We start from the raw sequence: 135,626 nt of genomic DNA on the forward strand, positions 1-135,626 counted from the left end.
AATGCAGAGACATTACTTTGCCAACAAAGGTCCGTCTAGTCAAAGCTATGTTTTTTCCAGTAGTCATGTATGTATGTGAGAGATGGACTATAAAGAAAGCTGAGCACTGAAGAATTGATGCTTTTGAACTGTGATGTTGGAGAAGACTCTTGAGAGTCCCTTGGACTGCAAGGAGATTCAACCAGTCCATTCTAAAGGAGATCAGTCCTGGGTGTTCATTGGAAGAACTAATGCTAAAGCTGAAACTCCAAATTTTGTCCACTTGATGGGAAGAGCTGATTCCTTTGAAAAGACTCTGATGCTGGGAAAGATTGAGCCCAGGAGAAGGGGACGACAGAGGATGAGATGGTTGGATGGCATCACCGACTCAATGGACATAGGTTTGGGTGAACTCCAGAAGTTGGTGATGGACAGGGAGCCTGGTGTGCTGCAGTTCATGGGATCGCAGAGTCAGACACTACTGAGCGACTGAACTGAACTGAATTCCCAATAAGCTGTTAATGTCTCTGTTGCTGTCTCTGGGCTCTTTCAAAGCTGTCTCTGGGCTCTTTCAAATCCAGGCTGCACAACTCCAAGGGTTGTGGGTCACAGGGTGCAGCCCAAGAGGTTTTTTTCTTGTGGTTGGAATTGTGAACCATATGCTGAAGACCAGACTTCCTATTTCACCTGCTCCTCTTGGCACCGGCAGAGGAGCAGGCCAGCCTGGACTGTAAACTCCTGGGAGATAATTCGTATCAAAACACTTTGTGATTTTGTTATAGAAGGTCATATAGACTGTTCCAATTTTCTGGGAAGCAGAGCTTCTCTCACAGCACTTTTCCCTCTTATCTCCCTGGTTTTTTTAGCCCAACCCTTCAAGTACTATACAGGAATAAAACAGGTGATTCTAGCCCGTTTGCTACCTGGGAGGCAGTCTGCATGGTCTTCAGTGGAGTAGCTGTCACCTGGGGCTTGAGGTTTTGGCAACCAAGATTCTGGCTATGACTTATTCCAAATCCTCTAAATCTCATCTGCTAGGTTTTCACAGAGACAGGCTCAGAAAATATTCCATTCCTTCCCTTTATACAGTCAGACTTAAGTTCATACCATTCTTTACTCTTAGTAAACTGATTTTCTCCCAGTCCCCCCCCCCAATTTAATAGAAATAATTCTTGAGATAACAGTTTGTCGTTGAAACAGAATGTACCTTTTTCAGTCGCCTACAAGATTCAACTATAGAAATATGAATTTCCCTCTAACCTCCTAACCTCTAATCAGAAAGGACTTGAGGCTGTCTGACTTTGTGTTTTGTATCCTCCTTTATAATACTTCCATAACTCTGGCTTCCTCCTCCTCATGCATGAGGAAACCAAATCTTATTTCTTTTCTTTCTTTTTTTTTTTTTAAATTTATTTATTTATTTTTAATTTTTACTTTACAATTCTGTATTGAAAGACAGATTTCCAGTCTTCTAACCAGAAACACTTTTTAAACACTGGAAACTTCATCTCTTTATTATAGTCTTTGTTCTTGCTTCTCCTAGAGGTTGGGTGCCTCTCGTTCTTTCATTTGCCCAACTCTTTCTCAGAAATCCTTAGAATTCTTTGGATCCTATGGAGACTGTATTGTAAATACAATGGCTATGGACCATCTTCTAGGGAAAGCATTCATTCACATCTCTACAAATGTTAAATTCTGCTAAGGAAATTGTTTATATTCTATCTTCAAAGCGTAAAGGATTCCATTAGAAAATTTACTACATAAGGAATATGCTCAACCAAACATAAGAGAAAAGCACACTGATTACCTTTATGTGAGAAAGGAAAAGTATCTTTAGAATGAAAGAAAGATCACAGATGTATTAGTTTACTGAGACTGCCATAACAAAGTAACAGAAACTTGGTGGTGTGATAACAATAGAAATTTATTTCCTTATTGTTCTGCAGGCCAGAAGTCCAAAATCCAGGTGTTGGCAGGATTGTGCTAGATGGATTGTCCTTGCTCTTTCAGAGACCCTTGGCTGTGGCTGCATTCCCTCCAAGCCCAGTCTCCACTGTGTGTCCCTTATGAGGATTCTTGTCTTTGGATTTAGGGCCCACAGAGACAGCCCAAGGGACTCTCATTATCTCAAAACCTGATATTAATGACCACTACAAAAGACCTTTTTTCTACATAAGGTCACACATACAGGTTCTGGCAACTAGGATGTGGACATAGGATTTGGGAGCCAACACTCAGGAAGCAAGGAGCTTCTTAAAAGCAGTTCTTCTGGTACATATTGAATCTTTAGTTACACAGGCCCCTATTCTTTTCAGATCTGGGGATGCCACATGCCTCTTCCCAGTTTGGTCACATAGATGTTTTTTTAAATGGAAAAGAGCATGGAGTTTGGATTTAGATGAGGTGATATTTTAGACTAAGTTCCACCAATTTCTAAGCTATGTGACCTTGGGGAAGTTACCCTAAACTTTAAGTGTATAATTTTGAAATGGGATTAATATCAACTTCAGAGTAACTGGGTGTTAGCGGAAATAAGGCATGTATGTATTAGAATGCTTTTGGTTGCAAGAAAATGACTACAGTGTTTCACCCAAAACTTTCACAACATTGTTTATTAATCCTCTATATATCTATGTGATCAAACTGGAAAGGGGCACGTGGCATCCCCAGATCTGAAAAGATTAGGAGCCAGTGTAGCTAAAGATTAATCCTCTATACTTTTAATTTAAAAGTTAAAAATTAAAAAATTAAAAGTTAAAAATTAAAAAATTACAGTTTCTTAAATGAAAGTGGTTGCTCAGTCATGACCAACTCTTTGCGACCCCATGAACTGTAGCCCAGGAGGCTCCTCTGTACATGGATTTCTCTAGGTAAGAATACCGGAGACGGGTTGCCATTTCCTTCTCGAGCGGATCTTCCTGACCCAGGGATTGAACCTGTGTCTCTATGTCTCCTGCATTGGTAGGCAGATTCTGTACCATTAGTGCCACCTGGGAAGCCCCTTCAATGGAAAGGTTATCTTATTAAGTTTAGAGAGAAGTTATCCCAGGATTGATTTGGCAACTCAGGTTCAAGCCATCTTTTGCTCTACTGTCTTTAGTGTGTGGTAATGTTTTCTTCATGGACACCAAGTGGCTGATATTTAGTAAAATCCCTATTAAGGATGCTGTGATGTATTTCCCAACTAGATCTCCCTTGGGATCAAGGCACTCAGATGCCAGAAGTGTTGGCCTCTGATGGCTTATAACTGGCTCCTGCTGCCAGAATGCCCTCGGCTGAAGGAGGCTGGTTCACCCAAGTTTATACCCACTCCCAGGGAGCAGCTCATATCCAGTGTTGGTCAATGTGAGAGATACAAAATCCTGATCTTCTTGCGGAACTGGGACAGCCCATCAGGGGCATTCCAGCTCTATAGCTCCTAACAGGCAGAGGTCTTTGCAACTGTATCATAGTTCAAATTCTCCCTCTGCCCAACCCTGCTTCCCTCAAGGTCATAGGCATTATTCCAGAGAGTACCCCTCACTCAATCTCCTGCATGAAAATCTCAGTCTCACTATGTGCTTCATGGGCATGTCTGTCTGTGATACCAGGAGTATAGGAAGGGGGCTTTAAAATGAGGGTTTAGGAACTGGGCCACCTGTTGGCCAGCTGGCAATGAGCCCGTGGAGTGTTATAGTCACACAACTGTTAAAACTTCTACCAGAGTTGAATTAGATTGAGATATAGAGGAAGGGAATTTACTAGTAGGGGCAATATCTCAGATGCTTAAGAGATTTGGGGAAAATAATTATAAGGATAATGGAATCTGGATGGGTGTTGCTGGAGACTGTTAGCATATTAAGAAAGACAATAAGGCAAAGTGTGAAAGCAAGAGGGACTCCTTGGCAGCATATAGAGACACAGCCAGATGGCAGAAAAAATTAGGATTGGGCCCAGGACTTAGAAAAGCAGAGCTCTAAGAAAGAAAGAAAGTTTTCAACACTGATAGTGCTGCTGCACAGCAGCATTAGGGTTCTGATTGATACATCTGAAATCTTGAACCCTTAGATCTCCTGCAATTCTCTGGGCCTGCAGCGGTGACGTATTCTTCCACATTAAAAGCTGGGACTGTGCCCTTTGCTTGAAGATAGCATAGAGATTTCTGCCTGGTGAGGAAACACGTGCCTGCTTGAGTTCTATCCCACCTCCCCTCCTGGCTACCAGACCTATAAATAGGATCAAGTCACAGCATAAACCAGCCAGAGACATGCTGGGCCTGCTATGAGAGGAAAGAGACTACAGGCCAAAAGTGTAGCAAAGACTAAATACATACAGGAGCCAGAGGATTGTACATGGGGCTTGATACTGAAAGTGCTTATGGGATAAAGGAGGAAAAGAAGTGGTTTCAATTCACATGAGATAGATCATTGTGTACATTTCTGGCTTTGCCCTAGGATTAAATTAACTCTCTTGCTATTTGTATTGTGACTTGGACCATCTGTACATTCCTCAGAACGTCACACGAGTTCATTGTATCCACAATCCCATGTTAGTTGGACTGGAAGAGTAAGAAGTGACATTTGTTCTCTGGAGAATGGTAGACAGACCCATCACAGGCCTACCATATTGGTGATGTTTTTAGGAACCCAGTGGTCTAGGGCAAAATCTGTCCCACCACCTATTTTTGTAAATTTTAATTAGGACACAGTCAGGCCCATTTGCTTATATAGATCATGGTTGCTTTCATGTTACAGTGGCAGAATTGGGTAGTTATCACAGGTTATCTGGCCCACAAAGTCTTAAAATATTTACTCTGGCCCAGCAGATATTTCCGATCTTTAGTCTTGGGCATTCCAGGACATCCCTTCAAAAATAAAGAACATATTACTGCACTTTAAATTTTCTACCACTAAGAAGAAAATAGTGCCTTGTAATTTTAGAGGCATTATATTCCACTGAAAGTGGAAGTGTTAGTCGATCAGTTGTGTCTGACTCTTTGAGACCCCATAAAGTGTAGCCCAGCAGGCTCCTCTGTCCATGGGATTCTCCAGGCAAGAATACTGGAGTGGGTAGCCATTCCCTTCTTCAGGGAATCTTCCCAACCCAAAGATGTAAGATGGGTCTCCTGCATCACAGGCGATGCTTTACCATTGAGCCACCAGGAAAGCCCTATATTATACTGGGATATTCCATTGGGAATATTCATCCAACCCATTTACTGAGTGATAAGGAAGTCTTCCTGTTTTGCATGAGGCCCAGAGTAGTAAAAGGCTCTGTAGCAGGTTCAGGCTGTACAAATATTCTTGCTACTTGGGCCATATGAATCAGCAGACTCTGTGATATAAAAGGAGTCATTAATTGTGGAAGACATGGGACTTGTTTTAGTCCCAGTAGGAAAATGACAAGATAGACTCCTAGAATTGTAGAGAAAGTCTATACTATCTGTAGCAGAGAATTACTCACCATTTGAAAAATAGCTCCCAGTGTGTTACTAAGTCTTATTGAAGATGAATGTCTGACTAAGAGACAACAAGGGACTTTGGTGAAGCTAGTTGCTCATTATGAGCTGGTTTATATCAAACCTGTCAAGTATTAGGGTCTGCCAGCCTAGTAGCAATTTGTTGTAAGATGGAGATTATGGACCCAGGATTAGGCACAAGTTGGCCGAAAGAGCACAAGAAAGGCAAATAGCATCAACGTCCATGTCATACACCACTGCTTCTTCAGTACCTCTCATGGCCGTAAGAGCCACCCTCTTATGACAGTGGTGAAGGGAAACTCCCATAATGAATAAAGCTTTAAGAAATGCACCAAACTTTCATCTACTTTCTTTGGGATTGGAATGAAAACTGACCTTTTCCAGTCCTATGGCCACTGCTGAGTTTTCCAAATTTGCTGACATATTGAATGCAGCATTTTCACAGCATCATCTTTTAGGATTTGAAAGACCTCAACTGGAATTTCATCACCTCCACTAGCTTTGTTCCTAGTAATGCTTCCTAAGTCCCACTTGACTTCACATTCCAGGATGTCTGGCTCTAGGTGAGTGATCACACCATCATGATTATCTGGGTCGTGAAGATGTTTTTTGTATAGTTCTTCTGTGTATTCTTGCCACCTCTTCTTAATATCTTCTGCTTCTGTTAGGTCCCTATCATTTCTGTCCTTTATTGAGCCCATTTTTGCATGAAATGTTCCCTTCGTATCTCTAATTTTCTTAAAGAGATCTCTAGTCTTTCTTGTTCTATTGTTTTCCTCTATTTTTTTTGCTTTGATTCTCCTTGCTATTCTTTGGAACTCTGCATTCAAATGAGTATATCTTTCCTTTTCTCCTTTGCTTTTTGCTTCTCTCCTTTCACAGCTATTTGTAAGGCCTCCTCAGACAGCCATTTTGCATTTTTGCATTTCTTTTTCTTGGGGATGATCTTGATTTCTGTCTCCTGTACAATGTCACAAACCTCCTTCCGTAGTTCATCAGGCACTTTGTCTACCAGATCTAGTCCCTTAAATCTATTTCTCACTTCCACTGTATAGTCATAAGGGATTTGATTTAGGTCATACCTGAATGGTCTAGTGGTTTTCCCCACTTTTTTCAATCTCAGTCTAAGTTTGGCAATAAGGAGTTCATGATCTGAGCCAAATCAGCTTCCAGTCTTGTTTTTGCTGACTGTATAGAGCTTTTCCATCTTTGGCTGCAAAGAATATAATCAGTCTGATTTTGGTGTTGACCATCTGGTGCTGTCCATGTGTAAAGTCTTCTCCTGTGTTGTTGGAAGAGGGTGTTTGCTAGGACCAGTGAGTTCTCTTGGCAAAACTCTATTAGCCTTTGTCCTGCTTCATTCTGTACTCCAAGGCCAAATTTGCCTGTTACTCCAGGTGTTTCTTGACTTCCTACTTTTGCATTCCAGTCACCTATAATGAAAAGGACATCTTTTTTGGATGTCAGTTCTAAAAGGTCTTGTAGGTTTTCATAGAACCGTTCAACTTCAGCTTCTTCAGCTTTACTTGTTGGGGCATAAACTTGGATTACCATGATATTGATTGGCTTGCCTTGGAATCAAACAGAGATCATTCTGTCATTTTTGAGATTACATCCAAGTACTGCATTTTGGACTCCTTTGTTGACAATGATGGCTGCTCCATTTCTTTTAAGGGACTCCTGCCCACAGTAGTAGATATAATGGTCATCTGGATTAAATTCACCCATTCCAGTCCATCTTAGTTCGCTGATTTCTAAAATGTCGATGTTCACTTTGCCATCTCCTGCTTGACCACTTACAATTTGCCTTGATTCTTGGACCTAACATTCCAGGTTCCTATTCAATATTGATCTTTACAGCATTGGACCTTTCTTCTATCACCAGTCCCATCCACAACTGGGTGTTGTTTTTGCTTTGGCTCCATCCTTCATTCTTTCTGGAGTTATTTTTCTACCAGTAACATATTGGGCACCTACTGACCTGGGGAGTTCATCTTTCAGTGTCCTGTGTTTTTCCTTTTCATACTGTTCACTCCCAAAGAAAGGCAATGCCAAAAAATGCTCAAACTTCTGCACAATTGCACTCACCTCACACGCTAGTAAGGTAATGCTCAAAATTCTCCAAGCCAGGCTTCAGCAATACATGAACCGTGAAATTCCAGATGTTCAAGCTGGTTTTAGAAAAGGCAGAGGAACCAGAGATCAAATTACCAACATCTGCTGGATCATCAAAAAAGCAAGAGAGTTCCAGAAAAACATCTATTTCTGCTTTATTGACTATGCCAAAGCCTTTGACTGTGTGGATCACAATAAACTGTGGATAATTCTGAAAGAGATGGGACTACCAGACCACCTGACATGCGTCTTGAGAAACCTGTATGCAGGCGAGGAAGCAACAGTTAGAACTGGACATGGAACAACAGACTGGTTCCAAATAGGAAAAGGAGTATGTCAAGGCTGTATATTGTCATCCTGCTTATTTAACTTATATGCAGAGTACATCATGAGAAATGGCAGGCTAGATGAAGCACAAGCTGGAATCAAGATTGCCAGGAGAAATATCAATAACCTCAGATATGCAGATGACACCACCCTTCTGGCAGAAAGTGAAGAGGAAGTAAAAAGCCTCTTGATGAAAGTGAAAGGGGAGAGTGAAAAAGTTGGCTTAAAGCTCAACATTCAGAAAACTAAGATCATGGTATCTGGTCCCATCACTTCATGGGAAATAGATGGGGAAATAGTGGAAACAGTGTCAGACTTTATTTTTCTAGGCTCCAAAATCACTGCAGATGGTAATTGCAGCCATGAAATTAAAAGACACTTACTCCTTGGAACAAAAGTTATGACCAACCTAGATAGTATATTCAAAAGCAGAGACATTACTTTGCCAACTAAGGTCCATCTAGTCAAAGCTATTGTTTTTCCAGTAGTCATGTATGGATGTGAGAATTGGACTGTGAAGAAAGCTGAGTGCCAAAGAATGGATGCTTTTGAACTGTGGTGTTGGAGAAGACTCTTGAGAGTCCCTTGGACTGCAAGGAGATCCAACCAGTCCATTCTAAAGGAGATCAATCCTAGGTGTTCTTTGAAAGGAATGATGCTAAAGCTGAAACTCCAGTACTTTGGCCACCTCATGTGAAGAGTGGACTCATTGGAAAAGACTCTGATGCTGGGAGGGATTGGGGGCAGGAGGAGAAGGGGATGACAGAGGATGAGATGGCTGGATGGCATCACTGACTTGATAGACGTGAGTTTGAGTGAACTCTGGGAGTTGGTGATGGACAGGGAGGCCTGGCATGCTACAATTCATGGGGTCGCAAAAAGTCAGACATGACTGAGCAACTGAACTGAACTGAACTGTTCACTCCAGGGGTCCACTGGAGAAGGGAATGGCAAACCATTTCAGTATTCTTGCCTTGAGAACCCCATGAACAGTATGAAAAGGCAAAAAGATAGGACATGAAAGTGGTTTTAGGTAATATAAACTCCTGTGCTGCGTGCTCATTTGTGTCTGACTCTTTGCAACTTCATGGATTGTAGCCCGCTAGGCTCCTCTATCCATAGACTTTTCCAGGAAAGAATGCTTAACGTGGTTGCCATTTCCTCCTCTAAGGGATCTTCCCAAACCAGGGACTGAACCCAAGTCTCCTGTGTCTCCTCAGAAGCCCCTCAGTAGCAAATGGCTGGATGGGTGGTTGGAAGGCTTGGGAGAAAAAAAGAGGTTTATGAATGGATCTATGTATGTTAATCATGTTTTAAATTTTCTGTATTTTATGTTTTGACATCTTGGGGGCCTTAAAGACCCAGAGAAATATTGCTCCTTCTACAGAAAGCTAGTACCTGAAGATAGAAAAAGGGCCAAATTCTTTTGACTTTCCCTACTGATAGAATAAAAATAATGTATTCAGTATGGAAAAAAAACAAAACAAAACAAATAACTTACTTGACAGCATGCCTCTCATATGCAAGTCAATCACCTCTTTATTGAATCTTGAAACACCCAGCCCATATTTCCCTTGCTATATATATCATTTCAAGGCCAGGAACCAGAGATCTACAGACAGCTCCTGTGTCCCAAAGCCTGCTGGGATTATTCAAACCAGCCAACCCTAACTACTTACTCTGCCCTGCCTTTCCAGTGTTTCAGTTCAGTTCAGTAGCTCAGTTGTGTCCAACTATTTGTGACCCCATGGACTGCACCATGCCAGGCTTCCCTGTCCATTGCTAACTCCTGAAGCTTGCTCAAACTCATGTCCATAGAGATGGTGATGCCATCCAACCATCTCATCCTCTATTGTCCCCTTCTCCTCCTGCCTTCAGTCTTTCCCAGCATCAGGCTCTTTTCAAATGAGTCAGCTCTTCAAATCAGGTGGCCAAACTATTGGAGTTTCAGCTTCAACATCAGTCCTTCCAATGAACATGCAGGACTGATCTCCTTTAAGATAGACTGGTTGGATCTCCTTGCAGTCCAAGGGACTCTCAAGAGTCTTCTCCAACACCTCAGTTCAAAAGCATCAATTTTTCCTTGCTCAGCTTTCGTTATGACTCAACTCTCACATCCATACATGACTACTGGGAAGACCATGGACTTGACTAGAGAGATCTTTGTTGACAAAGTAATGTCTCTGCTTTTTAATATGCTGTCTAGGTTGGTCATAGCTTTTCTTCCAAGGAGGAAACATCTTTTAATTTCATGGCTGCAGTCACCATCTGCAGTGATTTTGGAGCCCCCAAAAATAAAGGCTGACCCTGTTTCCATTGTTTCCCCATCTATTTGCCATGAAATGATGGGACCGGATGCCATGATCTTAGTTTTCTGAATGTTGAGCTTTAAGCCAACTTTTTCACTCTCCTCTTTCACTTTCATCAAGAGGCTCTTTGGTTCCTCTTTGCTTTCTGCCATAAGGGTGGTATCAACTGCATATCTGAGTTTACTGATATTTCTCCCAGCAATCTTGATTCCAGCTTGTGCTTCATCCAGCCTAGCATTCCGCATGATGTACTCTGCATATAAGTTAAATAAGCAGGCTGACCATATACAGCCTTGACATGCTCCTTTCCCAATCTAGAACCAGTCCATTGTTCCATTGGAGAAGGAAATGGCAACCCACCCCATTATTCTTGCCTGGAGAATCCCGTGGACAGAGGAGCCTGGTGTGCTGCCGTCTATGAGGTCTCACAGTCGGATATGACTTAGCAGCAGCAGCAGCAGCTCTTGTTCCATTTTAAGTTCTAACTGTTGCTTCTTGACCTGCATACAGATTTCTCAGGAGGCAGGTAAGGTGGTCTGGTATTTCCATCTCTTTCAGAATTTTCCACAGTTTATTGTGATTCACACAGTCCAAGGCTTTGGCTTAATCAATAAAGCAGAAGTAGATGTTTCTCTGGAACTCTCTTGCTTTTTCGATGATCCAACAGATGTTGGCAATTTGATCTCTGGTTCCTCTGCCTTTTCTAAATCCATCTTGCACATCTGTAAGTTCTCAGTTCATGTACTATTGAAGCCTAGCTTGGAGAATTTGGAACATTACTTTGCTAGCATGTGAGATGCTACCGCAATTGTGCGATAGTTTGAACATTCTTTGGCATTGCTTTTCTTTGGGATTGGAATGAAAACTGACCTTTTCCAGTCCTGTGGCCACTGCTGAGTTTTCCAGATTTGCTGGCATATTGAGTGAAGCACTTTCACAGCATCATCTTTTAGGATTTGAAACAGCTTAGCTGGAATTCCATCACCTCGAGTGTTTACCACAACAAAACCTAGGCTTTTCTCAACCTTCTGCTTCTGTCTCCTGACTGAAACTTATGATGTTTCCACTGTGGCCCTGCATGGCATGCCTCCTTTTCTCAGGAAATGTGGGTACTAAAATTCTTCTTTCAATGGCATTGACCTCTCCATGTTGTCACTCAGTCATCTTTATAATTTAAAACCAGGACACAAGTCTCTGTGGGAATGGTCATTAAATATGAATATTTTTGTATTGCATATAATATCTACCAAAGAGTATCAACCATGGAAGAGTCACTGGCCAATCAAGAAGACAGAATGACTTGGCCAGTTGATATCAATGAGCCTCTGTCATTGGCAATCCAGTGCTGACACAATGAGCTCATGAATAGCGTAGTCATGGTGGCAGGGGTGGAGGCTATGCATGAGTCCCAAAGCACCGGATCCTGCTCTCCATTACTGATCGTAACTGTTGCTAACAAATATCCAACTTTCTAGTAGTAGAGACCAATATCAAGTGAGACATTAATGGCTCAAATGCTTAAGAAGACTAATCAGCTGCTTGGCAGCAAACTGAATACATGGACCCCTTTTACTCTGAAAGGAGCAATGACTCATCTTAACTAGAATTGATATGAGTTTCCTTTCCATGCCAATGGGGACTCAGCCAGCAGCACTGTCCAAGAGCTTATACAATCTCAAATAACATTACTCAGAACTCGGGACCAAAATACCTACTTTAAAGGAGATGTGGCAGTCTGTAAATGACCATATGATCCACTTGTCCTAGCACATAGTGTATCGTCCAGAAGCTGCTGGCCTAACAGAGGGATGGAGTGGTTTTTAAAGGCACAACTGCGGCTCCAGGTTGGAGACAATACAATGTGATGATGGGGTATCTTCCTCTAGGATGTAGTACAGTCCCTAAATACTTGATTCTTCTTTGGTGCTATGTCCCCCAAAAGCAGAGCATGTGGATCTGGTAAACAAAGGGAAAGTGGAAATGGCCCCACTTACCATCATTCCTAGAGACCCACTTGGGTAGTTCATGCTTTCCCATCCCCTCAACCCTAGGCTCTGGTTATCCAGCAGTTCTATTCATAGAGAGGAGATGCTTCCACCAGGGGTTTAAAGTGAGAGTAATTTAAAGTGAAAGCTACAGGGTTGTACAATAAGCAAACTCAACAATTCTCAAGAAAAGCAGCTGTTCCCAGCCCACTGCACAGCCGAGAGAGAATCATAATCAGACTGAAACCACAGGACATTCATGAAGAGGAAATGACATTGTGCAATGTGACAATACTGTGAGTTTAATTGAATGGCGGAGAGAAGCAGTGACACATATAAGTCAAATAATTGGATTCTTAGAAAATCAAAGATATTGAGTGCTGAAATAAAGTTCTAGTTAGATGTGTTTATTTTACATGGGAAGCAGTTGAAGCAAGAGAGATTATGTGACTGGTACAAGGTCTTGTATGTAAGTCAATAGCAGATCCTGACCCTCAGTCCAGTGTTCCCACCATCCCCCACCGTGGACTCATAGCTCCAGTTCTCCTTTTTCTAACTGTTTGCAGATTCAGCCAATATGAACTTACTCTGCATTCTACCTGCACACAATACAAAAGGCTGTTGAATAACCTACAGACATTCTAGTGGCTGGGAGAAGTCACCTTAGTATTAAAAATTCATTATAAAATCAGCCCAAATAGACAATTAAACAGACTGATGTCAATCTAATTGGCTCAAATTAATGAACACAGATCTATTTTAAAACTTTATTTAAAGAATTTTTTGCTGTTTGTTATTGACCCACACTTGTCTTCATTAAAAATGACAAAAGTATCAGAGGTCTCCCTTTCGTTGGTCTCACAAAACTGTTTCGAATGTCATTGACTGTTCATTTTGGATTAGGAACTGGATGCATTAATATTTAGAATGCACTAAATGCCTCAGGCTGACTTCCCTAGGTCCTCGGGGAACAATAAAAGCTTATATACATTTTGCTCAGCACATTCCCCTTAACTCAGCATAACAATTTTTTCATGGAGCTTAAATAATGCAAGTTTTCTTCTTTTATGTGCCCTTATGAAGATAAAGCATCTGGAACCACCCAATATCCAAGGACCTAAGAAGTAAATCATTTTATCTTTCAAAAATATTCAGTTCAGTTCAGTTACTCAGTCGTGTCTGACTCTTTGCGACCCCATGAATTGCAGCATGCCAGGACTCCCTGTCCATCACCAACTCCCAGAGTTCACTCAAACTCACATCCACTGAGTCAGTGATGCCATCCAGCCATCTCATCCTCTGTCATCCCCTTCTCCTCCTGCCCCCAATCCCTCCCAGCATCAGAGTCTTTTCCAATGAGTCAACTCTTCGCATGAGGTGGCCAAAGTACTGGAGTTTCAGCTTTAGCATCATTCCTTCCAAAGAACACCCAGGACTGATCTCCTATAGGATGGGCTGGTTAGATCTCCTTACAGTCCAAGGAACTCTCAAGAGTCTTCTCCAACACCACAGTTCAAAAGCATCAATTCTTCGGTGCTCAGCCTTCTTCACAGTCCAACTCTCACATCCATACATGACTACTGGAAAAACCATAGCCTTGACTAGATGGATCTTTGTTGACAAAGTAATGTCTCTGCTTTTGAATATACTATCTAGGTTGGTCATAACTTTTGTTCCAAGGAGTAAGTGTCTTTTAATTTCATGGCTGCAATCACCATCTGCAGCGATTTTGGAGCCCCCCAAAATAAAGTCTGACACTGTTTCCCCATCTATTTCCCATGAAGTGCTGGGACCAGATGCTATGATCTTAGTTTTCTGAATGTTGTGTTTTAAGCCAACTTTTTCACTTTCCTCTTTCACTTTCAGCAATATTAGGGTGCATCAAATGAGCAGTATTTGGGTTTAGCATATGTTTGTTCCCAGGTGAGCTAGTGGTGAAGAACCCATCTGCCAATGCAGGAAGTGCAAGACATGCGGGTTCAATCTTCCTATGTCAGGAAGATCCCCTGGAGAAGGAAATGGCAACCCACTCCAGTATTCTTGCCTGGAACATTCCATGGACAGAGGAGCCTGGCAGGCTACAGTGCACAGGGTCACAAAGAGTCAGACATGACCGAGCACACACGCACTCACACACCCACACATACACACACATTTTTAAATTCTGGGGCTGGGCTAAGCTTGAAAGAGAGTGAGATCATAGTAATAAAACAATATTTTAATGCACTTGTCATGTAATACTGATGATTGTACAAGTAATAAAACAATATTTTAATGCACTTGTCATGTAGTACTAATGATTGTACAATGTACTCTCATTCAATCCTCCGTCAATCTTATGAGATTGGTATTATGGAAGGATTGCTAGCTTTCCCCCATTATCCATCCTCCTGTCCTTGTTCAGCTGAATACTTGGCTGCTGGAAAGAAAGACTAGAGTTCCTGGCTTTCTTTGCATCTCAGTTCAGTTCAGTCGCTCAGTCATGTCTGACTCTTTGTGACCCTATGGACTGCAGCACACCAGGCGTCTCTGTCCATCACCAACTCCCAGAGCTTGCTCAAACTCATGTCCATCAAGTCTAGATGCCTAGATTCCTTGCATCTAGGTATGGCCAAATGACTAAGTTTCAGTTAAAGAGATGTAAGTGGAAATGCTATATGTAACTTCTCATAACAGGTACCCTTCTCTCTTCTTCCTCCTCCTTGGCTAGAATACAAATGTGATACTGAAGCTTAAGCAACTACCTTGGACTGTACAGGAAGCTGTGTGTTGAGGATGGTGCAGCAAAATTCTAGGAGAAGACTGGGACCCAGTGATTATGCAGTGACCATACCAACTCTGATTTTACTCTGAGACTTTACATATGTGTTAGTCACTCAGTCATGTCTGACTCTTTTCAACCCCATGGACTGTAGCCTACCAGTCTCCTCTGCCCATGGAATTCTCCAGGCAAAAAACTGGAGCAGGTTGCCATGCCCTTCTCCAGGGGATCTTCCCAACCCAGGGATTGAACCTAAGTCTCCCATATTGCAGGGGCTAACACCAGGGAAACCCCCACATATACTGTAGAGAAATTCTGTCTTGTCTAAGTCATCATTATTTTGATTTTCAACTGAGGCTAATTCTAACTGATACACTTGAACTGTCTGTCCTGAGATGGGTGCTGTGGATTTTGAAGACATGGATAAAATATTGTAAAGAGCATAATTAATCATTTTATACTGATTGCATACGGAAAATGGTAATATTTTGGATGCCATGCTGTGCTAAGTCACTTCAGTCATGTCTGGCTCTGTGAGAACTTCTGGACTGTGGCCTGCCAGGCTCCTCTGTCCATGGGATTCTCCAGGCAAGGATACAGGAGTGGGTTGCTATGCCATTCTCCAGGGGATCTTCCTAACTGAGGGATCGAACCTGAGTCTTTTATGCCTCTTGCATTAGTAGGTGGGATCTTTACCACTAGTGCCCAATATTTTGCATATATTAAATCACCGAAGACGGTGATTGCAGCCATGAAATTAAAAGACACTTACTCCTTGGAACAAAAGTTATGACCAACCTAGATAGCATATTCAAAAGCAGAGACATTACTTTGCCAACAAAGGTCCGTCTAGTCAAGGCTATGGTTTTTCCAGTGGTCATGTATGGATGTGAGAGTTGGACTGTGAAGAAAGCTGAGCGCTGAAGAATTGATGCTTTTGAACTGTGGTGTTGGAGAAGACTCTTGAGAGTTCCTTGGACTGCAAGGAGATCCAACCAGTCCATTCTGAAGGAGATCAGCCCTGGGATTTCTTTGGAAGGAATGATGCTAAAGCTGAAACTCCAGTACTTTGGCCACCTCATGCAAAGAGTTGACTCATTAGAAAAGACTCTGATGCTGGGAGGGATTGGGGGCAGAAGGAGAAGGGGATGAGATGGCTGGATGGCATCACTGAGTCGATGGACGTGAGTTTGAGTAAACTCCAGGAGTTGGTGATGGACGGGGAGGCCTGGCGTGCTGCAGTTCATGGGGTCATGAAGAGTCGGACACAACTGAGCGACTGAACTGAACTGAAATATATTCTTCTGTTTCCTTCCACTTTCAAAAATGTGACTACTAGAAAACTTTAAACTACATATGTGGCTCACATTTATATTTGGATAGTACTGCTTTGTCTGTCTCTGTATTTGCATTGAAGAAAAGATGAGACACCTGAGGCTAAGAGGAATCATTCAACTTGCCCAAGTTCCCAGGCCAAGTCAGTGGCAGGGCTGGATTCAAGCTCAGAAACACCTGGAGCAGCCCCAGGGCTTCCACCACGACACCACAGTGCTTCTCAACTGGTGTCACTGGTTCTGGCACAGGAGACAGGGTACTGTCTCAGACATTCACTTTTAAAGGCAGGAACTGCTGGCTGCTTGAAGAGTTTTACTGAGTTTTCCTCAAAATGTATAATCTGATAAATTTCATAGTCTAATTTCAAATTTTTTTGTTTTCCAGTATATAAAAACAGAGTAAAATTCACTGAAAAAATGACTGAAACACAATCTACTGAATCATTCTGCTACCTTTAATTCAGAAAGAAGACAGTTAACTTGAAAACTTGGCCATAAATACGCTCCACACGTGACAGAGCTGGAGACCCCCATGGCAGATCTTTCCTTGACATTTCTGGAAGCTTAAGGTCTCTAAGCTCTGTGGCCCAAGGTGCCCTGTGGGTTGGTGCCTAGGTGATAGTGTGTGCTGAATATGGCACATGCACCCTTATCTTGGCCGTCTGCAGATCTGGCTGCCCAGGCCATGGCCCAGCAAGTTCAGTATTTTTTACATCTTTTCTCACTGACCTCTTGCCCACCTCTACTATGCTAAAAGTGATAGGCCTTCCCGTGTATTTATTCTATGGAGGAGGGACATATTTTTTATTTGGAGATTGCCAGACATTCCCAGCTTTTGTGATTTCTCCCTAAAGACAACCGTAATGGGAACACCCAGCCCAACTACAGTAAAGAGACATCAACCTAGCTACCTACTGTGGGGACCCAAAGCCTGTCCTTGCTTTGCTCAGAGGGCCTCCATTATTCTGCCTCTGTTTTAGAACAGACACAAGTATTTTTTTGAGGTTCACAAAGACACGGCAGCCACAGTCACCAAATGAGCCTGGAAGTGATCATTTTAATCTCTTTCTCTCTTTACAGAACTGCCACTACTGGCCAGGAATGATACACAAAATACTTAATTGCCTACAGAGCTACAGCATGAAGCTAACAAGCTGCTCATTAATGCACCCATCGAGTTCTCTCTCCTTCCTGTAGATTCTGGTTCTGGTTTAGAAGCAGAATTAACAAGTTTTTTTCTAAGAGGCATATCAGTCCTATAGCAGTCAGCTCTTTGAACATTTAACTTCATCTTCCAAATCATTACAGAAAACACTTAATGGCTCCGCGCCCAGACCTGACCCCTGCAGATCCCATTTGTAATGACCATCAAAGACAGATGGATCACCATCAGCAAGTATTTTTTTCATTCAGCTTCTAAATATGAGAGTGGTTGTGCAACTCTGGGTCATTAGACTTTTCCAAATTAAATTCCTTCGAAGATATATTTCACTAATGCAGTAGAAGAGCAGTATGCCCCTGACGGCATATGCTAAGCTCAGAGGGACAGAATTCATGCTCACATGGGATATTTGTCAAGGACAAAATGAAGAGACAGCTGCCAATTGGTTTCTTTTTCATTGTCATCCTGTCCACTAAGCATCAAAAAATGATGCTTAAACCTGCTTCACATTCCAATGTAATATGCTGGCTTGTTTTCTTTTAAACTAAATCTACATGCAGTTTCTAGTTCCTGAGTTAACTTTAAGCAGGTTCTCTCTGTGTTCTTTGCTTTAGATCAGGTTCTAAACAGTTAATGTAAAAGTGTGCAGCTGCTGGTTGCAAGATATTAGGGAGTCAAAGAACTTGCAATAGATTGGAGTTTTCAGCCTCACCTATAAGAACATAAATGTGGTTGTAAAAATATACAGATATGGCAATGGCTGAAGGAAAACACGTCGGCTTAGACTCTACTGAAGAGCAACCAGTTTGTGACCTTGTCTTTAATAAAATCATTACATTTCTTTCATAGAGTCTGAATCCAAGTTTCAAAAGTGGGGAGGGGAGGTGGAGTGGCAATTACTTTTTAAAATCTCTCATGATTCTGATATCTTGTCTGTCTCTCTGATTGAGAATAGTCAAATTCAACATTAAACAGTTCTCACACAGAATGTATTGACATCAAGGCAAACTCATTCCCACTTATACTCGTGAAGTGCTTCCTTACATAGCATGTGTATTTGCTGCTAGTTGCAGACCTAGATCACATTAATAGAAATCCAGTGTGATCTGAAAAGAAATCAGACATCTCTAGTTTTATAGCTGTCTGGAGACAAAGGCTGTCTACCTGCTGAATTTCAAGTACTTCCAGACTATTTCTATAGCCTATTTTGGTCATACCGTTTTTTCCCTAGATGGGGTGGGGGAAGGAGGAGGGATGAAAGTACCTAATGATATTGCTAAGGCACTCAGGCCTGCCTGTCATAGGCCTTTATTCTAGGTATGGGAAAGGCAGACTATCTTTAATTTGCTAATTTTGCCTGAAAGCTATCAACAGAGACTGAGAAATAATTTTATTTTTTTATTTGCTTTTCGATTAAGATATTTTCCTTATTTATTTATTTCCTTGACAAGCATTTATAGAGTAGTCAGGTCTAAAGCTTAGTTGAGTTAGGTTAGGGGTAGTAAACAAGGTTTCTAATAGTTATGAAAGGGGACTGTGATAAAAATATCCAGAGACTGAAGGAAGTGTGAGTCCAAGTTCAAATCTAGCGAAAATACAATATATAGAAAATACATAAGAGAAAGACATACACTTTCAGTGTCATTTGTTCCCAGGGACTTGCTGACAGTGGTAAAAGGAAGTTGTCCCCTAATATTCCTTTCACCTTGTCTACAGAATAATGGGACTTTTAGTTGGGCCCATTGGCTCTAAGAAAAAGAGATATTTCTAGCCTTGGTTGTAGCTTAGATATGACAGTTTTGGACAGAAAAATATGAGGAAGTAACACTACTCAATTTCTTAGAAGTGTTCTTAAAGGAAGGATATATGTTCCTTTTTTCTTCTCCCCACTAGTTGGAATTCAGGTGGTGATGGTGACAGCTGAAACAGCCATCTTGGGCTGTAAAATGATTCTGGAAATGAATATCTGTGTGATAGAGCAAAAAGAGAAACTTATGTCCCTAACAATCATGGAGGACCTTACCACTTAGTCCCTCTAACATTGCTAATGTCCCTCTGGACATTGCTATAAAGAGAAGCAAGCTTCTGTTTTGTTTACATGAATTAGAAGAAGGGTGGGATTGAGGGAGACAATATTTTTTATCATTCACAGTCAAATCTTTTCCAAACTAATACAGAAGGAATTAGATAGATGCACAGAAGAGGGCTTGGATATCCTCATGCTATCCTTTTGAAGTAGAGAGAGTTTAAGCACCATCACTGCTTTACTTGTGGAAAGCTCCTTCAGAGAGGTTAAGTTCTTCCATCTTCCTTCTATTTGATTTGCTGTCACTTCTTTCCAATGCAGGTTTCCAGCAGGTGTAGTCCTCATCTTTGAACACTATCGCACTTCACAGTACCTAACTATATTTTGCCTTTTGGTCTTATATGTTTTGTAGACTGTGAAAACTTCAGGATGGAGAATGTCTCTTTCTTAAACACTTCTCCCACTTATGCAAAACAAAGCATTACATTTCACGGAATTCCCTAGACGTCCAGTGGTTAGGACTCTGAGCTTTCATTTCCAAGGGCCCAGGTTTAAGCCCTGCTTGGGGAACAATGATTTTATAAGCCAAGCCACATGGTGCAGCCATGAAAAAAACAAAAAACAAAATGCCATAAACTCCATAATTGAATTAATTTGGAATACAGTTTTGAATCCCACTCATTTAGACATTCTCTTCTTTAGAGAAAACATCTCCATAGGAGATTGAATTATAACAGTATCTGAAATAAGGACTCTTTTACTTGAGGCGGGGAAAGAGAGAATTTTGCAGAGTCCATCAACTCTGCAATGTTTTGTATGTGGGAATATGAGTTTTCATCTGGAGGGAAGGTCCAAAGTTTTCATCAGAATTTCAAAATATTCGTGACACCCCTTCCCCCACAGGCTTAGAGCAAAAAAAAGGAAAAAACAGACAAACATTGGCTAAAATGATACCCTAAATGATAATAAAATTAGTTGTAGGATACAGGTAAGGAATAAGGCTGACTTAGACAATTCAGTTTATAAAGAAGACAAATCTACATATAGATCTACACGTCTTCTATATATATAATTAATTTCTTAAAGCAGGCTTAACTTTCTCTCCATTGTTTCAAGGAGTGACCTTGAAGCCCAACCAAAGAGGCACCAAACTGAAAAGATAAAAAATGAACACACTGAGAATAAACTTAAGCAATACTTTATTGTGACCACAAAGCACCAGTTCAATATGGCATCAACACACAGAGACTAAACAAATGTCTCTTTGAACAGAGATGAAGCAAGCCCACTTTTTCAAGTTCTTAAAAACAAGTACTCAAATCAGAAATCAAACAAAGCATCGGAGGAATTAAAAAAATATTACACCATCATGAAGGAATATATATAGAAAAATATTCTGTACTGGTAACAAGGCTTTTTGATCTATAACTCTTGGCAAATTTCTTCAGAAACAAATTATTATAAATACAAACCATAATGTGAAAAAAAAGTCTTCTTCAGAAACCAAGAATCGATTTAAAAGCAGATCTAAGCAGAAAATACCATTAACCCCCATGAAAGCTAACTGAAGATAGATGGATATCCCCAAAACACAACAGAGTTTCTCTTTCCAGAGCTACAGTTCTGCTTCTAAAGGGGCCATGATGTACGTCCATTTCCAACATGGCAGCATATCCCAGTGAAACCTTAATAAGGTCAAGTGGAGGACCCTCTATAAAAAAGGGTGTTGGCAATTCCATCCAAATAACACAAGCTCTAAGGAGCAGAGGACTTCAAGGGAGGTACAATCCCTTTCTCTTTTATCCCCCTCCCCAATTTTTCTTGCTTTTGATCTTCCCTGTTACAGTCAGTTACACCTGTAACTCGAAGATGTTCATTCCATTCAGTTCTTTTTTCAAGGAATTTGGGAAAGTAATCTATGAAGAAAACCCTCCTTGTGGGGAAGGGTATCTAATCTCATCAAAGACCACTCTATTTGACTAGGTCAACAAGGTAAACCATCCTGTTAGCATGTCCTCACTCCTCCTGGCTGAGTTCAGGTTAGCCGATGGATTGCCTAGTCTATCCCATAGGATAACGTTTCATTTGATTGAAATTCTTTACATATACACATGTATGTATTCTGTTTACAAAGTTTCATCACATGAAACCAAATTCTTTCATTATGTATTTTTTGAGGTCCAAGACCCCAATTTGACTACTAGGAAGAGTTGTGCTTTAAATGCTTTGTCTGAAGAGGTTTTACATGATACTCGTAGATTTTCAGAGCAGGCCCCAGTTTTAACTGAAGTCCTGTCAACACATCATTTCTTGTCATCAGTAGCAGGGATTTTCCGTCAATTTCCTATAATGGAAGCAGAAATCCAACATGTAAGTCCAAAAGTTCAATGACAATGAAGAAAAACAAAAGGAAGAAGTTTTTGTCTCCACACTAAAAACATTACTATTTTTTTTTAAACTAGTGCCCCAAATGTAATCTTCTATTTTTATCTTCCATCTTCACCATTTATTTTGGAGTTAAATATAATCTATAGCTGATTTTGTTTTCAAGATCACATCACGAATGTCACATCTTAAAAAACTGACAGCAAGCCTGGAGTATGTGTCCTAAAGGATTAAAGACAAAGCTTCTGAAAGGAAGAACGACACTTTGCATTTATAAAACATTATTGAAGTTTAAGAAGAATTTTTGTCTATTTAATTCCCCAAAATCACTCCATAAATTAGGACAGGCAGGAATTATCAACTTAATTTTATAGGCAAACCAAGGATAAAGGCAAAAAGTTAGCTTGCCCAGAAGTTACAAAAGAATGGCACAGAATTTGAATTCCCATCTGCCTAAAGCCAAAGCCCATGTTCTTCTCATAACTCACTTCTGTTTCTCTTGACACTTAGAAGCAAATATGTGTTGCCTCGATGGACCAATGGGGACCAGAGTCAGGTTTTCTGAAACCTTTTCGATCAGAACAGTGGGCATTGGAAAAATGACTCACTCTCCGAGAACTTCTTTCCTGCCCTTTAAAAGGAGAACCGTCCTGCTTCAACTCGAATATCAACTCTCATGCTACCTACTCCGTCTTAGAGGAGCCTCAAGAATCCAGATAAGGCAGCGAGGGGCAGGGCTGTGCCCACCGGAAAGCCCCTTCCGGATTCTCCTTACAGTCCACGGGGCCCTTCTCTCGAGCCCGCGGACTTCTACCGTGGAGACTACAAAACTTTGAAATGACATAAAAACAAGCTTCCTGTGAAAGAGATGAGGACCCCACATATAGAAAGTATAATATCATGTAAGAATCGAATTGCCAGTCTATGTCCGATGCAGGATAAGGCATGCTTGGGGCTGGTACACGGGGATGACCCAGAGAGATGTTGTGGGGAGGGGGGTGGGAGGGGGGTTCATGTTTGGGAACACATGTACACCCGTGGTGGATTCATGTCAATGTATGGCAAAACCAATACAGAATTGTAATGTAAAATAAAAAATAAATAAAAATAAAATAAAATAAAATAAAAAAGAAAGTAGTTTGAAACCTTTGGAAAAGAGGCACTGAGAAGAGTGCTGAACACAACCTTATCTTTGTTACTGTGAAGCAACGCTAAGCTAGTTCTAAGACGACCTGGGTTCATGAGATGGACCAGCTGCGCATGCTCAGTAAACTCCATACAGCTGCACGTGACTTTACCCGCCTACCCCTCCACCACCAATGGGCAGACATGGAGACAGCCTGTGCACCTGCAGCTATGTAAAGCTGTGACTCCCTCCCACACTGTCCCCAAGAGGGCCATTCCTCCAAAGCCTCTCATGTATATCGCCAGGCTGTGAGGAAGATGTGCTCTGAATGTGTGACTGGGAGAAACATTGAAGAAACACCCACTTTGTGACCTTAGGCAGTCCTTTCCTCTGCTATCTCCTCAGCTGATAATATGGAATATTGAGTTTTGAGAGGATTTCATGAGATACCATTCTTGCAAGTGCTCCCTGAGCTATGAATTACATAATCACTTGTCAGTATTCCTCGACAGATCAAGGCCCTCATTTTTCAGTTATTTAAGGACATAGGAACTGACTTTCCAATCTTAATTATTTTCTATTTAGGCAGCTAGCAATCCCAAAGACTGTCCATCAGCAAAACCTACAAGCCTGAGAGTTGGCAGACGACGCCTGACTCTTGGAAACCGCAGCAGCAGCTCTGGGCGTTGTGAGGTCACAGGAATCTGAATCAAAGGTTACAGCAAAGCTCATGCTCTACCTCATGCCCTGAGATAAGTAGGGATTCACTGGGGATGCTTCACACAACAGCAAAGCCTTCCCGGCTCTCCATTTTTCCTCTATTGCTGTTTGCCTGTACTTAACTTACCACATATTTTAAACAGGCACCAGGACGAGATGACAGCGCTTTCATTTCTATACAAGAAAACTTCCTTGACTAACTGAAAATGAAATTTTTTATATCTTTGTTGGCAAAAAGTCCTTCTACAACTCAGCATTTCTGTCAAAAGCCAAGTACGTCTGTGAAAAATGCTGAAATTTGGATTTTATTTAAGACAAAATGGAAAATTATGTTTCACGCTCCAATTTGATTTTCCTTTGTTTGGTAGCCACACTGCAGTTCACCTCGGATGAGGGTTTGTAAAAGAAAACTCCATCTGGAATTCCTCATTTAAAAATTTTTGAAATGAACAGAATTCCTATGTATAACAAAACTTAAACCATAACTATTGCAGCTCAACTGAAAGGGAGTGGAGATGTCATAATGGAAATGGGATCTTTCAGGTCAAACAAACTGCAGACTGAACTCTGTCTCCACAACTTATTGTGCGGCTCTGGGAAAGGGACTTAACTTCCCTGAGCCTCCGTTTCCAAGCTTGTAAAATGGAAATAACCCCCTGAAGGATTGGGGAGGTTAAAAAATGATTCATGTAAGGCACCTACCACAGTGTCTGACATACAGGATGTTCTCAATGATTACTAAGTGGAAAAGTATAAGCTTTGATAGAAATGGGATGTGTTCCCATTCTTCCTTTCTGGAAGTGTTCTCCCTGCCTGAAAGCTACCCCTTGCCAATGGGATGCAGGCATATTCTTGTTCAAGTTCAGAAAATCCACTGAGATTAAAAAAGTTCAGACTACATAAAAATGTGTTTTATAAAAATCACAAACATAGGAAAGTTCCCTATTTTAGATTAAGAAAGCTAATCATTTGTTATATAACTTCTATGAAAGCTTGCAAGGCAAATGAAGCCCAAATTTTGCCAGTCAGCACAGTATACTAGAATGGCATGACACTGGAAATCAGAAGACAGGTGTCTAATGCAGACTCCATCAGTAACTTTCCACCAGGAAACACTCCTCTGGAGTGCAGTTGTGTATAAATGAAGGCATTGGAGTGTGACCAGATCCAGTTAGACAAACAAAAACATCCCGTGATTTTGTCTTAATCCAAAACAAAAATATAATTCACACCTTGGGATTTTGTTTATGTTTCTGTGTTAAGTGGTAATCATTTGTTAGTTTCAGTGAAACTTTTTACATTACTTCTGTTTTCATGTTAGAAAAACCAAGTGCCTGCTGGGCAATAAAACTCGAAATGCTTGCCGACTTAAGTTCCTGAAATACCCATGCATGGAAGTAAGATTTAGAGATGCCTGGAAGTAAGATTTAGAGATGACAGGTGTAAGTTTCCAAAGAGGGCAGGAACCTAGATCTGAAAATAAATGAGTAGCATCCATAGATGTTACAGCTCAGTAGATTAGCCTGTATTTTAGAGTGAGACACTATCCTATTGCTTATTAGATGGGGCCTGGGGCAAGTTACTTAATCTATCTAAGCCTCATTTCCTTATTTGTATGATGGAGGAAAGCAGTACTTCACTGCTGAAAAGATTATTGAGATGACTTCTACTGAGCATTTAATAAAATGCTGGCTATTTTTTAAAGTATATTTAAGCAGTCTTCACCCATTTACTTTTCACTCTAACAACATTAATCTATATATAGGTGACTCTTTCAACTAAGCCTAATTGTGATATAGTCCATTGGAAATGTATGGAGAGAAAGATGATGAGGGCGGAAGAGAAGGGCCATCAAGACAGAGGCAATGGCTAACAGCAAGGTAGGGTAGAAATAAGAAGTCAGGAAGAGAAGTCAGGGGGATTTGTGATGATTGGACCCTGTACACCTCTCAGAAGCCATATTTGTGGTGGTCTCTACTGTCCCAGATAGAGTACAGGGGGAAAGAGGTTCAGTTTAGAGTCAGAAGACTTAGGCTGTAAGCCAGACTCTGTGGCTTCCTAGTTCCTCCTTGTGGAGCATTTGGCCCACCAGTCCCTTCTTCTGTGAAATGAGAAATTTGGACTAAGCAGATCCTGCCCTGCAATGCAGGAGACCCTAGTTCGATTCCTGGGTCAGGAAGATCTGCTGGAGAAGGGAAAGGCTACTCACTCCAGTATTCTGGCCTGGAGAATTCCATGGAGTATAGTCTATGGGGTCTCAAAAAGTCAGACACAACTGAGTGACTTTCACTCACTCACTCAGACCCTGTCCATTCCAGTTCAACACATTCTCAGATTCCAGTTCTGTCTGGGATCAGCACCAGACACACCAGCCTCACAGCAGTCTCCCTATGAAAGAACCCAGCAGCAACTCCTTACCCATGGCGTGGAGGAATCTGATGAAACAGATGCTCTTTTCTCATTTCAGTCTTTTGGCTCACATTTTCTAGAACTTTCTTTATAACCACTTTCTTGCCATTCACTATCTGGCTGTAAGTGGTGACCAGTTTGAAGTTTCCCATTCCACTGCTTATGAAGGGTACAAATGTCCTAGAGGAAGGGGAATTTGGCCCAGAGCCCAGGGATACAAAAGTGGAAAATCCTGTGTCCGGGATGAGGGTCACATCAAAGAAGGAGGAGCGGAATCTCCTGGCCCCTCCCACACTGTCAGTGGGAAAACAGCCTCCTGAGAAGAAGTCTTGATCTTCAAAGATGCTTTGAAAGTCACAGTGTGACCTTGCAAAGCGCAGTTCCTCCTTCAAATAATCCTTGTCCCTGCCATCTCCTCTGTTTTCCTTTTTGATGCAGTGCCTCCTGGTGTTGTCATAATTGTCTCGTTTCTTGGCATCTGACAAGACTGCATAGGCCTCTGCTATTTCTTTGAACTTCTCCTCAGCTGCCTCCCGGTTTTCTGAATTCTTGTCTGGGTGGACCTGAAGAGCTAACTGGTGATAGGCCTTCTTAATATCAGAGGAGGAAGCATTTTGAGGCACCCCTAGGACTTTGTAGTAATTCACCATGTTTCTTTAAAGGACTCTTCCTCACCAAGACAGAGTTTATTATCTGAAGAATTTCCATATAACTTCAGAAAGGAAGATGGTGAGCTACAGAAGTCTGCACTAAGGCCTTTTGAGTCTTATTACATGGTTCTTGGGACAAAACCTCTTCTTGAGGAGGAATTCCTCTTTGGGGCTGATATCCTCTACACTGTCCCCATGGCCGCCCTGCCGTCTGCAGCTCAGCATGGGTGGAGTGATTATGAGCTCAACACTATCAGCCAGTGACTGTCAGCTGATGCTGTGCTTGTCTTGCAATCCTATTGGTGGAAAATTTGGGGTGGACAGTATACATACTGGAGGGACTTCATCTAGTTAAAAAACACTGAGCAGCTTGTTAACAGAAAATGTGTGGCTCAAAAAGAAATCTATCTCATTCATTAAAGTAACAGTCGGAAGCTGTTACTTTAACAAATGAGGTCTTGCGTTTATATTATCTATGTGCTGTGCTGTGCTTAGTCATTCAGTCATGTCCGCCTATTTGTGACCATGTGGACTGTAGGTCAGGCAAGAATATTGGAGTGGTTTGCCATGCCCTTCTCCAGGGAATCTTCCCAACCCAGGGATGGAACTCAGGTCTCCTGCATTCTTTACCAACTGAGCCACCAGGGAAGCCCAAGAATACTGCAGTGGGTAGCCTGTCCCTTCTCTAGGTGATCTTTCTGGCCCAGGAATCAAACTGGGGTCTCCTGAATTGAAGGTGGATTCTTTACCAGCTGAGCTACCAGGGAAGCCCTGTATCATTTATATCAAACACAAAATCCATGTTGGCTCATTCTGCAGGCTAATGCCTTCAGTAATGTAATGGATATCTCCTTGTGGATATCTGCTTCTGGTACAAAGTGGGTGATAAAGGGGCTCTATTACACAAAAAAATCATGTACACATTTCTGATGAAGGAAAGGAATGAAACTCATCAAATGAGGAAACTAGGTTACAGAGATTTCTGCCCAGATAGGAAAGAACAGATTGAAGGAACAGAATTAGAAGTGAAACCTTCCACGTACAGTCAGATATGGCTTCTTCACTTCGGCTGTTCTCTTAAAGTTAACCTCTCTGGACTTAAAGATAGAACTGAGTATCAGTGTTGCAACAGCCAATGCTTTAAAGCTCAAGTGTAGCAGGCTGCTCTTTTTCCCAGGGCAAACAACTACACATTTTCCATACTTTCTTGCAATTGGATGTAGCCGTGTGACCACATTCCGGCCAGTGACAAGTGAAAGGATGACCTCTCTTTAGCATGACCCATAGAACCATCAACACGTGCTCCTTCTTGCTCTTTATCCTTACACCAACTGGATGTCAATTCCCAGGTGATCTTGAAAGTGTCCAGCTGAAGATGACAGAGCTCCCATCAGCCTAGGACCTTGAATTACAGTGAAGCAGAACACCCCCCAACCAATCTCCTTAGTTTATACAGTAAGCTATTATACCCATTTTCATGACGTCTGCTCTTAGTACACCAACCATTTTGATCACTTCACCTACTCCTACATCATCAGCCAGGAGAGCCCCACCTCTGTAACATGGAATGTCCAATATCCTCATCTCTCTCTCACTCGTCCCTCCCATTAAACCCACTTTTTCATCTGTTTCTCCTTCTCCAGGGTAATGTGTCACCTGCTGACTCCTCTTTTGTATCAAGTTTGCACTCATTAGGTGGCCCTGGGAACCATTCTTTTTACATGCTGTCTCAAATCACCCTCTATGGTTGAGTCCTCCATTGTGCCCATGCCATGAACATTCCATCCAGGAACAATTCAGCAATCAATCCAGGTTCTCTGATTCCTATACCTGGTGCAGTGGGGATGATGATGGGGGTGGGAATCAAGAAACCATGAAGATGAACACTAAACATGTGCAGTATGCCAGTCTTGGCTGGGTCAGGAGAACATATCAACAGTTCTTTTATTTATCCTTGCTCAGCCCCCTTTCCCTTTCCTCTTGGTGGCCATTCTTAAATTCACTACTGTCTCCTCTAGCTCCTTTTTAAACCTCTACCCATCCTATCCAATCTAAGCAGAGGAGCTTGCCTCTTGGTTAGCAAAATAAAAACAAAAAAAACAAACAGAAACTGTCAGGAACTCCCTGAATGTCCCCGAGGGAAAGGGACATCTCAGCTGTTTCTGTACACATGCTTTTCTTGCTCCCAGAGGATGGCAAGGACAGAGGAAGATGTACCAGTCTTGATCAGAATTAATCCCTTCATTTTCTTTTTAAAAATATAATAGTTGAATATTTTATCAACCAAGTTGAATCATGTGTGTTACCTGACATTACATTTTATTGCAGTAAAATATGAAAGAAAAGTGAAAGTGTTAGTCACTCAGTTGTGTCCGACTCTTTGTGACCCCATGGGCTGTAGCCCACCAGGCTCCTTTGCCCGTGGAATTCTCCAGGCAAGAATACTGGAGTGGGTTGCTGTTCCCTTCTTCAGGGGATCTTCCCAACCCAGAGATCAAACTTGAGTCTCCTGCATTGCAGGCAGATTACCTGTCTGAGCCACCAGGGAAACCCAGTAAAATATATATAACACAAAAGAGACAATTTTAACTATTTTTAGGTGTACAATTCAGTGGTGGCATTAATTATATTCACAATGTTATGCAATTATTGCCACTAATTTTTACACTCCTCCATCACCAAAGAGAAACCCTATGAATCAATAACCCCTTCCTCCCCTACTAGCCCTTGATAATCTCTAACCTGCTTGTGTGTCTATGAATTTGCCTATTGAAGATATCTCATATAAATGGAATCATACAATATTTGACTGGCCTATTTCACGGAGCATAATATTTTCAAAGTTCATTAATCTTGATCAGAACTTCATTCTTTCTTATGCATGAATAACATTCCTTTGTACGTTCCATAAGGGTGGTGGTTTAGTTGCTGAGTCATGTCTGACTCTTTTGCTACTCCATGGACTGTAGCCTGTCAGTTCCCTCTGTTCATGGGATTTCCTAGGCAAGAATACTGGGGGGAGTGGGGGTTACCATTTCCTGTTCCAGGGGAACTTCCCAGTCCAGGGATCCAACCCATGTCTCCTGCACTGCTTTATTGCTAAAACCACCAGGGAAGCCCTGTATGTTCTAGACCACATTTTATTTATCCATTTGTCTGTGCATGGACACTTGGGTTCTTTCTACCTTTTGGTTATTGTGAGTAATGCTGCAATGAACATTTCTGTACAATTATCTATTTGAGTCCCTCTTTTCAGTTCTTTTGTGTGGAATTGCTGAGTCATATGGTGATTTCTTTTTTTTCAAGGCTTTCTTGATAGCTCAGTGGTAAAGAATCCACCTACAATGCAGGAGACAGGGGTTCAATCCCTGGGTCAGGAAGGTCCCATGGAAGAGGAAATGGCAATCCACTGCAGCATTCTTGCCTGGAAATAATCCCATGGACAGAGGAGCCGGGCAGGCTACAGTTCACGAGGTCACAAAGAGCTGGACAGAACTAGGTACATGGTGATTGTACATGCCTAACCTTTTGAAGAACTGCCAGAACTGTTTTCTGTAGCAGCTGCACTATTTTATATTCCCACCAGTGATGCATGAGGGTTCAAATTTCTCCATATCCTTGTCCTTCCACCCTCTTTGATCTCATCCCTTTCCTATCCTCAGGGATTTTGCTTCATTGAACTGTTCTAAATTTCATCCTATTTTTAACTATCCAATTCTTTTGGCTACTTCCCTGCAGCTAAATAAGTATCCTCTCTTAGAAAAGAGCCCTCATGTCTATACAACCCTCCCACTGCTGGTTCTCCCTCCACTTGCCTCCCATTCACTCCTCTACTTGAAGGAAAGTGTCCTCCACCTCCCAGGCCTCCCCTCAGCTCCAGTGAAAGCCTACCGTCATTAGCTGACCTGCTGGGTCAATCTCTGGATCCATCCATTTATTCATCTTAAAACTCTTAAAACTGACCTCTCTAATGGATAAGGAAGATGTGGTACATATACACAATGGAATATTACTCAGCCTTACCAAAGAATGAAATCATGCCATTTGCAGCAACATGGATGGATCTAGAGATTGTCCTTCTGAGTGAAGTAAGTCAGACAGAGAAGGAGAAATACCATATGACATCCTTTATATGTGGAATCTAAAAAGAAATAATATAAATGAACCATACAAAACAGAAAGAAACTCACAGACCTAGAGATGAACTTATGATTGCCGAGAGGGAAGGCTAGGAGGAAGGGATAGTTAGGGTGTTTGGGATGGCTGTATACACTGCTATACCAACAAGTACCTACTGTGTAGCATATAGAACTCTGCTCAGTGTTATGTAGCAGCTTGGATGGGAGGGGAGTTTGGGGAGAATGAGTACACGTATATGTATGGCTGAGCCCCTTTGCTATTCACCTGAAACTATCACAACATTCATTGTTAATCGGCTCTACCCCAATACGAAATAAAAAGGTAAAAAAAAAAAAAAAAAAAGAAAAATAACTGATCTCTCATAGATGTCTTGGTTAATGGGATGATTTTGCAACTAACCAATCTAGAAATCCAGCAGTCATCAGCCAAGCCTCTTCCCTCTCCCATTTTAAGCAGTGAGCTCAATCCTGGTGCTAAGGCAGAGAACTGAAACAGGACAAATCTTCACCCTCCATTGCCAAGGATCCACTAAATTCTTTTGACCATCTTCCCTAGACTTTCTAATGTTTCTTCCTTTCCATCCCCAGTGGAACAATTACAGCTTTCCTGTGTTTTGTCTCCTTGCTTTCCAACATCGACAATAGACTGATCTTTGAAAAACACAAATTTCGTCATGGTACTCCCCACTCAATATCCTCCAGTGAATCCTAGTCCCTCTCAGGCAAACAGACTGTCTGTTATCTGGACCCCTATTTATCTTTCAGTTTTATCCTCAGGGATTCCCTGCTCCACATCTCTTACTTCAAGGTACTCGGAGTTTTCAAGATAAATTATATTTTTTCATGTCCCCATACCTTTGTATCTAATCCCCCTTCTGCCCAGAATCTCCTGGGCTTCCTTCAAATGATTCTTATACCTACAAGGCTTTCGGGTGGCCTTATTAAAGTAAAATAATACTTGTAATAATGACCATTATTTTACTTTAATAGTTTTATATTTATTTTCATAAGTGTTAGAAAAAGCTATAAGTACTATAGAAACAACTGAACAAGTGAATAAGCTAAAGAAGCACCATGTACCTGGCTATCTTATAACTTCTCATTTCAAACAAATGATTTAAAAATCATTTGGGGTTTTGGTTTATAGAAATCTATTCTATTTCATTCAATCAAAAAATTCAGAAGTTTCTTATCAGTTTTGCTTTCCATTCTTTTGGATGTTTTCGTATTGCTAACATTACCCATTTGTTTTTTTAACTCTTTCTTTTCAAAATTTTTGTGGGCTTAAAGGACACATCAGCAGAGTTTGAGTTGCTACTTGCCCTGTTCATTATGCTACAAAATAGTCTAAGCATTTCAGAAGCCTTCAACTGTTAAGAAATATCATGTGTCAAAGCACCTTGAATACTTCTAGTACTTGGTATTATAATGTGCTGACAAGGTAATAAAAGTTATTTCCAATTTGCGGGATTTTAACTGGTCTAATTCAGAGCTGGATTTACCATGAAGCTAATGAAGCTTAAATTTTGTCTTAGCAAATTTGTACATAATTTTGTACTTTTATTACAAAAGAGGGCTTTTATAATTGTATAATCTTAACCCCTTTCTCCCCCTACCTCCACAAACCTGGATGTGTCTTGGGTCTGATTGGAAGTGTCTGTCTAGAATCACTACAGGTGAAGTCCATCTGATCACAGCTTAGGACACAGAGTAGGGCTCAGAGTTGCTCTGACGGGCCTGTCCACTTTACTGCTCCATCTGAGGAGGTTAGTGTTACTTGGCAGTTTGTAGCAATAAATTATTTTATTTATAGTTAGTAAGCCAGTGGCCTCAGAAACATTACCAAAAGTTAGTAATAAGCCATCTGAAAAGAATTATCAGTCTTGGCATTTCAGATGAACAGCTTTAACAATCAGTTGGACATTTCACAGTAAAATACTGTTCCAGTCACATGGTTTGGGGAATGTGAGAAGATAATGGAGTAAAATTAGTCACCATGAGTTGCATATAATTTTGTCATGATACTTGGAAAAAAAATGATCTTAGTGATACATATTATTCTAGAAACAGATTCACTGATGTCGCTCACTTGTGAGTTTGAGGATCTAAACGATATGAGTTATGTGACAGTGACTGAATGGTAGCTCTCCATTTCCATCTTCTTCACATACATTCTGAATGTGCGAGTCAGATAAAGAAGACATGAAGTGACTACCCTACAACAGGCAGGTAGGGTCCAGTTGGAGTGATGAACTTGCTGTGATGGACTTAATTGGCAACTGAAAGCACCGTCAGAAGCTTCTCAGTTAGCCTTCAGAGTTTAACAAAATAAACTTTATCCTAAATGTTCTATGTAAGGAAGGTGGAGCTGCCTCTGAATGAGTTAGTCAAGAAGTTCTTTCATAAAAACTAAACCCTTAGGAAAGTAAAATTCCTATGTTACCTTTGACTCTTGAAAAGCAGGTGACTCGCATCCCTGGGCAAGTGCCAATTTTGTATCATCTAGTCGTGCCCTGTGTTGTGCACTGAAAGCTTACTTCTTGAGTGCCGGTTGAAAGGTAACACTTGACTCTTAAAGCAGGAACTTGAGCAATATTCGTCTTGTTTAACTCAACATTCGTCATAGAAATCTGAGTCCCAGAAAGGCCAACCCTGCAGGGTCTTCTAATGACCATGAGTTGATCAGGAGGAGAGAAACCAGGAGTCATGACTCTCACTCATATCCTTCACACCACAGCCTAAGAGGTCTGAATGCTGGAAGACACTTGGGAAAAGAGCCACCACACCACCGTGTTGGTGGGAATGAGAGACGGTGTTGGCAATAGCTGTAATCACTGCCTGGTCTAGGAAGGGATCCCAGTGCCTCCTCCTCTTATGGGCCAGTGAGTCCTCTGTGGAGCAATGTTAATGAGGCCAGTGGGCCGACGGAGAGCCATGTCATTGGTCATGACAGAACGGCCAGAGCAGGAAACGACCCCAAACACGCACACTGTTGACAGTGGACCCTTGGTGCAGGGGTGTGGAGGGGACTGGGCAGGTGCCTAGGCCTTCTCTCTTGATAATTCTTTTGGTCTGTACTTGTGGCTCACACAGAAGCTCAAAAGAATTTGATCAGAGGAAAACCTGATGGTGATAATTGCACCAGTGGGAAACTTAAGGGAGATAATTATTAGGTGTCAGTGTGCTTGCATAGAGAAAAGGAGGTTACACAAAGATCCCTCGGCTAATCCAGCTGCCCCTCCATACCACAGGAACATGGGACATCCCTGCACTCTGGACAAATCAATGGCCTGACCTCTTCCAAAGGAACACGCTACTAGAAATCCACCTCTGAGTCTGGTTGGTACAACAACAGGATATCCAGTAATATATTGTGAGACCATACCAAGAAGATGGACATTCTCCTGAAAGTCAGCACATGTCATGGTGGACATATCTGTTACCAGTATCTGTGTCTTAGTCAGCTTAGGCTGCTGTAACAAGACACCAAGGATCAGGTGGCCTAAAAACAGAGATTTATTACTCACAGTCTGGAGGCGGGAAGTCCAAGATCACAGTGCCAACATGTGGCTCTTGGTGAGGGCCCTCTTCCCACCTCGCAGATGGCTGCCCTTGTGCTATATCCTCACATATAACACAGAGAGAAAGAGCAAGCTCCCTTTCCAGGGCATTTACCCCACCACGACGGTTTCAGCCTCAAAACCTCATCTAAATCTATCTCCTGAAAGCCCTACTTCCAAACACCATCACATTGCGAGTAAGGGTTTTAAAATGAATTTGAGGGGGACAAACATTCCATCCGTAACAGCCAAGAAACTAAGCTCTCACATCAACTAAGACGTGCTGCATTTGGCAACTGTACTACCGTTTCTGAACCTGCCATTTTCTAAGGTGGTTTAGAGGATGCTCACTTTCCTGGCCTGCTTTTATCACATGGAAGAGCAGAGCTTACCCTATGGAGATTTAAGCATGTGGCCATTCTTTTCCTCTCTCAGCTGCTGTGACCTAGAAGTGCCTAAAAGGGTCCTGTGTTTGGGCTGGGGGTAGCCTGTAGTCTTCCCATCAGGGATGAATGTGGTGAGTGACTGCTGACTGCATGGGGTTCACTTCCAGGAAGATCACTGGAGGTGAAACACTGAAGGCCTCTGAAGCATGATGATGGAAGAGGATAACATAGCAGAGGATCCTGATCCTCAGTCCTCATGAAAGGCACAGCAGCTGCTTATCTTGTCAGCCTGAGTCTGGCCAGTGGTTGCTTCCTTGCAAAGTTTACCTCCTTTAATGAGAAGAGGAAAGATATGAGGTTCAAAGTAGGAGGAAGATTCAAATCACTTCCAGAGAATAATTCAAGGCAGATTCTTTTCCTTTCCAATTACCTTTCCATAAGAATGAAGTAACTTGAGCATCTAGACCATGCTTGCAAAATTCCACTCCCTCAAGAATTCATTTCTCAGGCTCCAGAGTTGAATAAACAAGACAGTGTTCCTTTCCTCCCTTGAAGGACTTCTGAATGAGATGCTTTGGGGAACTGTGTCCCCTTTTGACTCCCATGTCACTGGTGCTAGATTGATGTCATCCCTGGGAGAAAGGGCCTGCTCCTGGGCTGAGCTCAGAGCTGCCCAGTTCCATTTCAGAGTCTGAAAGGTCCAAAGAATACCCTCCACCCTGAGTCTGGGCCATCTGCATCAGAGGAGTCTGAGCAAAAGCTCCTTCTGAAAAATGCTTTTGGGCAGCTGGGAATCTGGCCAAGAGACCTTTTAGCTAAGTTCTTTTTTTTTGTTAACCTTTCATAATATTATTTAAATTTAATTTTAGAAGTGAGTTATTCAACTGCAATGACACAAATGGACATTATAACATTAGACCAAAATAAAATAGGTTTCAGCTGATCAGCCTTCCACTCTCCAACCGCAGTTATTTCCCCCCACAATTTTATTATAAAAAATTTCAAACATAAAGTTGCAAGAATATTATAGGGAGCACCTGTATTCCCACCACCTAGATTCTACAATGAATATATTCCATGCTTACTGTATCATATGTCTATCCATCTACTCATCCCTCTACGCAACTGTGAATCTGTATTCCAATGCATTTCAAAGTAAGTTGCATAATCAGTATACTTCTCCCCTAAATACTTCAGTTTGTATACCATTAATTATTTTTTATAGGTCTTTTACTTTTGAGGAAACATTTACTGCCTGTGTAATACACAAACCTGAATCATTTGCATATGTTTGTGCATAAGCAGTGACCAATGCATATACCCATAACCCAAAGCTTTATCAAGATGCAAAATGCTACCATCCCTCAGAAAGTACCCTCACGCTCCTTCCTAGTCATTCCCCTTTCCTACCTACCCAGAGGCAAGCACTGTCTGATTTTTTTTCTATCATTAGTGTATTTTCCTGTTTTCATCCTTTATCTAAACAGAACTGCTATGGTCTGAATGTGTTCTCCCCCAAATTTGTACGTTGAAACCAACCCCCCAATGGATCTTGAGCGTATTAGTAATGATATTAAGAGGTGGGCCCTTTGGGAGGCAATTATTAATAGATGATGAGAACAGAGCCCCCATGTGTATCTGTGCCTTTATAAAAGCGGGCCCAGAGAGCTTGCTCATCCCTTCCTCTGCGTGAGGACACAGCAAAATGATGGCTGCCTAGGAAGCGGGCCCTCACCAGATACCCATCTGCTAATGCCTTCATCTTAGACTCCCTACATGCAAAATATGAGAAATAAGTATTGTTTATAGGTTACACAGTTCATGGTGTTTTTGTTATAGCAACCCACATGGAATAAGACAAAAACCATTCAGAACAAGCTCTTTTATGCAGAGCTTCTCTCATTCAGCATAATGTTTTAAGACTCATCCAAACTGTTGTGTGTATCAGTACAGTTCATTTTTCTTTATTCCACTGTATGACTAGACCACAGTTTGTATATTCACTCTATTGATGGACACTTGGGCTTCCAGTTTTGGACTATTAGGAATAAAGCTACTCGAACAGTGTTGTGCAAATCTTTGGTGGACATATGCTTTCATTTCCCTTGGGTAAACACTCTGGAATGAAGCTGCTAGATCATGGGGTAGATATATGAGTGTTTTTTTACACGCCCACTAACAATGTAGGAAAGTGTGGTTGCTCTATATCCTCATGAACATTTGCTATCAGTGTTTCTAATTTTAGCTGTCCTGGTGGGTGTGAAGTGATTTAAGCTGTTATTCTGGCAAATTTTCCAAATTAACAAAAAACACATATGCAGGGATAAAGTTGAAGAGAAAAACTGGCTGAAGGAAATCTAGAGATTAGATTTATTTATGATATTAGAGAAGTACACTTTTCTATATATGATATTAGATATCTATTAGAATACAAGATATATATCTCATTAGAAAACATGATATTAGATAACTGCACTTATCCAAACCTAGCTTGAGAGAGAAAGAAATGGCTAAGGGGATGTGCAAGAAGCAGCAAAATGCATTGCTCAGTTTATAATTCTCTCAATTACATTATAAAATTAGAAAAGTGAACTTAATGCTTAGAAGACTACAGACTTCATTGATAGGGAAATGGGAACTCTGTGTTTTCCTACAGAGCTGGTCTGGTGTGTACTCTGATGTGCTTCCTCATGGTCAAAGCCCTTTGAGAACCATCCCTACAGTGCTGGCCCAGCCTGGAAAATGGAATCAGGAATCACCCAATTGGGAGGGATCCCCTGCTCTTCTCTCCATCTCTCCAGTACCAACACTGGATCTGAGTGAGGGAATTCACATTTGGGGGGCATCAAAGGTGGGCCAGCACCTACTCCAGGCACCGTGCCTTTATCACTGCTCTTTAATTCTCACAATACCACCCTACCAAGCTAGGCACTGAGAGCCTGGTATTACAGATGTGAAAACATGACTCAGAGAGTCATAGCAACTTGCCTGGGATCACACAGAGTTACAAGAACCAGGATTGAAGTCCAAGCCCTATGCTCTTTCCATTCGACTTTGCTCAGCACCCAGCAAGCAAATTGGAGGAGGCTTAATTAACAGCTCAGGTGGTACAGAGGCCAGCAGCAGACAGGAGCGTGTCTCTCTGCCAGATTCGCCCCTGCCCTTCCTCTTTTTTCTATGTTCTGCTTTCTAGTATGCTTGTGTTGAAGATAGGGCTGGGAAGTCTTTCAGAAGATGCAGATGTAGATGAGACTTGGCCCTCCTCTCTGTAGCTGCGCCCACGTCTCTGTCTCAGCACTTGGGTTTTCCTCTTGCAGGAAGGAATCATTAGCTTGTCACTTCAGCACTTCCCTTCCCCACCCTCCCAGTTTCCCGGGCTGGGGTGACCTGGAGGCTCACTGATCCCTTACCACTCTCTATGCCTTTCCTTTTCAGTGCCTTCTGCTTGTTGTGGGGAAGGGAGGCAATCATGTTCATTGTGTATTTCTCTAGACTGAGTTACCTGTTCCTGAAATGCACTAGCTTGCTCCTCAAATCCTGCCATTCGGAAGTAATTGACGACATCCATCACCGCCCAGTCTGCAGGATCTGGCGGCCTCCCGTTCTCCATGGAACTGCAAAATAAAATACCAATCAGGATGGCTATCAGGGCAGAGCGTGCTCATGACCGTGTGTGGCCAGGTCCCCACTCGGTCACCTGGGTTAGGCCTGGGTCAGCTCACTGCAACCGGGGGCCCAGACCCCACAGTACATGCTTCAGGACCAGAATCATTCTTGTGTTTCTTGGGTTCAGAAGATCATTGCTCTCACTGGCCCAGTCACTGCTTTCTCTATAAACCTTTAACATAAAGTATTCCCTCATGTACTGTTTTTTAATTTAGAGATATTAGGAGTGGTCCAGTGACTTCTGGCAGCCCACAATATGATATTCACACTCCTGAACTAAGAATACCAGACCTTTTACAATAAGGCCCCAACACATCACCACTTTCCCCACCCCCACCCCATCCAGGGCTAAAGCCATTCCCCAACAGCCATGCCCTTCACGTGCTGTTCCAGCCACTGAAGGCTCCCTCAGCTGTCTCTGAAAAAATCCTATCCTTCCTACTGGATCAAATGCCACAGTCCCTGTGAGGCATTTTCTGCTCCACCTGGAAGTGTCTTAGTTATAACCGCCTCTGAGTTCCAGACCTCCATTCTAACTCCTATTAGAGCTCTTTCCACGTTGTATTGTACTCTGCTTATTAGACAGTCTCTAGACTTTCTACTAAAGTGGGAGATGTGGGCTGAAGATGTACATTTGGGTCTGGACCAGTTCTCACTTTATTATTCCGTGCATCAACCAAGTTGCTAGGAATTCACTCAATGTTCAGGTAACTAGATACTGATCAAGCATTTGTTTGAGAGGGTATCTGGGTATTCTCACTGGATTTAGAGAGGAGAGGAGGAAAGGTGGAATAGAGAAAGAGTGGAGCTGCCGTTCCTGTGTCTCTGCTTATTTCTGTGTTTCAAGAGTACTTGCTTGGATTTCTGTATGCCATGTCCACGGTGATTCTTCTAGAGTATACATCCTATCACATTGTTCCCTGCTTCCAAACTTTCAAAGGCTTCCCATCGCCCTTTGGATAAATTCCAAATAGCTTCACCTGGCTCAGGAGGTCCTTCAGGACCAAGCCCACTGCTAGTCCTCCAACTGGGGATACATTTGGTGAGTAAAACAGAATAGTCCTTACTTGGTGAGCACACAGCACAGGGGAAGTAGACACTGACTCACAATCACACAGCTAAACGCACAGCCATGCAATGTAGCTAAGGATGGCTGCTCTGTACTATGGCAGCGGGAGGGCCTACGAGAAGCTTTCTCGTGGAAGTTTCTTTTCAGGTAAGGTCTAGAGAGCAGCCAGAAAGTTAACCATATAAAGAAGTCAGGTAAAGACGATTTCAGGCTCTCTGACAGGAATACATACAGAGAGCCATGCTGGTCTTGGATGCCACATTGAAGATTCTGAATTTTTGTCTAGGAGCAACGGGATTTGTTAAATGTTGTGAGGTAATGGGCATGACCTGATCTGACTCACATTTCTAGAAAAAAGAGTATTGGAGAGGAGCCAGAGGAGAAGACACGACCAAGCAAGAGCTCATGGTGACTGCGACTATGGTAGAAAAGGAGAGAAACATGTGGATTTAAAAAGCATTTAACCAACAGAATCAGCAAGAGCTAGTGGTGGACCAGTGCATGCATAGATTCAAGGGATTAGATCTGATAGACAGAGAGCCTCAAGAACTATGGACAGAGGTTCATGACACTGTACAGGAAGCAGTGATCAAAACCGTCCCCAAGAAAAAGAAATGCAAAGAGGCAAAATGGTTGTCTGAGGAGGCCCCTCAAATAGCTGAGAAAAGAAGAGAAGCAAAAAGCAAGGGAGAAAGGGAAAGATATACACAATGAGTGCAGAGTTCCAGGGAAAGGCAAGGAGAGTTAAGAAGGCCTTCTTCAATTAACAATGCAAAGAAATAGAGGAAAACAGTTGAATGGGAAAGACTAGAGATTTCTTCAAGAAAATTAGAAATAGCAAGGGAACATTTCATGCAAAGATTGGCACAATAAAGGACAGAAACGGTATGGACCTAACAGAAGCAGATGATATTAAGAAGAGGTGGCAAGAATACACAGAAGAACTACACAAAAAAGAAATTTTAATGACCCAGATAACCACAATGGTGTGATTACTCACCTAGAGCCAGACATCCTATAGTGCAAAATCAAGTGGGCCTTAGGAAGCATCACTATGAACAAAGTTAGAAGAGGTGATGGAATTCCAGCTGTGCTATTTCAAATCCTGAAAGATGAGCTGTTAAAGTACTACACTCAAAATCCCAGCAAATTTGGAAAACTCAGCAGTGGCCACAGGACTGGAAAAGGTCAGTTTATATTCTAATACCAAAGAAAGGCAAGGCAAAGAATGTTCAACTACACAATTGTACTCATATCACATGCTAGCAAGGACATGCTCAAAATCCTCCAAGGTAGGCTTCAACAGTACATGAACTGAGAACTTCCAGATGTCCAAGCTGGATTTAGAAAAGGCAGAGGAACCAGAGATCAAATTGCCAACATCTGCTGGATCATAGAAAAAGCAAGAGAGCTCTAGAAAACATCTACTTTTCCTTCACTGACTACGTTAAAGCCTTTGACTGTGTGTATCACAACAAACTGGAAAACCCTAAAAGAGATGGGAATACCAGACTACCTTACCTGTCTCCTGTGAAACCTGCATGCAGGTCAAGAAGCAAAGGCTAGAACTGGATATGGAACAATCAACCGGTTTCAAATTGGGAGAAGAGTACATCAAGGCTGTATATTGTCACCCTGCTTATTTAACTTATATGCAGGGTACATCATGTGAAATGCTGGACTGGATGAAGCACAAGCTGGAATCAAGATTTCTGGGAGAAGTATCAATAACCTCAGATATATAGATGATATAACCCTTATGGCAGAAAGCGAAGAGGAACTAAAGACCCTCTAGATGAAGGTAAAAGAGGAGAGTGAAAAAGCTGGCTTAAAACTCAACATTCAAAAAACTAAGATCATGGCATCTGGTCCTGTTACTTCATGGCAAAAGATGGGCAAACAATGGAAACAGTGACAAACTTTATTTTCTTGGGCTCCAAAATTACTGTAGATGGTGACTACAGCCATGAAATTAAAAGACGCTCACTCCTTGGAAGAAAAATTATGACAAACCTAGACAATGTGTTAAAAAGCAGACATATTACTTTGCCTACAAAGGTCTGTCTAGTCAAAGCTATGGGTTTTCCAGTAGTAAAATACAGATGTGAGTGTTGGACCATAAAGAAGGCTGAGAGCTGAAGAACTGATACCTTCAAACTGTGGTGTTGGAGAAGCCTCTTCAGAGTCCCTTGGACAGCAAGGAGATCAAACCGGTCCATCCTATAGGAGATCAGTCCTGGGTGTTCATTGGAAGGACTGATGTTGAAGCTGAAGCTCCAATACTTTGACCACCTGATCTGAAAAGCTGACTCACTGGAAAAGACCCCGTTGCTGGGAAAGAGAGAAGGCAGGAGGAGAAGGGGATGACAGAGGACAAGATGGTTGGATGCATCATCGACTCAACGGACATGAGTCGAGCAGACTCCGGGAGATGGTGAAGGACAGGGAAGCCTGGCATGCTGCAGTCCATGAGATCGCAGAGTCAGACATGACTGAGCAAGTGAACAACAAAGTGCGTGCATGCTCAGTTGCTTCAGTCGTGTCCAACTCTTTGCAGCCGTATGAATAGTAGCCCGCCAGGCTCCTGTGTCCACGAGATTCTCCAGGCGAGAATACTGGAGTGAGTTGCCATGCCCTCCTCCAGGGGATCTTCCCAGCCTGAGCACTGAACCCATGTCTGCTATGTCCCCTGCACTGGCAGGCGGGTTCTTTACCATGGGCACCACCCGAGAAGCCCGGTGGTGGACTAGACATGAGAACTAAGGGGATGAAAGTGTCCTGTAACTGGATGGATGGTGGTAACTTCACTTAGACCACACCCCCAGGTTTAGCTGGACACACTGAGCGTGGGATACCATCTACATCCAAGTTGAGATTTAACACGGAATATGGGTCTAGAGCTCAAAGCAGACGAGTGGGCTAGAGGTAGCCAGTGAGGGGCCAGAAGTGTTCAGATGGCATTTGAAACCTTGGGAGGGGACAAGGAGAGAATTGGGTCCAAGAACTAAGCTTGGAAACATTCAACATTCAGTGCAAGTTGAAAAGATTCATGTTACTTTCAATGGAAATAAAATTGCCCATAGTTTGTGCATTTCTGAAAGTCTTTGAATATCTAGAAGTCAAGGGTTGAGCTGTACCTCTGCCTCACCCTCAGAATGTCTTGCTCATAGTAGGAACTTAAAATATTTGATTAAAAAAATCTAGATACGTGGTGTAATTATCTTATTTGCTAAACAGAAATAGAGACACATGTATAAAACAAAGGTATGGACACCAAGGCTGTAAGTAGGGTGTGGGATGATTTGGGAGATCAAGACTGACATGTATACACTACTGATACTATGTATAAAGTAGATAACTAATGAGAACCTACTGTGTAGCTCATCAGATGCTACTTAGTGCTCTGTGGTGATCCAAATGGGAAAGGAATCCAAAAAAGGGGATACATGTATATGTATGGCTGATTCACTTTGCTGTACAGTAGAAATTAACACATTGTAAAGCAACCATACTCCAGTAAAAAGTAATTAAAACAAAAACAAAAACAAAAAAAAACTTCTCTCCTAAGGAAAAAGGAGTCACTAATCAATGTCTGCTGCTACTGCTGCTAAGTCGCTTCAGTCGTGGCTGACTCTGTGCGACCCCATAGACGGCAGCCCACCAGGCTCCCCCGTCCCGGGGATTCTCCAGGCAAGAACACTGGAGTGGGTTGCCATTTCCTTCTCCAGTGCATGAAAGTGAAAAGTGAAAGGGAAGTCGCTCAGTCATGTCTGACTCTTCGTGACCCCATGGACTGCAGCCCACCAGGCTCCTCCGTCCATGGGATTTTCCAGGCAAGAGTACTGGAATCGGGTTCCATTGCCTTCTCTGTAATCAATGGCACATGTGATCAATTACTTATTAACACTTAATTTAAAAACAGAGCCAATGCTTACTAACTAGAGGTACGGTCCCTTTTGGGCATAGAGATTGTAAACCTGTCAGTATTGCCCTTGTGCACATACACTCATGTACTTACTCATTCACACGTGCCACATGGTCCTCACTTCACCCTGATTCCCCATCCCACCCCCACAGTGCTTTCCTACCATTTAGGCAAAACACATGGGGAAAACCTATTTTTCATCCTAACATTCTTAACATGTTAGGGTGTTAACCTGTATTTTCAAATTAAAGCTAAATGGGCTTAAAAAAAAAATACCATGCTGGGATTTTCCATCATCCTATCAGCATAAGCAGGCATGAGCTGACATTGAGGACTCTTTTCTAGATACCATTTACCTTCCCTCTCTTGCTTAAGTTAGGCTTGAAAAAATGTTTGGAAAGGAGTTCATTGTTCTGAAACATTTTTTAGGTTTTCTAATCAGCTCACTTCTAGCAGTGAGCACAGTGACTCATCTGATACACTTTTAAGTGCCCCAGAAAACATCTGAATTCACTATCCCTGTGGCTGACTTCAATTAGCTGCCTTTCTTCATAAAGAAGAGCTATCAAACTGTGATAACAAAATATCAGTTCAGTTCTGTCACTGAGTTGTGTCCCATTCTTTGCGACTCCATGGACTACAGCATGACAGGCTTCCCTGTCCATCACCAACTCCCGGAGCCTACTCAAACTTATGTCCATCACTTTGGTGATGCCATCCAACCATCTCATCCTCTGGCGTCCCCTTCCCCTCCTGCCTTCAATCTTTCCCAGCATCTTTTCCAATGAGTCAGCTCTTCGCATGATGTGGCCAAAGTACTGGAGTTTCAGCTTCAGCATCAGTCCTTCCAAAGAATATTCAGGACTGATTTCCTTTAAGACTGACTGGTGGATCTCCTTGCAGTCCAAGGGATTCTCAAGAGTCTTCTCCAACACCACAGTTCAAAAGCATCAATCCTTCAGAGCTTAGCTTTCTTTATAGTCCAACTCTAATATCTATACATGACTAGTGAAAAACCACAGCTTTGACAAGATGGACCTTTGTTGGTAAAGTAATGTCTCTGCTTTTTAATATGCTGTCTAGGTAGGTCATAGTTTTTCTTCCAAGGAGTAAATGTCTTTTAATTTCATGGCTGCAATCACCATCTGCAGTGATTTTGGAGCCCAAGAAAATAGTCTATTACTGTTTCCATTGTTTCCCCATCTATTTGGCATGAAATGTTGGGACCGGATGCCGTGATCTTGGTTTTCTGAATGTTGAGCTTTAAGCTAATTTTTTCACTGTCCTCTTTCACTTTCATCAAGAGGCCCTTTAGTTCTTCTTTGCTTTCTGCCAGAAGGATGGTGTCATCTGCATATCTGAGGTTATTGATATTTCTCCCAGCAATCTTGATTCCAGCTTGTGCTTCATCCAGCCTGGCATTTCAAATGATGTACTCTGCATATAAGTTAAATAAGCAGGGTGACAATATACAGCCTTGATGTACTCCTTTCCTGATTTGGAACCAGTCTGTTGTTCCATATCCAGTTCTAGCTACTGCTTCTTGACCTGCATACAGATTCCTCAGGAGGCAGCACAGGTGGTCTGATGTTCTCATTTCTTAAAGAATTATCCACAGTTTTTTGTGATCCACACATCAAAGGCTTTGGCATAGTCAATAAAAGCAGAAGTAGATGGTTTTCTGGAACTCTCTTGCTTTTGCGATGATCCAATAGATGTTGCCAATTTGATCTCTGGTTCCTCTGCCTTTTCTAAGTCTAGCTTGAATATCTGCAAGTTCACGGTTCACCAACTGTTGAAGCCTGGCTTGGAGATTTTTGAACATTACTTTCCTAGTGTGGGAGATGAGTTCAATTGTGTGGTAGTTTGAGCATTCTTTGGCATTGCCTTTTTTTTGGGACTGGAATGAAAACTGACATTTTCCAGTCCTGTGGCTACTGCTGAGTTTTCCAGATTTGCTGGCATATCGAGTGCAGCACTTTCACAGCATCATCTTTCAGGATTTGAAAAAGCTCAACTGGAATTCCATCACCTCCACTAGTTTTGTTTGTAGTGATGCTTCCTAAGGCCCATTCGACTTCGCATTCCAGGATGTTGGCTCTAGGTGAGTGATCACACCATCGCAGCTCTCTGGGTCATGAAGACTTTTTTTGCATAGTTCTTCTGTGTATTCTTGCCACCTCTTCTTAATATCATCTGCTTCTGTTAGGTCCATACCATTTTTGTCATTTACTGTGCTCACCTTTGCATGAAATGTTCCCTTGGTATCTCTAATTTTCTTGAAGAGATCTCTAGTCTTTCCCATTCTATTGTTTTCCTCTATTTCTTTGCATTGACCACTGAGGAAGGCTTTCTTCTCTTTCCTTGCTATTCTTTGGAACTCTGCATTCAGATGCTTATATCTTTCCTTTTCTCCTTTGCCTTTACCTTCTCTTCTTTTCTTAGCTATTTGTAAGGCCTCCTCAGACAACCATTCTGCCTTTTTGCATTTTTTTTTCTTGGGGATGGTCTTGATCACTGCCTCCTATACAATGTCATGAACCTCCATCCATAGTTCTTCAGATCTAATGCCTTGAATCTATTTGTCATTTCCACTGTATCATCGTAAGGGATTTGATTTAGGTCATATCTGAATGGTCTAGTGGTTTTCCCTACTTTCTTCAATTTAAGTCTGAATTTGTCAATAAGGAGTTCATGATCTGAGCCACAGTCAGCTCCTGGTCTTGTTTTTGCTGACTCTATAGAGCTTCTACATCTATACATACAAATATTATGTATATATATATATATATATATATACACACACACACATACATACAAAGTATGCTGCTGCTGCTGCTGCTGCTAAGTCACTTCAGTCGTGTGCGACTCTGTGCAACCCCATAGACGGCAGCCCACCAGGCTCCCCTGTCCCTGGGATTCTCCAGGCAAGAACAGTGGAGTGGGTTGCCATTTCCTTCTCCAATGCCTGAAAGTGTAATTTTAGGATGGGAGCCTTTCCTGATTCTTATTCTGCTGGGATATGACATCATCATTTCCTCATCTCTGAAATATTCTTGAGTACTAGCATCACAGCAGAGAACAAAGGCTTTGCAGAAGTGCTGGCAGTGTACCATGAAGAGCAAGAGTAATGAGGAAAGTCTCCTACTTAGGGCGAGGGGATCCACACAGAAGAATCTGGGGGAAGAGAAATCAAACGATGCATTTAACGTCTGATCCACCTAAGTTACAGCTGATTATCTCAAAAGACAAAGTGACATAAAAATCACAGAGTTAGACCACACACATCCTGAAAGGAGAAACTGTCTCCATCTCTGCTTCTCTTCAGCACCCAGCACTGGTTGGACTGTACAGTTGACACACAGCGAAGATCTGTTACATTAATGGACTAACAACCAGAGGCTACTTACAGTCTACAATATGCTTTTCACTTATTGCCTATTGTCAGTCTTCTAGCTCCTTGTAAACTGGCTACTGTGACCTGATTTTTAGGAAACTAAGGCTCAGAAGGGTTAAGAACTCACCCCAAATCACATAGTATATAAAACCAGGATTGAATTCCATACATGTTTGTTTCCATATCGATTCTTTTTCCAGCCCATACTTACTGATACAATAAATGTTTACTAAAAGCCTACTGTCCTCTCAGTGCTGTGCTTAGAGACAGGTTACGAGGACAGGCATGCATATCCTTCAAGGAGCCGGCACTCTGGTGAGGGGAAGCAGACATGTAAACAGTGTACTCTAAGTGTTAGAAGTGGGGGAATGAACTGGTGCTTCTGAGGATGCATGCACCGGAGGGCTTGGATAATGCTGTTTGACTAGGATACTTGAAAATTTTTAATGCAATTCCGAAAGGCATCACTTGCTTCAAACACACACTCAGTTCCTCCCTGAGAGGAGAACTGTGTGCAGAAGCAGAAACATGCAGGCACGCATTGTCACTTCTAGGTTGTTTATGTTGAATAAGATAAATGACTTTGCTGGACCTGTCCAGTGGTTTCAGCAACAGTATTAAGAAGAAACCTGGAGGTAGTCCAAGGCCACATCATGGTGGGGGTTCAGGAGACCAGAGTGCCAAGGCCAGAAAAATGATGAGAACATTTCAGAGGATGGATTTAAGCGTCACCTTTCCCCACTGGGAAAGCCATATGTTTCCTCAAGGACTGTTATTTGTGGCCAAACTGAGATGCTTTGTTCTCTTTTAAATGGGCCATTCTCTTCACATCTTTTCTTATAACAAACATGTCCATGTCAAACTCCAGGAGGAATTTAAATGGTGCTGTTTGAAACACCTCCCAGATGGTGGTTCCCTCTGTGGCTGCTAATTTTTCACTAATGAAATAAGATGGCAGATATAAAAGTTCCATTCTCATTTGGTATTTGTTATTATTGTCACAGCAAAATATTTCCTAGAATATAATGTAAATATAAAGATGATAAGTTCATGAATATTTTTCCAGGCATGGAAACTTTGAAAAAAATATATATGCATTTTTGCCTTATTATAAAAAAGACTAGCAAGAAATGAACAGCAGAATTTGTCTCCAGTCCCGTCACTTATTCAAATCAATGTTGCCATTTAACACTGTCACCTTTCAATCCCTGTGCATATGATTGGGAACATCATGTATGGATAAAAATTATATCATGCATGAATACTTCACATTGGGAACTGATTATCCCTTAGTTAAACAATTACCTCACTTTTAGAGAGAGCTAAAGAGACACAACCGTGAGGACAGAAATGCAATAAACAACAAATTTGGCAGATACATGCAGATTATGACCTTATGGTGAATGTTTTCATGTTGGCACATGATAATTTGAAGTGCTAGCAGCAAAAGTGTCCATTTCCCTTTAATTTTATTAGTGGAAACAGGTGAAAAATATTTGAAACTCTTTCTTGGAATTTAGTGTGCATATATTTTACAGTAGTTATGCTTTTTATAGATTCTGAAGATTGATAAGACCAGAAAGAAACTCTGAATAAATACAGCCCATTTGGGATTTCAAAACCCCATTATACTTATTAATTGCATTTCAACTTTAAAGTTCAGAGAAAAAGTTACTTTCTACTAGTTAATATATTACGGTGACATTTATTTATCATGCTACTCCTTTTATAAAGCTAATTCTCAATGTTACTTGTGTTTCCACTCAGAAACACACTTGAACTTTGTACTATTTTAATCTTTATAACTTACTTTTCAAATTAAATTAACCTACTCTTTGGTCATATCTTAAAACAGCCTTTGGCTAAAAGCAATATAATTTTGATCATAATAAATCAACATTGATCTCTTGGCCTATGGACATAGCTAAGGATGAAGCAACCAAATGAGCTTTCATTTTATCTCTATTTTTTTTTCTCCCTCTCCCTTCATCCTAGCAAGTAGGGATCTGGCTTAAAGACAGCCAGAAAAAGAGAAAGGATGATTCAAAGTTTCCTGACAGGACATTTTTCATTTTTTAATATCCAGCTACGTAAGAGTTGACTGCATTTTACTGCCACATACCCAAGCAACAAAAGTACTGAAAGAGCAAATAGCTCTTCTGTATATTCCAAATTCTTTAGCTTGGCACTCAGGGATTTAATTCAAACATAACTTTCCAGGCTTCTTTCCCGTTCCAAGTTTGTACTGAAATCCAACCAGTCAACATCCTGGACCTTCCCATATCCACAGCTTTGGTTATGCTACTCAAAGCCCTGTTTGTTCAGGTTTTAAGGGTTAGAAGTCTACTTATTTAAAATAGATACTGGTTAAACGTCTCCTTCCTAATAAACCCAATCAATCTTTCATTCCCATCATCAATTACTTTTCACCTGCTCACGATGAGTCTGGCACTTAATAAGGCTTGGGAACTTGCAGTCTAGGGAAAAGGAAAATCTCAAGTCAGCTGCATGATGAAGAATGGTTTTAACACGTTCCCTGCCTTATTACAAAGAGCAGCTAAGGAAGAAGAGGAATGGCTTGATGGAGGGAGGAGGGCAGTGTGAGTCAGGCTGTGTTAGGTGTGTGGAGCCCAGAATCCAGAGCGACACCAGGAGCAGGTCCCAGGAAGAGAGAGGTCAGTCTTCCTGCATCATTTCTTTCCTAAGAGACATATTCCCTCAGGCTCACGCGTTTCCTCTGAAATCACAAGGCACTCTGTCCTTGGCATTCCTCTGCTAGGAATGTCTCCCAGACACCCCACTCCATGTTTCTGAAAACAAATCTGCCTTTTTCCCCACCTGTTCTCAACTTCCTAGCACAAATAAAGACCTCTGACCTGGTGGAAATAAAGACATTCCTCTCAAGAGGACTCCACGCATTTTTGTATTTTATTTGCTATCAGATACAATTCACACCCACATTCACACTATACATAAACGTAGGAATGTTTCACATCCCAGTAAATAATACTAAAGACAACTGCATAGAGACGGCCTGCAGAACTCCCCCTCCAGGCACAGTGGTCACTATTCCAAAGGACTGAATGTGGCTTTAATGCTTTAACAAACTTGGTTTTCCTTAGTAGGAATATCAGTAGCACACCAGAATTTATGTAGAAAGCAGCAACCCTTTGAGCTGCTAATGTATAGAAGATATATAATGCATGTTTGTGAATTGTGCTGATAGGCACTCCTTGTTGTTATCACACTTAAAATATGATGATATGATTAGCTGACTCTATAGTTTTGCTCATCTTTCTCTTTTGAAATGTATATTTCCTTAAGGTAGCTATTTACAATGGACAAATGGTATAACTGAACAGACTCAATCCTTAACCCAAGTTGTCATTTAATTTAAGGGAATAACCAAACATAACCAAACTTTTATCATAAGACAATATGTTAAGACTGAATTGTGTCCCCCTGACCCCCAAAATTCCTATGCTGAAGTCCTAACACTCAGTGTGCTAAGAGTTGGACACGACTGAGCGATTTCACTTTCACTTTCATTTTCATGCATTGGAGAAGGAAATGGCAACCCACTCCAGTATTCTTGCCTGGAGAATCCCAGGGACAGGGGAGCCTGGTGGGCTGCTGTCTGTGGGGTCGCACAGAGTCAGACACGACTGAAGCGACTTAGCAGCAGCAGCAGCAGCCCCCCAAAATTCCTATGCTGAAGTCCTAACCCTCATTGTGGGCTAGGGCTTTTCGGAAACAGGGCAATTAAGGTTAAATGTGGTCATGAGGGTGGGGTCCTAATCCAACAGGATTGGTGGCCTTGTAAGATCTGCACGCATGCAGTGAGGAAAGTCCACCTGAGGACGTACTGAGAAGGGCACCACCTACAAGCCAGGAAGATCGCTTTCTCCAGGACTGAATCAGGCAGCATCCTGAACTTGGGCTTCCCAGCCTCCAGAACTGTGAGAAGTACATTTCTGATGTTTAAGCTATCCAGTCTATGGTATTTTGTTAGGGTATCGAGTGGACTGATAATCATACATCAGAATGAGCAGCCAGCCATAAAATACTAAGGAATTAATTTTAGCATCATTAAGAAAAATAAAACTACCAATTACAAGTATCACTATCAACTACCACATATTCTCTGATTCAAGAATCCATATATACAGCACTCTGACTTATCCTACCAAATATATCCACAGAAGGGTTACGACATCAGATTCTGATTAGAAAGGTCATGTTGCGTGCCTGAATTAGTGGCTCACTTTCCCCCTCTCCTCTCCACTGCCCCCCTCTTTCTCTTTTCTTCTTCCTTCTTTTTTCCTCCTTCCCTCTCTCCCACCCTCCCTTTCTTCCTTTCCTTCTAACTAACTATCTGTTAAGAAGTATTTGGTATTTAGCCACTTAAATGCCTTGGGAGCTTTATTTTATTCTCCCATGTGTTTAGTAGAGTGGAATCTTACATTGTGATCACTCCCTGTTCCAGACTGCTGTTCCCTGGAAAGAACAGCATGCCAGGAACCCTCACTCAGTGTGTTCAGGTAGACTCAAGCAGTACAGTTGTGGGGTCTGGGAAAGGTGGATGAAACCGAACATCCAGGAACTACCTAGGGAGCTGGCTGCAATCTCCTCCTTGCTTTCAAAGAACACACATCTAAGGACTGCTGATTATTTACTTGACAACAGAAAAGGACAGGAATACGAGTAAATGAACAAAAGCTGAAGCCAGTGATCAGATGCACAATTACTTCTAACAGCTTCCTCTTCCTCCTTCCCTAAGGAACTTGGCAGGACTTCCAGGCAAATAAATAAATATCCTGTGAAGTTATTTATTTAACCCTAGATGTGACTGATTCCCTTAGAATTAGATGCCTGACTGATGTGTGGGTTGCTATACACATAAACATCGCTGGATTTTTTTTTATGAGGTAAGTAATGGTAGCTATTGTTATTTTTGTTATATGAAAGTTCTCTTTAATAATTCTACAATGAAGTCAGAGTTTGAAATTTGGCATGTTAGTCACTCAGTTGTGTCCAGCTCTTTGCAACCACATGGACTGTAGCCCACCTGAATTCCTCTGTCCGTGGAATTCTTCAGGCAAGAATACTGGAGTGGGTTGCCATGCCCTTCTCCACGGGATCTTTCCAACCCAGGGATCAAACCCAGGTCTCATGTATTGCAGACAGATTCTGTACCATCTGAGCCACCAGGGAAGCCCTACCTAAAAATTCTAGCAACGCCAATAGAAATTCTAGTAATACCAATAATAATTTCTAACTTTAGTCTAAAATCTTACTTCTATCATTCACTTTCTAATCTTCTAATTCACATTAAGAATGACAACTTCTTTAAATTTAATAATTAGCTTAATATTTAATAGTTAACAGTCCTCAGAGAGGGCTATTTCAAAAGTTAGTATTAATGCACATATGGCCAATTAATTAATGACAAATGAGCCAAGAATATACAAAGGGGAAAAGATAGTCTCTTCAATAAATGGTGATGGAAAAACAAGGGAACGATGTGCAAAAGAATGAAACTGGAACACTACCTTATACCACATAGAAAAATTAATTCAAAATGGATCAAAGATTTGAATGTAAGGCCTGAAACCATAAAGCCTGTAGAAGAAAACATATGTGGCAAGCTCTTTGACATCAGTCTTGGCGATGATTTTTTCTTTTTGGATCTGACTCCAAAAACAGTGGCAACAAAAGCAAAAATAAACAAGTGGGACTAAATTAGACTAACAATCTTCTGCAGAGCAAACAGAACCAACAAAGTGAAAAGGCAACCTACTGAACAGGAAAAAATACTTGCAAATCCAAAGTACATAAAGAATACATATAACTCCACAGCAAAAATAAGTATTAATAAACAATCAAATTTTAAAATGGGCAGAGGATTTGAATAGACTTTTTTTTTCCAAAGAAGATATGCAGATGGCCAACAGGTATATGAAAAGGTGTTCTACACCATTAATCATCAGGGAAATGCAAACCACAACAGCAAGGAAATATCTTATGCCCTTTAGAATGGCCATTATTGGACAAAAACAAGAGATAACAAACGTTGGCAAAGATGTGGAAAAGGGAACCCTTATGCATTGTTGGTAGCATTGTAGTATGGAAAATAGTAGGGAGGTTCCTGAAAAAAATTAAAAACAGAACTACCATACAATTCAGCAATTTTGCTTCTGGGTATCTAACTAAAAGAAAGAAAGACACTGAATCAAAAAGATATAGCTCCCCCACATTCATTACATCACTGTTTACAATAGCCAAGACATGAAAGCAATCTGAGTGTCCATCACTGGAAAATAAAATGTGGTGTGTATATATATATATATATATATATACATACACATAATAGAATAGTATTCAGCCATAAAAAGAAAGTCTTGTCATTTTTGACAATATAAACTGAATGTGAGGGCATTTTAAATGCCCTCTGCAAGTAAAATAAGTCAGACAAAGAAAAATACATAATCTCACTTATATGTGGAATCTAAAAATAAAATATTTTAAAAATGTAAATCCAAAACCATAAATAAAGAGAACAGATTGGTGGCTGCCAGAGGTGAGGGGAGGGGTTGCAAAGCACTAAATGGGTGAAAGTGGTCAAAATGTACAAACTTCCAGTTATAAAATAAGTAATTCATGGGGATGTAACATTCAGCATGGTGACTATAACTAATAATACTGCGCTATATATTCGAAAGTTGTTAAAGATAGTAGATCTTAAAAATTCTTATCAGAAGGAAAAATCTAACTCCGTATATGATTCATGTTAACTACAGTTATCGTGGTGAACATTTGAATTATCATGGTGAATAGTGAATTATTATGTGGTATATCTGAAACTAATAGGTTATATGAAAATTATATCTCAATGTTCAAAAGTTAGTATTTCAATACCAAAGTGAATTTAAAACTTTCCAACATTCATTACTAAGAAAAGTATTCATTATACTACTAATTATAAAAGAAATGTTAGTTCCAAAATTTAGTCTTTGCTTCATAATAAAACAACCAACTGAACACAAAGGCAGAAGAAGATGGGGAGATACATGAGCAAGAAAAGGCATGATTTTAATAAAAAATAGCTTCCTTCAAAGGTTGCCAAACTTTGCTGCTGTGAGCATTCTATTGCAGCAGAGCTTCTCCACTGTGGGGTGAGCGGCTGGTGGTGGTGGGGAGATGAACCACTTGAAAAGCTGCTAACTCACTAAAAGCATCTATTGTGTGTGGGAATATTAGTTCCTCCTCCCTCCTAGGAGAAAAGGAAAAAAGGGAAAAAAGACCAACTGATGAAAAATGGAGTAATAAGACTAAATGGATGGGGAAAAATATTCACATTGTATACTTGTAAGTTGTATAGATATGCACATATATGTGAAACACCTAGAATTTTTTATAATTTATTGAAAATTCTACATGATTAAACATAGATCAATAGTAAGAGTGTCATGTACCAAGGTTTTGATTAATTCAAAACCTGTGATTCTGAAATCCATAAAAAAGAGAACATTATGATCCCATTTGTTCATAAAAGTTTATGTCTCCTTCATATACATTGGGCTTCCTTGGTGGCTCAGACAGTAAAGAATCTGCCTGCAAAGCAAAAGACCTGAGTTCGATCCCTGGGTCGGGAGGATTCCCTGGAGAAGCGAATGGCTACCCACTCCAGTATTCTTGGAGTGGTATCCTGGAGAGTCCTCATGGACAGAGGAGCTTGGCGGGCTACAGTCCATGGGGTCACCAAGCGTGGGATAAGACGGAGTGACTAAGCACAGCACAGCACACATATATATGGATACAGAGAGCGCTATACAGAAACTATCTAGAAGAACATACTCCAAACTATTAAGATGGCTCCCTCTTAGTTATTTAGTTATTTTAAAACTTACTAATCACCATGAATCCACCATGCAAAATAAAAGCTATAATCGTTTTTTTAAAAAACTATAATCTGGACAATGCTTATATCCATCCCATCCCTGCATCCCTGACCTGAGGGAATCATCCTCCCCAACCTCATATTCATTTAACCTTTCTCCCCATGCATGTGTGCAAGAGCTTGTTTTGGCCTTAACCTGTGCAATATTATAGCCTCTAAACACAGGTGGCTGTTGAGCATTAAAAATCCAACTAAGAAATTGGGTTTTTCATTTTAACTAGTTTAAATTTAAAAACTCAACTTAATGTAAATTATTTCTGATCAGCATAACTTCATTGTTTCAGTGTGATAACATTTCCCTTTAACCACTGCATTGCCTAGATACTACTCTGAAGTTCAATCAGATGCAGCTTTCTTCCTCTAGTTTTACACATAAACACATGGCAATCTAGTTGGCCATTGATTCAGGATAAATGATCTTTTCTATGCCCCCATGTAATATCGTAATGTGTTTGATGCAGACAGCACAGGTTATAAGACTCTCTTTGTATGTTGTAATTGATAATTAATAATCTAACAATTTCAATTGTAATAAAATATTTTAGTTAAAAATAAGTATGGATACATTTTAAAATGTAAAAAGGAGGCATACCACTGATGCAGAATCAAAAGGAGATGCAGAAATTAGCACCAGAGTCAGAACAGTAAAGAAAAAAGGAGCCTGACTCAAAGTATGTTGGAAATTTCATGATGAACAGCAATTGCAATTCATTGGAGCAGAGCAAAAGGGAAAAAGCTGTTTGAAAAATGGATAATATTAAGAGACATTTTTAGCAAAGACATGGCGAATTTGGTAACTTGCTTCTCAACAGTCAAAAAGAACTAATAACATTAGTTACCTGTAATCAAAATTCAACATCCAACAAAACATTTTGAAGTGATTTTAAACAGAATCTGAGCTCATAAATTTGTCCAGCTATAAACAACCTGGATTCTAGCACAGAAAAAGAATACAGTTTTTTCAATAGCTATGTTGTTATATTCAGTTTTTAGGATATTATGATAAAATACTAAAAAGGCAGTTCATCAAAAGTGAGACATTTTTCAATCAAGCCATCAAACAATTGCCCAAAGAATGTAAGATCTTTTTAACAGTATCTAAGATCGAAGGCAATGGCACCCCACTCCAGTACTCTTGCCTGGAAAATCCCATGGATGGAGGAGCCTGGTAGGCTGCAGTCCATGGGATCGTGAAGAGTCAGACATGACTGAGAGACTTCACTTTCACTTTTCACTTTCCTGCATTGGAGAAGGAAATGGCAACCCACTCCAGTGTTCTTGCCTGGAGAATCCCAGGGACGGAGGAGCCTGGTGGGCTGCCGTCTATGGGTTCGCACAGAGTTGGACACGACTGAAGCGACTTAGCAGCAGCAGCAGCAAGATCGATTGGTTCAAATTTGGAAAAACACAACTACTTTTCTTTAGCTTTAGACGAGTAGTGCAACATCAAAAGTGAAAAGTGTTAGTCATTCAGTCATGTCTGAGTCTTTGTGACCCCACCGACTGCAACATGCCAGGCTCCTCTGTCCATAGACTTCTCTAGGCAAGAATACTGGAGTGGGTAGCCATTCACTTCTCCAGGGAATTTTCCTGACCCAGGGATCAATCCCGGGTTGCCTGCGTTGCAGGCAGACGCTACCATCTGAGTCACAAGGGGAAGCCCATAGCATCAAAGACCCTGCCAAGTTCATACTTGGAGTCTGCTTTATCTCAGAAGACTTCCAAATTTAAGAAGAAATGTTACCAATTTGTGGCCTGAAAAACTGAATTCTTATTTAAATATTTTTAAATGTTTTATATTTGTTGAAGAATAACTTCAGCTAGATTTGAAAAAATTAAATCCTATCCTGGTAGATGGTACTTCAGCCACACTAAGTTTAAAAAAATCTGGTTTTAATATACTTTTAAAACAGGAGACATATTTCATTGCTTCATTCTACTGTATGATACACATGTTCAGTTTTTTGAAGCAGACTCCTGACAAGTGTCAAGAATGCCATTGTTAAATCATTCCATAAATATTTGTAAATGCCACAGATCAATGCCAAACAACGGAACTCTTAAAAGAAATAGAGCACATTTAAAGATCTGTGTTCTTTGCCAATACTTGTTAAGTCATAGAAGAAGTATAAAAGACTTATTGTATTGTTAAGTCCAACTCAAGATTTCATTAAAACAAAAAATGCTTTCCCAATATTCAATAATTAAAGACAAAAAATGGCAGAGAAATTTATATTTTCACATTGATATATCAGATTACATGTAAATGAGATTAATTTGAAGCTCCTGAAAAAGAAAAAAAAGGAAATGCTGATAACCTAGGTAAAGAGGCACAAAATTTTGTGTTGAAATTGAAACTTTTCAGAGTACAATAAAAATAATTTCACACATGTTTCTAACATAAATCAATTTTAAGAGAAATTTGAAGGATGATTTATTGGATAAATTTATATGTCTTATAAATTTATTTAATACACTTTTGAATTTAATGCTAACAATATGATTTTTTTGAGTATCAGCAAATTTATTTAACTTAGTTTTGAAACTGATATGCTATTGCTTCCAAGTCAAATCAAATCTACAAAAGAAGAACCAGGAACTTCCCTGGTGGTCCAGTGGCTAAGACTTCCTGCCCGTAATGCAGGGGGCCCAGGTTCGATCCCTGGTCAGGGAACTAGATCCCACATGCCACAACTAAGACCTGGTGCAGCCAAGTAAATGAACAAAAAGTAAATATATAAAAAAAGAAGAACCAGTTGTGTCAATGTACACGAATGTATTAAAGGAAAATAATTTTTGGTACTTGATTCATTTATAAAAACTTTTAAGAAGTATTTGGGTATGTGATTCTACTTTTTCAATCACAAATTTTATGAAATCTAATAGAGATCAAATATTTATAATAAAATTTTTGCATCCAAACTGAGACATACTATAAGTGTAAAATATATAGTGGACTGATATAATTTAACACAAAAATATAAACTATCTCATTAATAATGTGCTATATTGATTACATTTAAAAATGATAATATCCTGGGTATTTTCAGTCAAATATAAACTATATTAAAATTAATTTCATCTGTTTAAATATAACCACCAGAAAATGTTAAATTACATCTACGGCTCAAATGTCATTTCTAGTATATATCTGGCACTAGCATATATCCACGGAGAGGGCAATGGCCCCCCACTCCAGTACTCTTGCCTGGAAAATCCCGTGGACGGAGGAGTCTGGTAGGCTGCCATTCATGGGGTCACTAAGAGTCAGACACGACTGAGTGATTTCACTTTCACTTTTCACTTTCATGCATTGGAGAAGGAAATGGCAACCCACTCCAGGGTTCTTACCTGGAGGATCCCAGGGACGGGGGAACCTGGTGGGCTGCTGTCTATGGGGTCGCACAGAGTCGGACACGACTGAAGCAACTTAGCAGCAGCAGCATATATCCAGAAACGGAATTGTTGAGTTATGAAATATTTTATGATTCAACACTGGAAAATAATGCCAAATTGTTTTCCAAAGCCACTGGACATTAGCATCAACATTACCAGAGAACATGTTAAAACACGAGTTCCCAGGCCCTTGAGATGTACCGAACAGAAACTCTGGAGGTGTGGCCCCGCTGCCTGTATTTTAACATGCCCTCCAAGTGATACAAATTCACTTTGAGAAACACTGCCTAGCGTGACTTAGAACTGACTTCTAATATATCTTATACTTAGAAGAAATATGCCATTTTGAAAAGGGAAGTCCTGTCTTTGTTAAGTTATGGTCATAGTATTGAATGTTTCCATCATTTACAAATCTTGGGTACTTAGGCTTCTATAGCCCCCTGGGAGTGAGAGCTGTGCCTCTGGTGAAAGAGACTGAAAGCTACCTTTGACAACCTAGTCACCCCAGTGCAGAAGAAAGGGCTCAGGCTTCAAAGCCAGACTGTAAACCTAAATACCAACATCAGGACTTACAAGCAGTGAACTCTTAGAAGGTCTTTTACCTCCTGGAGCTTTGGTTTTCTCCACTATAAAATGGGAATTATAGCACAAACCTCAAAATATGGTTGTGAGGATTAACAAGGCTCACACAAAGTGCTAGACACAGAGAAAGGACTCCATAAATAATAGCCTTGTAAAACTAAAGCTCTGAGCAGTAGCACATGGCCAGTGAATAAGGTCATTATCCTAGGCTTCTTTGGAAATGATCCTTTGGGAAGTATATTGTCTAATAAAGCGACTATATTTTCCATGCCTGGAAAACAAAATGGAAGCAACTGTGACCCCAATTTGAGCAGATCTCAGAGAGAACCCTAAGACTCTATATTTTTGGGATTCAGTATTATAATCTAACTCTATCTTGGCCAACAGGTTAGCCAATAGCCACTTGTTATATAAACTGAGACTGCTATTTCTGATCAAGGTGGAGTAATGGGGCCCAGAACTACCCTTCTGCCTAAAACAACTAAAAAAATAGACAAGATGTATGAAACTGGCACTCAAAGCATTGGACACAGGCAATAAAGAATAGTGGTCCCTGAAGGATGGGAAACAAGCACGGGAGCCCTAGCCACTTACTGCCTGAAGAGAGATTTTAGGCTGTGCCCGGGTGCAGAGTTCCAGAGAGGAGAGAGCTACAGAGAGAGGACTCTGGAGATGTGTAGAGGTTTCCCTTCAAGTGCTCAGCGGAGTACTGATTATCATACACACGCGGAAATAAGCTGGGGAAAGAATCATGACAAAGAATTAGAGACAAAAATCCTTAGAGATCACACAGAGTTGGGAACAGTGTTTGTTTCTATCTTCCAGAGAGGAATATCGCATCATTCAGGAGTATTGGTTAGAGCAGAAATGTGGGTCTTACGTCAATAAAAGGGGGAAGAAAAGGGGTAAATACAGCTCTAGTCCTGACTAACAATACTTATTAATAAAATAAGGCTTAAAAGGATCAATTGCTTGTTTCCAACTAATTTAAGCACATCCCAGGACGAAGATCTGGAATATTTGCAGGAATACAAAATTATCCAACATTCAACAAGGCCAAATTCAAAACACCTAACTTCCAATAAAGAATTACCAAGCATGCAAAGAAGCAGAAAATTATGACCCACAGTGAAAAGAAAAACCAATCAACTAAAACTGACTGAGAAGTGACAGAATTAGTAGACAAGGACATTGAAACAATTTTATGACTATATTTCATATGTTCAGAAGCTAGAGGGAAGGATATGTAAAGTGAAGACATGAAAGATTTAAAAAGACCAAGCTGAACTTCTAGAGATGAACACTTGTTTGAAATGAAAAATGCATTGGGTGGGATTAACAAGAGATTATACATTCCAGAAGAAAAGATTAGTGAACTTGAAGGAAAAGCAATAGAAACTATCCAAAAATGAAACACAGAAAAAAGACTGGAAAAAAGTTAACAGGGTGTCAGTGAATTGTAGGGCAATATCAAGTGATCAAATAAACCTAGAGCTATAACTGGAGTCCCCAAAGGAGAAGTGGAGAAGGACCAAAGAAAATTTAAAAAATAACAGTGAAAATTTTCCCTAGCAATCCCACTGCTGGGCATACACACTGAGGAAACCAGAATTGAAAGAGACACATGTACCCCAGTGTTCATCGCAGCACTGTTTACAATAGCCAGGACATGGAAGCAACCTAGATGTCCATTGGCAGACGAATGGATAAGAAAGCTGTGGTACATAGACATGATGAAATATTACTCAGCTATTAAAAAGAATGCATTTGAATCAGTTCTAATGAGGTGGATGAAACTGGAGCCTATTATACAGAACGAAGTAAGTCAGAAAGAAAAACACCAATACAGTATATTAACGCATATATATGGAATTTAGAAAGATGGTAACGATGACCCTATATGCAAGACAGCAAAAGAGACACAGATGTAAAGAACAGACTGTTGGACTCTGTGGGAGAAGGTAAGAGTGGGATGATTTGAGAGAGTAGCATTGAAACATGTATATTATCATATGTGAAATAGATTGCCAGACCCGGTTCAATGCATGAGACAGGGTGCTCAGGGCTGGTCCACTGGGATGACCCTGAGAAATGGGATAGGGAGGGAGGTGGGAGGGAGGGTCAGGATGGGGAACACATGTACACCCATGGCTGATTCGTGTGAATGTATAGCAAAATCACCACAATATTGTAACGTAATTAGCCTCCAATTAAAATAAAAAGAAAAAAATAAAATTAAAAAAAAGAAATTTCCAAACTTGATGAAAACTAAACCCATAGATTCCCCCTCCCAAAAAACAAACTTTAAACACAAGAAAGATGAATAAAACTACACTGAGTCTCATAATCAAATTGCTCACCAATCAATGACACAGAGAAAAATTTTAAAGCAGACTGAAAAGAAAGACAAGAAAAAAAGTAAAAATGTTTTTCTTGTCTTAAGATTGGGAACAAAATTAGGATGTCTAATCTCACCACTGCTATTCAACTTTTTACTGGAGGTCTTATTCAGTGCAATAAAGTAAGAAAAAGAAAGGTATCCACAGTGGGAAAGAAAAAGTAAAACTGTCTTTATTCACAAGACATAGCTGTCTATGTTAAATATCTGATAGAATCTATGAAAAAGCCATTAGAAGTAATAAGTGAGTTTAGCAAGGTTGTAGGATACAATATCAATATAAAAAAACCTACCATATTTCTTTATACTAGCAATAAACAATTAGAAATTTAAATTTAAAAAGCATTATCAATAACGGGGCTTCTCTGGTGACTCAGTGTTAAAGAATCTACTGCTAATGCAGGAGATGCAAGTTCAATCCCCAGGTCTGGAAGATCTCATAGAGAAGGAAATGGCAACCTCCTGCAGTATTCTTGCTTGGGAAATCCCATGGACAGAGAAGCCTGGTGGGCCACAGTCCATGGGATCACAGAAGAGTCAGACAGGACTTAGCAACTAAACAACAACAACCATTAATAATAGTATAAAAATATGAAATATGGAGGGATATAGCTGACAAAATATGTGCAAGACCTGAACACTGAAAACCATGAAACATTGCTGAGAGAAATTAAAGAGGACCTAAGTAATGGATCAAAATGCTGTGTTAATGAGTTGGAAGACACAATATTGTTAAGATGTCAATTCTCCTTAAATTGATCTATAATTCAATGCAATGCCAGTAAAATGACCAGCAGGCATTTTTTTTGGTAGAAATTTACAAGCTGATTTACATGGAAAAGCAAAGGACCTAAGAGTGCCAAAACAAGTTCCAAAAAGATCAAAGTTGAATGGATAATACTACCTGATTTCAAGATTTACCATAAAGGTATAGTTATCCAAAGAGTGTTGCATTGGCATAAATATATACAAACTATCAATGGAATAAAACAGAGTTCAGAACTAGATCTACAGATATATGATCAGTTATTTTTTCAACAAAGTTGCAGAGATAGTTCAGCAAATGGTGCTGGAACAATTGGATATCCAAAGGCAAAAAAACCAACCACCGAAACCACTATCAACAGTAAGACTTTAATCCTTATTCCACATCATATACAAAAATTAACTCAAAAATTATAGTCCCAAAAGAAAACATAAGAGAAAATCTTTGTGACCTTGAGCGAGGCAAATGTTTCTTAGATAAGTGACACTAAAAGCACTATCCATAAAATAAAAAATTTATAAACTGGACTTCATCAAAATTTAAAACTTCTGCACTTTGAAAGGCACTGTAGAGAGAATGAAAAAACAAATTACATACAACAAGAAAATATTTTCAAATCATGTATATAACAAAGGACTTGTATCCTGAATATGTAAAAATTCTACATAATAATATATTAAAAAACCAGCCCAATAAAAAGATGGGCAAAAGATCTGAACAATACTGAAGAAGATCTATAGATAAAACAAGCACATAAAAAAAAAAATCTCAACATCCTCAGTCATTACAGAAATGAAAATTAAAACCATACCTAATAACCAAGGAAAGAACTGTAAAACATTGATAAAGGAAATTGAAAATGATTCAAAGTAATGGAAAGATATACCATGCTCTTGGATTGGAAGAATTAATGTTGTTAAAATGGTCATACTACACAAAGCAACCTTCAGATTAAAAAACAAAACAAAGCCCACCTAATGAAATGAAGAAGACTGATCACACCAAGTTCCTGAGGATACAGAACAATTGGAGTGCTCACACACTGCTGGTGGGAATGTAAAATGGCACAACTAGTTCAGAAAACAGTTTGGCAATTTCTTACAAAGTTTAGCATACACCTACCACATGGCCTTCCCTGGTGGCTCAGACGGTAAAGCATCCGTCTACCATGCGGGAGACCCAGGTTTGATCCCTGGGTCGGGAAGATCCGCTGGAGAAGGAAATGGCAATCCACTCCAGTACTATTGCCTGGAAAATCTCATGGACAGAGGAGCCTGGTAGACTACAGTCCATGGGGTCACAAAGAGTCGGACATGACTGAGCGACTTCACTTACTTACCAGATGGCCCAGTCACTTCACTCCTAGATACTTATCCAAGAAAAATGTCTATGTTCACACACACACCTGTACACAAGTGACCGAGGCAGTTCAGTTGTAATCCCTAATAAATGGGAACAACCCAAAAGTCTATGAACAAGTGGGTGGACAAACAATGAACAAAGCGTTGCATATCCATACAATAAAACATTGCTTAGTAATAAAAATCAATGAACTATTGATACATATTATAACATAAACGAATCCTAAATTAATTATTCTGGGAGAAAGAAACCAGACCCCTACCCTCCCCCTAAAAAAGTATATTCTGAATAATTCCATTTATATAAAATTCTAGGAAAAATAAACTAATCTTCAGTGAGAGACTACCAGTGTTGCCTGGGGAATATGAGGGCAGAAAAGGGCAGGAAGGAGAGATTATAAAGGTTTATGAGGAACCTGTGGGGATGATGGATATGTTTGTTATCTTAATTTTGGTAATGGTTTCATGGGTGTATACAAATGTCAGAGCTTATCACATTTTATACTTTAAACACATGCAGTTTACTATATGGCAATCATATTTCAATGAAGCTGTTAACTTTTAAAATTGATTTAAATTGAATAAAATTAAAAGTTCAGTTCATCAGTTACATTAGTCACATTTCAAGTTTTTAATTGCCACATGCAGCTCGTGGCTACCATGGTGGACAGTATCTGTGTAGGACATTTTCAACACTGCTCAGGGTACTATTGGAAGCAGTTGGTCTAACCGACACATTAAAAAAAGCATCTGTTTCTTTCATTCCTCCTCCATCTACTTTCCCCAAACTTCAAACATGGGATCAAACAAGGAAGCATGGCATTGATACATAAATTACAGGAGAAAAATTTAAAGCAGATTTTATTAAGTTTAATGTAACTTTAATATAAAAGACACCTTCTATTCATAAACATATATAGCATACTATTTTTTCATTTAGTTATCACAGCTTCTACAGATTACATTAGCTTCTTCCGAAGCTCAAGTTGAAGGAGATTTTAAACTAAAATGACAGGGAAAAAATGAAACAGACAATACTGTCTCGGAGCATACTTCTTCCTTGTAAGCAATGTGGTTAGAGCCAAAATATAACTCCTAGAATAAATATTTTTTCATATACTTACAGATATTTTATGTCTAAAATATGTAGCATGTTTCAGAATACACGACTTAATGCAATTAAATTTTCCTATTTAAAAGTATCAAGCATATAACTCACAATAAATATAATCAGATGTTTCAACTGTAAGAGCAGATGTAAAAAAGAGACTTTGGTATATACAGAAATGTTTCACATTCAAGAAACAGTTTATAAAATGAGGACAGAGAAGTTGTTAAACTTAGTATTCTTACTGACACTTTTTTCCTTTCCTTCCTATAGCTTTCATTTTTGAGATGGGTGGTTTTATTAAAAAAAAACTCAATCTCTCTTTTCTGTTCCCCCTCACGCACGCATACACACACACACACACACTGCACCCCCGCTCCATACCCCTTGTAGCCCACGGACTTGGGAGGCAGAGTCTATGTTTGCTCTGTGTTTTTGTTTCAATATTCAGAATTCAGGGCTGGAATCTTCAACCTTCCCTGTTTTAAAGCCTGGTACACTAACCCTTTATGCACTTTGATGTCTGAGTCATCTCTTAGAAATGGAATACAGAAAAAGGCAATTGAGGCTGGGGGGAGAGGGGAAGCTGGTCGCTAGTGTAGACCAATCAACCAAGACAACCCCCACAGTTGTATTGTAGTAGATAAGCAAGAAGTATAAAAATAGAACCCAAGTCCCTCTGTTGTTTGCAGAAGCAGAACTCACAAGCCAGTTTCACTTACTTTTTTACACCGACAGAGCCATTTTCCTTGTTTTCCATGTCAACAGATAGCATGGGGAGGCTGCAGGGTTCCTTTACTTCAGCAACTAATCAATAAGGGAGAAAAGCTCGTGTTTAATTCTTTGAAAGTGAGAGAAGAATATATATTCTGAATCGGAAACATAATGGTCCCTTTTACAGCCTCACACCAATTCACGTATATGTTTGCTTAAATCTCCAGTTCCCTCAGCGATTGGAGAGATGTGATTAAACCTAAAGAATTGGAGGAGACAGATTGGGGTGCTTTCATCTGTGCTGGCACTCCCTGCCTCGACAATAAGCATTTGCAAAGGAAATTGAATCCTTGTTCAAAACAAGTGCTGTGTGAACTGGCACAGCTTCTCCCAGTGCCAAGCTCTCACTTAAGACACTGCAACTCATAAATGAGTCAAAGTCGACAAAAACAATCCCCCTTTTCCTCCCCTTTCCACCTCGGGCTGTGATTTCTTTTTTTCTTACTGTATTTTTTTTTTTCTGTCCACTCCCACTTCTCCTCAATTTTTTCACTGCGATGCAAAAGAGCACTTAAAGCTTTTGTCAGCAAATATTCCCCTACCTCATATATTCTCAATGAAAACCTTAAAAACCTGTCTGTGAGATGGCCATGCTCTGGTAAAGCTGGAAGCTCAGGAAAATGTCAGATAGCCCTTAACACAGAAAGGTGCTGCTGGTGTGTGTGTGTGTGTGTGTGTGTGTGTGTGTGAGTGTGTGTGTAAGAGAGGGTAGGTAGCTCATTAGATTTATGTAAAAATCATCAAAACATTCAAGGAGATATAGTAGCATCCATCACTTTGTCTTTTTGTTTAGTAGGAAGAACACACAAAAATAAAATCCTTCTACAATTAATATGCAATTAGCAAGATGAAAAAGCTACGAACAAAACTGCTGGAAAAAAAAAAAACTAGTTCTGAAATGTGCTTGTTCTTCTACAGCTGAAGCCATAAATTAAATACATTTCCTCTCAAATCACTTTATACTTCGGCACTTCTTCCCTAGGGATTACTCTGACATGACATGTGCATCACTTAGTATATCACAAGATTTTATCACTGTTACAGAAGTAGATGATTAACAAATAATACTGTAAGTGTGGGATAATCTTCACTGCTGACATACACACACACACACACACACACACACACAAACTTCCAGTCACTACACCACTTAGATCATTCATAGAGAAATCCAACATTTAATATACATCTAGATATTAACATACATCCACACACCGTTACAGAGTAGACAGAAGATAGTGCTGATTGCTCCATGCCAAAAGAATGATTTCACTTCAGTTGGAAACTGTTACACATTCACCATTTTCTAAGCATCTCAGAAACAAAACAAAACAAAACACACAATGATACTCTGCAACACCACACTACATAGTCTTATTATTATTATTTTCTTTTCTTGTGGAAGAGTAAAAAGAAAACCTACCTAGAAGCAACTAAAACATGTCATTTTTTATAGGCTTATCAAGAACAGCCAAAGAAACCCCAATGTTTTCTTTCACAAAGTAGGCTGGCAAAGGAATTCAATAAGGAGGTACAATTTGACACAGTGAAATAAAACCAGGCTGGCTCTCAGCCAACATGACGTTAGGAATCGCACACAAGCTGCACCAACTGCCTTCTGGTTCATGGCTGACTTTTTAAAGCTACAGTGTGCCTGTTCACTTTTGCTAACTACCTTCAACACAATTAGTGGAAGTGAATGAATCACAAGTCCCCACGCTGCAGAATTCTCCCTGCACCTGTCTTGATCAAAGGAAAACAAACTGTATCCAGAGGCTATTATTTTCTCCCTCTCCTTCCTTGTTTCTGCATCATATTTCTTAGCTGTTTTGAGCAAGAATGCCATGTGTCAAACTATCTTTTTTTTCCCTTGTGGGAGAAAAAATAAGAGAAAGTCCAGTGCCTATGGGCTATATTCAGTGAACACTCAGAAGCTGTAGTCCTGTGTTACTCATTTGCTGACAAAGTTCCCAGGGCTGGCTTTCAAGCTCTTTGTGAGAATAAGGAAAGCACTGCCCAGCAGAAAATCCTTTTACTTCATTATGCAGGAAGTAACATATTTCAGAGAGGATGCAAAGGAGATGACCAGATCGCCTGAGAACGCCCACATTCTTTAATTTTGGCCTTCATCCTACCAGATGAAGTCAGCCAAAAACTCAAAATAAAACAAACTTTATTCTACAAAAGAAAAACAATTCGTCTGGGAGGTTTCATTTTACCAGATTTTCCCCAGTTGCGTAAAGAGCATAATTCAACAAATTCAACATTTCTTTTCTATGAGCACCTGCTACTATATTAATTACATATGAAAAAGAAGAGTTGTGCCAACCTCCAAATTCATAGTATCTTCCACCATCCTAAGTCCCAGTTCAGGAAAGGGGAAGGTGGAATAAAGGCCAGGCATGATCTTTTGATTAAGTTACCTTGATCAGTCTTACAGTTCTCTTGCTTGATTGGGAACTACTGCTCAAGGGAAACATTCCCATTCCACAAACATACTGTATATAACTAGAAACATAAACGGTTGTCATTGAAATAAACAATCAATATTTGCACACTTTTAGGTCAAGATGTCAACAAAATCTCTCAAGGTAGGGCAGAAGGATCCTAGAAAAAGTCATTTCCTGCTGTAATACTGTATTGACTGGGCAGAATTGAGGAGAAAGCTGCTAGTCTCTCTTTTCTTTAGCAATTTTTAAGGGTATTAGACAATCAGCAACTATGATCTAAATTTGCAATCTGAATTTCAAAGTCAATTTTCTTCCCCTTACTTATTGCAGGAATGGTATTAGAAATTTTCAACTTCTTGGAAGATCATCGCTGAGAAAAATTTCAAATGCTCTCTCTGTACATCTTTGCCATTGCCCCCTTGAAAGAGGAAATAATAATAATTTAGGGAAGACTTCTAAATATTCTTTTATTTTTGAGTACTATTTTTTGAGCACAGCTCAAACAAGTGTTTTTTTTTTTTTCTTGGTTTGTTTTATCACCAATGATCAAAATGATGAACTCTTCTGGAGACAGAGGACTCTTTCACCAACAGATTCCATAATGCTTTTGAACTTGATCTGAGGTGTCTAAACTGTTTTCCAGCTAAATTCAAATGGAAGGGGGCTGGGCTGTGAGTCCTGGGGGCAAGGGATAGAGAAGAGAGTACCCTGACGGCACCGTCATGGCACTGCTTAGAACAATATTAGGTTCAGCCCACCACTCTTGAAAGAAGAGAGGCAAAGCAAGTGTAGTTATACTGACTCTCATCAGACACCCTCACAGGAGAAAGGATTTTATTTCTCCAAGAATTTCCTCCTACGTATAGAAGAGGGCATCCCTTACTGTCTTCCCTGTTGTGATAAAAATTTGCTTGTTAGACAAGGGTGTGGGTTTCAGAAGGTGTTGTGAAAAATCAATCCCATTTTATAAAAAATGAGCCACATATCCTGACAACAGGAGGTTTCATTCATCAGCTAATTTCTAATTTTGGAGTAAACTGACATTTGTGGGTATAAGCATCTATACTAGTACTCAACCACTTCCTCCTCACTCCCTCCAACAAAGTGATATTAACCCTCTTCTCTGCTAATAAAAATTAAGTGTATTTGTGTGTAGTGTGGTGCCTGGTGTGTGTGTAGGGCATAGCATAAATGCAGTATGTGTGATAAGCGTATGCTGTGTAATATGTGTGGGTGTTGTACCTGTGGTATATGTGTGTGTGGGGGGTGTGCGTAGTGTCGTGGTATTCTTGTATTTGCAGAATGTGCAGTATGCATTGTGTTTGTCTGTGTGTGTAAGAGGAGTGAGAGAGAGAGATACAAACCAACAAGACCCTCTAATCCAGGATATCATGGGATGTACTAAAGTAACTTCAGAGGTCCTCGTGCTGAGATTCCGGAGCAGTACTTTCGGGGACACTTGGAAATGGGCTCAGATAGGAAGGGAGATGGGTCAGGAAGGATGGGAAACTGGTGCCTCAATCGGCTTCTTTTATTGATCTCTCATCCCCCAGTGAGCAAGCACCCTCCCGGGGGAACCATCCGCCCTGCCTTGCCTCCAGGTATCCGCCCGCAGGCGTCTCCAGCCCGGATCTCCGAGCGCAGACCTGGGTACACAGCGCTGCAGAAGTCATCTCAAGAAGTCGCCGAAGGGCAGGGCCGAGCTCAGCAGGGCCCTAGAGGGTCTGTAGGGGAAACTGAGGAGGGCCTGGAGAGGGGGCTGTGGGGGCAGAACATAGGGCAGGAGAGGGGATGCCGGAGACTCTTGAATCAGCGGTCACGTCCTACAGCCAAACGACTCGCTTGTGGCAGTGGTGACAGAGGGGAAAGTTTCTGGCTAAGATTTTCAAGAAGAAATCATTTGTCTTTGGGACTGGGGGCTCCCCAGGGGAACTCATCTTTGGAAAGGGAGTAGGGAGGTGTGGCGCTCGGTAAGCGCCCAGCCGAGCCTTGCCATCTCCTGGTCCCCTCCTGCTAGCTCCGCCCTGCAGCCCCCGGGGAGCCGCAGCGCTCCACGGGGCCGGGCACGCTTCTGCCCCCACTTCTACTCCGGGGTGACAGATAACACACTCGGGGGGTACAACAAGCTGCAGGAGCACCGGACACACAGCAGAGACGAGGGAGGGCAGGGCAGTTTTTCTCGTGGCTTTCTTCGTTTCCTTCCATCCTGGACAAGGGGGGGTAAGACGGGCGCGAATCCCAGTGCCCTTGTAGCACGAGCGATCACTTACCTCCCCGCATGGCCAGCGCCGGGAGGCTTTCCCCGGTGCAGAGCTCGCCGGCCGCCACGCGCCCAGCCCCAGTGCACCCCGCCGGGCGCGCGGGGCACGCCGGGACTTGTAGTCTCCGCCCTCGGGGCGAGGGTCCGAGGGCTGGGTCGGCGAGGAAGCTGAGAAGCCCGGGAGGGAAGGGATAGGGCCGGGGAACTAAGAAGGTAAAGGGAGGACATTTGCAAAAACTTAAAACTTTCTGGGAGCTGGAAGTGTGAAACACTCCGAGAGAGGTTTTTAAACAGGGAGTTTTCAGGCTAATACCATTTTCTTCCTGTCTTATTCGCACGTGGCAATTCTGATGAAGTTTTGAGCTGGGGTTTGGCAGTTATGACAAGCAGAGATTTCCTCGGGCCAAGTCCACATTAGAGTGTTACTTCTTTCACCCAAACATACAAGTGGCGTCCTCTGCTTGGAACACCTATTGTGTGGCTCACTCAGTTGAAGCCCTGGGCATGCAAAGGGAGAGTGAATAATTGCCCATTACATTTGGAGAGCACTTTACAAAGCACTTTTTACTGACTTAGTTCATTTTATCAGAACCAGAAAGCAACACGGATACTCGGAGGAAAGCTAAAAAATGCAAGGAGTCTTTTGTATTGGCACTTCCGGAGGTTGGGGGTCCCTCCACCCTTCGTCCTCCCCCTCCCACCCTTCGCCCTCACGCCTCCCACCCCGATCCCCCAGCACAATTCTTTTTTTCCTCCACCCATTTTCTTAGCAGCTGGGAAGAGAGCGTAGGGAGGAGGGCTGTGTCGGATGTGGTGGGCGCAGTGAAAGAGGGGAGCCTGCTGTGAAGGACTTCCTTGAAAGAGCTGATAATAAATCTTTACTAAATATGGAAATAAGTGAAACCAAAAGAAGAACCTATGGATTGGAAGAATGAAGGGGGAAGGAAAAGGCAGGTGGCACAGAGGCAGAGACTGAATAGGAGGTAGTGATTAGGCTAGAGACAATATGAGAAAGTTGTATCCAAAAAATTAAAATGAAAAGGAAAAAAAAAAGCAAAATCGGATTTTTTAGAAGCCAGATAGACCTAGAATCTTGCTGTTGTCCCTATGGAGCTAGTTCTGTGACCTTAGGGAAGTTGTTTAACCTCCCCAAACTTCTTTTTCATCTTTAAAATTTAAATAATAATAATTCCTACTATGAATAATGAATCATTCCTATCTTGTCATGTGGCTGTGCAGACTAAAAGTGAGAAGCATTTAGTATAATGCCTGGCATATAATGAACACTCAATTAAACATTATAATTGAATGCTTATAATATGCCAAGTACTGTGTGTGTGTGTGTGTGTGTGTGTACGTGCGTGCTTAGTTGCTCAGCCATGTCCAACTCTTTGTGTCCCCATGAACTGTAGCTGGTCAGTCTCCTCTGTCCATGGGACTTTCCAGGCAAGAGTACTGGAGTGGGTTGCCATTTCCAACTCCACGGAATCTTCCTGACCCACATCTCCTGCATTGCAGGCTAATTCTTTACCACTGAGCTGCCAGGGAAGTTCCTAAAGCTAAGTATAAATAATATTATTAATAGATATTAATAGTGTCTGGAGAAACTCCTTTTGTGGATGTATCAAAAGATAAATTAGCGTAGAAGTACTAGTTAGGAGGCTGTGACGATATTCTAAGTTATAGGTGATGAGAGTTTGAACTAGTGATAAAAAAGGAAGCAAATATGAGACACCTCAGGGGGCAAATTGACAGAATGGTACAATCAACTGGATTTAGGAGTGAGGAGTAGGAGACAAAGATGGTTGTCCTTTCTAGATTAAGTGGATGATGTCATGGTTGTCCTTTCTAGACTAAGTGGATGATGTCATTCACATAAATAGGTACAACTGATGGAATAACAGGTTTTGGAAGATGACTGATTTTGGACACGTATAACTGGAGGCTTTCTGTGTCTCAGTGACAGAGTGGCAGTTGGAAGTGTGACTTTGGATACCATGAGTAGAAACAGAACTCTGAGACTTAGTTGAAGATCATGTGGAGAGGAAAAAGGTCAGCAGAGGAGGGCAGGGAGAGGGGAGGAGTGAGACTATGACACCAGGCAGGAAATGGAGCAGGGGCAAGGGAAAGGTGAAGGAAAGAGAAGTGAGGAGGAGCTTGTCAAAGGCCACTGGACTTACCGATCCAGATCTCTCGGGAGGAAAGTACCTCCAGGAGTTGGTTTGGAAATTCACCAGAGTGATCTTGCTTGTTGCAGTGATTGTAGGTAGGGAACTACCGGAAGAGATTTGTTTGGCACAGTGACACTGTGTATCTTGCAATGCCCAAGACAGTCCTGCTCAGCAAAGAACTGTCCCACGTCCTGTGTGAATTGATTGTCCTGCTGCTCATTTGTGTAGATGAAAAAGCTGTTTATATTTATGTGAGTCTAGAATCTATTTTATATATAGACATAAACTGGTTTTCACATGGTGAAATGACAATGCCATTCCTGGACTTAGAATCAGCAACGCAGTTCATTTTGTGCTCTCCATTTCATGATGGTTCTACAGATGGATGCAAGCAGCGGATTGCCTCATTGGTTCTTTTAGTTTAGGGCTACCTGAGCAGTTCCACATTGAATCATATGTTTATATTTTAGTCAATCTAATCACACTAGGACCACAGCCTTGTCTAACTCAAGGAAACCAAGCCATGCCTGCAGGGCAACCCAAGATGGGCGGGTCATGGTGGAGAGGTCTGACAGAATGTGGTCCACTGGAGAAGGGAATGGCAAGCCACTTCAGTATTCTTGCCTTGAGAACCCCATGAACAGTATGAAAAGGCAAAATGATAGGATACCAAAAGAGGAACTCCCCAGGTCATTAGGTGCCCAGTATGCTACTGGAGATCAGTGGAGAAATAACTCTAGAAAGAATGAAGGGATGGAGCCAAAGCAAAAACAATACCCAGCTGTGGATGTAACTGGTGATAGAAGCAAGATCCAATGCTGTAAAGAGCAATATTGCATAGGAACCTGGAATGTCAGGTCCATGAATCAAGGCAAATTGGAAGTGGTCAAACAAGAGATGGCAAGAGTGAACGTCAACATTCTAGGAATCAGCGAACTAACACGGACTGGAATGGGTGAATTTAACTCAGATGACCATTATATCTACTACTGCAGGCAGGAATCCCTTAGAAGAAATGGAGTAGCCATCATGGTCAACAAAAGAGTCTGAAATGCAGTACTTGGATGCAATCTCGAAAACAACAGAGTGATCTCTGTTCGTCTCCAAGGCAAACCATTCAATATCACAGTTATCCAAGTCTATGCCCCAACCAGTAACGCTGAAGAAACTGAAGTTGAATGGTTTTATGAAGACCTACAAGACCTTTTAGAACTAACACCCAAAAAAGCTGTCCTTTTCATTATAGAGGACTGGAATGCAAAAGTAGGAAGTCAAGAAACACCTGGAGTAACAGGCAAATTTGGCCTTGGAATGCGGAATGAGGCAGGGCAAAGACTAATAGAGTTTTGCCAAGAAAATGCACTGGTCATAGCAAACACCCTCTTCCAACAACACAAGAGAAGACTCTACACATGGACATCACCAGATGGTCAACACCGAAATCAGATTGATTATATTATCTGCAGCCAAAGATGGAGAAGCTCTATAGAGTCAACAAAAATAAGACCAGGAGCTGACTGTGGCTCAGATCATTAACTCCTTATTACCAAATTCAGACTCAAATTGAAGAAAGTAGGGAAAACTGCTAGACCATTCCGGTATGACCTAAATCAAATCCCTTATGATTATACAGTGGAAGTGAGACATAGATTTAAGGGCCTAGATCTGGTAGATAGAGTGCCTGATGAACTATGGAATGAGGTTCGTGACATTGTACAGGAGATAGGGATCAAGATCATTCCCATGGAAAAGAAATGCAAAAAAGCAAAATGGCTGTCTGCGGAGGCCTTACAAATAGCTGTGAAAAGAAGAGAGGCAAAAAGCAAAGGAGAAAAGGAAAGATATAAGCATCTGAATGCAGATTTCCAAAGAATAGCAAGGAAAGAGAAGAAAGCCTTCCTCAGTGGTCAATGCAAAGAAATAGAGGAAAACAGTTGAATGGGAAAGACTAGAGATCTCTTCAAGAAAATTAGAGATATCAAGGGAACATTTCATGCAAAGATGGGCTCAATAAAGGACAGAAATGGTATGGACCTAACAGAAGCAGAAGATATTAAGAAGAGGTGGCAAGAATACACGGAAGAACTGTACAAAAAAGATCTTCACGACCCAGATAATCATGATGATGTGATCACTAATCTAGAGCCAGACATCTTGGAATGTGAAGTCAAGTGGGCCTTAGAAAGCATCACTACAAACAAAGCTAGTGGAGGTGATGGAATTCCAGTGGAGCTATTTCAAATCCTGGAAGATGATGCTGCAAAAGTGCTGCACTCAATATGCCAGCAAATTTGGAAAACTCAGCAGTGGCCACAGGACTAGAAAAGGTCAGTTTTCATTCCAGTTCCAAAGAAAGGCAATGCCAAAGAATGCTCAAACTACCACACAATTGCACTCATCTCACGTGCTAGTAAAGTAATGCTCAAAATTCTCCAAGCCAGGCTTCAGCAATACGTGAACCGTGAACTCCCTGATGTTCAAGCTGGATTTAGAAAAGGCAGAGGAACCAGAGATCAAATTGCCAACATCCTCTGGATCATGGAAAAAGCAAGAGATTCCAGAAAAACATCTATTTCTGCTTTATTGACTATGCCAAAGCCTTTGACTGTGTGGATCACAATAAACTGTAGAAAATTCTGAAAGAGATGGGAATACCAGACCACCTAACCTGCCTCTTGAGAAATTTGTTTCCAGGTCAGGAAGCAACAGTTAGAACTGGACATGGAACAACAGACTGGTTCCAAATAGGAAAAGGAGTGTGTCAAGGCTGTATATTGTCACCCTGCTTATTTAACTTATATGCAGAGTACATCATGAGAAATGCTGGACTGGAAGAAATACAAGCTGGAATCAAGATTGCCGGGAGAAATATCAATCACCTCAGATATGCAGATGACACCACCTTTATGGCAGAAAGTGAAGAGGAACTTAAAAGCCTCTTGATGAAAGTGAAAGAGGAGAGTGAAAAAGTTGGCTTAAAGCTCAACATTCAGAAAACGAAGATCATGGCATCTGGTCCCATCACTTCATGGGAAATAGATTGGGAAACAGTAGAAACAGTGTCAGACTTTATTTTGGGGGGCTCCAAAATCACTGCAGCCATGAAATTAAAAGACACTTACTCCTTTGAAGAAAAGTTATGACCAACCTAGATAGTATATTCAAAAGCAGAGACATTACTTTGCCAACTAAGGTCCGTCTAGTCAAGGCTATGGTTTTTCCTGTGGTCATGTATGGATGTGAGAGTTGGACTGTGAAGAAGGCTGAGCGCTGAAGAATTGATGCGTTTGAACTGTGGTGTTGGAGAAGACTCTTGAGAGTCCCTTGGACTGCAAGGAGATCCAAGCAGTCCATTCTGAAAGAGATCAACCCTGGGATTTCTTTGGAAAGAATGATGCTGAAGCTGAAACTCCAGTACTTTGGCCACTTCATGCGAAGAGTTGACTCATTGGAAAAGACTCTGATGTTGGGAGGGATTAGAGGCAGGAGGAGAAGGGGACGACAGAGGATGAGATGGCTGGATGGCATCACGGACTCGATGGCCGTGAGTCTGAGTGAACTCCGGGAGTCCATCGACAGGGAGGCCTGGCGTGCTGCGATTCATGGGGTCGCAAAGAGTCGGACATGACTGAGTGACTGAACTAACTTCAATATTTGAATTTTTAAAAAACTACATGTGTAGGTAGCTTATGACTTCCCCTTCACAATGTTAGAGGATATTAACCCATATTTCTTGTTAAAGGGTGCATTAGGTTTGACAAGGCTGTGAACCTCTTAAGATCATGGCATCTGGTCCCATCACTTCATGGGACCAGTCAACAGATTTCTTTTGAGTGACTGCTATGTACTAGGCATCATCCTATTAATAGATACTTGAGATACATCAATAAATAAAAATAAAAAGTCTACTGCCTTGTGGAGCTTACATTCTAATGTGTGTGGGGGAGAGACAGACAAAAAGGGATAAATATAAACTAAATAAGTAAATTCTATATATTAGAAAGTGACAAATGTTATTAAAAAATAAGCAGGATAAAGGAGCTTGGGGCTTCCCAGGTGGCTCTGGTGGTAAAGAATCCACCTGCCAATGCAGGAGACATAAGAGACTTGGGTTCAGTCCCTGGGTCTGGAAGATCCCCGGGAGAAGGGCATGGCAACCCACTCCAGGATTCTTGCCTGGAGAATCCCATCGACAGAGCAGCCCCGTTGGCTGCAGTCCATAGAGTTGCAGAGTCAGACATGACTGAGTGACCTAGCATGCGCACACACAAAGGAGATTGAGAAGACAGGAGAGAATGTGGGTTGAAATGTTAAGTGTAGTAAATTCGATTGAGAAGGTGACTTTCAAAGGAAGACTGGGCATTGGTAAAAGATTGGCCTTGTGGATGTTTGAGGGAAAAACATTTCAGGGAGAGAGAAGAGTTAGGCATAAAGTTAGGAACACCAGACCATCTTTGCTGCCTCCTGCGAAACCTGTATGCAGGTCAAGAAGCAACAGCTAGAACTGGACATGGAACAACAGACTGGTTCAAAATTGGAAAGGAGTACATCAGGCTGTATACTGTCACCCTGCTTGCTTAATTTTTATGTAGAGTACATCATGTGAAATGCAGGGCTGGATGAAGTACAAGCTGGAATCAAGATTGCTGAGAGAACTGTCAATAACTTCAGATATGCAGATGATACCAGTCTTATGGCAGAAAGAGAAGAGGAACTAAAGAGTCTCTTGATGAAGGTGAAAGAGGAAAGTGAAAAAACTGGTTTAAAAAACTAAAAATCTTTAGAAAACATTAAAAAAACTAAGATCATGGCATCTGGTCCTATTACTTCACACAAATAAATGGGGAAACAATGGAGACAGTGACAGACTTAATTTTCTTGGGCTCCAAAATAACTGTAGATGGTGACTGCAACCATGAAACTAAAAGACACTTGCTCCTTGGAAGAATAACTATGACAAACCCAGACAGCATATTAAAAAGCAGAGACATTACTTTGCCAAGAAAGGTCCATCTAGTCAAAGCTATGGTTTTTCCAGTAGTCATGTGTGGATGTGAGAGTTTGATCATAAAGAAAGCTGAGCACCGAATAACTGATACTTTTGAACTGTGATGCTGGAGAAGGCTCTTGAGGGTCCGTTGGACTACAAGGAGCTCAAACCAGTCCGTCCTAAAGGAAATCAGTACTAAATATTCATTGGAAGGACTGATGCTGAAGCTGAAACTCCAATACTTTGGCCACCTGATGCGAAGAGCCAACTCATTTGAAAAGACCCTGATGCTGGGAAAGATTGAAGGCAGGAGGAGAAGGGGCAACAACAAAGGATGAGATGGTTGGATGGCATCACCGACTCAATGGACAAGAGCTTGAGCAAACTCCAGGAGATTGTGAGGGATAGGGAGGCCTGGCGATCTGCAGTCCATGGGGTTGCAGAGTCAGACAGGACTGAGTGACTGAACAACAGTGTGAGTATGTGTCTGGAGTTTTCAAGACATAGCAAGAATGCCAGTGTGGCTGGGTTAGAGTTGTGGGTGAGAAGCAGGAGAACTGAGGATGACCACTGAGTTGGAACAGAGGATGTAGGGTGGAGGATTTCACAAGCCCTTTGCTTTCCATGCTGAATGGAATGGGAAGCTACTGTAGACTTTGGGTGGAACAATAATATGGTCAGGCAAATTTTTAGAGGGTTACTCTGGCTTCTCTCTCTAGGATAAATCACAGAACAATGGTGAATAGGCCAGAAGCTATTGCAGTAATGGAGGCAAGAAATAATAGTGGCTTGAACCAGACTGGTAGCAATGAAAAGTGATGTGAGTGAGGACTCATGAATTCCAGGACACTGTAGAAGAGTCTCAGGGATTGGGGAACCTGGAAGATGGAGACAGATTAGGGGATGTTTGGAGCCTTGTCGTAATGAGACTTCAGGTGGGAACTGGGAAGTCTGCTCTAGGCTTAGGGACAGGAGACAACTGTGTTTATAGAGTGAAGTGAGGAAGCTGCTAGAATCAGAAACATGGAAATTCAGAACAGAGGGGATAATCAATAGACTAATATTCCACAGAAGATGGAACTATGAGATGTTTATTCTTGGAAGGAAGGTGGAACAGTTCTTCCCCTAAGGAAGGAAAGAAAGACAATGGAATTAATCAGGAAGATTCAAAAGAAAGAAGTGTTTAAAATTTTTATTCATTATGAAAACAAACTATGTGGTGAAAATTAAAACAATCAGAAATTGATAATAGAAAGTAAAAATTCCCAATAAATCCATTTCTAGAGTAATTTATATTAAATGTTTGGTATATGTTTTCTACATTTTTTCTTCTAAGCATATGATTTCTCTTTTTTTTTTTGAAGGTGACCTTTTTCCCTCTGCCTAGATTACTGTAGGATTTTTTCTTCAGTCCTTGAAGTTTTAGAAAAAAGCTTTTATTAAATTTTCCTGGAATGTGGTGAGCCCTTTCAAAGTGTAATTTCAAGATCTCCTTTATTTCAGAAAATTCTTCTATTATGTAAATTTTCACAGTTCCATTTATTCATTCACATCTTCAAAGACAAGAGTCATTCATATGTCAGTTCTCCATTGTCGCCCACATCTTTCATCTTATTGGTGATTACTTTCTTTCTAAATCATATTCTGCTAAATTCTCTGTGTTTTTTTTTTCAATAACTTATCCTCCAAATTCAATTTTCTTCAGTTTAAGTTTACTTCTTGGTGTTTTTAGTGTGATTTTCAGTGATACGTCTGATGCTATTTTGGGGGGCTTTCAAAAAAATCTTTTGAATGAAGTCAGTGAGATCTAAATTATTGCTCAAAAATGAAGGGAGTCATTGTCTTGCCCTCTCTCCCTGTTTACCTGTGAATCATCCACTTAAAAAGTAAACTGGAATATAGAATGTTGATGGCTTATAATCTTTGATTAGCCATTCAGTGATGGATCAGCTGAACAACAGGCAAATCTACTGTGGATGACAAAGAAAGAGAGGCAGAGAGAGATAAAGGGGAATTTACTTTTTTTTCCTACCTATTACCTACATTTTTAAAGAAAATATTCAAGTAACTTGTAATAATATAAAAAGTAATTTTAAAAATTATTTAACATCCAAATGTAAATAAAATATCAACACCAGAGGAAAATAAAAATACAGATAGGTAGATGCAGCATCCTACAAAGTTACTAAAATTAAGTTATGACTGAATCTTTGAGTTTCTTGGCAACCAAAGCAAGAAAAAAATAATCCACATAATTAAATATATGATTCCCATTGACTCTAAAAGAAAACCAATAAGTCAGTGAGGTGGAAATATTTTGTCACACTGAGTTCTGAAAAAAAATCAAATGGGGCAGTGTTCCTAATGACTTTGATTAGTAAATACAACTGTGTCACTCTTTAAGGCATTTCTTATAGCATTGCTTACTGAAAACTGAAAGCCTGGCATCTAAAATACTCCAGAGAAAACAAATCCCAGTGGCTCTAAGACAACATAACCCAAGCTTGTTGAAAGATATTCCTCTTTAGAGGAATAAATGGTCTTCCTGGACTGAATTGTGTACTTGTGAAAGGTATGTTGAAGTCCTAATCCCCAGCATCATAGATTGTGACTCATTTGGAAACAGAGTAATCTCAGGTATAATTAGTTAAGATGAAGTCATCCTGGAATGGGAGGAGGGCCCTACTTTTGTAAGACTGGTGTTCTCATAAGAAGAAGTAAGACATAGAAAAAGGCCTTCCTGAGTGGCTCATTGGTAGAGAATCTGTCTGTCAATGCAGGAGACTTGGGCTTAAAATCTTGGTCAGAAAGATCCCTGGAAGGAGGGCATGGCAACCTACTTCAGTATTCTTCCCTGGAGAATCCCATGACAGAGGAGCCTGGTGGGCTACAGTCCATGGGGTCACGAAGAGTTGGACACGACGGAGCCGCTGAGCACCCAAAGCAAGACACAGAGAAGGAGACTATGTGAAGACACAGAAGCACAGAGGGAAAGCGGGTGTTGAAGATGGGAGCTGTGCTCCTCAAGCCAAGGACCAATTAGGGCAACAAGAAGCTGGGAGGGGCAAGGCAGGAAACTCCTCTAGACACTCCAGAGGGAACTTGACTCTGTCACAGCTTGATGTCAGACTCCCGGCCTCCAGATTGTGAGAGAATATATTTCTCTTGTTTTCATAAAGTTTGTGATCCTTTTTTATGACAACCTTAAGAAACTAATACAGATAAACTGTATTTCTTTCAACAATGTTTTAATTTATTTTATTGAAGTATAGTTGATTTATGTTGTGTTAATTTTTGCTGTACAGCAGAGTCATTGTTATACATGTATATATATGTTCTTTTTCATATTCCTTTCCATTATGGTTTATTGTTGTTGTTGTTGTTGTTTAGTCTCTAAGTTATGTCTGACTCTTTGTGACTCCCTGTCCCTCACAACCTCCCAGAGTTTTCCCAAGTTCATGTCCATTGAATCGGTGATACTATCCAACCGTCTCATCCTGTGTCCTGCTTTTCTTCTTTTACCAGCATCAAGGTCTTTTCCAGTGAGTTGGCTATTCGTATCAGGTGGCCAAAGTATTGGAGCTTCATTTTCAACATCAGTCTTACCAATGAGTATTCAGAGTTGACTTCCCTTGGGATTGACTGGTTTGATATTCTTGCTGTCCAAGGGACTCTCAAGAATCTTCTCCAGCACTGCAATTTAAAAGCATTAATTCTTTGGCGCTCAGCCTTCTTTATGGTCCAACTCTCACATCCATTCATGACTACTGGAAAGACAATTGCTTTGACTCTATAGACATTTTTCAGCAAAGTGATACCTTTGCTTTTTAATAATGCAGTCTAGGTTTGTCATAGCCTTCCTTCCAAGAAGCAAGTGTCTTCTAATTTCATGGCTGCAGTCGCCATCTGCAGTGATTTTGGAGCCCAAGAAGAGAAAATCTGTCACTGCTTCCACTTTTCCCTTTCTATTTGCCATGAAGTGATGGGACCAGATGCCATGATCTTAGTTTTTTGAATGTTGAGTTTTAAGCCAGCTTTTTCACTCTCCTCTTTCACTTTCATCAAGAGGCTCTTTAGTTCCTCTTCACTTTCTGCCATTAGAGTGGTACCATCTGCATATCTGAGATTGTTGATATTTCTCCCAACAATCTTGATTCCAGTTTGTAACTCATCTAGTCTGGCATTTTACGTGATGTACTCTGCATGTAAGTTAAATAAACAGGGTGACAATATACAGCGTTGTCATACTCCTTTCCCAATTTTGAACCAGTCATTTGCTTCTTAACCCGCATACGGGATCTCAGGAGACAGGTAAGATGATCTGGTATTCCCATCTCTTTAATAATTTTTCATGGGTTTTTTTTTGTGTGTGATCAGCACAGTCAAAGGCTTTAGCATAGTCGATGAAACAGACGTGGATATTTTTCTGGAATCCCCTTGCTTTTTCTATGATCCAGCTGATGTTTGCAATTTGATTGCAAACAGATCTGGTTCCTCTGCTTTTTCTAAGCCTAGCTTGTATATCTGAAAATTCTCAATTCATGTACTGCGGAAACCTAGCTTGAAGGATTTCAAACATAACCTTACTAGCATGGGAAGTAAGCCCAACTGTTCAGTAGTTTGAACATTCTTTAGCACTGCCCTTCTTTAGAATTGGGATGAAAACTGATCTTTCCCAGACCTGTGGCCACCGCTGGGTTTTCCAAGTTCCTGACATATTGAGTGCAGCATTTTAACACCATTATCTTTCAGTATTTTAAATTGTTCAGCTGGAATTCTATCTCTTCCACTAGCTTTACTGATAGTAATGCTTCCTGAGGCCCACTTGACTTCACTTCCAGGATGTCTGGCTCTAGGTGAGTGACCACACCATTGTGGTTATCCAGGTCATCAACACCTTTTTTTTGTACAGCTCTTCTGTGTATTCTTGGTGCTTCTTCTTCTGCCTCTGTTAAGTCTTTACTGTTTCTGTCCTTTATCATGCCCATCCTTGCATGAAATGTTCCTTTGATATATCCAGTTTTCTTGAAGAGATCTCTAGTCTTTCCCATTCTATTGTTTTTCTCTATTTCTTTGCATTATTCATGGAAGAAGGCCTTCCTATCTCTTCCTGCTTTTCTCTAGATCTCTGCATTCATTGGGTATATCTTTCCCTTTGTCCTTTGCTTTTTACTTCTCTTCTTTTCTCAGCTGTTTGTAAAGCCTCCTCAGACAATGACTTTGCCTTCTTGCATTTCTTTTTCTTCGGGATGGTTTGTTCACTGACTCTTGTACAATGTTACCTCTGTCCATAGTTCTTCAGACACTCTGTCTACCAGATCTAATCCCTTGAATCTATTCATCATCTCCACTGTATAACATGAGGGATTTGATTGAGGTCATTGAATGGCCTACTGGTTTTCCCCACTTTCTTTACTTTTAGCCTGAATTTTGCTATGAGGAGCTGATGATAGCTTATTATAGGATATTGAATATAGTTCCATGTACTATGAAGTAGGATCTTGTTGTTTATCCATCCTGTATATAATAGTTTACATCTGCTAATCCCGAACTCCCAGTCTTTTCCTCCCTCACCCACACTCCCACCCTTGACAACTACAAATCTTTTCTCTCTATCTGTGAATTTGACTGTTTTCTGAAAGTGAAAGTGTTAGTTACTCAGTCGCTTCCGACTCTTTGCAACCCCATGGACTGCAGCCCAATGGGTTCCACTGTCCATGGAATTCTCTAGGTAAGAATACTGGAGTGGGTTGCCATTTCCTTCTCCAAGGATCTTCCCCATCCAGGGATCGAACCTGGGTCTCCCACATTGTAGGCAGACTCTTTACCAACTGAGCCATCAGGGAAGCTTGTTTTGTAGCTAAGTTCAACAATGGTTTATAAATGCTAATTCTCTCAATCAAGTTTTGGTATACGTTGTTGTGTGGCCAGACCACTTAGGATGGCTGTTCTCTTGCTCTTGTATACCCTGCTCGACAGGTTCCTACTTCACCTATGCCCTACTCACAAGACTGACCTTCCCCCTCAGTCATGTAGCCTAATCAGTAAATGCTTATACACTTGCTCCTGGCCCCAGATGGTAACTGTTCTAATCTTTAGATTAGAACTATCTCCACATTGATAGTTCATCAAAGGGCAGTGGAGGGTGTATTCCTCTGCAGGTTTCCCTGGTAACCAGTGAGCCAGCCTATAAGTGGTAATGTCTCCCCTGCCACTCCAGACATGTAAGAGCTGCTATCCATGAAACCACTGATGTCTCTGTTGCTGACTCCAGGCTCTTTGTTTGGTCTTGAGGCTGGGCAAGTACAAGAATTGCAGGCCTGCAGGGTATAACCCAGGAGTTGGACAGTAGACGGTTTGGTAAGGGACTAATGTAGTTTTTATGTGCTGATACTGAGAATGGATCCGTATACTTTAAGTGAAAAACCCCTAAATATGTGTCAGCTAAATCATCCTTGTGAACATTGTCATACCTAAGATTTACATCTGTAATGCCGGCCATCACACCTGTAGGAAATACCCGGTGTACACATGAAAACAAGTCTAGGATTTTTTAACAGTGTGGGATCTGTTTTGTCACATGAAATCAAAGAACATTGCTATGATTTTGTCTAGAAAGTTTACAAAAGAGGTGATACCTGTCCCTCACTGCAAGAATTGGACTGACCCATGATTACAAGCCATAAATCAGTTTTTAAAAAATGCAGGTTAATTTTAGTACAGTTGATAAGCCAGGATTTATAACAATGGATAGATATTAGCTCTGCTATCTGTTGAAACTACCCATAATCACTGAAACTCATCATTGGCATACAGTCTCACATTCTCTATAGTAGGAAGGACATATATACAGATTTTCCAAAAATCGTCTTCCTTCCTTCCTTCCTTTATTTCTTCCCATCCAGAGAATTTTATTCCCAGGCAGATGGTATTAAGAAACCAAAGTTTGTACAATTTCAACCCCTTAACCAAAGGTCAGACTTCTGGACATTCTCCAAAATCCAGCAGCTGTCTAGAAACATGAAAAGGAGGAGGTAGGTCTCTGAGAAATAATTACAGATCCCTGAATTAAAATTGTGATATTTGCAGCAGAACCATGGTTAACTGGAGACAGACTCAGCAGCAGGGGAAAGACACACTAAACAGCAGAATGAACATTGTATAGTGAGATCTGGGTCCACAGTGAATGAGATAGCTAGGGGCAGGGAAGGATCCAGTGGTAAGTTTCTTATATTTGAAGGTATCTGCAAAATTACAAATAATAATACGTAAAAATATGTGTAGGAGTTCTCTTACTCTGAAGTGCTGAACATGAGTGATGAAATATATGTCATTGTTTAAATGCATGGATAAACTTTAAAGTAAGTGAATGTGCTTAATATGTTGAAATAAATTATAAAGGAAATTAAAATGTGAAGATGGAGAAAGAGACTATATCAAAGTATCTATCATATTTTTAAAAGAACAAAATAAAACTTCTAGAAATGATGAAAAATGAAATGATTAAAATTAAAAGGCTAATGGAAGAATTAACAGCAGAGGATCCTGCGACTGAAGAGACAATGGGAGGTGGGGGGTGAGTATAGATTGGAGGGCATTTCACAGAATGCAGCACAGAGAGAGAATTGCTGGATAATTGCTAGACAGAGATGTTAAGAATTAGGGAGCATAGAGTGAGAAGGTTCAGTATGCCTCTAACCAGAATTTCAAGAGGAGATAATAGAGGAAAAGACAAGGCAATATGTGAAGACACATCAATGAGACACTTTTACAATTGATGAAAGATAGTAACCACAGATTCTAACACCGAAAGGATCCCCAGTGAGATCAATTTAAGCAGACATACACACACCTAAACACACTGTTGTAAAACTTCAGAATGTCTAAGACAAAGTGAAGATATTAAAATTAGTCAAAGAAAAAATACAGATTACCAGTAAAAAATGAAAATATGACACCTGAATTCTCAGCAACAGAGGTGGAAGAGACAAGATTGTAGGAAAATATTTTTAAATGTCCTGAGGGATAGCATCACTCATATAGAATTATTTCCCTGGTGGTTCAGATGGTAAAGAATGTACCCGTAATGAAGGAGACCTGAGTTCAATCCTTGGCTTGGGAAGATCCCCTGGAGAAGGGAATGGTAACCCATTCCAGTGTTCTTGCCTGGAGAATTCTATGGATAGAGGAGCCTGGTAGCCTACAGTCCATGGGGTTGCAAAGAGTCGGACATGACTGAGCGACTAACACTTTCACTTTTACCCCTTAAAACTATAGGCCAGATTATTATGCTATGGTAACAAATTAACTCTGAAACCTCTGTGACTTAACACAGAAGTTTCTGGCTCATATTATGCATTCAGTATAGGTCAGAGGACTTTCTGCTCCACACACTCACTCAGGGCCTCAGGCTGGCGTAAGCTCTGCTTTCTGTAGTGGCATCACTCAGAGCTACATAACATATGAGATCATTCATTTCAGGAGGGAAAGAGGGACATGGAGGAGCACAGGTTCTATCTGCTTTTGTCTGGAAGTGAAACACATCACTTCTAGTCACAGTCCTTTGGTCAGAATGAGTCTCAAAGTCCCAAAGTAACTGCGAGAGATTGGTAAATGAAGAGAATTGTGTGGATACTTGATAAATACTAATTTTCTCTACCACAACTATTTTTCAAAATGGGGATGAAATAGAGGTAGTTTAGGAAAACAAACACTGAGAAAGTTTAACATTACTGAACTCTTAATAAAGGAACCTCTTAGGATATCTTCAAGAAGGAAAACAATCTGAGAAAGTCTGAGCAAAAAAACTGAAGTTAGTAAAGGAAAAAAGCAAATTGTTGGGTAAATATAAAGGTTAAATAAAATTTAAGGTACTCTGGAAGAAGATCAAGGGTAATAGACATTTGTCTTATCAGATGATGAGACGTATTACAAAGGTATTGCACTGAAGACATGGTGATACAAGCATAGGGAGAGATAAATAGACCCAAAGTATATTAGAGAGCCCTGAAACAGACCTGGGATATGAGAGACTTAATATAGGATGCAAGTGGCCTTGCAGATAAGTGCAATTGATATTGCAGTAATCGGTTATCCACTTGGGGGAAAAATGCAATGCACTTGGATGATTGCCTCTGGTGGTGAAGGTGGGGCTTGCGGATTGGTGAAGAATATACACTTCATCATTCAGGCTTCTGTAACAAAATACCATAAATTGGATAGCTTATAAACAACATACATTTATTTTTCACAGTTCTGGAGGCTGGAAGTTCAAGTTCAATGTGCTGGCAAATTTTGTATCTTGTGTACGGGTAGCCGTCTTTTCGCTATTTTCTCACATGACGGAAGAGACAGGAAGCCTCTTTACAAGTACTCTAATCGCTTCCAAGAGGGTTCACCATCATGACCTAATCACCTTCCGAAGGGCCTACCTCCCGTATACCATCACTTTGGGAGTTAGGATGTCAACATATGACTTTTGCAGAAGGTACACAAACATTCAGACCATAGCAGGCACACGGGGAGCTTCAGTGGCATGGCAGTGTTCTAGAATATTGATTTCACTGGGTTTGTCATGATGCCTTGTAACACATGTTTTGTATGTGTTGGTTTGTAAGCACTGAGTATTTACTATATTAAGAAATAGATGGGAATAAAAAATTCCTAAGTATGAGAGAATGTAAATTTTGTCCTGTGGTGCTTGAAATAATTAACTGAGGTATTTGAGGCATTACAATTTGCTTGATACTCAAGTGAGTATTAGAAATACTACTTTTACATAAACTGAGTAAGTGGGAGTTTTGTGGCTCATGTGGCTTAACTGGCAGCTGATTTTTGTCCATAGCGTCACAGCCAAGAAGTCGAGTGAAGGTGACCAGTTCATGGAGAGAACTTGGAGACCAAACAGTCTTCCTAGCACCAACTCCACCCCTAATTACTGGTCAACACTAATGCATGCTTGCTCTGTCCAGGCACTGTTCTAACCATGTACAATTCACACAGCTACTCTTTGAAGCAGGTACTATGAGACCCACAGATACCCTGCTCAAGACTAGCCAGCTAGCAAGTGGCAGAAACTTGTTTCAAACACAGACAGTTTGAGTCCAGAGCCTATACTGTTATTCACCACTGTATACTGCATCTCAGTTCCTCAACTTTATTGTCATAAGATTTACACTGAGGCAAAATCCCCTGGAGGAGGGCATGGCAACCCACTCCAGTATTCTTGCCTGGAGAATTCCATGGACAGAGGAGCCTGGTGGGCTACAGTCCATGGGGTCACAAAGAGTTGGACATGACCAGAATGATTTAGCACACACATACCATGCACTAAATTAAAATGCCAGTTCTTGTGACATAGTTGCTCTGCAGTAGGTCTTGAAATGAGCACTGGAATTTGCATTGTCAGCTGGCACTGAAGCATTTACCACTAGTTTGACTTCTGTCCAATATCCCCTCCCACAAACATGATCATACTTCTGTACTTAAAATTCTTGTGTGTTTCTCCCTGGCATCAGGACTCCAGTTCAACCCTCCTGGCTTAGCATACAGGCCCTTCATCCTTTGGCCCCTGACCATCCTTTTTGGGTCACAACCATTCCCTTAACCCTTTCTTTAGTTCCACAGACCCTCTTGCAAAACGGCATATGGTATTTCCTGTGTCTGTTCCTCAGGCATGCTGCTTTGTCTGCCCAGAAACACTCTTCCAACCTCTTGACCTAGCTAACTTCTACCCATCCTTCCAATTTCTGAAACTTCATTTTATACCTTAAACCCAATATCGGTTTAGAAGCCTTCCCTCTGCTCTACCATAATACTCCACGGTTTCTGAAATATCCTATAAATATTTCATGGTGGTAATGGCACTACATTGTAAACTTCAGTGTACTCAGATATTTCCTCCTTTAAGTCTGTGATAATAGTAATAAATGTCACTTATGGAACAGTTATAGGCAATTCACATATTATTTCTCATTCTTGATCCAACTCAATTTAGGGCTGCATTTGAAGGTTGAGGAACTGAGGCTTAGAGAGTAAGGTAGCAAATCGGTAGTCAGATCATGATCATGGCAGTATCACACTCACACCTGGTTCTGCAATGTCTTTGAGTCTTTCTCCCCAGCACCAGGCATGAGTGCTGACACCTTCCTGGTTAGATGAAGGTGAATGGATGCGTGGCCTGGGTTGCCATAGATGCAGGTTTAGAAGAAAGAAGTGAGTAAGTGAAAGTTTCTCAGTCGTGTCCGATTCTTTGTAACCCCATGGACTACACAGTTCATGGAATTCTCTAGGCCAGAATACCGGATGGGCAGCCTTTCCCTTCTCCAGGGGATCCTCCCAATCCCGGGATTGAACTCAGGTCTCCCGCATTGCAGGCAGGTTCTTTACCAGCTGAGCCACAATGGAAGCCCTAGAAGAAAGAAAAAGGAAAGAAAAACAAAGCCAAATTTGAAGTCAGAGTGTGAAGGCTCTTGCTTAGTTTCTGCCTCTGCCTCTTCCTAGATGCTAAGATAGGCGAGTTCCCAAATGCTGAGCATGTCCACAGGCTATCAGTATGGCAAGCAGGCTTCTTTGGCTGGGAAAGAACTTCGTGCTAGAGGCTGCAGATCAATGGGGAGGCCAGAAAGCGTCTTAACCCAGAGGCAGAGTGCCATTAGTGCTAGTTTTCTTTGCAGAAGAATTGTGATGTCATGCAGTCTTTATCTTGGTTCCTCAGATGGGGAAATAGTGATTTGCTATCTCTGCCTGCAGCTGCGACCAGAGATTGATGTGGGCTTGGTCTCAGGGCCGGAGCTCGCACATCGCCTGCCTTTTGGTTTGTGTCCAAGGCTGCTGTTGTCTGAAAATAGAAGCTGACACTGCCTCTGACTCGGTCTCTTTCACCTCATGTTCTTTCTGGTTCATTTGTCCTAAAAGTATTGACCCATCTGATTCCTTGCTATGTGTCAGATTTGCAAACTTTGAGAGTTATTACAGAGAGATTTAAACTGTCTTTAATTCATCCCTGGAAGTTGGGTGTCTTGTGAATCAAAAGAAATATGTATCTTTTTAATGTTACCTCACTAATGATATACAAGGTCATGGGGCATTCTTCATGGTGCATCTTTTGAATAAAGTAACGGCGTTTGTTAAAGCCACTGCCTTGGGGTCCATCCCACCTCGGTTAGCGGGGAGTGAGGGTCTGCCTCTGGATTAGCCTTCTCAGCTCTCTGTGACTTGCTGAGCCCTCTGGACTCCTCTCTACCCTCTCTCCTTTAATGTCTTCCCTTTAAGCAACTGTTAACGAGGACTTCTCCAAGCCTATCTGATCGGAAGTGGTAAGGCTGCAAGTTCTCAGCACCTGCGCCAGCTCCTTCTGTGTTCTAGCCAATCGGGCCCTCTTCTCCATTCTGCACCTCTAGAGAGAAGCCATGAGTAGGCTTCTGCTTCCCCATCTCCCACCCACTTTCCTCCCCATCAAACTGTGAGATTTAAACAGAGATGACTGCTTTCAGCTCATTTTGTATTTTCATCAACTGGTTAGACTCTGTGTGTTTAATTCCCTGTGATGCAAACTCTCTTCATTGTATGTAACTAAGTTTGTCTGTTTTTCCTGACACTTGCAGGTTTACATCATCCCAGATCTACCACTATCTACTGGTTGGGCAACCCTGCGTGCATCACTTTGCCTTTCTAAACTGCAGCTCTGTCCTGTATGTGGACGCCCTTGAGCTTGCTCTCCTCAGCCTCTCCCTGTGGCCCCCAGACTCATGACAGGTGCGGGAACTCGGTGTCCAGGAGGCAATGATTCCCACTGCTCTGATGCAAGTCCCCGTAGGTGTAGAGGGCAGTAATCCTCCCGGAGATATGCATGACCATGTTCTTGGAGGCCACCTGAAGGCAGCCTCTTGGAGTCTGTCTCCTCTTACCTGAGTCTGGTTTAGGGAGCTGATGCTGGGCCTTCATTTAACTGGATGTACTTTGGAGTATAGGGGAAGAGCTACCCAGATTGTAAATCATTGATCGAGTGTCTTTCTCCACAACAAGCAGGAACTCTCCCACCCCATTTCTGGGACTGAGGCTGCTCTTCTTTTCAGAAATATTCAGGGTTATGGCTCATTATTTCAAAATCATGCTTCAGAAACCCTAACACACTGGGGCCCACTGGTGGAGTTTTCTGAAAGATTCCTGGGCTCTACCACTAAGTCTGAATCAGTAGATCTGGAGTAAGGCCTAGAAGTCTATACATTTTAAAAGCAACACACCTGATTTTATGATCAAACAGATTTGGGAAGGACAAACAGAGCTCTTCCTGCATAATTCTCTTTGTTTAACTTTTCCTTTCTGAAGGGCGGTCACTGGGCAGCTCCTTTTCTGCAGCATAAATGACGAGCCTTCCCCAGGTATGCTTAGCAGATAGGTGTGTCCAAGTCCCTCCCCAACTTTTACCCAAGTCAGTTAATTTTATTTCTAACACAGGTCTATGATGGAACATTCTTCCTAAGTACAAGAGATCTAGGTTTTGTTGGTCGTGAGGCTTATAATTTAGAGATACTCTTAGAAGGAAAGAAAGATTAAAGTATGAATACAACATTCAAGATAGCCTTGGAAGAGCCTTCTGCTTGTGAAAAAAAATGAAAGTTTAAACTTTATCACCTGTACAGCAGCCATGCCTCTGAGCAGCTTTCTTCTTCTGGAGCAAATCAAAAGAACACTGTTACTCGCATCGTCTATGAGTTCCATATAGATTACTAGATGAATTTGTGGAAATGTAAAGGGGGGAACCTCCAGAAATAGATAGTTTTGGCCCAGAAGAGTCTGGAACTGAGTTTTTAAACACAGCACAGTGGCCTAGGCTTAGTTGGTGTTTACTTGTTGTTATTCTGTTTCTTGGAGAAGGCAATGGCACCCCACTCCAGTACTCTTGCCTGGAAAATCCCATGGACGGAGGAGCCTGGTGGGCTGTAGTCCATGGGGTCACTGAGGGTCGGACACGACTGAGCGACTTCACTTTCACTTTTCACTTTCATGCATTGGATTTTCTTTGAAATTGGAGAAATAGTAACAGTAACATGGCTCCTTATCACCCACCTCCCATTACTTTTTGACCATCTACCACTTTCGTCCTTGCTTCTCCTTTTCAACCACGCTGGTCATCCATGAGTAAATCCGGCTCACTCTTGCCTTGGGGCCTCTGCGTTTGAGGTTCCTCTTCCTGATATGGTGTCTCCATGTTACAGAAAAAGACACATGGGTTCAGAAAAGCTCAGCACTTTGACCAAGTGATTAAAGCCCATGAAAACATCCATAACGTTTTTCCAAGAGTCTCATTCTTTTTTTAATTGAAGTATAGTTTATTTTTTCCACAGTTAATTGTGATCCACACAGTCAAAGGCTTTGGCATAGTCAATAAAGTAGAAATAGATGTTTTTCTGGAACTCTCTTGCTTTTTCATGATCCAGCGGATGTTGGCAATTTGACCTCTGGTTCCTCTGCCTTTTCTAAAACCATCTTGAACATCTGGAAGTTCATGGTTCATGTATTGCTGAAGCCTGGCTTGGAGAATTTTGAGCATTACTTTACTAGCATGTGAGAGGAGTGCAATTGTGCGGTAGTTTGAGCATTCTTTGGCATTGCCTTTCCTTGGGACTGGAATGAATAAAACTGACCTTTTCCAGTCCTGTGGCAACTGTTGAGTTTTCCAAATTTGCTGGCATACTGAGTGCAGCACTTTCACAGCATCATCTTTCAGGATTTGAAATAGCTCAACTCGAATTCCATCACCTCCCCTAGCTTTGTTCATAGTGATGCTTTCTAAGGCCCACTTGACTTCACATTCCAGGATGTCTGGCTCTAGGTGAGTGATCACACAGTTGTCAATATCTAGGTTGTGAAGATCTTTTTTGTACAGTTCTGTGCATTCTTGCCACCTCTTCTTAATATTTTCTGCTTCTGTTAGGTCCATACCATTTCTGTCCTTTATTGAGCCCATCTTTGCATGAAATGTTCCCTTGGTATCTCTAATTTTCTTGAAGAGATCTCTAGTCTTTCCCATTCTGTTGTTTTCCTCTATTTCTTTGCATTGATCGCTGAGGAAAACTTTCTTATTTCTCCTTGCTATTCTTTGGAACTCTGCATTCAGATGCTTATATCTTTCCTTTTCTCCTTTGCTTTTCACTTCTCTTCTTTCTTCTTTTGACTCTGGGAGTTGGTGGTGGACAGGGAGGCCTGGCGTGCTGCAATTCATGGGGTTGCAAAGAGTTGGCCACGACTGAGCGACTGAAGTGATAGTTGATTTACAACTATTAGTTGTACGAGTGTTTACAAATATTAGTTTCAGATGTACAAATTAGTGATTCAACATTTTTATAGACTACACTTGATTTAAAGGTATTATAAAATATTGGCTATGTTCCTGTGCTGTACAATATATCCTTGTACTTATTTATTTCATACACAATACTTTGTACCTATTTCTATATTGTCCTTCCAATTCTCTCTCCCCACTGGTAACCACTAGTTGGTTCTCTGTACCTGTGAATCTGTTTCTATTGTTATATCATTTGTTTGTTTCTTTTTTTAGATCTGACGTGTGAGATCTCACATCTTTCTCTATCTGACTTATTTCACTAAAGCATTGATACCTTGGAGGTCCACCCATGTTGTTGCAAATGAATTTCATTCTTTTTATGGCTAAGCAGTATTCCATAGTCACATTCCATATATGTTATGCATCTCCTTAATCCACTCATCTGCTGATAGAAACTTAGGTTGCTCCATATCTTGGGAACTATAAGTAATCCTCTATAAACATTGGGATGCATCTATTATACGTTGAAATTATAGTATTTTTAATATATTTGATAAACAAAATTTATTATGAAAATAATTTTACCAGTTTCTTTTTACTTTTTTAGTATGGCTAAGAGAAAACAAAATGACATAGGTAGCTCACATTTCTGGCTTGAATTATATTTACAGTTTATATCAGACAGCACTAGTCTACCCTGTCCGGTCCCTCCCTAAAACCTTTTCTCATCTTGTTGACTGCTCATTTCAGTGCTCGTTCACTCCCATCCAATCTAACTGCACTGGCTTCCTTGCTGTTCTTCAAACATAGGAATCTATCAGGCATCCTCCTGCCTCAGGGCCTTTGCTCTTGCTAGTTCCACTCTTGGAAAATGTTCCCTCGGATTATTTGGATGATTTGTTCTTTAACCTTCTCTGGACTTTATTCAAACTTCACCTTTCCAATGAAGCCTTATCTGACCACCCTGCTGAAATTAAATTCCTCATCCACCTCCACTCCTGTATTCACTGAGTCCCTTCCCTGATTTATTTTCTTCCATAGCATTTGTCACCATGTAACCCACTCCAGTATTCTTGCTTGGAAAATTCCAAGGACAGAGGAACCTGGCAGGCTACAGTCCATGAGGTCACACAGAGTCAGACATGACTGAAGTGACTTAGCAAGCACGCAGCCCAACATAGTATATATATATTTGCATTTATTTTGTTTATTAACTAATTGAGTCTCTAGAATCCATGCAGGTGGGGAATCTTGTTAAAGCTGTGCTCCTAGCATCGAGAACTATGCTTAGAACATAGTAGGCACTCAACAAATATTTGGTGAATGAAAGGCTGAATGAGTTTTAATCAACCACTTAATTATACAGGTCAAGAACTGAGGACAAGTGGCTTTTTCAGGGTCTCATGGAGAGTTAAGGGCAGAGTGGAAGCACCCTCTGTAGATCAGATGCTAATGACCAGAAGTGCGGGTGCCACCACCTGGATCCCAGCCCTTTACCTGCATTTGTGTTACTTCACTAGACTATGCCCACAATTTCATGCCACTTTTAGGACTTGTGCTTGAGAGAAGGATGTACTCCAGAAAAAATATTCTACCTCAGTTACTAAATCCAGGAGATAACCTCTGACGTTCTCTTTTACTTCAAGGATAAACTTTTGAGTTTTGGTTTTTTTTTCCTAGACAAGAATTATATTTCTATCTGGATCTGTGAAAACTAGTGACATTTTACCAGGAAAAAAATTGCTAGAAGGAAGTCATTACCTTTGATAATATAGTCAGCTTTCTGAATTTGCAGATGAGGAACCTGTGGATATAGAGGGTGGTTGTACTGCATTATTTTATGTAAGGAACTTGAGCATCTGAGGAAATTTTGGTATATGCAAGCATCCTGCAAACAATCCCCTGTGGATACTGAGGGGCAATTCTATAATGAAATATTTGTTATAACCTGAAGAGTTTAGACCGGTACATATTTATGGATATGTGCCAGGCATCATTTTAGGCCCTGGCTACAGATAAATGTGATATGATCTTCAAGGAGTTAACAGTCTATTGTATATGGGGGCAGGGGGAGAGGCAGAGGGCAAGATAAATGAACAAATACAGGATGTGTTAGTTTTTATAGCTGCTGTAACAAATTTAGAGGCTTAAAATAATACCCATTTGTTCTCTTACAGTTCTGGAGATCAGAAATCCAAAATGAATCTTGTTTGGCTAAAATCAAGGTGCCAGGAGGCCACATCCTTCTGGAGGGTCTAGGGAAGTATCTGTTTTCTTGCCTTTTTTTTAAGGTTTTAATGGTTGCTTGTGTGCCTGGCTTGTGGTCCCTTCCTCTATCATCAGAGCACATTGCTCCAATGTCTGCTTCCATGATCACATCGCCTTCTCCCTTCACTCTGACTCCTCCTAGGTCTCTCTTATATGGTCTCTATGATGATAACCAGGTAACCCAGGAACTCTAGATAATTCAGGAAAGCTCCTCATCTCAAGATCCTTAACTTAATCACATGTGCAAAGTCCCATTTGCCGTATAAGGTAACATTTATAGGCCCTTGGGATTAAGACCTTGACATTTTGGAGGTAACATTATTCAGTGCATACCACAGAGGACAATGTGACAAGGGTCACAGCAGAGTTAAGTACCAGATTCTGTGTAAATATAAATGACACTGCAGACAGGATGTGGAGAAGCCAGATGGCTTTATAGAGTAAGTGACGTTTTAATTGAGGCTTGCATGGTGGCAATGGATGGGTGGTATGTATGATGTATACGGAATGCACAAGGGAAAGGAGGTTTAAATGAAGATAATTTATGCAATAATTATCTATCACTATATAACAAATCACTCTGAAACCTGGCAGCTTACAGTAGTAAACGTCTGGGATCTCACATAGCTTCTGAGGGTCATGAATCTCCTGCCCTATGGTCTCTCGTGAGGTTGCTCTTAAGTGTTGGCAGGGACTGTGGTCATCTGAAGGGGCTGGAGAAGCGGTCTTCAAGGTCACTCACGTGACTGTCAGCAGGCAGTTTCAGTTCCTCAGGAGGCTGAGGCCGCTCCGTAGGGTTACTCACATGATGCAGCAGCTGTCTTCCCGGAGGGCAAGTAATCCAAGAGAAAGACAGTTCAAGATAGAAGCCTTAGTCATTATAACTGAATTTCAGGAGTGGTTAGATTATCGTCATTCTACCATTCTACTGATCACCCAGACCAACTCTGGTACAATGTGGGAGAAGACTACACAAGGTCATGAACACCAGGAGGTGGGGATCATGAGGACCATCTTGAAGTCTGGATCCTGCAATATTCTTGAGATGATAAGAGTTTCTCATTGCTCGAATGTTCAACAATCATGAAGGATTTGTGGGGATGAGGTTGATGTGGGAAGGGAGGGCTAGAGCATGGCGGACCTATATTCTTGGCCAAGGGTTTGGAGATAATCCTTTTATTGATAGGGAATTATTGCAGGGGCTTAGAGAAGTGACGTGATCAAATTGCTTTTTAGAATGATCGTGTGTGGTAAGTATGTATGGAGGGCGAAGCAGAGAGCAAATAGATTAGAGAGTAGGAGTGGCTAAGAAGTTATTGCGGTAGTGCAGGAGAGAGGGGAGGAGGCTTCATATAAGGCAAAAATATGGAAGAGCCAAGGATGATGGATTCAAGGCATACCAGGAAGTGAAATATTAGGGAGGCAGAGGGTCAGGGAAGGCCTCAGGGTGACTCTCAGGCTGCTGGTTTTCAAGATGCATAGGTAACATTAAAATACTACAGAAGGAAGGATATGGTTGACATGAGAGCCAAAAAAGAGTTAAGATGCCTATATTTGAATGTATTGAATCTGAGCTGCCTGTAGGAATTACAGGTGTAAAGCCAAATGGTGGCTAGTTAGGAATAAACCTTGTTTAGACTAACTACAGTAAGCCCTTCTGGGCATTTTCCAAGAAAAACTGTACTCTGGCCAGAGGAGCGCTCTTCTCACTCTGAGTTGGTATCACATCCTAAACTAAACTGAAGGTCACTTTTTAGATGCCATCCTCAGAAGGTCATCATCCTTATGACTACTGGTTTTTTATTGCCTGCTGTATATCACACTCTGTGCTATGCACCTTGTGTTCTTTATTTCATCTTCACACTAAGATGAATGTTATGGAGATACGTAATGTTATCATGGGCTTCCCTGTTGGTTCAGCAGTAGAGATCTGCCTGTCAATGCAGGAGACACGGGTTCAATCCCTAGGTTGCAAAGATCCCCTGGAGAAGGAAATGGCAACCCACTCCAGTATTCTTGCCTGGGAAATCCCAATGGACTGGTAGGCTACAGTCCATGGGGTCACAAAAGAGTCAGACACAGCTTAGTGACTAAACAACAACAATGTTATTACTTCCTTTTAATAGATGAGGAAGCAGGTACAACTATTCCCATTTTTTTCAGATGCAGGATATACATTGTACAATATACAATTCATTGTGAATATGTAACATTGGCTTGAGGTTATGTAGTGAGTACTGATGGACACAGGTCTCAAACTGAGATCTTTTGATTGCAGACCTTGTGCCTTTAATTGAACAGTCACCTACACGGTGCTTTCTAGAGTCAGAGACACTTTCAAGCAGGGTGGGGTTAGGGAGTGATGATTTACCACCCGCCATACAAGAGATAGCAAATAAGGAAAGCAGGAACAAAGTCAGAAATCCACATAGCAGTGCTGTGGAGGAAAGGTCAGACACCCTCTTCCTGTTCAACATGGAGAGGTTTTGGCCTATTGACAATGTTTGCTAATTCTTTCTTGAGACTCTCTTCCAATTTTTTTGTTTTTGTTTTTTGCTATATCTGAAAAAAATGTGAGGAATTGCTTTCATTCATTTTTTAAAAAATTGTTCATTTTCTGGAAAGTAGAGCATCCTACGTTAGCCAGATGGTCTTTGGATGCAGAGGGAGTTTAACCACAGTGCATTTTTCATTAGAAAAGAGATAGGGGAGTAGGTGGATGAAGGATGTCAGACAGATTATGTCTTTTCCTTAAAGAAGGTTCCCATAACAGCAGATAAATTGGTCTGGAAATAGCTTCCGAGCCATTTCTTTATGTAAAACTCAGATTAAAAAAGAAAAAAAAAATGTTCTCACATCTAAGATTGTACTGTGACATTTAAGAAGAGATAAAGGGACTGGTGGTCGTGCCCAGCTTTGCAAATGGCTCTTAGACTCTTCCCTGTCCTAGAGAAGAGCTGACCCCAGACCTGCTTCTCACAGATCAGGGTGTGAGAACGCAGGATCTCACTGACTGGCAGGGAAAGTGTCACAGCTTCTCTGCAGCCGTCTGGAATTTCCCCGAGAAAGCAGAAGACAAGGCTAAATATAGACTTTCACCTTGAAATGCCATAAAGGTAATAAAACCGGGCATGGTGGGTTATGACAGGTTCCTTTGCCATGCTCCCACTTCACATTTTCTGTGAGTTTCCAAGCAACAAGCTTATTGAAACTAGAGAAGTAGGGAACTGAGCAATGAGTTCAGAGAACTCAGCCACAGAAATGCCCAGACAACTCTGGACATCAGAGAACTGCTTTTCCCGTCTCCCTGATCTGAGGCACCCCCCGCCCCACCCCCCACACAGTATACCCAGAACCTTGTGAAACCAGCACACAGTAGCTGTTCAGTTAGGACTCAGGCCTTTGCCTTTATCGATACCTGACCATACATCAGACTTTCTGTGTTTATCTAGCAGGCATCAGTGTTAGTAGGAATATGGGTTCTATCCTAATTTCTTTTGATATTTGTTAGTTAGGTAAGTAAAGCAACTCGGAGTCTGGGGGAGCCCTAAGTCATTATTCAAATTCCAGAACACAGCTCTCCCAGTTGTGTTTAGCCCATACGCCTTAACGGAATTTCTAGTTCTAGTTTTGGTTTCAAAATATTGGCCCTTAAGTAAATGGATTTAATTAAAACCTAAAACAGGGACCTCTGTGATGATGCAGTGGCTGACTTCACCTTCCAGTGCAGGGGGTGTGGGTTTGAACCCTGGTCAGGGAACTAAGATCCCACATGCCTCACAGTCATAAAAACAGTAGCAGTAGTGTAACAAACTCCATAAAGATGTTAAAAATGGTCCACATCCAAAAAAAATGTTTAAAAACCAACCTAAAACATCACTGAGTTTTCTAACTAATTTAACACATAATGATTTTTCCTTCTCATTTTTATTTTTCTGTGCAATGAAATGTATATTAAATAAAAGAAATAAAGCTATGTAACTTCTCTGGTCCAAGTTAAGAATTAATATGGTATTTATGTGCCTGTCCATACACTTCTTTGCATGAACATTGTAAAAATGCACAATTTCACACAAATGGGCTAAGGAAAGTAAAAACCGTGGAAAGACTGCTTAACAGGAAATGAAGCCACACCCCAGGAGGCCCATGGTAATGAAGTCAGTGCTGAATATATGAAGATTTATATGACATGTTAATAGATTATTACCACAAATTATATTACTAAGTCAGTCATGGGAAATTGGTTCAGGGCCAGAAGGAAGTCAGTCTATGAACAAATTCAGCCTTTGGGTTGAAGCTTTTCCATTTGCCTCAATCACAGAAACCTTTCAGGCACTGTAGAGTCAGTGCCTACTGGACATAAGATCAGGATAGTAGTCAGTGTTGACTGTGTGAGACCTTAGGAACAATATTCTGTTCCTAAGGGGCATGACTGGTCCCTATAATTGTCATTCTAATTTTACTGTTACAAACAAGGCCTGTTGAAGAAGTAATATTACTGAAATAGACATTGTCTGAGAGGTTTCCAGAGAACTAAAATTTAGTAATGTATTTTTGGCTGGCCTCTGAAGTGTGTGATGTTCTCCTCCTTTTCAGGGACACATGCAGCTCTCGATAGGGAGAGGAAGTGCCCCAGACCATATGTGACAGGAGTACTCAGATTGGGGCTAGGTGCCTCTGAGGTACAAATGGAACCAGCTTAGTAGCCCCAGCACCTGACTCTGACTCCAGTTTAACTTTTACCTTTGCCTCCAGTTGTCATCTTGTTAGTTTGTCCAATAGTGACTATTCCAACTGATGGGCTTCCTTCTTCTTCCTTCTTCTGTATCCTTTATCTGTTTTCTCAGATCTATTCTTTGATCTGGTGCTTGTGTCAAATACTGTCTTTGTAACTGACTTCTCTTGCTCAGTCCAGGATCACTTTCACAATACACCCCTGGACGCTGCTGCAGGGGGCTCCCAGCCCCTGCCCTGCGAGGTACATCTCAGTGTATCAGGGAGACCTCAACCAGCTCCTGGGTTTCTTTCAAGACTTTTTTTTTTCAGATTAGTTTGGGTTCATAGCAAAATTGAGAGGGAGGCACAGAGATTTTTTGTATACATTCCTGACCCCACACATGCATAGCCTCCCCCAACATCAACATCCCCTGCCAGAAGGTACTTTTGCTATGACTGGTATATCTGCACTGACCCTTCATAATCACTCAAAGTCCATGGCTTCCATTAAGGTTAACTCTTGGTGTTGTACAGTCTCCCAGTCCAGAAAAATGTATAATGACATGTTTCATATAGTGTCTTCATTGCCTTAAAAATTTGCTGTGATTCACCTATTCATTCCTCTCTTTCCATTCATCTCTCTCTTAGCCCCTGGTTAGGGGTTATCCATAGTTTTGCTATTCTAGTATGTCAGATAGTTGGAATCAAATAGTATGCATCCTTCTCAGATTGACTTTTTTCACTTAATGATATACATTCAAGTTTCCTCTGTGTTTTTTTCATGACTTAATAACTCATTTCTTTTCAGTGCTGAATAATAGTTCATTGTCTGGATGTACTTCAGTTTATTTATCCATTCATCTACTGAAACAACATCTTGGTTATTTCCAAGTTTGGGCAATTATGAGAAAAGCTGCCATAAACCCCCATATGCAGGTTTTTGTGTAGATATAAGTTTTCAGTTCCCTTGGGTAAATACCAAGGAGCACAACCGCTGGATCATGTGGTAAGAGTGGGCTTCCCTGGTGGGCTCAGATGGTAGAGGATCTGCCTGAAATGCAGGAGACCCGGGTTTGATCCCTGGGTCAGGAAGATCTCCTGGAGAAAGAAACAGCTACCCACTCTAGTATTCTTGTCTGGAGAATTCCATGGACAAAGGAGCCTGGCAGACTACAGTCCATGGGGTTGCAAAGAGTCAGACATGACTGAATGACTATCACTAGGTTTGTAAGAAACTCCCAATCTGTGTTCCAAACGGCTATACATTTTACATTCCCACCAGCAATGTGTGAGAGTTACTGTTGCTCCACCAGCATTTGTTGCCAGTGTTGTGGATTTTGGTCATTTTTCTGCGTGTATAGTGGAATCTCATTGTGTTTTTCATTTGCGTTTCCCTGATGACATGTGATATTTCCTGCAAAAATTAACTCTTTCAAGGCTTGAGATACAGAGCAAGAAACTCCCAGCCTCACCTAAATCCTATGGATCTGTTTTTCACCTAAGAAATTTTGTATTCCAATGATAGACCCGTTCTCCTGAACAATGGCGTTGACAGGAAGCGAGCACACATAGACCTCACCTTGTGGTGGAAACCCAGGGTGACACTCTTGGTCATGACTGCCGATAGTGTGAACAGTAGCCAGTGCCTTTCTATTTCCCTACCGTTTGCCACCCCGGAGCTGCTTCTTTCCAAGGAAACAGTTCTACACTGATATGATTGACGTCCTTCTCCAGGGCTCCTCTGGGGGCCCTCATAGTAACTGTGTCACTTTGACGTGATATCAACATGTTCTGAAATGTGGACAGTCTGCTAAGAATAGTCTTCATTCCTGCAGCAGACGAGGCAAAGTCTTCCTAGGGTTAATTGCCGTGTGTGTCTCTTATTTGGTGAGTCCTGTTAGGTCTTTGGCCCATTTTCCACTAGTTTGTTTACTTCCTTATTGTTGGGTTTTAAGGGTTCTTTGTACATTTTGGATAACAGTTTCTTATCAGATATATGTTTTGCATGATATAGTCCCTGTCTTTTGGTCATCTTCTCATTCTCTTGACATTTTCTTTCACAGAATGGAAGTTTTAAATTTTAATGAAGTCCAGCTTATCAACTATTTCTTTCATGGAGCATGATTTGCATGTGGAAAGTCATCACTTTACCCCAAGTCATCTAGATTTTCTCCTATGTTATCTTCTGGGAGTTTCATAGTTTTGTGTTTTACATGTTTGATCTGTCTCTTCAAAGAAAGTGTGTGTGTGTGTGTTTGTGTGTGTGTGTGTGTTCCTTTTTAGTATGCCTTGCAGTTTTTTCTTGATAACTGGGCCTGATGTACCAGTTAAAAGAAGCTTCTGTAAACGGGCCTTTGGGAGTACGGCAGTGAGGTGTGGGAAGAGACGGAGAGTTCTGTAGTCTTGTCTTTAGGACTCACTCTCTTGGTGAGCCCGTGTGTCTGGACTTTGAACTTCACACGTATTTCCCTCCACGTGTTGGTGGGACAGGATGGGATGGAGTTGGGTATACCCATTCTCCAAGTCCAGTTAGGCTCATGATAAGACCTCAGCGGCTTGCTCTAGTTAACCAGTTTCCGCTGTATCCAATCTCCTGATCGGCCTTATTAAGAACAGCTGTGCTCTGAGGTAGTTCAGAATGGTTCCTTTTGCCTCTCCCCTGCAGGAAGCCTGAAGGAGTTTTTCCTCCAAGGTTTGCTGTGAGAACCTGCTCACATTCCAGAAGGTAAAACTCTCAAAAGTTTGGGGCTCCCCCTAAGACTGGGTCCCCTGTAGTTTTTAACTTTCAGATTTGTCCACATTGAGCCTTCTTTAATTCACTGAGTGCATTTCAGTTTTCCTATCCTGTCACTGGTTCCCACTGTAGCTTCTGCTCAAGAATCTCTGCTCAGGTGAGCTATAACTCCCTTATTGCCTGTCTGTCTCCCCATTATTAGGAGCAGCGGTTTGTTCTGTGCTCTCCCTCTCTTATGAATCCAAGAGAGTTGCTTAGTTTTCAGTCCGTTCAGTCTTTTGGTTGCTGTTGTTTTTTGGCTGTGCTGTGTGGCCTGTGGAACTTTTCCCACCGGGGATTGAACTGGGGCCTCCTGTAGTAGAAGCATGGAGTCTTAAAGCTGGACCGCTGGGGAAGTCCCACTTAGCTTTCTACTTGTTAGCCCTTAGTGGTGATTGTAAGGTCCTTATATTCAGGACTGAAAATGGTATTTGTGGGTTTCTGGCCCCAGCTGGAGGGACTTATGAATCTCCAGGCTGCCTGGGTCCCAGCCGAGACATACTGTGTGTTATAAGCTTCAGGCCCAGGAGAAACATTTGCGTGCAGGAGAGTCTTCCTGCTCAGAAAATAAGATGGGATCCTGCCTGAGATAATATCTGTGGATATATAGCAGTCCCTTGGGATCTGTGAGGGACTGGTTCCAGGACTCCCTGCAGATGTGAAAAATCTGAGGATACACAAGTTCCTTATATAAAATGGCATGGACTCTTGAGGGTCCCTTGGACTGCAAGGAGATCAACCCTGGGATTTCTTTGGAAGGAATGATGCTAAAGCTGAAGCTCCAGTACTTTGGCCACCTCATGAGAAGAGTTGACTCACTGGAAAAGACTCTGATGCTGGGAGAGATTGGGGGCAGGAGGAGAAGGGGACGACCGAGGATGAGATGGCTGGATGGCATCACGGACTCAATGGACGTGAGTCTGAGTGAACTCCAGGAGATGGTGATGGACAGGGAGGCCTGGTGTGCTGCGATTCATGGGGTCGCAAAGAGTCGGACATGACTGAGCAACTGAACTGAGCACACACATCTTCTTGAATACATTAAATCATCTCTATATTACTTATACCTGATACAATGTAAATGCTATTGTAAATAGTTGTAAATACAATGTAAATGCTGTGGAAGGCAGCTTTGCTAACCATTATACCACCAGCACCTCTGTAAATGCTACATATAAATCATTGCTAGAGTGCGGAAAATTCAAGGTTTGCTTTCTGAAACTTTCTAGAATTTAAAATTTTTTCTTTTGTCCTGGTTGAATTTGTGGACGTGGAACCTGTGGATAGAGAGAGCTGATTGTACAATGTAGGCCAGACAGTGAATGTTCCCATGGCCAGTCATCAATCCTGTGAGCCTTGAGAATTAAACTCAAATGCCCAGAAATAACACCTAGAGTCCCCAGGCTTTGTCATTTATACCCACGTTGACTGCGTAGGTCCCTTTAGTCCTTTTGAAACTTCACTGTAGGTTTCTTGGCTGACAGAGCAATCTGCTGCTTGGGTGTGTGGGCTCACGTTACCCACTCTGTTCAGATACTTCCTTTGCTGTCATGAATATGCTGACCAAGAGGATGTGGGCCCAGTTTCACTGCCTACTCTTATTCTATTTTTTTTCCAGGAAAAAATGGAAAAATGGTTACTTATTTATTGTGGTAAAATATGTATAACATAAAAGGTATCATTGTAACCATCTAATGGCATTAAGTACATTAATTCACACTGTTGTGTAACCTTCACCACCATCCATCGTCAGAATTTTTCCCTTTTCCCAAAATGGAAGCTCCATACCAATTAAACACTAACTCCTCATTCCTCCCACCCCCAGCTCCTGGCAACCACCATTCTGATTTCTGTCTCTGTGAATTCACTGCTATAGGTAACTCATATGGGTGGAATCATACCGCATTTGCCATTTTGTGACTGACCTATTCCTCTTAGCATAATGTTATCAAGGTTCATTCGAGTTACAGCATGTGTCAGAATTTCTTTCCTACCACATTTTGTTAAACGATTCATCCCTCATTGAACATTTAGGTTGCTTCCACCTTTTGGCTATTATAAATAAATCTTTATGAACATGGATGCACAAAAATGTTTGCATTCATGATTTCAGTTATTTTCTGTATATACCCAGAATTGGAACTGCTGGACTGTATGGTAACTTTTGTTTTTTTCTGAGGAATTGTTATGCTATTTCCCTCAATGGCTATCCCGTTTTACATTGTACCCCACAGCAATTTTTCCACATTCCTACCAATACTTTTTTCTCTCTCTTCCTCCCTGTCTTTCTTTTTCACTCTCTCTTCTTCCCTCCCTTCCTTAATAGTAATAGCCCTCCTAATGGGCGCAGAGTGGTATCTCACTGTGGCTTTAATTATCATTTTCCTCATGGTTAGTTATATTCTGCATCATTTCATGTGCTTATTGATCATTTGTATATCTTTGGAGAAATGTCTATTCAAGTCTTTTGTCCATTTTCTAATGAGTTTGTTGGTTTTCGAGTTGGGTTAGAAATATGATTTTTTTTTAATGGTCTTTACAAAATAAAAGAAGGTGAAGTCGCTCAGTCGTGTCCGACTCTGCAACCCCATGGACTGTAGCCCACCAGGCTTCTCCATCCATGGGCTTTTCCAGGCAAGGGTACTGGAGTGGATTGCCATTTCCTTTGCCAGGGGAATCTTCCTGACCCAGGGATTGAACCTAGGTCTCCCGCATTGTAGGCAGATGCTTTACTGTCTGAGCCAAATGTTAAATAGTAGTTACAAAATGAATATTTTTAAAAATACTGTGAAAAAGCTACGGAGGCCAAATTCCATTAGCCAGGTGGCTCTTGCCCAAGTACTGCCTGGTCACTGCCTCGGCCTTAAGTGTGGATGGCTCTGAGGGGCATTGTCCAGAAAGCATAGCCTGGTGGGAAGGACTAAATGGAGAGCATTCACTGTTTACAACATGTTGTGTTTTTCACCTGAGCCACCCGGGAAGCACCCCCTGGGTTGGGAAGATTCCCCTGGACGAAGGCATGGCAACCTACTTCAGTATTCTTGCCTGGAGAATCCCCATGGACAGAGGAACCTGGTGGGCTACAACCTGGGGGGCGGTTGTAAAGAGCTGGACACGACTGAGCAACTCAGCACAGCACAGTGTTTCCCAAAGCCCTATTTCTTCTTTTTTATTACCAAAGCCAAAATCCATATGCCTCACCTGTGCTCACCATGGCAATGAAAGCAAATGATGTATTTAACTTTGTTTAATAAAGGGCTTTACCTGATGAGGAGTCAGAGAAAGTTTCTTGTCAACTGAATGTGCAGTATTAAAGACTTTTGTTTAATTGTACAACTTTCCACCAAAGAATATTCCTTTATAAAACATGTATTGATTCACTGACTATTTATAGGAAGAGAAAATAGCACATTTATATAAAACTATATTAAATGAGATAACTCAAGGAGACAGCAACTGACCAACACTGATCTCTTCCAGCTCTGCTGGGAAAGGTGCTGTAAGTGGGCTCAGTGGAATTGACCTGGACTGGAAGGTCCTAGGACTGATTTCTCTCCCCGCTACTGTCTTGCTGTCTGACTTGCCTCATGGACTTCTATTTCTTCCTGGATAAACAGGGCTTAATAACCCCTCCTTGGAGAGGTTTGTGGACAGTATGAAAGGTTTTTTAAGTGGAAGTGCTTTTTAGATGTAATGTTCTATGCAAACTGTCCTTTTTCTAAATCTCCTAGTCCTGGGAACAAGCTTGGGAGTGGGGAATGCTTGACCTGAAATATGGTCTGAGCCTCCTTGAGTGTTAAAACTGAGTACCAAGTGCCCTGGACCTTGCCTCTTGAAGGTCAACCAGATTTTTTTCTGCTGTTATCATTATTGTCCTTGACATTTTCCACTTGGCAGCTTGCATGCATCCTCCTGACCTGCTGGGAAGCTACAGCCATCCCTCTCTATCACACCCTGGCAAAGGCACTGCTGGGGGCAGCCAGGGTGGCCCTGGTCATCAGCGACCCACCCCAGGACAAGCCCAGTACTTGTTCTTAAAACTCCTTCCCACCCCGCTCAGGGCTCAGAGGTGCCTCCCCACAAGCGAGCACAGTTGTCCAGGTCAAAGTCTCTAAAGACAGAAAGCCTTCTCACAGATCCTGAGAATACACTTGAGCACCTCCAGGAATCTTTGGGTTTCGGTGGAGGGAGCAGTGTTCTTGGAGACCCAGTGATGGAGGCATGGCCTTTCCCTGCCCCAGACCCTCCCTGCTTCCAGGCTGTGCTAGGACAGAGCTGCTGTCTGGGTTACCTTGGGCAAGTTCATTAGCATCTTGAGCTTCAGTGTCCCCTTCTATAAAGTTAGAATGGTAATATCTGTCTATTCAATATGATGAGAGGGCTAAAAGAGACAGCAAACTTAAAATGCCTGGTATTCGGGGTAAGCTTTAAAAAGTTAGTTCTTCCACTTAGAGGTGGAGAAAAGTACCAGGGACAGGGCTGAGAGACATTTTCCAGGCACATGCCTGGGGAGCAGCCTGTCCATTCTTCATCTCCACAGAGCTGGGGTCCAAGGACTGGGCACCCTCCTGCCACCCAGCGAGTCTCCTGTCCATGGTGTTTTCCTGGGGTGTGGGAGGGCTGTAGCAGCGAGAGTCGGTGTCCTATAGGCCCATCCTCTGTCCTCCTTCACCACTTCTGGGAGGCTTAGGAGCCCTGGTACAATCACAGTTCCTGGGGGTCTGCCTGATGGCCAGATTGTCCCGGAATGAGTAGGAAGATTGGGCTCCTCGCTGTGTGCTTCTGTACAAATGACCACAGCTCTCATTATGCAGGGCTGAGCCTGTGGAGAAAATCGTGTAACTGCAGATTAGGGCCATGACAAATTTCATGGTTTCCAGAATCCACCCTTAACAATCCTTTTGTCACAGGCCAGCTCCTTCCCCTGTGTTCCCTCAGCTGCTCTTCCAAACCTTAACCCTTGCCCAGAAGTCTCCTGACTTGCCTCTGCCCTTGCCCTCTTCGCACATGCACTGGCCTCCACTATTCCAGGAAAACCAGTGTGCGAGATGCTGCCTTCCATTCCCATCCTGCGTCTTCAAAGTTGTCCATCTGGCTGCAGGCCCTCCCTCCTCCTCTCCAGCCTGAAGAGATGGGAGGCCTTGCCTTCTACTCAAGGGCACTCCTTCTATAGTGAACTTGTGTTTTTTTTCTCCTCTGTGTCCCTTCTTCTGGTGAAGAAGCCCAGTTGCCTTTTTGGAACCATCCTCTTTCTTTCATTGTCCACGTGGTTGAGTTGGCATTGACCCCACCCCAATTCTAGAGAGGACATGTAACCAATTTAGAGCCAAACAAAACACTCCAACTTTTTGGCCACAGAAATAGGTCAGAGTGAGCACATACATGAAACCTGGGCCCCCTCAGAATCAGTCCAGAGCCGCTGAGATGTAGTTTATTTCACTGAGCCCATCAGGCTTATGGGTCATATAATGATGGAGATGGGGCACCATATTTGCTACTACATGGGTGCAGACTGCTTGGGAAAAGTGGAACTGGGAAGGGGAGACGGAGGGAGAGGGAGATGCCTGGCAACATTTTGTTGAGTCTTTGGAGGCAGCCATGCCTGGATTTTTTTCAGTTACATGAATTAGTCAGTTCTCTTTTTCTCTTAAGTGGATCGGGTCACTGGAACTGTCAACTAAAGAGGCCTGGAAGAAAACAGCCTCCCTTTTAAACCTTAATGTCACTAGAAAAGGATTATATCTCTGTGTTGCTCATTCCGGCACCTCAGGGTAGTGCCTGGCACATAAGTCAGTACTCAGTAAATATTTCATTAAATAATATTAACTAACACTGCCTGTAACTAGGGCTGCTGATCCCTTCTCTTCACCTCACCTCCGTCTTTCTTTATCATTTCCCTTTGCGTCTTTGAAGCCTCTCCCTTCCTCAGACATTGTAAATGTTCATGTGCCCTTAATCCTAAAAATAAAACCAAGCACATAACAACAAAATAAAAAAATCTTCCTTCCTTATGGCATTTCTTTCTAGCACCCTGACCTACTTTTCCATCTCTTCTGAGCTCTTCAGAACATATTCTTAACTCACAGCAACCTGGCTTCTGTCCCAACTCTTTCAACAATGTCACACTTATCACCGACATGAGAGAATGTAGTCAAGACTTTGCAACCCCTCGTTATATCTGCATAGCCGGCTGATCCCCCTTCTTTCTAGGAGGCAGGATGTCCCTCAGAATCCAGACTCTTCCCACTGAATCTCAGCTCACGGCTCTTCCTTTTGCCTGAAAGTTCTGCTGAAGTCTGGCCTTCTGTTAGAGCATCTGAGATCTCCTTCCTGCCTTGGAACTGCTCTGGCACAAACTTTCTCCTTGGCTTTTGTATTTTTCCCCAGGTGGCAAAGTAGGTCAGCCTCAGTTGTCCAGGGTGTTCAAGGCCCACACTCATGTCACACATTGACCTTCAGACTTATGCCAAGTCTTATACCACAGCTGGCACTTTCAGCTCAATCATTTTCAGGGGCCAGTCTTCTAGGTCAGCCCTTTAGGTATTGAACTGGGAGTGTTCTCTGCTACCTCTTGGATAGGTTAGAGTGAAGTTTCATTTTATTCAGGTTATTGTACTATCACCTAGGGCAATAGCTGGAATAACAACCACCAAAGGCCATTTCCGGAGGGAGACTATGAAAGGAAGTGCCTTGTCTCCCTGATCCAGGAACCCCTCTGAAGGTTAATCCTGGCTGGTTCTGATGACCTAGCAGGTAGTGGAGGATTCCAGGCATCTAAGTCAAAAAACGTGACTTCGTCTATACAACAAGTAAATGTGCACAAATGAATAATTTATAAGGCTTAAGAGGTAAATGATCTCTGTTCATCCTGCTGGCTTTGGAAAACCACCACATCCTCCCGTGGCTCCATCTCTTTCATTTATCTATTCAGCAAACATTTGGCAAGTGTCTACCACCTGCAAGGGGGTTATTATCCATATAAAAACAAAACTCATGCAGATAAATAGCTTTAATAAAATGTGCTATTAAATTTTAAATAGGTTTCCTTCTGTTAAAGGCCACATGGAGAGTTAAGAGTTAAGTCAACTAGTGTGAAGTACTCATTTAATCTGGTAAACCAGGTCATCTCATTCCATGATGACTAAACTTGGTTCCATATCAGAGTCTAGCACCATCGTTTGGGGTGGACCCTGGAATTTTTAACAATGCCCCTGAGTGATTCTGATGCGCCCCTAAGTTTATCATGGATCCATTTCACCCTTTGCCTTCAGAACTGGATGATATCTAGGGGTCATTTAATGGTATCTCCTTCTTGAAAAGGGGTCATTTCTTGATTCTCTGGGCTTCCCAGGTGGTGCGGTGGTCAAGAATCTGCTTCCCAATGCAGGAAACGTAAGAGATGGGGGTTTGATTCTTGGGTCGGGAAGATCCCCTGGAGTAGGAAATGGCAACTCACTCCAGTATTCTTGCCTGGACAATCCCATGGACAAGGAGCCTGGTGGGCTACAGACCATGGGGTCACAAAGGAGTTGGGCACGACTAAGCAGGCACGCTCACACTCGCTCACTCGATTCTCTAACCATTCTTCCTTCGGTTCCCTCCTGTCCCCTTTTCTCAGCCTTTCCCCCTGCTACTTCTTTTCTAGGAGCCACACATTAGCTTTCTAGGGCTGTCAAAACCTCAAACTTAGTGTTTTGAAATAAAACAGATTCATTATTTTACAGTTCTGTAGGTTAGATGTCCGATGTGGGTCTCTGTGCTAAGACCAAAATATCAACAGGGCTGCGTTTCTTTCTGGAGATGCTCGGAGAGGATCCACTTCCTTGCCTTTTGAGCTTCTAGCGGCGGGTGGCCCTTTTCCATCTTCAAAGTCTGTAATGGCCGGTGGAGTCTTTCTCACGTCACGTTGTTCTGACCATGCATCTGTAGTCATATCTCTGTTTCTGGGTCTCCTCCTTCCTTCCTGTTCCACTTTCAGGGGCTCCTCCCTTCCTCCATCTTCAAAGCCAGCCACTTCCCACACTGTATCACTCTGACCAACTCTTCTGTTTCCTGCTTCCACTTTGAAAGATTTCTGTTATTATGTTGGGCCCACATGGCTAATCTACAGTACTCTATTTTAAGGTCTGCTGGTGTGCAGCCTCCTGAGGGTTTGGATGTGGATGTCTTTGGGGGAGGGCATCACTCTGTGGCTGCAGGGCCCTTCGTTGTTGTTGTTTATCCTCTTTGCAATTTTCAGAGTCTAAACAGGCCATGTGAGTGAGTGAGGCAGGACAGAGGGACAGAATGAACTGGATGTCCCTTTTAAATGGGCAGCAGCTAATCCACTCTAGCCATTTGTTGCTATGTAAGAATGTGGTCCCAGATTTGCCAGGTCTTCTGATTTTTTTTTTTAATCTGGAATTTTAGATTTCCTTTCTTTGTTATATCCTCCAACTTTTAAATGTTGGCTAAGAGTTTAAATATTTAAAGGTATCATACAAGCCAAACCAAACACATCTACTGATGTATGCAGCCTCGAGCTGTCCATCTGTAACCTCTGCCCTGTATGTTATCACTGGAAACAATCTCACTAAGCCCAAGCATTCAACCACCCCCGACGCTATGCGGGATGACTCCCAAACCTCTGAGTCCATCTAGACCTCTCTGATAAGCTGAGAACAGCATCTATGACTACATTCCCCAGGGCCATACCCACTCATGAGCTCCCTGGAAAAATCTGCTTCTCAAGCTTGAAACCTGGGGGTCCCTTGCTTTCTGATCCAATGGCCCCATAATTCATCCCACCTTTGCACTTTACAGGGGTCCTTGATTGTCCCTTTGCTGGATTATTGTCACAGTCTTTATACTCATTCTGTAGGTTTCGTTCTTCATCCTGACCTGATTGCAGCCTAAGCTCTAAAAGGCAACAGGCCACCCGAACTTTCACATCTCCTGAACATCTGCAGCGCTCTCCAGTGTCCCACAGGATGTAGTCCAGAGTCCTCAGTGTGGTCTCCCATGCCTGTCATGATCAGAGCCTGCATTACGTCCCCAACCTCCTCTCTTACCGCTTTCTCATTGCTGGCTGGGATTCCTGTATTACAGAACAGCCACTGCAGCCCCTCTGAACTTGATGTGGTATAACACCTGCTCATCCCTTGGCCTGAAGTGCCCTTCCCCACTCATATACCTGGAAACCTACTGATCCTTAAGCCCAAGCTCAGGTCTTGCTCTGTGAGATGTTCCCTCTTTCCCCTCTGCCTTTTCACAGCCCTTCCTTGCAGCTTTCACTGCTTTGCTTATACATTTTTTTTTTTTTGCTTATGCATTTTTGATTGAACTTGTCTCATGTGACTTCAAGAATTTGTTCACACATACGTCTCCCATCTTTGTGTCGTATCATCTTTTTGTCACGAGTGCTTAACCCCGGGCCTCACAACAGAGGTGCCTAATAATATTTCTGAATGAACGAATGAATGAAGGAACCATGCTAGGCAGATGGCATCTGTCCTATTTATAATCAAAATTACCCCAAGGAGTTGTAATTCTTTGATGAGTTTCTCATTTCTCCCTTCAAATAAGTTTCTATCTTCCGCCAGCTGCAGAAGCTCTTTGAATGATTTAAAATGCAGAATTCAAAATTGGCTGCCAAGAAATGCCACTTCATTTCCTTTCTAAAATAACACGATTTTCCCTCATGACCCAGACGAAACAACAACCCTTGGCTAATGTTTCATATAAAGGGGATTTTTTTTGGTAAAAGGAGGGTTCAGGGGAGTGAATTTTAGTTTTTCTCATTTCCTTGGTCTTCCGTAGGTGTTCCTGTTCAGGTGTGAAGACTCTTTCCTGTCTAAATGTGCAGGGGAAAGCCACACCAGGTCAGGTATTTAATCCTGCAGTGATGCCACCTCAGGAAGTGCCAGGGACCTGTGAACCTTGCAGCCTCCTGCGATATAGTCATAGATCTGGGCAAGAATGACAACTTACAAGGCGTTTCTCTCTCAGACAGGGAGCAGATTAGTTTTCTAAAAATGAAAGGACAGGCACAAAGCGGCACTTGTTATCCTGGGGAGCCTGGCCAGCCAACCTTGTAGACCGACTGGAAGAGGTGGGCTGAAGATCAGCCTTAAGGGCAGTCTCACAGTCACTTACCATTGGCCCAAGTGCAGCAGGGCAGACTCCAGGGGCAAAAGTGAACATTCAGCTCCTGGACCCACACCACTTTTCTGTTAGTTACCAGACAGATTGCCTGGTAAAGATTGCAGGGAGAAATATCAATCACCTCAGATATGCAGATGACACCACCTTTATGACAGAAAGTGAACAGAAACTAAAGAGCCTCTTGATGAAAGTGAAACAGGAGAGTGAAAAATTTGGCTTAAAGTGCAACATTCAAAAAACTAAGATCATGGCATCTGGTCCCATCACTTCATGGCAAATAGATGGGAAAACAATGGAAACAGTGAAAGACTTTAGTTTGGGGGCTCCAAAATCACTGTAGATAGTAAGTGCAGCCATGAAATTAAAAGATGCTTGTTCCTTGGAAGAAAAGCTATGACCAAGCTAGACAGCATATTAAAAAGCAGAGACATTGCTGACAAAGATCCATCTAGTCAAAGCTGTGGTTTTTCCAGTAGTCGTGTGGATGTGAGAGTTGGACCATAAAGAAAGCTGAGCACCGAAGAATTGATGCTTTTGTGCTGTGGTGTTGGAGAAGACTCTAGAGAATCCCTTGGACAGCAAGGAGATCCAACCAGTCCATCCTAAAGGAAATCAGTCCTGAATATTCACTGGAAGGACTGATGCTGAAGCTGACACTCCAATACTTACTGGCCACCTGATACAAAGAACTGACTCATTTGAAAAGACCCTGATGCTGGGAAAAATTGCAGGCAGGAGGAGAAGGGGTCGACAGATGATGAGATGGTTGGATGGCATCACTGACTTGATGGACATGAGTTTGAACAAGCTCTGGGGCTCGGTGATGGATAGGGAAGCCTGGCATGTTGTAGTCCTTGGGGTCACAAAGAGTCAGACATGACTGAGCAACTGAACTGAGCCAGACAGCAGTCATTGTTTTGTTGTTTGAGGTTTTCCTCTTCTCCTATCTCCCTGGTATATCAGCCCCACCCTGCTCCTTGAGGGAAAGGCACAAGAGGAAAAAGAATTAACACCCACTGCACACCTCACGCAAACCAGGAAGTGCATTAGATGCTTTAGAGGCTTTCTTCTTTTAACATATTTTAATTTTATTTGCATTCTTAAATCTCCATTTTACAAGTGAGGAGACAGGACAGGTGAGGCCTAGTAACTTGCTCAATTGTACACAACCAGGAGATGGTAGGGCTGAGGTTTTTTCCTGGTAGGTGTTATTTTAAAGCCCATGCTCATTCCACTTATGATAGTGCCGATACAGGAAAATAGTTGTAAAATCTAATTTTTGTGTTTCCAGAAACTTCAGCTTATGTTATCTCATCTAGTTTATGGTCTTATTGGACTAATATGTCCAAAGTATTCTCAGGCCAATATTTGGGCAATCAATCGACACACATTCTGTAGAGAGGTTACTAGATTGATCCAAAGAGGCATAAGACTCAACCCTAACTTGACAGTACTTATAGGCTGTCTGAAGAGATGAAGAAAGTAAAGAGCACTGTCATAGCATAGGAACTGTGGCAAGTAAGCATGTCAGCAACTCTGGATCTTTCTACTGTGACACTCACAATGTGTGATACACTCTCCTGGGTGTTTGTGGGGTCGTAGCTGTCACATCTCCTCTTTTGCCCACTTAAACTGTTCAGTTCAGTTCAGTTGCTCAGTCATGTCTGACTCTTTGCGACCTCAAGGACTGCAGCACCTCAGGCTTTCCTGTCCATCACCAAGCCCTGGAGCTTGCTCAGACTCATGTCCATCAGGTTGGCGATGCCATCCAACCATCTCATCCTCTGTCGTCCCCTTCTCCTCCTGCCTTCAATCTTTCCTAGCATCAGGGTCTTTTCCAATGAGTCAATTCTTTGCATCAGGTGGCCAAAGTATTGGAGCTTCAGTATCAGTCCTTCCAATGAATATTTAGGACTGATTTCCTTAAGGATTGACTGGTTTGATCTCCTTGCAGTCCAAGGGACTCTGATGAGGCTTCTCCAACACCACAGTTCAAAAGCATCAATTCTTCGGCACTCAGCTTTCTTTATGGTCCAAATCTCACATCTAAACATGAGTACTGGAAAAACCACAGCTTTGACTAGATGGATCTTTGTCAGCAAAGTAATGTCTCTGCTTTTTAATATGCTGTCTAGGTTGGTCATAGGTTTTCTTCCAAGGAGCAAGCGTCTTTTAATTTCATGGTTGCAGTCACCATCTGCAGTGATTTTGGAGGCCAAGAAAATAAAGTCTGTCACTGTTTCCATTGTTTCCCCATCTATTTGGCATGAAGTGTTGGGAGCAGATGCCATAATCTTAGTTTTTTGAATGTTAAATTCAATGTAATATAAAGTGTGTTAGACTGCAAATAATTGCAAGGATTTTGTCAAAGAGATCACTCCAATCAGAAAGGATCTTTGGCATTTTAATTATTAGTAACTAAATATCAGTTGCAGTCTCACAGTGAATGACAGGACATCTTTGTGTGTGGAGCTACTGAGCCCAAGAATCACTGCAGGGGACTGCCAATGGTCTCATGTGGACCAAACACACTGTGAGATGAGAGGAGGGGTACCTTGATGGGGCTGAAGCACACTAGGGTGTCTTATAGGAAATCGTAGATGCTATAGACTCAAGTTGGAGAAGGCAATGGCACCCCACTCCGGTACTCTTGCCTGGAAAATCCCATGGAAGGAGGAGCCTGGAAGGCTGCAGTCCATGGGGTCGCTGAGGGTTGGACACGACTGAGTGACTTCACTTTCACTTTTCACTTTCATGCATTGGAGAAGGAAATGGTAACCCACTCCAGTGCTCTTGCCTGGAGAATCCCAGGGACGGGGGAGCCTGGTGGGCTGCTGTCTATGGGGTCGCACAGAATCGGACATAACTGAAGTGACTCAGCAGCAGCAGCATAGACTCAAGTCTAGCATTGTTCCTGACATGTGCACAAATAAGCTGAACTGAAAAATGCAGGGCAACAATGCCAAAGACCTGCAAATTCTGGCCAGTCGCATCCAAGGTCCAGCACAAGGCAGGACCTCCTTCCTTCAGTGCAGACAGACAGGTAACTGCCCCCCCGCCCCACCCGCCTCCTTCCCTGTAGCTTCATTGGCTCAGTGAATCAGGCAGACTGAATTTTCTAAAGGAACTGTATGACTTGTCAAACTGGACTATGTTTTAAATTGAATAACATGAAAACTCATTTCTCCCTTAGCCAGAGAATAGGGGCCAGAGGCAGGGTGGAGTGGCGGGAGGTCAGATTAAAAGGGGATAATGTAAAGGGGCTACATATTCTCTGCCCCGAGGGGAGTGTGAAATTAATTTTGTGACTTTGTAACACTTACATTGCTTTTTGCTGGTTTTTCAATTTTAGATATTCTCTTATACAACTCCATGGTGTTTTCTCCTCTTTCATCGTAATTTCTGAGAGTTAATAACACTATCTTTAGTTTTTCTATTGGTACCTTTATGCAACTTCAGATTACATTCTTAAATCTCTCTTTCTTGTCCCATCTACTTTCAGTGATACCCCAAGTTTCTATCATGTAAGATAAGGGCATTTCACATCTTCCACCTTCTAATTTCTATCATTTGGATAATTAATGTTTATCTTCTATAACTATATTTGAGTCTTATTATACATTATATATAGGTTGATCAAAATAGTCAAGAATCAAAAATAAAGTTGTTACTTTGAGTATGAAATACTTTTCACTCCAGGGCCATGTCAATATCACGATGCCAACACCTTCTGGGTCACAGCTGCCATTGTAACAAATTTAGCTTAGCACCTACTACACACCATGGTTGCATAATGGCTTGCTAAACAACGCAGATTTATAGTTTCGGGAGTCAGAAGTCCTCCATGAGTCTCCTTGGGCTAAAATCAAGGTGTCAGCAATGCTGGTTTCTTCTGGAGGCTCTAAGGGAGAAAATTTGTTTCCCTGCCTTTTCCATCTACTAAAGGTTACTGAGATTCCTTGGCTGGTGGCACCTTCCTCCATTTTGAAAGCAGTATTTCTCTGGTCCTTCTTCACTCACCACATTTCTCTCTGACCATAGCCCATAAAGTCCTCCATTACTAAAGACTTATGTGATTTGATTGGGCTTACCTGGATAATCCAGGATAATTTGCCCATCTCAAATTCCATAATTTTAATCACATGTGCAAAATCCCTTCTGCTCTGTAAGGTAAGACGAGCACAGTTTCCAGAGGTTAGAGCATGGACATCATTGAGGAGTTACTGTCCTGCCTACCACCCAAAATGAAATGTTCCTGATGTTGAGAAAAAATGGATTTTACCTTTTAGGCCTCATCAGTTGCTCAAAATTCACACCATATTTTTGTGTGCTTCATTTGTGGACTGCAATGTTCTTACTTAGGTTTTTTATTATTTTTAGTAAAGAGGTTTGTTAGAAGAAGTACATTTTCTCCTTCAGTTCAGTTGCTCAGTTGTGTCTGACTCTTTGCGACCTCATGAATCGCAGCACACCAGGCCTCCCTGTCCATCACCAACTCCCAGAGTTCACTCAGACTCACGTCCATCATGTCAGTGATGCCATCCAGCCATCCCATCCTCGGTCGTCCCCTTCTCCTCCTGCCCCCAATCCCTCCCAGCATTAGAGTCTTTTCCAATGAGTCAACTCTTTGCATGAGGTGGCCAAAGTACTGGAGTTTCAGCTTCAGCTTCAGCATCATTCCTTCCAAAGAAATCCCAGGGTTGATCTCCTTCAGAATGGACTGGTTGGATATCCTTGCAGTCAAAGGGACTCTCAAGAGTCTTCTCCAACACCACAGTTCAAAAGCATCAATTCTTCGGGGCTCACCTTAATAGTCCAACTCTCACATCCATACATGACCAGAGGAAAAACCATAGCCTTGACTAGACGGACCTTAGTCGGCAAAGTAATGTCTCTGCTTTTCAATATGCTATCTAGGTTGGTCATAACTTTTCTTCCAAGGAGTAAGCGTCTTTTAATTTCATGGCTGCAGTCACCATCTGCAGTGATTTTGGAGCCCCCCAAAATAAAGTCTGACACCGTTTCCACTGTTTCCCCATCTATTTCCCATGAAGTGATGGGACTGGATGCCATGATCTTAGTTTTCTGAACGTTAAGCTTTAAGCCAACTTTTTCACTGTCCACTTTCACTTTCATCAAGAGGCTTTTTCTCCTTACCAAATCCTTAATAATACCTACCTACTTTTTTCTGTGTTATTAATCATCTACATCTTTAATTTTTTTAAAGATTGAAGTGTGATTGAGTCTTTTTTTTTCCTTTTTTAAAAGAAAATAATTATTTTTTGAGTTGTTCTAGTTTGGACCAGTTGCTCTCTAGGCCTACTGTTCTGTCTTTACCTTGGTTTCTTGTCCTTGAATTCCTAATAAGCCCACTACTTATACTGTACATCTTCATATTTGTCATTTTTCACTCTAATTCCCAAGGAGCTTCTCATGAAACAATGAATGGAAGAGAGCATCTCTGAGTTCTTATATGTGAAAAATGACCTCTCTGAATCTTTTGCATTGCTTTGTTGTATTCACTTGTATTCCCTTGATTCTGATTTCTAATGTAATTTGGCTTTCTAAAAAGAAAATTATCATTTATATTTTTCTGTGAATTATTTGTGTTTTTTCTTCAAAATTTTAGTTGCATTATCTTTTGCTAGAGCTATATTTATGTGTAGTGAAGATTAATCCTTTGTAATAAATACTGCAAAATTTTCTTCCAGAATAACAGTTATTAAAAAATATTTTTGTGCATCTTTTTATTTTGTATATTTAGAATTTATCTTTTAAATTTATAGTGTTCAGTCTCTTATGACTTCAGCTTTTGGAGTTTTGTTTAGGAAGACATATATTCCAAGTTATACAAATATTCTGATTTTTTTCTAATAAATATGTACTTTTATTGTTTATTTTTAATCCATCTTGAATATGATTCTGTTTATTAGAATTTGTTAAAAATTTCAAACAAATCAACACCATTTAGATATTCAGTTTATCTTTTCCCCCCACTGTTTGAAATACAATCTGCATTAGATTATTAGCTTGTATGTTCTTGGGACTATATCTGAACTATTGTTTTGTGTTGATCTGGTCCCTCAGATGTACTGTGTTGTTTTAATTACAATAGTTTTAAACTCTAGATACTCAGGACAACTTAACCTCTCCTTGTTATTTTACTGAATCATCTTAATGAACTGTATATGTGTATTCTTATAAAATCTTGAGAACAAGGTTGATAAACTCCATAAAAGTTATCTAGGATTTTGATTGGATAACATTGAATTTATAGATTAACTTGAAGAAACCTCACAATATTGACTTTAAAACTGTTTTTAATTGGAGGAAAATTGCTTGACAATGTTGTGCTGGTTTCGGCAGCAGCACTGAGGAACCTGTTTGCAGGGTGGTGCAGATATAGAGAATGGGTGAGTGGACACAGCGGGGGAAGGAAAGAGTGAATGGAGAGAACGGAGAAGGTAACATCGACAAATATACACTACTGTATGTAAAATACAGTATTGACTCCTGCTAAAGAGAAAATCATTCTGACATTTGTTAAAATGGTAATGAAGACTTTATTCAGGACTACTGCAATAGGTGTCAAGACTATCACATAACGGGAGAGAGATCAGGTTCAATTCTAAATACAACAAAGACAAGCGAAGATTATAGCCAATGAGCAGAGCCGGGTGTCAGTGGATGAAAAATTATTAAGAAGAGACACTGAGGGAGAAGGGGTTCTTGTAAACTGGCTTAACAGGATTCTTGCTGCAGGAAGGTAATAGTGATAAGATTTCAAGCATTGGTTGGGGGGATTCTCACTAAACTGACTTTGCACGTTCTTTTAATGCAGGGCAAAGCAGGCTAAAGACAGGTACCAATGATAAGGCTGAGTGAAAAAGGGCACAGAAGAGAAGGTCCAAAATTTGGTCAGAGAGGGAGTTTTTGTCACTCTTTATATCCAGAAGCATAATGGTTCTGGATAGCATAAAGCACTATGTACTTCTAAAAAGATTCAGTTTTCTTTAATCAGAACTCACTCCTTTTTTTGTTATATTTATTCTTCAGTGTGATACAGTTTTTGTTAATATTGTGAGTGAGGCTTTAAAAATTACATTTCCTATTTTTTAATTGAGTCATATGGGGAAACCTGATTTCTGTAGGTTGATTCTGTGTTTAGCCATTTTATACTTCTCTCTTATTAAGTTTAGTCATTTTTCAATTCATTGTCTTAAATTTTAAGCATGTTTTTCCACTTTCAGTTCAGTCCAACTCAGTTGTGTCCGACTCTTTGCGACCCCATGGACAGCAGCATGCCAAGCTTCCCTGTCCATCACCAACTCCCGGAGCCTATTCAAACTCCTGTCCATTGAGTCAGTGATGCCATCCAACCATCTTATCCTCTGTTGTCCCCTTCTCCTCCTGCCATCAATCTTTCCCAGCATCAGGTCAGAAATAAAGAAAAAACATGTATAATATCATATAAAAAACTAATCACCAGTCCAGGTTTGATGCAGGATACATGATGCTTGGGGCTGGTGCACTGGGATGACCCAGAGGGATGGTACGGGGAGGGAGGGAGGAGGGGGGTTCAGGTGGTGAACATGTGTACACCCGTGGCAGATTCTTGTTGATGTATGGCAAAACCAATACAATATTGTAAAGTAATTAGCCTCCAATTTTAAATTTAAATTAAAAAAAAGAAAAAGGACAGAAATGGTATGGACCTAACAGAAGCAGAAGATAAGAAGTGGTGGCAAGAATACACAGAAGAACTATACAAAAAAATCTTCATTGATTTCTTTTAGGATAGACTGGTTTGATCTCCTTGCATTCCAAGGGACTCTCAAGAGGCTTCTCCAACACCACAATTCAAATTCATCAATTCTTTGGTGCTCAGTTTTCTTTATAGTCCAACTCTCACATCCAAATATGACTACTGGAAAAACCATAGCTTTGACCATACACGGACCTTTGTTGGCAAAGTAATGTCTGCTTTTTAATATGCTGCCTAGATTGGTCATAGTTTTTCTTCCAAGGAGCAAGCGTCTTTTAATTTCATGGCTGCAGTTACCATCTGCAGTGATTTTGGAGCCCCCGAAATAAAGTCTCACTGTTTCCATTGTTTTCCCATCTGTTTGTCATGAAGTGATGGGACTAGATGCCATGATCTTAGTTTTCTGAATGTTGAGTTTTAAGCTGACTTTTTCACTCTCCTCTTTCACTTTCATCAAGAGGCTCTTTAGTTCTTCTTAGCTTTCTGCCATAAGGGTGGTGTCATCTGCATATCTGAGGTTATTGATATTTCTCCTGGTAATCTTGATTTCAGCTTGTGCATCTTCCAGCCCAGTGTTTTTCATGATGGCTCTGCATATAAGTTAAATAAGCAGGGTGACAATATACAGCCTTGACGCACTCCTTTTCCTATTTGGAACCAGTCTGTTGTTCCATGTCCAGTTCTAACTGTTGCTTTTTGACCTGCATACATATTTCTCAGGAGGCAGGTAAGGTGGTCTGGTATTCCCATCTCTTTAAGAATTTTCCAGTTTTTTGTGATCCACACAGTCAAAGGCTTTGGCAAAGTCAATAAAGCAGAAGTAGATTTTTTTCTGGAACTCTCTTGCTTTTTTGATGATCCAACAGATATTGGCAATTTGATCTTTGGTTCCTCTGCCTTTTCTAAATCCAGCTTGAACATCTGGAGGTTCATGGTTCATGTAATGTTGAAGCCTGGCTTGGAGAATTTTGAGCATTACTTTGCTAGCGTGTGTGATGAGTGCAATTTTGCAGTAGTCTGAGCATTCTTTGGCATTGCCTTTCTTTGGGATTGGAATGGAAACTGACCTTTTCCATTCCTGTGGCCACTGCTAAGTTTTTCAGACTTGCTGACATATTGAGTGCAACACTTTGACAGCATCATCTTTTAGGATTTGAAATAGCTCGACTGGAATTCCATCACTTCCACTAGCTTTGTTCATAGTGATGCTTCCTAAGGTCCACTTGACTTCGCATTCCAGAATGTCTGGGTCTAGATGAGTGATCACACCATCGTGATTATCTGGGTCATGAATTTCCACTTTAGTGTCAATATTTAAACCTCTGTTTATTTTTTGGAATTGTTTTGTTAACATCTCAGAAAAAGGTTGAGTTATAAATGGTGTCTTGTTCTTCACTTAAATGTAAGTGCTTCCACTATTTCACTGTGTATTAAATGTTTTGTGATAGGTTTTTTGTAGTTACCACTATTGTGTTACTATAGCTTCCTTCTATTCATAATTTATTAATACTAAGATTTTAAAAAAAATTTTTAAATTTAGGTGTGAATGCTAATGTAGTGAATTATAATAATAGAATAATTGATTTATTAAGATTGAACTTCCTTTGAATTATTGGGGAAAAACCTATTTGAGTGTTTTTCAAAGTGTACTTAGAAATTGCTAGTGGCTTAAAAGGAAAGATCTATGATGTAATCTGATTCATATTCATTTCACAAATTTTCCTTTTATCTATTAATGCTTACTAAGATATTTGCTAATTTCTTTGCTCACTATTGCTTCTTATATTCATCCACTCCTTCTCCTGGATTTACTTCCTTTCTTCCTGAAGTACTTAAAAACTATTTCTGTCAGTGAGGGACTGAGTGAGTAGCTCTGACTTTGAAAATGTCTTCCCTGTTTTTCCTTCTCTTTAAGGATAGCTTAGCTTGAAATGGGAGTCTAGGCTGATGGATACTTATTCTCAGCTCTTGAAAATATTCCTCTGTGATCTTCCAGCATGTATACTTGCTAATAAAAAAACGTCTGTCTAATTGCCTTTTTTGTAGGTTGTTTTTTCTTTCTATTTACTCTGAAGATTTTCTCCTATGCTTTGATGCGCTACAGTTTTCTCTGATGCTTAGTGTGAATTTACTTTTATTTACCTTTCCTGATGTACTTATCAATCTAAAAACTCATGTTTCTTCAACTGTAGAAAATTCTCAGTCACTGTTGCTATGACAATTGAGTCTTTATTACTTTCCCTTTGATGTGTTTTGGATCTTCTCATTTTATCCTATAATTCCTTTAAACTTTTACATACTTTTATCTCTCTGTGCCACATTCTGAGTTATTCATTCTGTTTTACTTTCCAGTTTTCAAATTCTTTCTTCAGCAGTGGGTAGATAACTATGCAATGATCTTCTGTTCCTCTCCTCAATGGATATATATATATATATATTAATGAAAGTTTTTCTTTATTTAGGTATATTTGTTGCACAATATTTTATAAGTTATAGATGTCCAACATAGTGATTCCCAATTTTTAAAGGTAATACTTCATTATTATAAAATATTGTGTGTTGTAAAATATGTCCTTAAGGCATTTATTTTGTATGTAATAGTTTGTACCTCTTAATCCCCTACATTTTCTCCTTCCCTCTTCCCACTGGTAAACACTACGTTTGTTCTCTATAACCATGAATCTGTTTCTTTTTTTGTTATATTCACTATGTTGTTTTAGATTCCATGTATGCATGCTGTGTTAAGTCACTTCAGGGCTGTCCTACTTTGTGTGGCCCTATGGACTGCAGCCCTCCAGGCTCCTCTGTCCATGGGGATTCTCCAGGCAAGAATACTGGAGTGGCTTGCCATGCTCTCCTCCAGGGGATCTTCCCGACCCTGGGATCTAACCCATGTCTCCTGTGTCTCATGCACTGCAGGCAGATTCTTTACCTGCTGAACCATTGAAGAAGCCCTTTTGTATTACAGGGTTTTTTTTTTTTTTTCCTTCTGGGTACACACCCAGGAGTAGAATTGCTAGACCATATGGCAGCTTTGCTTTTAGTTTTTTAAGGAACGTTCATACTGTTTTTCATGGTGGCTGCACCAGTTTACGTTCCCACCAACTGTGTTATGAGTGTTCCCTTTTCTCCGCACCCTCTCCAGCATTTGTTGTTTGTAGACTTTTTGAAGTTAGCCATTCTGACTGGTATGAGGTGATACTTCATTGTGATTCTGATTTGCATTTCTCTAATAATTAGTAATATTGAGCATCTTTTCTTGTGCCTGTATCTGTATGCCTTCTTTGGAAAAATGTCTGTTTATGTCCTTTGCCCATTTTTTGATTGGGTTGTTTGTTTTTTTAATGTGGCCTAAGGCTGCATATTCTCTGCTGACCCTAGTAAGCAATAAAACCTCTTCAGCTGTCCTAGAGCTTCAAGCTAGTCTAATATTCCATGAGCCACCCTGACATTAGCTCCTTCTCATGCCAGGTTTTGAGCTTCCTCCTGTTTTCTAGCACTGTGCTGTTTCTTTTATTTATTTATTTTTTTGAAATTGTCTGTAGCTTTACACTTCTGAGCTTCATCCACATTAAGGTTTGTAGCTCTAGTTTATTCATTTTATCTCCTATATAGAGCTCAACCATGTGGAGTTACCTCTATTTATTTGTCCATTCTCATTTCGATGGATACTTAGATTATTTTCAAATTTTTGCTGTTACAAGTAATATTGCAATGATTTTTTAAATACATATCTCCTACAGGACAAATGAGTTTCTCTAGGCTCTATTGTATGAGTGAAACTGGGGCTCACAGAGTACGTATACGGGCAATTTTACTAGATTTTTCTGGGTTTGCTTTCCAAAATGGTTGACTAGTTCATATCTCCAATGGCAGTGTAAGAGAATTTTGATTGCTTCACATTTTTGCTACAATTATATGTCAAGCCTTCTAGTTTTTGCCCAACTGACATGCATGTGATAGTCTTACTGTGGTTTTAGCCATTACATTCTTAACACTTTATGATGGTATGCCTGCTACACGTATCTTTTCCTGCATAACAAATTACCCCAAAAGTTAGCCTCTTAAAGCAACCCATTTATTAAGTACAGATGTTTCATGGGTCACAAATTCAAACAGATTGGAGCAGAAATGGTTTGTCTTGCCATTAAGATGTCTGGGGCATTAACTGGGAATATTATGCATCTGGAAGCATCTCCACAGAGGGGGTTGGTTCCACCTAAAAACATCTTTACTGGGAAAGGACACAGACCTCGCTTCTCAACGGGAAGAACATCAAAGAGTTTGTGACCATGTTTAGAACGGCTGTCACCCCCCACAGGTACTGTTCAGTCATTTTCTCTAAAATAACATTCAGTTAACACGGTGAAGTTTATTTTAAATAATATTTTACATGTTATAGTTAAATTTCATGTTTTTATAGAAAGATATTAAATGTTTCCAAAAAGTTTATTGAAGGATAAAAATAGTGAGAAAATAACAAAATAAGTACTTTGTAATACTTTTAATATCTTAAATAGTGAAGTAGTTTTCAGTGAGAATATTAATTGGGAATCAGTGTATTGAAACAAGTAAATCTTTGAGTTTGATGGTTTCCTAAATTATAATTGTGGCAAAGCTGTGGACAATGAAAATGAGAAGAGGGAAGACTCAGATATCTCTGAGAATAGAATTTTGTGGGATTGGTCAGTTCTTTGCCCCTAGCCGGTGATGTTGTTTACTAGGATAATTTCTTACTAAGTGGTATGGTACCAGTGTTTTTATGCCTCTCATTCTGGTAGACGTATAAAGTTTTTCCACAATGTACAAAATAATTATTTTCCATACAGATTTTTTGGTTTTTGTTGGTGAAAATGTAGAACAGATTTTAGTGAATATCAGCTTTTTCCCCCCCGCTTTCTGACACATCTTTCTTCTGAGAACTGCACCTCCCACAACCCATGTAATTCTAGTGAGGTTGTTGTCATGTATATCCCCTTACTTGGGCAGAGGTAGGTTCTGACCCAGGCAGGACCACTAGTCTCATTCAGGTATTGACATAATTCACAAGAGACCTCCTTCATGAAGGACTATGAACTCTTCTGAAAGTGCAAGCCTAGAGTGCTAGTGGTTTTATTTTCTGCCCCATGGAGAGTGTCTCCTGAAACTGAAGTCAATTCTGAGGAAAGCAGGGTTAAGAGGTGGAGTGAGAGAGAGGCAGAGTTCCAATGATATATAGTTTGATCTTCAGTTCAGTTCAGTCGCTCAGTCGTGTCTGCCTCTTTGTGACCCCATGAATTGCAGCACATCAGGCCTCCCTGTCCATCACCATCTCCCGGAGTTCACTCAGACTAATGTCCATTGAGTCTGTGATGCCATCCAGCCATCTCATCCTCTGTCGTCCCTTTCTCCTCCTGCCCCCAATCCCTCCCAGCATCAAAGTCTTTTCCAATGAGTCAACTCTTCTCATGAGGTGGCCAAAGTACTGGAGTTTCAGCTTTAGCATCATTCCTTCCAAAGAAATCCCAGGGTTGATCTCCTTCAGAATGGACTGGTTGGATATCCTTGCAGTCCAAGGGACTCTCAAGAGTCTTCTCCAACACCACAGTTCAAAAGCATCAATTTTTCAGCGCTGAGCCTTCTTCACAGTCCAACTCTTACATCCATACATGACCACAGGAAAAACCATAGTCTTGACTAGACGGACCTTAGTCGGCAAGGTAATGTCTCTGCTTTTGAATATACTATCTAGGTTGGTCATAACTTTTCTTCCAAGGAGTAAGTCTCTTTTAATTTCATGGCTGCAGTCAACATCTGCAGTGATTTTGGAGCTCAAAAAATAAAGTCTGACACTGTTTCCACTGTTTCCCCATCTATTTCCCATGAAGTGATGGGACTGGATGCCATGATCTTCGTTTTCTGAATGTTGAGCTTTAGGCCAACTTTTTCACTCTCTACTTTCACTTTCATCAAGAGGCTTTTTAGTTCCTCTTCACTTTCTGCCATAAGAGTGGTGTCATCTGCATATCTGAGGTGACTGATATTTCTCCCGGCAATCTTGATTCCAGCTTGTGTTTCTTCCAGTCCAGTGTTTCTCATGATGTACTCTGCATATAAGTTAAATAAGCAGGGTGACAATATACAGCCTTGACGTACTCTTTTTCCTATTTGGAACCAGTCTGTTGTTCCATGTCCAGTTCTAACTGTTGCTTCCTGACCTGCATACAGATTTCTCAAGAGGCGGGTCAGGTGGTCTGGTATTCCCATCTCTTTCAGAATTTTCCACAGTTTATTGTGATCCACACAGTCAAAGGCTTTGGCATAGTCAATAAAGCAGAAATAGGTGTTTTTCTGGAACTCTCTTGCTTTTTCCATGATCCAGTGGATGTTGGCAATTTGATCTCTGGTTCCTCTGCCTTTTCTAAAACGAGGTTGAACATCAGGAAGTTCCCGGTTCACATATTGCTGAAGCCTGGCTTGGAGAATTTTAAGCATTACTTTACCAGCATGTGAGATGAGTGTAATTGGGCGGCTGCGACCTGGCGCACTAAGCATGGCCGAGAGGAGTTACCCACGTGGAGGTCAGGGGCAGCGGCTGAGAGTGCCAGGCTGTGATGGTGCAGGAACGGCCGAGAGGAGATACCCCGCATCCAAGGTCAGTGGCGGCTGGGAGGAGACACCTCGCATCCAAGGTCAGGGGCGGTGAGAGGAGCTACCCTGTGTCTGAGGCCGGGGCGGTGGCCGAGAGGAGCTACCCCGTGTCCAAGGTCAGTGGCGGCCGGGAGGAGACACCCCGCGTCCAAGGTCAGGGGTGGCGAGAGGAGCTACCCTGTGTCCGAGGCCAGGGGCGGCAGCTGAGAGGAGCTACCCCATGTCCAAGGTCAGTGGCGGCCGGGAGGAGCTACCCCGCATCCGAGGCCAGGGGCGGTGGCCCTGAGGAGCCACCCTGTGCTGGAGGCCAGGGGCGGCAGCTGGGAGGAGCAACCCAAGGAGCGGTGGCTGCAAGGGCGTAGGAGGGCCTAGAGGAGCTATCCCACGTTGAAGGTCAGGAAGGGCGGCGGTAAGGAGATACCCCTCGTCCAAGGTAAGAGAAACCCAAGTAAGATGGTAGGTATTGCAAGAGGGCATCAGAGGGCAGACACACTGAAATCATACTCACAGAAAACTAGTCAATCTAATGACACTAGGACCACAGCCTTGTCTAACTCAATGAAACCAAGCCATGCCCGCAGGGCAACCCAAGACAGGCAGGTCATGGTGGAGAGGTCTGACGGAATGTGGTCCACTGGAGAAGGGAATGGCAAACCATTTCAGTATTCTTGCCTTGAGAACCCCATGAACAGTACGAAAAGGCAAAATGATAGGATACTGAAAGAGAAACTCCCCAGGTCAGTAGGTGCCCCATATGCTACTGGAGGTCAGTGGAGAAATAACTCCAGAAAGAATGAAGGGATGGAGCCAAAGAAAAACAATACCCAGCTGTGGATGTGACTGGTGATAGAAGCAAGATCCGATGCTGTAAAGAGCAATATTGCATAGGAACCTGGAATGTCAGGTCCATGAATCAAGGCAAATTGGAAGTGGTCAAAAAGAGATGGCAAGGGTGAACGTTGACATTCTAGGAATCAGCAAAGTAAAATGGACTGGAATGGGTGAATTTAATTCAGATGACCATTATATCTACTACTGCGGGCAGGAATCCCTTAGAAGAAATGGAGTAGCCATCATGGTCAACAAAAGAGTCTGAAATGCAGTACTTGGATGCAATCTCAAAAATGACAGAATGATCTCTGTTTGTCTCCAAGGCAAACCATTCAATATCACAGTAATCCAAGTCTGTGCCCCAACCAGTAACGCTGAAGCTGAAGCTGAACGGTTTTTATGAAGACCTACAAGACCTTTAGAACTAACACCCCAAAAAGATGTCCTTTTCATTATAGAGGACTGGAATGCAAAAGTAGGAAGTCAAGAAACACCTGGAGTAACAGGCAAATTTGGCCTTGGAATGCAGAATGAAGCAGGGCAAAGACTGATAGAGTTTTGCCAAGAGAATGCACTGGTCATAACAAACACCCTCTTCCAACAACACAAGAGAAGACTTTACACATGGACATCACCAGATGGTCAACACCGAAATCACATTGATTATATTCTTTGCAGCCAAAGATGGAGAAGCTCTATAGAGTCAACAAAAACAAGACCAGGAGCTGACTGTAGCTGTGAAAAGAAGAGAGGCGAAAAGCAAAGGAGAAAAGGGAAAGATATAAGCATCTGAATGCAGAGTTCCAAAGAATAGCAAGAAGAGATAAGAAAGCCTTCTTCAGCAATCAATGCAAAGAAATAGAGGAAAAGAACAGAATGGGAAAGACTAGAGATCTCTTCAAGAAAATTAGAGATACAAGGGAACATTTCATGCAAAGATGGGCTCAATAAAGGACAGAAATGGTCTGGACCTAACAGAAGCAGAAGATATTAAGAAGAGGTGGCAAGAATACACAGAAGAACTGTACAAAAAAGATCTTCACGACCCAGATAATCATGATGGTGTGATCACTAATCTAGAGCCAGATATCCTGGAATGTGAAGTCAAGTGGGCCTTGGAAAGCATCGCTATGAACAAAGCTAGTGGTGGTGATGGAATTCTAGCTGAGGTGTTTCAAATCGTGAAAGATGGTGCAGTGAAAGTGCTGCACTCAATATGCCAGCAAATTTGGAAAACTCAGCCGTGGCCACAGGACTGGAAAAGGTCAGTTTTCATTCCAATTCCAAAGAAAGGCAATGCCAAAGAATGCTCAAACTACCACACAATTGCACTCATCTCACATGCTAGTAAAGTAATGCTCAAAATTCTCCAAGCCAGGCTTCAGCAATACGTGAACCGTGAACAGTTTGATCTTGACAAAAACCCACCCTTGGACTTCCTGGTTCTGTGAGTCCACTATTTCCCTTTTTTGTTAAAGCTACTTTGCACTGAGTGGTCTGTCACTTTCTGAGAAAGCCTTGACTAGTATCAATTCCCAAAGTATAAAAGCAAGATTCAGTCTTCCCCCTTATAGCAAAAATTGTACTAAGCATACTAAATTAAGAATTGTGCAAAATCAGCCCCAAATAAATGACAAGTATGTATGGAGGGAAAGCAAAGTGAAAAAAAATTGGTGGCATACTATCTAGAACAATGTAGGTAAAGCCACTGACGAGAGATTCTACATTGGGCTTTTGGTGTTGAATTGTATGTGAAGGAAAAAGGTTCAGAAACTTTTTCATTTGTTTTTCCCAGGGAAGAAAACTTTCATTTGGTTAGTGATTGTTTTCTTAGCCACAGTATAGATAGAAATGAGGTTTTCTGCAGATCAGTAAGTGACAAAAAACATTGCTACTTGAATGAAAAAGGCTTTTTTCTGGATGCTAGTAACCATATTTATTCATGGAGAATGTTCTGCACTTAACTATGTGTTTCTTGACTTTGACAGTTATTACAGAAAATAGTGAAAAATTTAATAACAGGGAGTTTGTGGTCACTGAGTATGAGTTTTTAGCATAATGTATGAAGAAATGGGCAGCAAAGACAAGAGTTTTTTCTCCACATGACAATGATGTTGGCTGTTAAAAGGAAGGTTGCTCCTGAGCTTGGGAAATGAGGAATGAGATGAAAATATTTCTTCATGGCAATGATACTGCTCGCCATTTCAGTGACATCAGATGGCTTGCTCAAAAGTATTATTTTCAGTCCTAAAAGGAATGGATCAGGATTTCTTTAGAAAGCTGAACTCTGATGGAACTGGCTTAATTGCTAAGAGTAAGTATCATAATATTTGAATTTTTAAAATGGATGAAGATATTAATGCTCTGACATGGGGCATGTTTATTTTTGAAGAATTACTCTATCATTATAAAGAATGCAAGCAATTCAGCGAAGTGCAAAGGAGAAGTTATAAAATCACTCCAAATTCCACACCATTAGTACCATGCTGACCCACTCCAGTGTTCTTGCCTGGAGGATCCCAGGGATGGGGGAGCCTGGTGGGCTGCCATCTATGGGGTCACACAGAGTTGGACACGACTGAAGTGACTTAGCAGCAGCAGCAGCAGCAGTAACATCCTGGGCTTTCCTCTATGTGAAAACAGAAATAGAAGGCTAGAGACACAGAGAGGTACTAGCTAGATAGCAGGTATTTAATAAAAATTATATCATACTTTTTAATAGAACATCTCCAATTTAATTTTACTTATAAAATCCAATTTAGCAGAAGAAACTGAAATGAAAATAAATGTAATTGGATTCAACACAAGAAGTCGAAGTAAAAATGAAAGCTGCTGATAAATGTCCTTTCCCCACAAAATAATTACAAAATTATAAAAAGAATCATCGAGAAGTTAGAGGCATTATCTTATATTACCACAGGCACTAGTTTTAGATTCTATTAGTTGACTTCCTGCCATAAAAGATAAGGGAATGACCAGTCTTACTTCCTTTTCCTACCTTCCAATTTTGTTAGCTATATTTTTCTAATTTTGCTAAGGTTTAAAACATTTACATCTGGTTCTGTAACTTTAATTCCCACTCTTGTGTGTGTGGTTAGTATGACAAATAGGTTCAGTGTTCACCATGGGTTTTGTATCTCTGCTTCCTCATTACTGAGTTCTTTTTCAAAGATCCAGTTGGATGTGAAGGGGCCATAGGTTTTCTTTTAATTACTCAAAGAGACTTACCTTGTGCCTTTAAATTAAATGCACCTTGATTGGGTATACTACTCTTGGCTCACATTGTCTTTCACTTAGAACTTCATACCATCACTGTCGTTTGGCACCAAGTAATACTAAGGAGACATCTGAGATAGCCAGATTCTGCCATCACCTTGAGGGTCTTAATTTTATGCATAAAAATTTTAATCTTTGTAGTTCAAAACCTTCACTGGACTATGATTTGGTGTTGAAACCTGTGTGTCAATTTTTCCTGAAAAGATATTTTTTCACACACTATTTCAACTATAGTTTCTTAATTCAAGGATGCCAGTTGTGAATTATCTTTGTTCACAGTGTCCATGACCACCTCTGAATTTTAATATCATTTTCATTTAGTATCATTATCTCACTGTAATAAAAATCTCACCTATTAGTATGTCTGTGGCTTTAGCCCCCACTTACCACTGTGTATTTTCATCTTTTCTGTCTGTGGAGATGTTTGTCTTGAGTGCAATCTATTAATGAATCCTTAAAGATATTTGAAAATATATTCTATCATTTCTATGTGGAAAGTAAGCAGCCTCTAGAAGCTGGAAAAGGCAAGGAAACCTAGACCCTCTAGAAAGAAATACAAGCCTGCTAATGCTTTGATTTTGAATCTAGAGAGACTCACTTCGTATGTCAGCTCTAAGATAATAAATTTGTGTTGTTTTAAATCATGAATTTTGCAGTAATCTTTTACAGGAGCCAAGGAAAACTAACACATTAAAGTGATCACTGGCTGTATTACTATCCCATCAATAATCAGACAATGAACCAACTGGGTTTCTCTCACCAGCCCTTTATCCCCATCCCACTTTCCTTTTGGCTGTTGCATTATCATCAGCATTAAGAGCTAAGCAAAAAGGAGAGTGAAAAAGTTGACTTAAAACTCAACATTCAGAAGACTAAGATCATGGCGTCTGGTCCTATCACTTCATGAGATGGGGAAACAATGGAAACAGTGACAGACTTTATTTTCTTGGGCTCCAAAATCACTGTGGACAGTGACTGCAGCCATGAAATTAAAAGATGTTTGCTCCTTGGAAGAAAGCTATGACAAACCTGGATAGTGTATGAAAAAGTAGACATTACTTCGATGACATAGGTCCATCTAGTCAAAGCTATGGTTTTTCCAGCAGTCATGTATGGATGTGATAGTTGGACTATACAGAAAGCTTAGCACTGAACAATTGATGCTTTTGAACTGTGGTGTTGGAGAAGACTCTTTGGAGTCCCTTGGACTGCAAGGAGATCCAACCAGTTCATCCTAAAGGAAATCAGTCCTGAATATTCATTGGAAGGATTGATGCTGAAGCTGAAACTCCAATACTTGGGTCACCTGATGTGAAGAACTGACTCATTAGAAAATACCCTGATGCTGGGTAAGATTGAAGGCGGAAGGAGAAGGGGTCGACAAAGGATGAGAGGGTTGGATGGCATCATGAACTCAATGGACATGAGTTTGAGTAAACTCAGGGAGTTGGTGATGGACAGGGAGGCCTGGCATGCTGCAGTCCATGGGGTTGCAGGTTACTGACCGACTGAACTGAAAGACTCTAAACTCAACGAGTCTGGTGTGTTCAGTTTTATGTTGTATTATCAAGAGGATAGTTTGATGCCAAGGGTAAGTCAGACCAGGAGTTAATCATAGTTTCAGTTATCACCCTCACTCTCATTAGCTACTGTTTCCTGGTAATACTCCAGGGAAGAATAGAAACAAGCAGCAGGTGAAGTGAGCTCTGTGACCAGTTTTGTTTTGTTTTTTTCTTTTTGGTTTATGGTGAGTCTTGATGTTATTTAGTTACTCAGTTGTGTCTGACTCCTTGTGACCCCCTGGACTGTAGCCCGCCAGGCCCCTCTGTCCATGGGATTCTCCAGGCTAGAATACTGGAGTGGGTTGTCATTTCCTCCACACGATCTTCCCAACCCAGAAATCGAACTTGCTTCTTGGCATCTCCTGCGTTGGAGATGGCTTCTTTACCACTGAGCCATGGGGGAAGACAGTATTAGCCAAGTATAAAGCATTTGAGGGGAAATGACTGGAAGCCATTCACCATGGGAGTATACTCATTGGGTGTACTTGTTTGTTAGGACTGCTTTTACAAAGGACCACAGACTGGGTGGTTCAACAATTTATTGCCTCACCTTCTTGGAGGCCAGAAGTCCAAGACCAAGGTGTCAGCAGGGTTGGCTACTTTTGAGGCTTTCTCTTTGGCTTGCAGACGGTCCTCTTCCTCTTAGGATCTCACATGGTCTTCCCTCAGTTTGTGTGGTCTCTGTCCTAATCTCCTCTCATAAAGACACAGTCTTATTGGATTAGGGCCCAACCATATGACCTAATTTTACCTTAATTATCCCTTTAAAGGGCCTACCTTCAAATACGATATTCCGAGGTACTGTGGGTTAGGACTTCAACATAGGAATTCTGGTAGGACACAATTCAGCCCTTATCAGAAGGCATATAAAAAATGTTCAGCAAAGCTAAACTGAAGGTATTTAACATCATATCCAATATTTGTAAGAGAAAAGTTGAGGGAATTTCAAATGATGATAGTTCTGGAGTGAAGATATGCCCAGATCTTTAGAACCAGTTACATACAGAAATGAAGAAACTAGAATTTACACAAGCTTAACAATGATAAAATGAAGCAGTCACTGGTTATACAATGCATCAATGTTTATAAATGTTTGTAGTAACAAAGCAAAAAATGGTAAGTTATTAATTACCTAAAAAGGTATTTCTTGAGGTAAATGACAACTATAGTAATACACATTAGTCAACCTGGCTAAAACCAGAAGAGGTAATGGTGAAGCTCAAAAACACCTCTAAAGAAAAAAAAAATTCATAGTTCACTATTACAAAGTAAGGGTGAGGGCTCTTCTAGTGTTAATCTTTAAAATATGAATATTTTCAATATTATTTTATGAGTAATTTAGACTAATAGTATTAGGAAAAAGTAGAAACACTTTAGAGACTATGGAATAAAGCTAGTAGTTTCTCAGTAAACACCCAGTTAGAATAGGCTAGTGGCCATTTGACCCTCTATTGCTCTGTTCTTACCCAAATACATAAGAACTAGGCATCCATAGCATCTGAAGTATACACAGAAAATAAATCAGGAAATAAGGGTACTAAATAGAATCCAAGACTCAAGTTGTTCTATCCTTTCAAGATACTTTAATTTTGCAGTTATTAATTAAAAAACACAGTTTTCAGCATTTCCTAGCTACAGGAGTGCATAGGAAATTCCATTCTAAATAAAGAAGTAATTAATGAAATAACAACACACCTTAACATTTTACATTGATAGGTTACAGTTTACAAGGTGCTTTCACATACATTATTTCATTTGATTCTTCAACAAGCAGAAAAAACAGTAGGAAAGAAAAATGATTTTTTTAGGTTTACAGTGAGTATTTTCAGGCCAATGGGCACTCACCACAGGAACATATCAGAACAAGACAGCAATGCCCACAAGCCACAGTATCATTTTGGTAGGTTGACAGTTTGATATCAATTGGATATTTAGCATCAGTGAAGGAGGAAGGAATCAGAACAGACACGAGGTTCTCATGATATTCAAAGAACTGTAAGAACACTGCAAGAATTAAGGAGAAGAAAGATGCCCTAGAATATCACCTTACTGAGACTTACTTCAAAGCATGTTATCCCCTCAGAATGTCAAAAATCATCAAACATGGGGAAGTCAGAAGGGACCTTAGAAACTGCCTAATGGAACTCGTCCGTTTCACAAATAAGAGAACTGAGACTAAGATCACTGCTGATAGTGACAGACAAGGCTTGACACTCAGATGCCTTGACTTTCAGTCTACGGCTCCTTTCCTGACAATGTCATCTCCTCATTATTTCTTCTGTTTCAAATAACGTAATCTGAGATTAAATACTGATTCATTCCACTTATTTCTTATTCAAGTTTTTATCTTATTTTTGGCTAAATTGTGGCTGAAACTGGGAGTTTTATATAATTTTAAGATTCTAATTCAGTGTATTTGAGTGGTTGGAAACAGACTCCCTTGATGGATTGGGACAAAGCTTGCTGATATCCTTCAAATGGGAAGTTAAATGGAATGGCTAAATATCCCTCAAAGCCAATGCATGCCTACGGGTCATCCACCCAGGCAGATTTTATAGCAAATTTGTGCCAGGCAGTAGTAATTTCATGATTTTCTTTTTTGTTTTTTAAGAATTCATAGAAATCTTTTTAATTACTGAAAACTAAAAATGTAATAATCAAATTGTCACCCCATGATTTACTAAAATTATTATGTAATAATTTTACAATAATATACAACATAGGTACCATAGCGTTTATAGCATACATATTGAATACATGATCAGCATGTTCTTGGGTCTAAATGAAATACAAAAAACCTAAATTATTTTATACAAATGATGTTTTAGATTTATTAACATGATATATTATTACATAAAATTTGCTACAGCAAAGTATTTCATATTTTCCTTGCACATTTTAAATATAAGTGGACCAACAAATCAGTATCAGCTTTAAGTGACATGACCATGCAGAAACACTTGACCACCAAAAGATGTACAGACTGATGCAGAGAACATCTCAGGCAGATTTCTCCAGCATCTTCAAAGGTTTTACAAAGGTGTGGTACACATGAGAAGAAGCAGAATCAGTGACCTACCTGCACCGATAATGAAGCAGAGTGTTTATATACATTAAGATCAGTTTGATTAAACACAACTCATCTTATATGCATGTAAATTGATCATAAAAATGAACACAGTTTATTTTCAACTATTTTGGTGTGTTGTTTTAAGATAGGTCACTGACACACAGAGATAAAACCAGACAGGAAATTTAAGAGCAAAGAA

At 41.1% G+C, this 135,626-nt stretch overlaps 2 protein-coding genes and 1 non-coding gene across 4 annotated transcripts; 1 reads left to right on the forward strand and 2 right to left on the reverse strand.

Annotated features, from left to right (window-relative positions):
* Window positions 1-20,638: 20,638 nt before the first annotated feature.
* SAMD13 (sterile alpha motif domain containing 13) lies at window positions 20,639-70,019 on the reverse strand. 2 transcript variants are annotated; one of them, XM_040232448.1, is made up of 4 exons: window positions 69,954-70,019; window positions 65,182-65,266; window positions 38,334-38,445; window positions 20,639-21,800 (listed from the first exon to the last, which is right to left on the reverse strand). In XM_040232448.1, exons 1-4 carry the CDS (start codon window positions 69,961-69,963, stop codon window positions 21,657-21,659), a joined length of 351 nt encoding a protein of 116 aa, XP_040088382.1. In that variant the 5' UTR covers window positions 69,964-70,019; the 3' UTR covers window positions 20,639-21,656. The 2 variants fall into 2 exon arrangements, with proteins under 2 accessions (XP_040088382.1, XP_040088383.1); XM_040232449.1 differs by lacking the exon at window positions 69,954-70,019 and adding an exon at window positions 66,657-66,785 and having other exon boundaries at window positions 21,649-21,800.
* Window positions 25,964-26,903, reverse strand: LOC120856946 (dnaJ homolog subfamily B member 6-like). The gene has a single exon (XM_040232447.1). The coding sequence runs from the start codon at window positions 26,744-26,746 to the stop codon at window positions 26,102-26,104; it is 645 nt and encodes a 214-aa protein (XP_040088381.1). The 5' UTR covers window positions 26,747-26,903; the 3' UTR covers window positions 25,964-26,101.
* TRNAY-GUA lies at window positions 57,450-57,522 on the forward strand. The gene has a single exon. It is a non-coding gene; the product is annotated as a tRNA-Tyr (tRNA).
* Window positions 70,020-135,626: the final 65,607 nt, after the last annotated feature.

The sequence above is a fragment of the Oryx dammah genome, unplaced genomic scaffold (assembly GCF_014754425.2).
Source record: "Oryx dammah isolate SB20612 unplaced genomic scaffold, SCBI_Odam_1.1 HiC_scaffold_28, whole genome shotgun sequence".
NCBI lineage: Eukaryota > Metazoa > Chordata > Mammalia > Artiodactyla > Bovidae > Oryx > Oryx dammah.

Bases quoted from the DNA above. Each gene is read 5' to 3' on its own strand.
- SAMD13 (XM_040232448.1), bottom strand. The intron at 38,446-65,181 runs GTAAGTGAAACT...TTTATTTTGCAG, and splicing joins GGCTCTGTCGGTGTAAAAAA to TTCCATGGAGAACGGGAGGC. The intron at 21,801-38,333 runs GTAACTCAGTCT...CTTCCATTATAG, and splicing joins CTAGTGCATTTCAGGAACAG to GAAATTGACGGAAAATCCCT.
- LOC120856946 (XM_040232447.1), bottom strand. From the start codon at position 26,746: ATGGTGAATTACTACAAAGTCCTAGGGGTGCCTCAAAATGCTTCCTCC.